Here is a 144,179-nt window from a genome sequence, read left to right as displayed (position 1 = left end):
CAAAATGTGGAACTGAAAATTGTATTCTTAAAATTTACAAGCAGCGTGAACACTGTGCAAAATTATTCCTTTTCCACGGCACACAGAAAGTCACACAGGTTTGAAACAACGTGGTGATGACAGAATTTTCATTTTAGGTGAACTATCCCTTTAAGACTAGTTTATCAGCTTGCTGTCAGTAAAAGTTCTTTACTTGAGGGATACGCCTAGTCTATGAATTCTTGTGTTGCCAAGGTTGCTCTTCCTGCCTCCAGTTTTGGTGTCATCTGTGGGCTGTGTTCTTTTCTTCTCCTCCGTTCTATGTCTCATTCAACTGTGTAATCACGCTCTCACTCTCACTCTCACTCCTTTTTTCCACCCACTCTCCTGCTCTTTAAGTCTCTTCACAGCTGATTTCTTTTTTGGGTTGTCTGTCTTTTATGTGGCACTTCTGGAAAGAGGCTCTTATATTCATTAAAATTTCATAATTTAATCGGATGTGGCACTCTGTCAATGGACAGGCCAAAGACACAAATACTGGAACACATTTTAGACAGTTCTGGCTCTAAAATTTTAGTAGATAAGCCACATTCAAAGCTATTGTAGAATAACTTACATTCAGATACGTGTGACTATATATATATATATATATATATATATATATATATATATATATCAATGGATTAAAAAAAAAAACTAGATTAATTAAGTTTTTCTGTGATTAATCACTATTAAAAATACGTTTTTCTATGTTTTTTTATATATTTTCTAATGTAATAATTTGACAGTTAATCTCCAAATTAATGAAGAAACAACTAGGGTTGCCCTCAACTAAAGATTTTTCTCATCGACTAGCGCTCGTTCATTTAAGCCAATAGTCGACTAATCGTGTGTTTATATTAATTAGCCATAAATCATAATAATAATTGCCTATATATAATACATAAATTAATCAGCACTCAAGCGCACACATAAAGTTTGCCACGGTCTTTATAAAAAAAAAATGCAGCTGCAAAAAATGTATTTTGTCTCAATAGATGGTTAATTTGGAATGTCTGTCAACAGAAAAAAATGATTTTTATTGCCAGATAATTCTAACCTGTAATGCATGAATATGGCGGCTGTAGAAATTGAAGCCTCTCCTTACAGTTAAAAGAGCAAATCATGTGTCTGATAGTGGCATTGTCACCAATATGTCCTGTATTGTCTGCACCTGTTCTCGTTAGTCCCTGATTAGTTAACTTCCTCCTCCTGTGCCTGTTTAGCTCCCTGATTACTCTGTGTATTTGTACTCCCCGTTCTGTTCATCCTGTGTTGGTTATTGTATGTGTTACGTTGTATGCTACCTGTTATTCTTCCAGTAAACTCGTATATGCTTCGTATCTTGCATCCCTCGCCTTCTTTACACAGAGGAACTGTAACAGAATAACCGACCCTTTAAAAGAGTATATTTAAAAGATGATGGACTCACCTGCACTGCACCTCTTTCTTCGCCCGGAAAATCAACGGTGGCTGGAATATCTAGCTTTGTCGCTCCGGAGTGGTGGGCTCTCTTTCATCACTCGAGAGCCCAAGGTATACGGCACTATACAGAAGATCAAAGCACCGGAGCTTCGGCAGGCAGGTCAGTCCATCGCAGAGCCAGGAGCGGACATTGACCTTATAGACCTGTGGTTGGCGGATCCTATTCCCACCCTAGTTCCCACCCTTGTATCTTCAGTCTCTTCACCGGTTCCGTCCGGAGACCTTCTGCCCTCTTCCAGTCCTAACATCCTGACCCCACCTCCTTCGCTGGTTTCGGCCAGTCTCATGGATCCGTCGGCTCCCCTGGTGTCATCAAGCTCCTTGGCTCTGCCACCGCCGTTAGCTCCGTGCGGCTTACTTGCCTCGCCTCGGTCCTCTCCAACACCAGTACGGCGTGAAAGAGAGTCTCCGGCCACGCATCGGGCCTCCGGGCCCACGCCTTCCCCTCAGCCTGTCAACCCGTCACCTGCACCTTGCCTCGCCACTCCCTCATCACTGCCACGGCTCGTCTGTCAGGAGACTCCGCTGGGCTCCATCGGGACTCTAGGTCGGCCTTCGGCGGTCGATGCCCAGCTGCTGACACGGACTTCCGGTGTTCCGGTGAAGCCTACAACCTGCATCCCTAGGTCATCATCGGACTCCTCCCTTCCTCTGGCTTCCCCATCGCCCTCTCTCACCACATCGTCGCCCCTGTCAGCCAGATCCCCGTCAATGCCTCAGTCCCGGGAGTCAGCGGCTGGTCTCCAGGCTTCCAGCGCTTCGAGTTCATCCTGGTCCGTCACCCTCTCTACTAAGCCGGTTCCTACCTGCACCACGGTTCCGCCTCCGTTGTCCGGACCCTGGATTCCGTTCTACCCGTCACTCAGGTTTCCACTCTGGCTCCTCCCACCTTCTGCTCCACCGTGGTCCATCATTTTGCCGACGCCTCCACGCCATCACCAGCTGTCACGCCCCCCACCTAAGCCTCCGCCTCTTCTCCACACCCTCTTCTGTCGTCATCAAGGCGCGAGGACGCGCCTATACGAATCCCTGATTAGTTAACTTCCTCCTCCTGTGCCTGTTTAGCTCCCTGATTACTCTGTGTATTTGTACTCCCTGTTCTGTTCATCCTGTGTCGGTTATTGTATGTGTTACGTTGTGTGCTACCTGTTATTCTTCCCGTAAACTTGTATATGCTTCGTATCTTGCATCCCTCGCCTTCTTTACACAGAGGAACTGTAACAGGCATCACCTGATTTTTGCTCTTGAATGTGTATTGGAATAAGCTAAACTGGATTTAAAATGTAGAAAGAAAGACAAATTCTGATATAGCTGATATCAGATTTTATTCCTGGTTTATTGTAACATAATCTTTACAAATAGTTTTGGGGATTTCTGTCTTTTCAGTAATCATATACGCTGTACTTGCATGAGTATTGTTGCCGCAAAGTGAACTGACTTTCCTGAAAGGGACTTTGGCGTTGTGCTTAATAATCTCTTTAGTGTTTAGTTTGACTGTATAAACAAAGCAGCACAACCTCTCATACCTTATTATTTAACAACCTACAAAAAAGGGTGACGGTTCAAGATCAGTCTCATGTATTCAACAGTTGAGGACTGGAGACATTTGTTTTCTCTCAGTCTCACCTCTTCCTGTCTATCCGTGTTTCTGTGAGAGTGGAACAGTGGCCTAGTTAAATCACACTCCGTCAGCACACCGCACGAGGCCAGGAGACGAAGGAATGTCAAGGACAAATGCTTGTCTGAGAGACTTTGTTTCCCTCCATCTGATTCCTTGTCTTCTCTGCCACCATTTCACTCTACCGCTGTCCTTTATTCTCGGTCTCTCTGTCAGCCAGCTCTCTTTTTGGCTCCTTTCCTGTCACACATCCTCACTCGGTGCTTCTTCCACTCTCTTCCTTGCCCTGTGTCCTTTCCATCCATCTTGTTCTCCGTTACTCTATCCTCTAAGGCACCATATGGCATTTTCTCACATATTTTGGATGACATATGGATCCTGTATATTGTAAATACCATATCAAGGGTCTCGCAAAGCATTCAGGCCTTTTATCATTTTGCTAGATTGACCGAATTGCATTTCACATTGGAATTTAATGACATTTTATTACAAAGTGCTGACAGGCAGATCCACAGTTGTACATTATTTCGGCTTTGTGTTATTCACTAACCATCATTAGTTGAGTTTAACCAGGTGTCGTGTGTATTTAAATTAATTCATTGCCATTCATATCAAACAGGTCTCATTTTTAAATGGCTTATTATAGATTACATTGTATTCACAAAAGTAAATTTGTTTATTTATTAGAGAAATTTGTGAACATTTTCTACTGATCTTGGTAGCAGTTATTCATCAAATGGTGAGGAACGTTATTTCCTGATTTACCGTGCAACCAAATGCGCTTTTGGCATTTTCAAGAGCCAGTTCAGGTGTCTGGATTGTGCAAATTGCATTATGCACAATTCTTTTGCGCAGTTACCAGATTTGCATAATTCCTTTAGAGAATTGGCCGCTAAAACAACACAGATAATGCATGCAAATGAAAAAAAAAATGCATTAAGCGGGCGCAGTGCATTCCCTCCTAAATCTCATAATGTATCATTGCAATGTGACTGTTTTGTTAGAAAATAAAAGGGATTTTTAACAAAAATGAAATGCAGAAATATGCCATTTGCTTAAATATTCAGTTTCTGGGCTGCAGAAGTTTATTTGAATAAAAAACAATGACCCTAGCAGGGGACATAATTTCCTTGCAAATGACTTGTGAATCATTTAAATTACTATCACATTTTCTGGATAAAAACCCTCCAGTTCAAGTATTCCGGTTGTACGTGAAGGACGTTTGTGAAGATGAAGACTAAAGAAGTGCAAAGATTCTAAAGTAAAACAAATGCATAAATTAGCAGCCATGGAGAGGAAATTGGTTCTTATTAAAACTGAAGAAAGAAGGGATGATGCAAAATACAGTGCAGTATTACAGGAGGAGGCTAGAAACTTGTGAGGTAGTTCATTATCAACAGGTCAGTTCCTACACACAAGGCCAAATTGATATTGGAGTGGTTTAATAAAAGCCCGGTCAAATAGATTATTTGAAAATTGCAGTGAACAAGTGCCATCCAAATAACCTGAATGACCTGGAGCAAATATATCTGGAAGTGCAAGACAGAATCACTCTCGTTGCTCAGGAGATTTAATGGAGTTCTCATGTTCAATTGAAGATTCTTAAAAATAGATACTAATTAGACTGGAGTCCAGACTGCTAGATCTGAGCACAGTGTGAGAGACATTGTTGTGATCTCTTCTGAAATTCTTTTTTTTTTGTGTGAGATTACTAGGGTATTTTTCTCACAAGAAAAATGAAAGAAGCAAGAGTAATTACATTGAAAGGTTCTGATTATTTCATGGCTCTGTATTAAAGAGGACCTATTATGCTTTTTCACATTTTTTAACTATCTTTAGTGTGTAATGTTGCTGTTTTGAGCATGGTCTGCAAAGTTATAAAGTCACAGAACTTTTTAAGTAGAACATGTTCCTGGAACATCTTTGTTGATCCTGGAACAACATTCCAATCAACCAATCAGATTTGAGGAACAAGTTTACACAAAGACTATAGAATAACACAAGACGCGTCACTCGTATTATTATGAATGGGAGAAAGTGCAACCCGCAATATGGCGGAAAATGTCCCGGCTTCTAAATAAGAGCCAATCACTAATTGGTAAATTAGGTTCCGGTTCCTATAGAAACAGTCAGACACACACTTCCTATAGAGACACATGTGCATTAGCTTGATCCTGCCTGAAAAATACTTTTTTTTTGTCATGATTCAAGTGTTTATGGGACAGTTGTTGTCAGATTTCATTGGTGATTTCAAATATGAAATTTAATCGAAAGCTTGGGAAACAGCTTTGGAGAATTTGATGTTTCCCCATTCAAAGTGATAGGAGCTGCACTTGAATGCCTGAGAGGTGTTTCAAAGAAAAGACTTGTCTTAAAGGTCCCGTTTTTCGTGTTTTTTTGAAGCTTTGATTGTGTTTATAGTGTGCAATATAACATGTGTTCATGTTTCGCGTGTAAAAAAACACAGTATTTTTCACATAATTTACTTATCTGTATACCGCTGTTTCCACTGTCATAAAAACGGGCTGATGACTTCCTTGTTCTATGAAGTCCCTCCTTCAGAAATACGTAACGAGTTCTGATTGTGCCAGCGGTTCCTGTGTTGTGATTCGACAGCAGTTTAGCGCATCTTGCCCGGAAAGGTCACGCCTCTTACCATAACGTGGAGATGCACGCGCTCAGTGTTATTGTAAACATGTCTTTAATTTTACCCTATCAATTTGAGCCGGAATCAGACCCGGTGATTGGACTGCGGGATGAAAATAACAGCGTTTCGACGACATGGCGACAAACACACTCTACAAACAACTCTTGTGTATTCCTGTGGGCGGAGGTTAGTCAAAAAACTGTTTTAGTGACGTCATTAAAGAAGGAAGTAGAGGGATGTAGTCCAAACTGGTCGTTCGATGTAGGCGACTTCTGTTAAATAAAATATCTCGCTTGGCATTGAACTTTGAGCTTTAAAATTTTACAGATTTTATTTATACTCTAACAACAACATTACACACTAACTAAAGTTTGAAACATGGGATCACGAAGAACGGGACCTTTAAAGGGACTTTGGTTTACATTTTATGTCAAGTTTAGGCTTACAACCAGGGTTAGGTGCTTCTACTGGACATCAGTGTTATTCACCTATCATATGGATATGGTTATGATTACATTTTCGGACAGGAACGTTGTTCCAGGATCAACAAAATATGTTGACCCAGGAATGCGTCTAACACGGCAAAATCAGGACATGTCACAAACTCCACTCCAAAGGGAATTATCAGTGCGTACTGTTTCTGAACTCCCTGAAACGGATGGATTGTAGTCTTGAGTTTTCTTCCAGGAACAAACACGTCATAATATCCCTCATTTAAATAATTCCCACCCAAGGCATACACAAAATAAAGGGGAAAGTCCTGGTTGAGTTGCATTAGTAGTATATAGAAACTTGGTTACCAGGTTATGGTAAGAGGTGTGACTTTCCAAAACACACTCTAAGTGGTTGACCAATCAGAGCACGTTGCACCTATCGGAACAGAGCATTCCAGAACCATAATAGGCCCCCATATACTCATGGCGAAGTTCTTTTTCATTCTTCGCTTAGGGGTAAAAAGAAGTTTGAAATACGTGAGCAGCGATATACTGTTTGCGAACATCTTGACGCTGCTGAGAGCAACATTTAGATGAATATGTAAATATGTGCTGCACGCTTTCCTCTCAATAACAAAATGATCACACAACAAAATGAGAAAACAGCAGGCATTTAAAAAAAAAAAAAAAAAAAGCTTAAGAATCTGATCATATCTACGTGGATGTGGATCATTTAATCAGAATTACAACTTCATTTTCTACTATAAAGCTGCTTTCCAGTGTGTTCATGTTTTCACTCGCAGCTGAACAGAAGAAATGAACCAGAGAAGATTTCCACGTCAAAGAAGGCTGAGCCTCAGAGCCACACCTACCTATTACATAATCGCCATGAACCAATGATATTGCGAAGGTGTTTACCAACCAAAGCAAAATTTTCCTGAAAGTTTCGAAAGTTCCAGTTTCGAACTCCCAAAACTGACTCCAATTGAACTCAGCCTGTTTTCCTTCAAAATGACGTCACATCAGTTCATTCTTTGATTTTGCTTGAAGTAGCCTTCTTTATGGTCTTCCTCTGTGTCCGCACATTTGTGGTGTAATGCTGCAGTTAGGTGGAAGTTTGCTGCGGAGCTCGCCTCAGTGCAGGCTCGCCAAAAGTGTGCAACGAGGGCACAAAGGGGGCGCTCGCGAGCACCCTTGTGAACCTAAAAAGACAAACGGGACACCTTACAGGATGTCATGCACAGTGTAGCTCCAACCAGCTCCTAAACACATGCCTGGAAGTTTCTAGTAATCCTGAAGACCCTGATTAGCTGGTTCAGGTGTGTTATATTAGGGTTGGAGATAAATTCTGCTGGACAGTGGCCCTCTAGGAACTGAGTTTAACACCCCACCCAAGTGTTGTGGACTTAACAGCCTTTGTAAGTCCACAAGACTGCAAGGGCAGAAGTGTGCCATTTAGGACAGGGACCTAAGAAGAGAGGTGCTACAACAATGTAAAATATGTGAAAAAATAATGTGTTTTTGATCATTCTAACATGAAAACCTATTCTATTAGAGCCCAAAAGCAAAATCAAGACTTTGAAAAAGGGCATAAAAGAATTTGCATTTAGTTTGCATAAATATAAAATTACTGCAAGCTCACTATTGAGGAGCAGATGTGTGGTGTTGAATGCAATCATGGTTGAATGCAGCAGAAGATACTGGGACAGGGATACTGAAATACACAAATGAGATTGGATATGCAAGTTAGGCAGGCTTATGCTGTGAAAGTGTGCGTGTCTCATTTCTCCTTTCCGTGATGCTGTCCCTTCGTCTGAGTCCTCAAGGTTAAATCAGGATGGTGTCACCACAGCTCCCAGCAAACACCTGTGTGTGCGTGTGTGCGTATGTGCGTGTCTGTGCGGCACCCTGAAAATGGGAAAGGACATTAGCAGAGCTGTAGGTACTTATCCAGTGACAGTGTTACTGTGACACGGTTAGTGCCCTGTGGTAGAAAGTAACAAGATTAGACATGCGAGAGGTTTCTTATGAAGCCCTTGGAGTTTAGATTACACCACCAGACATTTGATGCATGTTATTATGTATCTGTTTGTCCATGCATTTAAATAGAAATAGTGCAAATCGCTGATAAAATGTGCATTTTAAATTCAATGTAAGTCGCTTTAGATAAAAAGCATCTATTTAAATGTAAAATGACTCATGGTGGCCTTTTTCATAGAGGTTTTTATGAACAAAATATGCAAACAAAAAGGATTAAAGAAGCACAATTTATAGAAAGAGATGAAAATGTGGGTGCAACCAAAATGGTAGTGGGATGTCCTAGATGTGCTTGGAAGGGTCCATAAAGAGGAGGTTGGTTCACATCAGCTTAACCATAAACATAAAATGTCCCTGCTGCCTGACAGATATCACTAAAATATGTGTTTATCTTACTCTTTTTGCTCAGACAGCAAAAATATATTTTTAAAAACAATAATATTTTATATTTTTATATTAAAATAATTTTTAAAATACATTTACATATATTTTAATAGGTTTTTATTTACTTTATGTTTTGGTCTTTTTTTAATATTTTCAATCTAAATATATTTTCAATCTAAATATTATTTATATTGTAAAATACATTTTTCATTAACCTAAAATGTATTTTAAGAATGAAAATGCATTTTCCTGGTCATTGAAGTACATATTGATATATATTTTGGCATTTGGTTTAAAACAAAATATATTTTCAATTTGAATAAAAATATAAGAATAAAGTCATTAAATTATGAGAAAAAAGTTGTTAAATTACGAAAACAAATTCGTTAAAGTATGAGAAAAATGTCGTTAAATTTCGAGAAAAAAGTCGAGATAAAATGTTGAGAATAAACTCATTAAATTATGAGAATAAAGTCATTAAATTATGAGAAAAAAGTCGTTAAATTATGAGAAGAAATTCGTAATTTAACGAATTTTTCTCGTAATTTAACGACTTTTTTCTCATAATTTAATGACTTTATTCTCAACATTTTATCTCAACTTTTTTCTCGAAATTTAACGAGTTTTTTCTCAAAATTTAACAGCTTTAATCTCGAGATGGTTTTATTTTTTTATTATTGCTTGGCCCTAATCCTCTTCTGTATTAACCAACACTGTTTTGTCATCATATATTTAGCATAAATTTGAAATGTATTTGTCAAAACACTTTTTTGCCCCTTGAAGTACATGGTTTAATATAATCCCACTCAGAAAGGTGCGAGTAGAACTGCAGGGGTTAAATTGGTGCCGTGACCCGGATGGAAATAAGGTTTAGAGGGTGAGCGTACAGAAACCAGCTAGTAAGAGCTGTGTGAGTAAACCTCACTTCCCTGGCCTCAAGAGGTGATTGACACTATGGGCTGTGCACCCGCCTCCCAGAGATGCCAGAGATGCTGGTTCAAATCCCACACAGAGTAGGGCCAGTTACACTTTGAGTAGTCTGGATGCTGCAATAAATTTTAAACTTGTCTAAAATCCATCCAACTTTTTTCTGATAAGCAAGATACATTAGCTGCAGCAAACAACAGCCAATGAAATTGCAAGATCTTAAGAAAGTGAGGCAATGGGAAGTGTAAGCCAAAAAACATTAAATCTATTTTTGATTCTGTGCAAATCAGTGCAAAACAATTGCAAGCCTTCCCTTAGTTGTATTTGCTGACCTTCTATCTTATAGTGTGCACTACCCATCCATGTCCTCCACCACGTCTGGACCTCAAGGACACTTGATGTACTGTGCATGTACTGAAGATACAGGCTCCACAAAGGAGACACGTCGTGCTGGGTTTATAGCAGCGGTGACCAGACTCAATTAGTATAAGGGGCACGTCATCACATGCTGTTAGCAGTTCTCTATTTTCGCACCCCTCCTCGTGGCCACATGTTCCTGCTGTGAGTCTGGAGGTGGGCAGGTGATAGGTGGGCCGCAGTGATGGTGATCAGAGATCCTTCATCGCAGGGTATCACTTGGGATGTTCAGAATGGCGTATGACCTGCTATTTTTGAATATGTATTGGTATACTATGCCCAGGAGGACTTGACTTTTCCATTTCCAATGTAAAAAATACATTATTTAAACTAAATTGGATAAAAATTCAAATTATTTCAGAGATGATAGCTGAATGCATCTTGTTAAATTAAGCATGCATCAAATGAGGTCATGTGATAACAATGTAGCATGCATTTTATTTTGCATACAGCATATACTGTTTCACATGCTATTTACAAAAAAAGATTAGGTAGTAAATCTGCTGTACCATGCTGAAGAAAAAAAAAACAATTTAATCCAGCCAAAATATGTTCACTACAGTATTTGTACCATATAAGTTATGTCAGAAATACTAAAAGTAGTATTCTAATATACTATTGTGAATTCAGCTTCAGAGATCTTAAACCAGAACTTAAACCAGCTTAGTCCAGATAAGATCAGCAAATCTTAGACTACATCCTAGATTTAATATGAAGCAGTGTAGTATTTAAAACATAGCCCTTGATTCAGTGCATTCAAAGTTGTGTAGACTACATATACACTACCCTTTAAAAGTTTGGGGTCGGTAAGATTTTTTAAAAGAAGTCTTATTTGATCAAAAATACAGTAAAAACAGTAATATTGTGAAATATTATAATTAAAATATACAAGTTAGAATAACTATTTTCTGTTTTATATATATTTTAAAATGTCATACATTCCAGTGATGGCAAAGCTGAATTTTCTCCAATATCACATGATCCTTCAGAAATCATTCTAATATGGCTTAAGAAACATTTCATAATATTATCAGTGTTGAAAACAGTTGTCCTGCTTAATATTTATAGTATGTGGAAACTGTGATGATTTTTTTCAGGATTCTTTAATGAAAAGAAAATATTTGTTTTTAAATGGATATATTTGTAATGTTATAAATCTCTTTAATTCATTCATTTAAAGGTGCCATCAAATGTTTTTTTACAAGATGTAATATAAGTCTAAGGTGTCCCCTGAATGTCTTTCTGAAGTTGCAGCTCGAAATACCCCATAGATTTTTTTTAATTAATTTTTTTAACTGCCTATTTTGAGGCAAAATTAGAAATGCGCCGATTCAGGCTGCGGCCCCTTTAAATCGCGCGCTCTCCGCCCCCTCCCGAGCTCTCGACTCTATCATTGCATAAACAAAGTTCACACAGCTAATATAACCCTCAAAATGGATCTTTACAAAGTGTTCGTCATGCAGCATGTCTAAACGCGTAAGTACAGTATTTTTTTGGATGTTTACATTTGATTCTGAATGAGTTTGAGGCTGTGCTCCGTGGCTAATGGCTAATGCTACACTGTTGGAGAGATTTATAAAGAATGAAGTTGTGTTTATGAATTATACAGACTGCAAGTGTTTAATAATGAAAATAGTGACGGCTCTCTTGTCTCTGTGAATACAGTAAGAAACGATGGTAACTTTAACCACATTTAACAGTACATTAGCAACATGCTAACGAAACATTTAGAAAGACAATTTACAAATATCACTAAAAATATCATGATATCATGGATCATGTCAGTTATTATTGCTCCATCTGCCATTTTTCACTATTGTTCTTGCTTGCTTACCTAGTCTGATGATTCAGCTGTGCACAGATCTAGACGTTAATCCTGGCTGCCCTTGTGTAATGCTTTGAACATGGGATGGCATAGGCTATGCAAATATTGGGGTCGTACATATTAATGATCCCGACTGTTATGTAACAGTCAGTGTTATGTTGAGATTCGCCTGTTCTTCGGAGGTCTTTTAAAGGTGCCCAAGAATGCTTTTTCACAAGATGTAATATAAGTCTAAGGTGTCCCCTGAATGTGTCTGTGAAGTTTAAGCTCAAAATACCCCATAGATTTTTTTAAATTAATTTTTTTAACTGCCTATTTTGGGGCATCATTAACTATACACTGATTTTTTCAGTCGCCGCCCCTTTAAATCGCGTGCCCCCTGGCTCACGAGCTCTCGACTATATTACAGTGCATTTACAAAGTTCACACAGCTAATATAACCCTCAAATGGATCTTTACAAGATGTTCGTCATGCATGCTGTGTGCATACATCGAATCATGTGAGTAAAGTATTTATTTTGATGTTCACATTTGATTCTCTATGAGTTTGAGGCTGTTAGCTAAAGCTAACATTACACACTGTTGGAGAGATTTATAAAGAATGAAGTTGTGTTTATGAATACAGACGGCAAGTGTTTAATAATGAAAATAGCGACAGCTCTTGTCTCCGTGAATACAGTAAGAAACGATGGTAACTTTAACCACATTTAACAGTACATTAGCAACATGCTAATGAAACATTTAGAAAGACAATTCACAAATATAACTAAAAATATCATGTTATCATGGATCATGTCAGTTATTATTGCTCCATCTGCCATTTTTCGCTGTTGTTCTTGCTTGCTTACCTTGTCTGTGCACAGATCCAGACGTTAATACTGCCTTTCCTTGTCTAATGCTTGAACATGGGCTGGCATATATGCAAATATTGGGGCGTACACCCCGACTGTTACGTAACAGTCGGTGTTATGTTGAGATCCGCGTGTTTTCCAGAAGTCTTTTAAACAAATGAGATTTACATAAGAAAGAGGAAGCAATGGGGTTTGAAACTCAATGTATGTCTTTTCCATGTACTGAACTCTTGTTATTCAACTATGCCAAGATAAATTCAATTTTTCATTCGAGGGCACCTTTAAACAAATGAGATTTATATAAGAAGGAGGAAACAATGGTGTTTGAGACTCACTGTATGTCACTTCCATGTACTGAACTCTTGTTATTCAACTATGCCGAGGTAAATTCAATTTTCAATTCGATGGCACATTTAATGCATCTTTCCTGAATTAAAATTTTTTTATTTAATTTTAATAGTAAAATGCTAAGAAAGTGTTAGAGCAGGAAATGTTATCACACATCACATGACGCTTGATGCTTTTTAAAGAGTCTATTCCCTTTAGGAATAAATTGTGCTTCGCATGAATAAAATACATCCGAAAAGGGTTGTAATAATGTTGCCTGTGACCTTCCTGTTAAGTCTGGTAAATCCTTTTGGTCAGTGGGTTGAGAAAAAGTGATATTGATCTAAATAGACTGTGCAACCTCTTGATCTTAGTCTAGTTCTTTTAAAACGATCCTCTCCCCCCGGATTGATGGTTTCCCTTAATGTTAATGGTTGGGCTTTGATGAATGATGATCGGGGTGCATCTGTTGGGTGGGTTGTGCTTGGTGCTAATGGCTCTTTTGTAGCTGAAGACTCAGAGATTGAGGTGAACGGATGAGTGAGAATGTCCTCGGGCGCTGTGGGCTAGTTTAGCTCAAGTGTGGTTGGTTGTTTTTGAGCTCTTTTTCACTTTGCCTCCCTCACTCTCTCTCTCTCTCTCTCTCTCTCTCTCTCTCTGTCGCCTCCTCCGTTTCTCTGACTCCTTTTTTCTGCTCTCTCAATTGCTCAGCCCCTCGGGTGCCTGAAAGAAAGCCAATACAAAAAGGATTAGTGGGGGCTGACTTGTTTTTGATTTGTACAGTAACAAGATTTGATGGTCTGTGTTTAAACGTGATGGTATCGAGGAGAATAATGATCCACACAGCATGTTTCAGCATGACTGAGAAAGCTAATGGAAAGACCAGATTTTGATTGTGCATTTAATACTTAAAATTAATAAGCTGTTTTGACTTTTCAGTCACCGCTTTTCTGTTGCCACTAGCATCACAAACAATGACTTAAATAATTATGTTTTTCCTTCACTGTGCCACTAGAGTACCATGGTAAGGGGTGAAATTTCTGGCTGGCATTATGCTATCTTGTTCAATCTAGTCTGTTCTGTAGTTAATAGAATCTAATCTGACATTTTGTGCTATTATAAATCATCTAGGGCATAATCTAATGCCATACAATCAGAATATTAGCATTTAAATGAGCATGCTCATTTCATCCAGTGCTAGCGTGGGCATGTGCTGTAATTGAGACATGACTGTTTGCAGAGCCCGTTTGGCATCTGATCCAGAGGTCTGTGGAAGCTTGCGGGTCTCTATGCCAGCTTAACATGCAATAGCTTTCCAAACTCAACCATCCAGACGACGTATTAAGCTAAATCAGACCAAAGTGGCTCAGACCGTCACACTACTTGATCTTGTGAGGGAGTCTCTGACAAAACATGTGATTTTTAAAATATATTTCTCTGGAAAGGATCAAGAACCTGATGTCACTTAGATGTGTTTTCATTTTATTTTCATGATTTCATGATATTATATAACCTTATTTTTAATTTTTTTAAAGAAATTCATACTTTTATTTAACAAGGATGCATTAAATTGATCAAATGTGATAATAAAGACATATATTATTACAAAATATTTGAAATAAATGCTGTTCTTTTGAATCTTCTATTCTTTAAAGAATCCCGAAAAAATGCATGTTGCTGCACAACTGTTTTCAACATTGATGCTAATCAGAAATGTTTCTTGAGCAGCAAATCAGCATTTTAGAATGATTTCTGAAGGATCATGTGACACTGAAGTAGGGATGTCAGACTTCGGAATATGTGACGATACCAGCATTTCCCCCTAGCATTTTGACCTCTGTTGAACGGATTCTTAAACAGCTCTGATTGGCCACTGTGTTCACACGTTCAACAGATATGTTTGTGATTGGCTACAATGATCAACGCTTTTATTGGATATATTAGGGATTATTAGCCTGCTTTCAAACGCTCCCATGTGTATCTGTGTAAGCTCTCGGTGAAGAGCGTCAAAGATGTCTATTTACAACATGTTTTTGAAGCGTTGATCATTGTAGCCAATCACAGACATATCTGTTCAGTGCGTGAACACAATGGCCAATCAGAAGTGTTTAAGAATCCGTTCAACAGAGGTCAAAATGCTAGGGGGAAATGCTGGTATCATCAGATTTTTAAAATTTCAGTACTGATTTGGTACTGAAGTTGGTACTTTTGACAACCCTACACTAAAGACTGGAGTAATGATGCTGAAAATTCAGATTTTCATTACAGGAATAAATTACATTTCAAACTATAATAAAATAAAACACAGTCATTTTAAATTGTAATAATATTTCACAATTTTACTGATCAAATAAATGCAGTCTTGGTGAGAATAAGAGATTTTTCCAAAAACATTAAAAATCGTACTTATCCCAAACAGTAATGAATGGTAGTTTATGTTTAAAATCAGAAAAATCCTACATTTTTAGTGTTTTAAGTTTAATTTTCAGATTTCAGAGTTTCGATCAATCTTGGTACAGGGTTACTTATGCAGAAAAGCGTCTCGGGTTACTTGTGTAACCCTGGTTCCCTGAATAAGGGAACGAGACACTATGTCACATGACGTCATATGACATTATGACGTAGCGTCATATGACGTAGCGTCGACAGTTCCCATGAAAGGGAATGTCTCGGGTTACTTGTGTAACCCTAGTTCCCTGAAAAAGGGAACAAGACGCTACATCATAACATCATATGACGTCATATGACGTAGCGTCGACAGTTCCCATGAAAGGGAACATGAGATTTATCTTCCAGACTGCATGTACAGTAAATTAGCCTTTTCTTCAAGCATAATGGAGTGTGTTAAAGCAGAATAGAATGAATATATAGGTCAATCTCTGTCTACATTTGCAGAGGAACATCATCACAATCTTCAGTACTGCTTGTGAATGACAAATGTCGTTTGAAGGAAAGTCAGTTCACACAGTGGCCATCTTGGCAGTGCTTCTGGTGTTCCAAGTACAGCTCCTATCTACTTAGCTCTTTTACCTTCTTCCATTCATTTTTCGATGAGGGTTCCATCTTCTTGCACTGTTTCTGGCATGACTAAGCCAAAAGAAGGGAATCATGGGCAGTAACAAGTCCTCCATTTCCCGTTATCACGGCTAACAAAGTAATGATCTTCGATCGCATTCTTTCCCTGTTCCACTGAATCGCTAAAAACTAAATCCAAGGCACAGACACTGATTCTTTAATCAGTGATTTTTTTCTCATGCATTCATGGTGATTACCAGTCTAGAGCGGCGGAGGAAACTAAATAGGAATGGATGGATGGGTAAAAAGCACATTTGCAAGGGGAAATAGTGGCCAGAGGGAATTAGAAGACAGATTAGCAAAACAACACTCTGTGATAGACAAGTGAGGAATTGAAAGAGAGGAGAAATGCCGTTTTCTAGCCACTGTTTTTGTGAATAACGAGACTATAAATAAATATACGTGTGTGTGAGGTGGGTGATTGTGGGGAAGAACATTAACTACAGTTGCTCAGCACAGATTGTGGTTATTGATCTTCAGCATGTACTGCTGAGCACTGGTGCGTGTGTGTGTGTGTGTGCGCGTGTGTATGTGTGTGCATGTGTGAGTGTTTGTTGTGTCCTAGCATGCAGTGGAGATAATCTCTGAGGTGTTTAGTGGCTTCAGCTATCCACATATGAAATATTTCTTTCTCTTTTTCTTTATCATTCTCTTGTCAGTTACTATGCTTATAAACATGCACCCTCATAATGTGATTATAATGAGATTTAGGCAATATTGCAATTAAACTTTACCTCATGTAAACACAATACTTTTGTCAAATTGATGCGATTAAGCTCATAAAAATGTAAAACGTGGCATATGCCCGCAATAAGCAGGTATTTAAACACTTTAATCACATCTATTCAACACGTTTTAAGAGTTTGTGTTGACAATGTTGTGCAACATGAATATAGTGCAATATCGGGATGATCAAAAAGATTGAAATGGAGACATTTTAGGCATGTCACCAGAAAAATGACTGAGGCCGGGTACCAAAGACCCGCTTGGCCAGTAACATTTGTGCTGTGCGTTGGGGTATATGAATAAAGGCAGTAAAATTATCCACAATTCTTAGAAAATAATCAGAATAATGAAAAGTGCATGTAAACAAGAGAGAAGATGTTTGCTCTTGACATGTAAACGTCTTATTGCGATTAAGTCCTTACTCTGATCATTGGAATAAATATGTTTAAATATTACATTATAATATTATTATTATTTTTCTTGTTCTCTAGTCTAAACATTCCCACAGACCCCAGTTTGAAAACCCCTGATCTAGATAATTTACATTAAGTTTTAGAATGAAATGGATCATTTTAATTACTTTATGCACAATACTGGTCTTATTCGTGCATTTTAACCTTCAAAAATGTTTTTAATTGTCACAATATAGATGCGATAACCATGAACGTATTAACATATGAACACCCACATCTACATATCAGTATTCAGCAACTTGTTTAATGACATATCTCAGATAATTTACTTATGAAAAGTTGGAAAATAGTCATGTAAAACGTAAGACATCTTGATTAATATAAGTGGAGTTTTGGGGAAAAAATGAAATGGTATAAAATTGATCACTTTAATTTTATTTTTTATGTTCCGGTTGTTGTTTGGGCTTTCTGTGTAATCATTCAGTTAGAGGTTGACAGCCAGAGGGAAATATTTCCACATTTGGACTGAGCTGACGGATGTTGTGCAGAAAGATGAAGCGTCTGTCACGGGGGTGGACGTGTGCGCGTGTGTGTGTGTGTGTGTGGCCCTGGTAAACCCTACGTTATGAGGACAAAATGTCCCCACAAAGATGGCAATATCCGAAATCCTCGTGCAGACATTTTTTGGTCCCCATGAGATTATAAATCACACTAAGTGATGTTTTTTTGAAAATGTAAAAATCCAGAAAGTTTTCTGTGAATAGTAGGTTTAAGAGATAGAATATACAGTTTACAGTTACATAAATCTTCTTATGTAAATTGCCGAATTCATCCAATATAATGGTTTTCTAAATAACTTAAGACAGAAATGTGCTCTGCTTGTGTTTTTATGAATGAGGCCCATTGTATTCGATTCAGAATATGAAAGAAAGACTTAGCCAATCTCATCCAATTATTGTACTTTTAGAGACTCGTTTCTTTAGATGTTATTTCTCTTTATATTTCTTGTTTGTTACTAACCCTAGTGCTACTAAAACGTTCTAAGGCAATAAAGTGGTACTTTGATATATTTTTATTTATAATATTTTATTTACACTGCTGTTCAAAAGTTTGGGGCTGGTAAGATTTTTTAATGTTTTTGAAAATTTATTTGGTCAGAAATAATAAAAATAAAAATATATAATAAAAAACAATCATACAGTGAAATATTAGTAGAATTTAAAATAATTGTTTTCTTAATTTAATATATTTTAAAATGTAATTTATTCCTGTGATCAAAGCTGAATTTTTAGCATCATTACTCCAGTCTTCAGTGTCACATGATCCTTCAGAATCATTCTAATATGCTGATTTGCTGCTCAAGAAACATTTATTGTTATTATCAATGTTGAAAACAGTTGATGAATAGAAGGTTCAAAAGAACATTTTTTTTTTTTTTTGTAGTAATGTAAACAATTTTAGTCACTTTTGATCAAATGAATCCATCAAGAAATATTCAAAAGTTTGGATTTAGATTTATCGGCCAAAATATCGGTTATCGGCTTTCAAATATAAAGAATTATCGGTTATCGGTATCAGCCAAAATGTTCATATCGGTGCATCCCTAATTCATTTCTTTAAGAAAACACTTCTGAAAGGTAGTGCATTTTATATATTACTCATACTTGAAAGAATACCATGGTACTCTCATGACCAAAAAAAAATAAAAAAAAATAAATGCATTTTCCTCTATTAAATGTTTTAAACACCGAACATAGAGGTACAGTACACAAAGGAATTGTCCACAGAATGACAAATTGACTGAAAAATTGTTTCTCTCTTGGATGTATGATGCTGAAACATTTGTGATAATAATGGGGGGTAATGAGTAACGAGAGCGAGAGGAAGTGATGCGGGCTGCCTCGGAATGCTTTGGAATATTCCTGTTGGCTGCCAGCTCTCCTCCGCGTGATGCCTCCTCTCCCTTTATCACTCGCTGCCGTATGGGATACATATTCATGCCTGCCTATGCTTCAGTGCATCTGAGAGCTGCTCACACACACACACACAACATGAAAGTTGAACACTTCTGAATGACTCAGCTACCTCTACTCAAACCTCAGGCTCTTAAAGGGACAGTTCGCCCAAATATGAAATTTCTGTTACTTTTCCAAAGGCGCATGAGGGTTAGTAAATGATCACAGAGTTTTCATTTTTTTTTGGTGAACGGTCCCTTTAAATGCATGTGACAGACAACCCCATATATCTTCTATATGGCCGTAAGGAATGGAGTTGATTCTGGCCGGCATTTTGCAACCCAGGGGATTGTGGTTCCTCGCAAACTGTTGTAATTATGCAAATGGCATAATTGGACCGTTTCCTCGAATTCTTTGCCAGCCAAGACAGATTATTGATCGGAGACGGAAAGAGGAGGAGAATAGGATAAGGAATTGGGATGGAGACGGGTAGACAGAAGGGTCCTGTGTCCTCAATAAATGTCCTGACGGATGTCCTGAAGGAAACACAATCTATGCTGGGAAGAGTGAAAATAGAGCTGTAGAAATAGAGAGTTTATTCAGTCAACAAATTTAATTAGCCCGATTCTCATCTCCTCTGTTTTTGTGTCATACATATCTAAGCTGTTTCGTTAGCATTAATCTGTGATAAATGAGTGCACTTGTTTGATTTTGTGTGCGTTTGCAGTCGTGCGTGAACGTATGTCTGTTTAAGGAGTCTGAATTAATTTGCTAATGTGCCTGCGGTAAACAGAAGATTCCCTACAGCTGCATTCGATTCTTTAAGAGGTAATGGGCGCAGACGGAGAGTCAAAAAGGCCAATTAGTCATTTATAAAACAGAATATTGGTAGTTACATTATAAGGATGAGTAATTCTCACAAAACCTGTCAAGAACATGTCATATTTCATCCTTAAATCAAAATAAAGGAATAAGAAATTATATTTTGCGTAAATGCAATCGGATTACTTTTGAGATAATTGAGATTATTATTATTTTCATGACAATAAAGCACTTCGTTGATTGCTTCACATGTTTATTAGAATAAAAATCATTGTATTACAGTAATTAAATACTTTGAGAAATTAAAAATTATGCTTTTGGAAATTTTGGAGCAAAATGTGCTTAATTTTCATACAAAATGTCTCAGTGCAAACAATCTTAATGCAAATATAATAGTATAATATATTTTCTCATTTTCCCTTTGATATATATATAAATAAATAAATATATACATATATATTATATATAGTTTTAAGAAACAAAATGCAATATATATATATATATATATATACACATACATATAGTACATATATATATATATATATATATATATATATATATACATACACATACATATCTATACATATGTGTGTATGTATGCATGTATATATATATATATATATATATATATACACACACACATTACATATATACATATATATATATATACATTTCACACACACACTCTCTCTCTCTCTCTCTCTCTCTCTCTCACACACACAACACACACACACACACACACTGTATATACTGTATATTTATATATATATATAAATTCTCTTTTTTTTAAGTTGAAATGTGATGTATTATTTTGCATTGTTATTATACATTATCAGTGCTTTAGTTTGCATGAGTCCTCGATGTGTTTCTAGTCTGTGTGTTTGTCTCTGTATGAGGAGAATGTATAATGGCAGAAGTGTACCAGCCCAAAACGGCGTTTCTTACATAAGACTGAGTGCCCGTTGATCTGGAACTAAGACAGGCTGGCACAAGCCAGCTCACAGTTCGCTCGTGCGTCTCAGAAACAGCACTTCCCTTCCCTCTGCTGGTCAAAGGCAGGCATTACAATGCCATGACACAAATAAATAAATCACAGGGCATTAATCTCATTTAATATCTGACCTCTTTCCAGAATGACCATTCACATTAACTTTATGACTTCCTATATGGTCTTTAATTGTATTTTCCATTCTGTTATGTTTTTTTTTTTCCATTAACAATGTGTTAGTATACAGTGTCCTGAATGTAAAATGCCTCATTATTCTTTGTAATTGAATCCTTTGAATAATGTTATCAGTTTGTTTTTTTCTTGTATCATTGCTTAGTCCATCTCCTTCTGCACTCACTCTGCTGTGTTTCATTTTTTTCTGTTTTGTTGCACTCCACAATCATGCAGCACCTGATGGACGCCAGGAGGACAAAGGTTTGTTGTCATGTTCGCCACCGCTATCGTGCGCAGAACATGGTACCTGATCACGTCCTTGATCTTTAAACGAAACCAGACTGTACCCTGAACCTGATCCCTGGATTCAGATCTCACACGTTTCTTTGAGGGTTGTTCTTACTAGGGATGCACAATAATCGTGACAATATCAGTATAAAGCAATATTAGGAATTTTAAATATTGCATTGGTCTGATTAGGCCGGTATTGGAAGCTATGAAAGCTTGTTTCGGCCACAGAATAAAAAAAGGTAGTTGCAATTCTGACTTTTCTTTATCTTGCAATTGCGAGTTTACACCTCACAATTCTGACTCTTACATATAAACCCACAAAACAAAGTCAGAATTGTGAGATAAAAAGTTGCAATTACCTTTTTTATTGTTTTTATTTGAAGGCAGAAACAAGCTTTCATAAGAAGCATTTTATTTTATTTTATTTTATTTTATTTTATTTTATTTTATTTTATTTTATTTTATTTTATTTTATTTTATTTTATTTTATTTTATTTTATTTTATTTTATTTTATTTTATTTTATTTTATTTTATTTTATTTATTTTATTTTATTTTATTTTATTTTATTTTATTTTATTTTATTTTATTGCCAGATTTCAATTACCATATTCTATGGTATGTTTTTGATGTCACATGATAAAATCATATACATGTATTTAAGAGTGACTGAATTTGGAAAATTAAACAAAAAATCAGATGAAACGTTATGGATTACATTGTCAAGCATACTTTTTATCGTTCAGCATAACAACAGCAAATTTTGATATCGGTGCATCCCTACTAGCTGCTGATCTGAGACCACAATTGCCAATTTAATTATTATCTTTAAATGGATCAGATCTTTATATAAGGACAACCTCAAAAAGGAACATTTTCCCTTATCTGCTCCTCCATGTTCCTCCAAGATAAGCTAAGACGGGGTACTCGGGCCTTAAAATCCTTTCCTAAAATCCTGACTAAAAGCATGCCCGTGATACTCGATTGAACCGGTTCTTCTGTCAGAATTGTGTGTTCTGTTTGTGATAGCGCAAGGGTGTGTGTTGATCTAAATTTCCAGAGACGATTGTGGGTTATCTGATCCAGTTCTGGGCCCATATACTCTCTCATTCTGCCCAAGGCACCACATGTGCCACATAGACTAGAAAACCCCATTATCTTGTGACTATTTCTAGCACAGTTTTTTGTCATTAACCTTATTTAACGAGTTATTAGTTAGTGTTTTCTCAGGAGAAACCTTATCTTTTCCTGTTTCCTCTCCTAGAATAGACCTCACTGTGGTTTTCCCGCTATATCATTCATTTGGATTCCTTTACTAAGATACTATATATCCAGATATTGCTAATTTTGGCAGTCTGTCTTTCATTATCAAGCCATTATGAATGCAAAAATTAACCAGATAAGTTGTAATCTGTACAAAACCAGTACAGACGCAGCAATGCTATAGGCAATCAGTTCTAGCCCCACCCAAAGTGAAATCTCATTGGTCCAAAGGTCATATTTTAGTATTATTTATATACTATTGTAGTATTCATTCATATTTTTAATTAGCTTTTAGTTTTTATATTAGTTTTAGTATTTTTTGCATGTGATTTTGTCGTTTATTAGTTTTTTTTAAATATATCTAAATAACTTTAATTAATTTTTATTTCAGTTTTAGTTTTAATACTTTTAGTACTTCATCGTAAACATATTTATTTCACTTGTTTTATTTGTTCATTTTAAGTTTGAATTTTTCATCTAACATTTATATTTCATATCAGCTTAATTTGAATTATAGAAAATAATTTTTAATAGTTTTAGTTTTAGCTTTAGTTAAGAATAACAACCCTGGTTCAAAGTCCTTACTTCTTTCTTCCATCATCAAATACATTCTGATTGGCTGTTTGATGCTGAAAACGTGTTGCGTCGCACCTGGTTAAAGGCCTGTTCCCACCAAGGACAATAACTTTAATGATAACGGTAAAGATTTAGTATACATATTTAAAATATTTAATTAAAAATCATTCTAAACTGAGAAGAATAGCAGTCTACGCCATAACTATAACGATAATGACAAAGATAATGATATCATTGGAATCACATTTTTTTTTTTCAGCTGATGAACAATAAAATTGACAGCCAATCAGAATCCATCCTGCTTTAAAGAGCTTGAGCATTTAAAGCAACAGATCACATAACTGCAGTGCACATTTATAATAAATTAAATCATTTTGTGCGTTGGTGTGGACGCCAATATAGTTATCGTTCTTGATGTGAACGGGCCTTAAAGGGATAGTTCACCCAAAAATGAAAATTCTGTCATCATTTACTCACTTTCATGTTGTTCCAAACCTGTATAAATTTCTTTGTTCTACTGAACCCAAAAGAAGATATTATGAAGAAAGTTTGTAACCAGGCCACTTTGGGGCGCCATTGACTTCCATAGTAGGAAAAAAAAAATCAATGGTGCCCCAGAACTGTTCAGTTTCCCACATTCTTCAAAATATCTTCCTTTGTGTTCAACAGAACAAAGAAATTCATTCAATTTTGGAACAACCTGAGGGTGAGTAAATTATGACAAAATTTTCATTTTTGGGTGAAGTATCCCTTTAAGACACAGTGTGACATGTTTATACACCACAGTGGGGTCTATATAACGTTTTTCTCAAATCTGACCTTATGTTTTCATTCTCAAAACATGTTCTGAATGGGTCTGGTTGAGCATACCCTCTGATTATTGTCTAACTGAAGATCCCAAAGCCTGTCAAGTTCATCTCTGCTTTTCCTTCCTTCTTCAGCACCTCCAGTTGACCATTCAGGCCCTGCAGGACGAGCTGAGGACTCAACGCGACCTCAACCATCTTCTCCAGCAGGAGAGCGGGTCACGGGCCGGTGGGGGCGAGCACTTCACCACCATCGAGCTGACCGAAGAGAACTTCCGTCGGCTCCAAGCCGAACACGACCGTCAGGCCAAAGAGCTCTTCCTCCTGAGGAAGACGCTGGAGGAGATGGAGCTGAGGATCGAGACGCAGAAACAGACGCTGGGAGCCAGAGACGAGTCCATAAAGAAGCTTTTGGAGATGTTGCAGAGTAAAGGGCTTCCCCCAGCCTCAGGAAGGGCATCAGATGAGGAGGAGCAAGAGCGAGCCAGGCGTATTGCGGAAGCCGAAGCTCAGCTGGGCCACCTAGAGGTGATATTAGACCAGAAAGAGAAGGAAAACATCCATCTGAGAGAGGTATCAGGTTCTACTCAAACTTTTTGGGTTGAAAGTGGATTTTGAACCATGCATGTCACTCAGGGTGTGTTCACACTTTGCAGGTTTGGTTTGATTAAAACAAACGATTGCTCTGTTTGTGCGTTTTTTTTGAAGAAATATGAATGCTGCCGTCAAAACTTCGGTGCTTCCAAATGAACTCTGGTGTGGTTTGACTGAAATATGAATGCAACTTGCACCAAAGACATGTAAATGAACCAAAAACATGACATGCAACCTTAAAAAGGACAGTTTTTCCTCGGCATAGGAGCTACTTTACCCATTACAGTTCAGTACAGTCTCCTTGCAGCAGGATCTTCGTTTGTGTGTAACAGAGGAATTCCTGGCACTGTTTTGACTCTTTTACACATTTTATAAGCTCTTCACAAGTTCTCAGCTGTTAAAAAAAGTCATAAAAGCCATCTTTTTGTTTTGTATCTTCAGGTTCGGTCTTAAAAATGACAGTGTGAATGCTAAGTGAACCAGGATTAAATATACCATTTTCTTTTTTGGAACTACAAGTGTGAACACACCCTAAAGTTGGTAAACTTAAAGGTTAACAATACCAAGACTGGTCCTTCTTCTTTCCTCTAAAATCAAATACATTCTTATTGGCTGTGAATTTTCACTTTTTAGCTTTCAAAAAGGACAGAAAACTTGTTGTGCCGCACCTGGATAAGACACAGTGTAATATGTATATACTGTATACATCAATGTGGGTTCTATGATTTTTGCTCTGTTTGCATCACCAAAAAGAACTGCAAAAAGAATTGTTTTCAAACATGAGCATGTAACAATACATGAGACAGAGATATACAATAATTCAGAGACAGTCTTCATGGAACAATCTGAGGTTAAGTGGTTTGCCATTGTAATCGTCAGAGAGATAGTCAGATACAACTAAGATAATAACAGCATATGGTCTCTGAGTCATCTGGACCCAAGAGAAAGACATGAGGAGATCCATGCCAGCACTGTTGCAACCACATAGATAGTGCACATTATTCACTATGAGAGAATTCATAGTTTTCACATGATATCACACCTTTATAGAAGCGTCCACCTGGAGGGCAAAAAAAGGCTTTCCTCCATTGCCCTCCAGTAATTTTTACCAAATACTAATATAGTAAGACATTGATGTTAAACAACCAATTTTAGTATACACCTTATTGATAATGCATACTATGTACAAACAAGCAGATGAACCCAGAATGTAATACAATGCACAGTTTCTTGTTGGCCTAGAAAACCATTATAACCATTTAGCACATTGCTGTCATATTCTGTGCTCATCTGCTTGCCAGTATACACAGTATGCATCATTGATAAGGTGTATACTGAATCTGATTCTTTAACATCACTGTTTTAGTACATTAAGGTGGATTAAGTGTCTTTCACATATCTCAATTTTCATATTTTCACATATTTCAATATCCTGCTGTTTTTAGTGATTGAAATACTGCAGCAGGTGCTGTTTATGGATCACAAGTACCCAAAAACTTGCATTTTGTTCGCATATTTTTTTCTTCTTTTTTGAGATGGAAAATTGACAGGCCTTTGATGCAGGTCTATGAATGCTTTGCCCTCCAGGGGCCGGTTGCATAAACTGCTAAGACTAGCATTACAAGTTAGTCATCACATTTTTTTCTTTAAGAATGTTCAGAACTGTTTTAGGTCAGTTACATAAAAATGTAGATTGGACTAATTTGATACTAAAAAGTAAAACTGATTGCCCCTTGTATAATAATAATAATAACTGCTAGTTGGTCATACTAGTACTTTATGCAACTGGCCCCAGGTCTCCTCACCAATCATGTGACTGAAAACTATGAATAAGATGAAACTTTAAAAATTGCTCTCTGATGTTTTTGGTTGGTTCAGGGTTAGGGATAGTGTTAGGGCTAAGTAATGGATTTTAACCTCACAATATATTTATTTTTATGAAAGGTTTTAGCTCTGGTATTTCTATTTTTATGTTTTGTATTTGACATTATGTTGATCATAATGTTCATTTTTTTTCTCAGGAGCTTCATCGCAGAAACCAGCTTCACCCAGACCCTGGAAAAACTAAAGCTCTTCAGACTATCATAGAGATGAAGGTAAAGATCTGTGAATGATTTTTGTTTATATATATATATATTTCACATTATACAAACCCGATTCCAAAAAAGTTGGGACACTGTACAAATTGTGAATAAAAAAAGAATGCAATGATATTTCAATATTTTATTCAGAATACAACATAGATGACATATCAAATGTTTAAACTGAGAAAATGTATAATTTTAAGGGAAAAATAAGTTGATTTTAAATTTCATGGCATCAACACATCTCAAAAAAGTTGGGACAAGGCCATGTTTACCACTGTGTGGCATCCCCTCTTCTTTTTATAACAGTCTGCAAACGTCTGGGAACTGAGGAGACAAGTTGCTCAAGTTTAGGAACAGGAATGTTGTCCCATTCTTGTCTAATACAGGCTTCTAGTTGCTCAACTGTCTTAGGTCTTCTTTGTCGCATCTTCCTCTTTATGATGCAGCAAATGATTTCTATGGGTGAAAGATCTGGACCTCAGGCTGGCCATTTCAGTACCCGGATCCTTCTTCTACGCAGCCATGATGTTGTAATTGATGCAGTATGTGGTCTGGCATTGTCATGTTGGAAAATGCAAGGTCTTCCCTGAAAGAGATGACGTCTGGATGGGAGCATATGTTGTTCTAGAACTTGGATATACCTTTCAGCATTGATGGTGCCTTTCCAGATGTGTAAGCTGCCCATGCCACACGCACTCATGCAACCCCATACCATCAGAGATGCAGGCTTCTGAACTGAGCGCTGATAACAACTTGGGTTGTCCTTGTCCTCTTTAGTCCGGATGACATGGCGTCCCAGTTTTCCAGAAAGAACTTCAAATTTTGATTCGTCTGACCACAGAACAGTCTGGATCATGTTTAGTTATGGCTTCTTTTTTGACCTATAGAGTTTTAGCCGGCAACGGCGAATGGCACGGTGGATTGTGTTCACCGACAATGTTTTCTGGAAGTATTCCTGAGCCCATGTTGTGATTTCCATTACAGTAGCATTCCTGTATGTGATGCAGTGCCGTCTAATGGCCCGAAGATCACGGGCATCCAGTATGGTTTTCCGGCCTTGACCCTTACGCACAGAGATTGTTCCAGATTCTCTGAATCTTTGGATGATATTATGCACTGTAGATGATGATAACCTCAAACTCTTTGCAATTTTTCTCTGAGAAACTCCTTTCTGATATTGCTGCACTATTTTTCGCCGCAGCATTGGGGGAATTGGTGATCCTCTGCCCATCTTGACTTCTGAGAGACACTGCCCCTCTGAGAGGCTCTTTTTATACCCAATCATGTTGCCAATTGACCTAATTTGAAATTGGTCCTCCAGCTGTTCCTTATATGTACATTTAACTTTTCTGGCCTCTTATTGCTACCTGTCCCAACTTTTTTGGAATGTGTAGCTCTCATGAAATCCAAAATTAGCCAATATTTGGCATGACATTTCAAAATGTCTCACTTTCAACATTTGATATGTTATCTATATTCTATTGTGAATAAAATATAAGTTTATGAGATTTGTAAATTATTGCATTCCTTTTTTATTAACAATTTGTACAGTGTCCCAACTTTTTTGGAATCGGGTTTGTATGTATATATATATATATATATATATATAGTGGTGTGACTTTTATTCATCAAGGGTGCATTAAATTGATCAAAAGTGACAGTAAAGACATTTCTAATGTTACAAAAGATTTCCATTTCAAATAAATGCTGGTCTTATGAACTCTCTATTCATTAAAAAATCTTAAAATTATGTATCACAGTTTCCTGCTTAAAATATTAAGCAGCACAACTGTTTTCAACATTGATAATAATAAGAAATGAGCCGCAAATCAGCATATTAGAATGATTTCTGAAGGATCATGTGACACTGGATCTTTGTCATCACAGAAATAAATTACATTTTAAAATATATCAAAATATAAAACAGTTCTTTTAAATTGTAATAATAATAATAATATATTTCACAATATTGCTGTTTTTTATGTATTTTTGATCAAATAAATGCATCCTTGGTGAGTACAAAAGACTTGTGTACTGTCATAAGTATGAAGTTCATTATATATGGCATGTTCTGGCTGCTCAGGAAGAACAATAGACTGAACAAGCAAACAGAATATGAACAGAATAAACCAGAAAGACAAAAGAAATGTCTGATGGCAGATCCACTGCAGCATGCTGGTTAATGGCTGAATGAAACAGTAAGTGGGTTTGTGCCAGCAGAAGCATTACATACTGCTCTAAAAATAAAGCATGACCTCATGCAAGGCACGCACACACCCCTCGGGTCCTCTCTGATTGGAGCTAAATATTACCCAGAGTTCCCCACTGCATCCATGTGACATGTAAGCACTGATAATACACTCCTATTCAAAGTGTAATTTCGCTAATTCGATTTATGCATTACCCTTGAACCAAAAACTGCAAAAGCCGCTCCACCTGTACTGGTTTCCATTGCACTTTTAACCTTTAGCATCACCGGTAGTGTTCTCTCGCCCTATTGGCCGAGCAGGGATGCTGATTCTGGTGCCATGGGAACAGGTGGAGTTGTTTACACAGAGAGCACAAATGCAGGCGTGGGAGAGGATGACAGAAGAGAGAGCTATGTGATGTGTTTGCTTATGCTCTGAAGATGGATATTATCTTTCATAGAGCCACAAGGTATAGCATTACAACCTTAGTCTAGATGAACAATTAGCACTATTGCACATTTAACTATGCCTTTAAAATATTGACGATAAGCCTAGCTGTCATTTATCTAGGAAATGGACTCTCTGTGTACAGTATGTGTGAAATGGGATGTTGGTTTTCAAAGGCCCTGTGTGGAAATGGTGCCTATTGATGTCTGTGAAAACAAAATGATGAGAGAGTGAGCAAGAGAGAGAGAGAGAGAGAGAGAGAGAGAGAGCGGAAAGGAAGGGCGGGTTACCGGAGAGAGCATGCGAGAAGGAACACCAAACGTTCTCTTATGTCTGAATGGGAGATGGACCATAGCTAATGCCAAAGACGTTGTATTATTTATTTAAAAAGCCGAAGGAGCTGCAACGCTGCAACTCTTGGTCTCACAGTCCAAAGAGGCTCACGCGTGCTGCTCGCTTTCCCAGAGCGTCTCTCCGCCCGGGCTGGATGTGTGCTCAGTACTACCAAATGGTGATTACATGCTGATCCATTAGCATGAGAGAGACAGATTCTGCTTTGGCTTTGCAGCAGTACTGCAGCTACTCACTGGCGATGCTGCAAGACGTTAGAGTTTCGCATATCCCTGTCTTCCTCTTGTTGTGATTCCGCCTGTCTGTTGGGAATTGGGTTTGGCATGCTTCGATCCGTTGAGTCGCACCAAAGTTGTCTTACTTGCTTAAGATGATGGAGCACAACGTCGCTAATTTTTCCACTAAATTGTTTATCCAGGACACCAAAATCGCATCCTTGGAGCGCAACATTCGGGATCTGGAGGATGAGATACAGATGTTGAAGGCGAATGGATTGCTGAACACTGAGGATCGAGAGGAGGAGATCAAACAGATGGAGGTCTACAAAAACCACTCCAAGTTCATGAAGACCAAGGTAAACAACTTCTTTCGGGAGCTTTAAACTATAAACAGCCATAGACACAAAGAAATCAGTTTATGCAGGTAATATTGTTAAAGTAAAACGCACAATATATCTGTGATGTTACTGATTACGTGTAGGGATAGTTCACTCAAAAATGAAAATTCTGTCATTATTTACTCTCATGTTGTTGTATGTTTGTTGAACACAAACGTAGGACAGAAAAGTTCATACTGACCACACAAAAATAGGGAAAAGAGCATCAAAATAGTCAACACAACTTTCACACACAATCTAACTAGTCCTTTAATTATTAGTAACAGACAGATTATGTATATTTTGGCACCTGAGTTTACTTGAAGCGTGTGATATTACATCATATAAACAACAGTTTTTGTTAAAAGTGGACATGAAATCCGCATTGACCCTTTCTTAATAAACATTCCTGGTTTTGCATAATTCATTAGTGAATGTTTCCAAATATTTTTTGGTCACTCTTTAGTTTAGGGTCCAATTCTCACTATTAACTGAATATTAACTACACTCTAAAAAATGCTGGGTTAAAAACAACCCAAGTTGGGTTAAATATGGACAAACCCAGCAGGTTGGGTTAAAGGGCACCTATTATGCCCTCTTTAACAAGATGTAATATAAGTCTCTGGTCTGGTCAAGTTTAAGCTTAAAATACCCCACAAATTTGCCCCCATTTAGGGGTGAGCAAAAAATGGCCTTTTACTATATTACTATATTGCTGGCTAAAAAAATAAATCCAAAATTGGTTGAAAAAAATGGCTGGGTGAAAACAACCCAATCCCTGGGTTTGTCCATATTTAACCCAGCATTTTTTAGAGTGTATGACTTTTGCCTATGACTTATTAATAGTTAGTAAAGTGGGATTGGGTAGGATTAAGGGATGTAGAATATTGTCATGCATTAATATGTGCTTTATAAGTACTAATAAACAGCCAATATCCTAGCAATATGCATGATGATAAGTAATTAGTTAATAGTGAGAATTGGTCCCTAAAATTGGTTACCGATTTTTTATTCTTCTTCCAAATTAAAAAAAAAAAAAGTTTGTCTTTGTAATCTTGCATCAAAATGTAAAAACTTGCTTTGTCACTGAAACAACTGTCCTATTCAGGTTGACATCACCAACCCCTCCTCTCCAACCGCCCGTCATAGAGACACGATCCAATCAATTCTCAATGGATAAAAGTCCAGCCCTAATTTTTTTTCTCTTTGAATATCATGTTTTGTATTACTGAAGTGAGTTGGATTGTGAAAACTGTTTGCTATGTTTACTCTAAAAGCAGATAAATCTGTAAAGATGTACAATATCAGAGTAAATATGTCTAATTATAATATCTGTTAACATTAAAAATCATTTAAATTATTATACTGTTGGTAGCCAAAATTCTGCTATCAGTGCATCGTCAGATGAAATATATCTTTGAACTTTTTATAAAGAAATAAATGTGTCTTTTTCACAAATTGCAGTGAAGGGTTTCAAATGTCACGGAAGTGGCAGAGAAAATCCTCACAGATGTCTCGTGGAATTGTAATTATTGGTAAGCTGAGTAATGCTAGAAGCAGCAGTATTAAAATAGGATCTGTAGGATCTGTGTAAATATTTCTCACGGCCGTGCTGACAGTGTTTCCTGTCAAAACACTTCCATCGGTCGGTTCAGTGTGAATTGGCCTTTAAACTGAAGCGTAATGATATTCTGCTACAGAGTTCGGATTGGTTTGTTTGATTTGCACCTCCCTTTGCACCACCGTTTTAACAATTTTATGGCTTGTATCTTGACAGAAAGGTTTATTTTCTCTATCTCTCATTGGTTAGTGGAGGTGGATTTTTGTGCACGTGCGTGGGTATTATTATGAGTGATGTCTTCGCTGTATCTAACATGCTCGTGAATCAGCTGGGGGTTTTGTTGTGATATTTATAGAAGTCATTTCATCAATAATTGATATGGCTGATGTATATTAAATGGGGATTGCGTTCTGAAATCTATCTTTTATGTGAGGAGAGTACAGATGTAGAGAAGAAAACTCCCTTACTCATTTTTTGTTTTTATATAAAAAAAAAATATGAACATGTTTCGTTATGTATTCATTAAAAATAAATTGTCTAGAGATACTCAGATGTTTTGTAACATTTTACGTGCTAAATGATTTCCCTGTCCCATAAATAACAGAAAATTCTCTTTCTCTATGCCTTCTTTTCTTTCTCAATCTCTTTCAGATTGACCAACTCAAGCAGGAGCTCTCGAAAAAAGAGTCTGAGCTTTTAGCTCTGCAAACAAAACTGGAAACTTTGAATAATCAGAATTCAGACTGCAAACAGCATATTGAAGTGCTCAAAGAGTCCCTCACTGCCAAAGAGCAACGCGCTGCCATCCTACAAACAGAGGTTACAAATGTTTTTATTTTTTATTTTATTTTTTATTATTTTACTTTTTCATTTTATTATTATATTTTTTGTTTTTGTCCTTGCCTCATAGAATTCCATTGTCATTTTATTTTTTATTTTATTTTAACGGAATTATGTCCTCACTTGTTAACCTAATATTTGTCCTCAGCTTTGCATTCACTCTCATGCTCATGGTGTGTTGGTTAGGTGGACGCTCTTCGATTGCGTCTGGAGGAGAAGGAATCGTTCCTTAATAAGAAGACGAAGCAATTGCAAGACTTGACCGAGGAGAAGGGAACACTGGCTGGGGAAATCAGAGACATGAAAGACATGCTGGAAGTCAAAGAGCGCAAGATCAACGTCCTGCAGAAGAAGGTAAATCACTCAGGAATTAAAGGTCAGGGGTTAGGTCGTAAGGTCAGACTGTTTTCACGGGCCATTTAGAAATGATTGGAGTCGATTTTGGCAAGCAGTAGTAGTTCCTCAGGAAGAGTGTGATATAAGCAAGGGGGTTTGAAAGGAGGCAGAGCCTCTTTTACTGTATCTGTAACAGATTTATATGGAGTTCTATATTGTCTATATAGCAGGGATGTAACCATATTATCAATATATAAAAAAAAAAAATCATCCGTTTCCGAAAATGATTCTGGTGTGATGGGTGGGCGAAGTGCCGCATGCATGATGAACACTTTGTAAAGATCCATTTGATCAGGGTTATATTAGCTGAGTAAACTTTGTTTATGCACTGTTCAAGGCAAGCGCGAGCTCCGTGGGCGTGGAGCAGGAGAATTAAAGGGCCAGTAGCCCTGAATCGGCTCATTTATAATGATGCCCCAAAATAGGCAGTTAAAAAAATGAATAAAAAAAAATCTATGGGGTATTTTGAGCTGAAACTTCACAGACACATTCAGGGGATACCTTAGACTTATATTACATCTTTTTTTAAAAAGTTCTAAGGCACCTTTAAAAGATCTCGATTTCATCACCCACATGATCTAATTCCTAATTGACAACAATTCCCCCAAGTATATTAAACCTTTGGCAAAAATAAAATCACAACATTCAAATCTGCGTTCGCACTGCCGTTGATCTAAAAAGAGTTGTCATGTGTAGATGGAAACAGCTTCACAAACAATCTTGTCAAACACACAGTGTCATTTCTGTTACAAAAAGCGTACAAAAGTGTATTATTCAGATATAAACGCTGATGTCTACTTTACCGATCAAAATTGAATAAATCACCTTTGCTTCTAATAACGACTATCAATTGCATTGTTTCGCCACTAGGTGGCAACAGATTACTGTTTAAAATGTTTCTATCACTGAATCATTCTTTTAGAAACAAGTGAAGTCTTTATGAATCCAACTTACAAAAATATTCTGTTTCACCTCTCTGGATCTTACATGTGTGCTCAATCATCTTATTTGTGCTGAATTTGTGGTAACACATTACAATAAGGTTCATTTGTTAACATTAGTTAATGTATTAACTAACATGAACTAACCATGAGTAATACATTTGTTACTGTATTAGTTAATCTTCGTTAACCTTAATAAAATTCCAGCTGTTCATAGTTTGTTCATTGTTCAACTAATGTTAACAAATACAACTCTTGAGAATGTTAGAAAAAATCAAGGTCCATGAATGTTGTCAAGGTCCAGCTGGTGCAATTATTTTATTTTATAAAAGGGCGTTTTAGGTCTCATACTATACCTCTTGCCTCTAAGCAACAGTTAATTTGTACATCATTGTAATGTTCAATCATTTTTTTTTTTTTCAAATATCGCAATGAATATCGTATTGTGGAATTTTGATATTGTTACATCCCTATTATATAATGTTTTTGGTCAAATTTGTTCAAAAATGTACTTCACCCTGCTAACAATTATATGTTCTAAGAACAATTTCCTGATGTTCATATTAAGTTATGTCCAGTTTTAAAAACTTTTTTTTTCTTGGTTATGCAAACATTAAGGAAACTTTCCATTTTGTCATTCTTAAAACATTATGGGAACATTACTTTTGAATGTTCACTAAACATTCTAAAATAAGTTACAACATTTATAAAATGTTAGGCTTTTCAGCATTTCAGAAAAAACCTTCCATGACCAATGTATCAATGTTTTTGTTTTAATGTTTTCAGGACATTATTATAGACCAGATAACTTTAAACAAGCATTCTATTAATGTTACTGGAAGAACGCTTGTTCATGACTTGCCAGAACGTTCTGAGAATGTTTATACTTCATTAATTATAGTCAGCATTAGAAATGCACTTAAAGCTCATTTCTAAAACCTAGTGAGCTGAATTTTGACTGAAAATTGAAGCAGAATTGCTAGCATTGCTTGCAAGCTCCAAGGAACAGAGCCACAGAGTATTGGCTCCTTTCTCCCCTTACTCTAGCTTCTTTCAACTCCTTTTTCATCTTTGCTCTCTCTTTATCGTCTCACCACCTGCTTTCCTGGGTTCTTTAACCTTTTTCATGTTCAGTCACGGGAAACATCTCAGGAAAGGCTGCTATCTGCTTCAAACTGTATTTAACTTCTGATCTCTTGCTGTCTGTGCTGGTTTGATCTCATTTATGTTATATTTTAAGTCACATCACCAACAACCTACAGTATTGCTTACATATTTACTCAAAGAAACACCCAGTAGTTGCATTTGCATTCAAAACAGCTTCATTTGTTCTTGAAAAAAGTATTTATCTATCTATCTAAACCCGTTCATACAGCTCCATAATTGTGGGTAATGGGATATTGCACCATTCATCAAAAAGCAAAGCATCCAGTTCTTGCGGAGGATAAAGGAAGTGAAATCTAGCCCATTATCTGACCATACTGAACATCATCAGGCATAAATATTCCCTTGAGATGCTGCCCGTACCATTAGAGACCAACCGCCATGTTTCACAGTCAGCAATAGACGTTGTGGGTTGAATCATCCTCAGGCTTCTTTCAACACAAACCCATTCAAATGGAAAACGAGGTGAAAGATGAACCAACAGACCATATAACTTGCTCAGACGTCCAGGTACTTTTCCCGTTACACCAGGTTATCCATCTTTGTAAAATGGCCTTGAGTGCATGCGGTTTCTGAATGGCAGCACAGTTTATACGACTCTTTGTGAAACTCGCCACATACAGCAATATGAAGTATACATCCGTCCATGTCAGTAAATGCTGACTTATATGAATGATCCTCATTGTCAGTGCAATTTGTTGTTTTGTTTTGACAATGTTTGTTGACCGCTTGACATATTAAATGTTTTTGTGACCAATGCACTTAAAAGGTTTATTTGTAACATTATAGTGCTTTCACAGCTAATGCATTCATTTTAATAAGCAAACAAGCAGAGCTGTTGTATAGGTGATTGTTAATTAGCAAACTTGAATTTAAACCCTTTTGATGTGATTTTTTTAAAGGTGAAGTATGTGATTTTATCACCCCTAGTGGCACTAAGTGCAATTCTTGATTGTTTGAATGAACAGGTTTTCCTAATAGAGTGCTTCAGGAATTTATGGAAGCTTGTTTCCGCCACTAAATAAAAAAATTGAAAAGGTATTTGCAAGTTTTTATCACACAATTCTAACTTTATTTCTCAGAACTGTAAGATATAAACTCACAATTGCGTCTTATATGACTTTTTCCTCAGAATTGTAAGTTTATATCTTTATATGTAATTCTGACATTTTAACTCGCAACTGTGAGTTTATATCTTGCAATTTTGAGGAAAAAAGTCAGAATTGTGAGATACAAAGTCACAATTACCTTTTTTATTTTTTATTTCATGGCAGAAACAAGCTTCCATAGGAATGGAATCTTAAAACACGGAAAAAGATTTCCATCGTCCCAAAGTCAATGGGTTTTTAGAATATGGCCTTTAGTTAAATGCCTGAAATAAGGTCTGTGGTTAAAACAAGTACAAGATATTTTCAAGTTTTATTTTATTTACAACATAAAATACGTCAGTATTTAGTATCTAGAGCTTAATGGTTGTGATGTTGAAGTCATGTGACCGTAGTTCAGTTATAGCCTACATTTAGCTTTTTACTTTTGGTGATTGTATTTATGCTTCATTTGTGAAAATGATCTTGATGAACAAAACATGGAAGAATCATAAACTTTTGTTGGTCACACAGCTTATTTTCTGCAACAATCGAAAAACCAATGGAAAAATCCTGTTTTTATCGAGGGTTGGCCTACAAAAATACATCATCACTGCAGCATCAGTCATGAGTTTTCAATCAAAAGAGAACTCCAAACTCTAGATAAACAGTTAGATGTTTGCTAAATCCACTCTTCTTCCTCTCTCTTAGATTGAAAACCTTCAGGAGCAGCTGAGGGATAAAGATAAACAGCTTGGGAATCTAAAGGACAGAGTGAAGTCTCTCCAGACGGACTCCAGCAACACTGATACTGCCCTTGCCACGCTAGAGGAAGCTCTGTCTGAGAAGGTACCAGAAACCATCCTAAACATCACTGGAAATGTAAATGTAGACTACATAAAATCAGAGTTGCCTCATATATGTTGATTTTAGGTTTTTGGAGAGCCCTTTTACAAACATTTTTCATTATAAATGAAGTTCAAGGTTAATGCCTGCATGAAAAGTTTGAGAAATTGCTTTCTACAACACGCTGGGCATGACATATTCATAGTATTTAAAGGGTTAGTTCACCCAAAAATGAAAATTCTGTCATTAATCATGTCGTTTCACACCCGTAAGACTCTTCTCATCTTCAGAACACAAATTAAGATATTTTTGATGAAATCCAAGAGGTTTCTGATCCCCCATAGAAAGCAACGTAAGTACCACATTCAAGGCTCAGAAAGGTAGTAAATAGTCAACATGACTACAGTGGTTCAACCTTAATGTTATGAAGCGACGAGAATACTTTTTGTGCGCAAAAACAAAACAAAAATAATGCCGAAAAAGTTGGTGTTCTGACGTAGAACCTCGAAGGGCTGCATTGTGTCTACAGCGTATGAGACTGACAGGGAAGAGAAGAAATTGTTGAATAAAGTTGGTATTTTTGTTATGTTTTGCGCACAAAAAGTATTCTCGTCGCACAAAAAGTTGTCCCCTAATCTGTGAAGAATGAAGACATATTCAGCCATTTATTGATAAACCATGAGTGTTAGGGAATTGTAAATAGTTGCAGCTTGCTCAATTAGCCATGAGTGCAGGTGCAATGTGTTTTTGTCACAGGAGCGAATTATTGAGCGCCTGAAAGAGCAAAGAGAGAGGGAAGACCGAGAGAGACTAGAGGAGGTGGACTCATATAAAAAAGAGAATAAAGACCTGAAAGAGAAGGTGAACTCTTTACAGCTGGAGCTAACGGAGAAAGAGGTACGTCAGTGATTGCATGCATGTCTGTTTCAGTTTTGTTTTCTTCGAGTTTTTGGTCAGACTGTCAGCTCTCGTCTCGTCTTCCTCTTCCTCCAGTCGAGTCTCATAGATTTAAAAGAACACGCCTCCTCGCTGGCCTCGTCGGGTCTCAAGAAAGACTCCAAACTCAAGTCTCTTGAGATCGCAATCGAGCAGAAGAAAGAGGAATGCAATAAATTGGAGACACAGTTACAAAAGGTATGATTTTCTTGATAATTCAATATTTGCAACATTTTAGAATGATCAGAATCTGTCGTTAACTGTGCCACTTTGGCACTTAATAAAAGTGGTTGTTCCCTCTTGTGTCAAATCCAGAATCAACTGACAGCTTTGGCGATAGAAAATGCACATTTTTGTTTTCAGATATTTGTAGTGAATAAATATTATGTAAAATAAGAGAATTATTTATTTTCTTGTTATTTAATTTTAGCAATATATATTGCGCTACCTTTCGAAAGTTTAGGGTTAATATGATTTTTTTAAAGAAAGTACTTACAGTACAGTCCAAAAGTTTGGAACCACTAAGATTTTTAATGTTTTTAAAAGAAGTTTCGTCTGCTCACCAAGGCTACATTTATTTAATTAAAAATACAGTAAAAAACAGTAATATTGTGAAATATTATTACAATTTAAAATAACTGTGTACTATTTAAATATATTTGACAAAGTAATTTATTCCTGTGATGGCAAAGCTGAATTTTCAGCATCATTACTGCAGTCTTCAGTGTCACATGATCCTTCAGAAATCATTCTAATATGCTGATCTGCTGCTCAAGAAACATTTATGATTATTTTCAATGTTGAAAACAGTTGTGTACTTTTTTTTTTCAGGATTCCTTGATGAATAGAAAGTTCAAAAGAACAGCATTTATCTGAAATACAAAGCTTCTGTAGCACTACCGTTCAAAAGTTTGGGGTCAGTAAGAATTTTTATTTTTATTTTTTTGAAAAGAAATTAAAGAAATGAATACTTTTATTCAGCAAGGATGCATTAAATCAATCAAAAGTGGCAGTAAAGACATTTATAATGTTACAAAAGATTAGATTTCAGATAAACACTGTTCTTTTGAACTTTCTATTCATCAAATAATCCTGAAAAAAAATATTGTACACAAATATTTTGTACAATTGTACACATTAAATGTTTCTTGAGCAGCAGATCAGCATATTAGAATGATTTCTGAAGGATCATGTGACACTGAAGACTGGAGTAACGATGCTGAAAATTCAGCTTTGCATCACAGGAATAAATTACTTTGTGAAATATATTCAAATAGAAAACAGTTATTTTAAATTGTAATAATATTTCACAATATTACTGTTTTTTACTGTATTTTTAACTAAATAAATGTAGCCTTGGTGAGCAGACGAAACTTCTTTTAAAAACATAAAAAATCTCAGTGGTTCCAAACTTTTGGACTGTACTGTATATTCAGCAAGGATGCATTAAATTGTTCCACCCGACTATAATAAAGACATTTACATTGTAAATGCTGTTATTTTGAACTTTCTGTTCATTAAAGAACCCTGAAAAAATGCATCACATTTTAATAAAAAAAAAAAAGAAGTCAACATTGATAATAAAAGTTTCTTTAGCAGTTACAGTATATTGTAATAATATTTCACAATATTACTATTTTACTGTATTTTTGATCAAATAGATGCAGCCTTGGTGGGTATAAAAGACTTCTTTTAAAAACATTTATAATTCTTATCGATCCCAAACTCTTGAACAGTACTGTATATACAATCAGTATAACAATCTTAATGAAAAGTGACTTTTCATCAGTTCACATGACGAATGTCAAAAATTTAATTTGATTAGTGAAAGTCCAGGATTTAACATAATACTTTACGTGATAACATTTCTTAAATCCCCAAAGTTTTATTTGAAATGAATCCCAGATTTTCAATGTGGTCTCTCTGTATAGATTCTGGCATTATATTACCCATCCTGCTCTAGGAGCATCTACTTTTTAAAGACCCACATCAGTCAACCACTAATCGCTGCCACTGGAATTACGTTCAATGAATTAGCCAGTTGTTTCATTGAATGTGTTTTCTGCATCAGCTTAATGGTCACTCATTTTAGAGGGCATCATGGGAGCTGTATTGAAGTAGTGATAAGATGTTGCTGTCTTTGTCTAATTTCTCTGATCTGACAGCAGCTGTGTCACAAAACCTTGTGAACCGCAAGCCTAAACGGCATTTTTGGGGACGTCGTCCAATTAAAATGTTTGTAATGTGACTACGATGATCAAAAAACGCCGTCTAGGTCGGCGTCTCGCTCGGATTTGAGAATCAGCTGGCTTCTTTTTGTTCTTATGCTGCTCTCTGGTTACTTATATTCTCCTGTGTAGAACATTATCATTAACCTGAAAGAAGAGCTAATGATAAAGCTTGTGCTGTTTTACTGGGTCCCTTCATACTCCTCCTCCTCCTCATTTCCCATGATTCCCTCCTTTGCAATGTAGCAAGCAGAGCAGCTGTTCAGTCAAATGAACAATCCCGTAAGTGTCTCTCTGGATCTGTACTAGCACATGTTGAAAGCATGAGGACACTACACTCTTAGTTTCTTTCTTTATCTTTAACTTGTAATGGTCTGTAAGGGATTCAACCCTGCTGGCTTAGAGATCAGGAGTTATAATTTAAGGTCTGATGAACTTTAAAGGGGTCCTTGATTATGATTTCACTTTTTTAGCTTTAGTTAGTGTGTAGTGTTGCTGTTTGAGCATAAACAACATCTGCAAAGTTACAGCGCTCAAAGTTCAATGCAAATGATGATATTTTCTTTTACCGAAATTGCTTTTTAAGGACTACAACAAATGGTTGGTAGGGACTACAACAAGCTTCTTCCCGGGTTGGTGACATCACTAACCCTAAAATTTACCCCGCCCCCAGGAACACGCAACAAAGGGGGCGAGGCCATGTTGGGCTTTTTTAGAGAAGAGGAAGAGTTGTTGTAGTAGAGTGTTGTTGTCATGCCGTCATTTTACGCCGGACTGCTTCACAAACGAGGGTCAATTCAACGCTGGATTTGCACAAAAGATTAACATGACAGCACATCCGGGAGTAGCAGCCCATTTGCATTTAAAGGGACACACACAAAAACGGTGTGTTTTTGCTCACACCCAAATAGGGGCAAATTTGACAAGCTATAATAAATGATCTGTGGGGGATTTTGAGCTGAAACTTCAGACACATTATGGGGACACCAGAGACTTATATTACATCTTGTGAAAGGCACATTATAGGTCCCCTTTAAGTTTCATCCTGTGATACAGGAACAATAAAATATGTTTTTGTTGTTGTAGAGGCCTGAAGCAGCTAGTTTATATTTAGCCTTGCGTATAGGGGAAATATAATATAAATCATTTAACATATAGTACATTTTGCAGCACAAAAATGTGAGAATTAATTAAAACTAAGTAAAATATTTTTATTTTACTATATTTTATTTTTATTATTTCTTCCATAGTTCTCATGCTGTATAGGTCTTTTCAGAATTTTGCATTTAATGTATGTTAATTTAGTGTTTTTATCATATGTAGACCAAACCAATGGGATAAAACAGAATTTAGTGTGATTCAAAAGCATTCTGTGAAACATGTTCAGAATGTTCAAAAACTGTATTGTTTCCTCATGCTTCCAATGTTTACTAATCTAATAGATACTTGAAAATGCATAACCGCATTGCAAAGAATCTTACCACTGAACCTTGGAGCTAAAATCCACATTTGCATGTTGCATTGCATGTTCCCTTTGTCTTGTGTGTTTAATTCCTCTCATGTCATGTGATCATTTTGAGAATCTGGAGTGTCAGCTTTGATCAGTTGCTTATGTAACAACTTTTGGTTTTATGACCACATTATCGTGGATTATATATGCTTTCGCTTTCTTTAATTTTGTATTGTATGTGATCAGTGTTGGGTGTAATTAATTACTAATCTAATTACTGTAATTTAATTACTTTTACCTTGTAAAGTGTAAAGTAAGGGATTACTCTTAATTTTAATGCAATTTAATTCTAGTTACTTCAGATGTAATTGCATTAAATACTGTATAGATTAGAACAATTCTATATAAATAATAGTGGATTTAACATCAAAATTTGATATGTTTTTAATGTAACCTTCTCCCTTTACACACTTTGGTCAGTTCAAGAATAATTTATGCAATTGCATAATGATATTTGAAAGAAACAAAAGTGCAGATTCGTGTCTGTCCTTGTATTTTTCAACTGGTCGAGGTTGATATGGGATTTGGGTAATTAGTAATAAGTAGTCCAATACTTTTTATAGAGAGTAATTAGTAAAGTAATCTAATTACATAGTTGAAGATGTAATTAGTAGCTAGTAATTAATTACTTTTTAGAGTGACTTACCCAACACTGTATGTGATCCATTGTGCGTTCATTTTAAACATGCCGATGTAAACTGTGTTTTAAAATGCTTGTAGTGTTTTACGAATTAAGCAAGGCTGTGTTTAAATATTGCAAAGGGATTTATGCATAACTGCAACTTCCTACAGTATTCAACTACAGTTTCAACTGCAACAAGCCAAATACATGCAATTAATCTTTGGAATTTTTGCATTTAAAGCTTGGCTGATTTATCTGCTTTGTGAAGCCCAAAGACCCCTCTAGTCTGCCATATGTGTTGGTGTTCAGAATTTTTCTTCATTCATTGATTTTGATTGGTAGAGGTTGTGTTTTTTTAACTGGTTTCTATGGCGGTGCCTTCCCATGATCCTCATACAGAAGGCCCATGAGGTGGAGGTTCAGCAAAGCTCACGTGGGAACCCAGAGTATGTGGACCGGGTCAAACTTCTGGAGAAGGAGGTGTCCTTCTACAAAGAGGAGTCCAGCAAAGCCCAGAACGAGGTCGAGAGGTTACTGGAGATTCTGAGAGAGGTGGAGACGGAGAAAAATGACAAGGATAAGAAGATCGCAGAACTGGAGAGGTGAGGAAAAACACACTTATTTACTTTCAAATGCTTTTGGAAGTGTGATGCTGAGCATGTAAGTCATACCCTAGTCAAACATTTGGACACACTAGACTGAATATGTTTTTTCGTTCTTGTGCAGACTGCATTATTATGATCTTAAAAACCTTTTGATCTAAATACTTACACTTAAATACTTATAAAATATAATGTGTGACTATTTATGCATTTATTGTATTGTATGCATTTAGTTGTGCATTACAAATTAATTTAAATTTACAAATTAATAAAAAGAGGTTTCATTATTTAAAATAGATGAGTTGGCCGGAAAGTAAAATATGCATGCTTTTCCCCCCTTTTTTTTTTTTTTTTTTTTTTTTTACTAAATTCACATTTTAATTAAAGTTTTTATTTTTCACAAATGAGTTTGGCTAGTGAAGTGTCTTCCAATATGGTTTAAACTGCATCCCAAGATGCACCTGCTGTGAAGAGCTGGAAATCAGACAAAGATATTTGAGATATATAATATAAAATATAAGATATTTGATTTGTTTAAAGTTGCAACCTAATTGCATATCTGAGTGAATGAAAAAATGTAGGGCGGGACTTGATTGGATGGTTGTTGTTTTCTCTTGGTGGATCTCATGTGAATGACAGGTTGCCCCGCCCTTGCGCCAGTAAACACATCATCAGAGAAGAAAAGTTGCTGCAAGAGGGTGGGGAAGATATTTTGATTAATCATTATGAGGGCATATGAATTAAAAAAAATGTTCTGCATGGATAAATTGTTTTATAATAAATACTACAGTATTCCATAGAAAAATAAGAACCTGCCATTTTGATTTCATGGTGATTTTTTAGTCTTTTTATAGTTTCAACGTTTTTTTATAGTTTCAACGTCTTAATGACTTTACTATTATTATAAAATGTTGAAAGTAGTAAAAATAAACAATGAATAAATATGTTTTAACGTTTCCCTGGTAGTGTAAATATAAGATTTGACAAGCTGAAATGTATTTATGAAGTCTGCACAAGTTTAATAAAGCAGCATCAAGACTGATCTCTCATTTTGCCGTTATCTACAGTTTCTACTGTACTGCTAAATATAAAATTCTGCAGGGATATAACATCAAAATGCTGATGTCAAGGGCTGTTTTGTTACTGATGCGGTACAAACCGCGCAGTACTCTCAGAGCTGCCGTCAGTAATGCATCTCCTAGTGGTTAAATATGATGATGATTGCAAATATTTATGCTGTTTCCTGGAATCATGCATTCATGAGGTCATCAGTATTCTGTGTGTTTCTGACATGTTCTGGATATTGATATAGAGCTCGTGTTTAGTGGTTGTGAATCGCCTCTCTCTTCATGCGCTGTGATGACTGCTATTCCTGACAAAACTGTGTGTGTTTTGGCATGTTCGTGTACAACTGCCTCCATATCTCTTCTTTTAAATTCTTCTATTTAGTTGTTGAGTAGTATCAGGTCCATGCTAGTCCTGTATGTTCAGATTGTACATCATCCTGAATGGCTGTTCACACTAACAGCAATTTGAAAGTGACCATAAATCACTGACACAATAAAGTTGTGAAAGGGTAAATTTCATGCAAAAAGCCAGTAATAAAATGTGCTGTATATATATACGTATAATCATATATTTTATACATAATTTTATATATATACACTACCGTTCAAAAGTTTGGGATCGGTAAGATTTTTAATATTTTTAAAAGAAGTTTTGTCTGTTCACCAAGATTGCATTTATTTAATTAAAAATACAGTAAAAACAGTAATATTGTGAAATATTATTACAATTTAAAATAACTGTGTACTATTGGAATATAATATAAAATGTAATTTATTCCTGTGATGCAAAGCTGAATTTTCAGCATTATTTCTCCAGTCTTCAGTGTCACATGATCCTTCATAAATCATTCTAATATGATGATTTGCTGCTCAAGAAACATTTATTATTATTATCAATGTTAAAAACAGTTGTATACTTTTTTTTTCAGGATTCCTTGATGAATAGAAAGTTCAAAAGAACAGCATTTATCTGAAATACAAAGCTTTTTTAACATTTTACACTAACGTTCAAAAGTTTGGGGTCAGTAAGAATTTTTTTTTTTTTTTTTTGAGAAGAATTTAAAGAAATAATTTTTTTTTTCAGCAAGGATGCATAAATCGATCAAAAGTGACAGTAAAGACATTTAAAATGTAACAAAAGATTAGATTTCAAATAAACACTGTTCTTTTGAACTTTCTATTCATCAAAGAATCCTGAAAAAAAAACATTGTACTCAAATATTTTGTACAATTGTACACATTAAATGTTTCTTGAGCAGCAAATCATCATATTAGAATGATTTCTGAAGGATCATGTGACACTGAAGACTGGATTAACAATGCTGAAAATTCAGCTTTGCCAACACAAGAATAAATTACATTTTAAAATATTTTCAAATCGAAAATAAAAGTTATTTTAAATTGTAATAATATTTCACAATATTACTGATTTTACTGTATTTTTAATTAAATAAATGCAATCTTGGTGAGCAGACGAAACTTCTTTTAAAGACATTAAAAATCGTACCGATCCCAAACTATATATATATATATATATATATATATAACAATAAAAAAACGTATTTAAAAATAATCTAAAATATATACAAATTAAAATGAAAAATAGTTTTATTTATTTAATATTAAATTAATTATTAAATATGAACTTATTTAATATTTTATAATATTTAATAAATGTTTTAATATTAATTAAAATTATATCCACAAAAGGATAGATGAAAAACCAACCATATTCCAAATGTATTCCAAGTGATTTTGATTGATATGCTTTAAATTATCTTGTTTATAACATGCATTATGCAGTGCTGCAAAATATATAAAAAAAAAACAAAAAAAAAACACTGTCAGTGTGAACAGCCCTTATATTAGTTTTGAGCATCAGACAGTAAGTTCAGTTCCTCATAGGTTCTTCAGCTCTGGCTCAAAGTCTTGTTGCTTTTTCTCAGTTGACACGCTCATGCTTCAGTGTTAATGTGGTTTGATTAATCATGTGTGTTTCTGTTTTTTTTTACCGTCTCGCCAACTCTTTCTCTTTTGGTCTTTCTCTTTTTCCGACCTCCTTCTGTTCCTCTTGTTTTTCCTTCATCTTCTGACATAAAAACACTCATTTCTTCATTTCTTGTTCGTAATTTCTTGTTCATCTTCCTTGCAACTCTTCTGTCTATCTGTCTGTCTGTCTAACACTATCTATCTATCTATCTATCTATCTATCTATCTATCTATCTATCTATCTATCTATCTATCTATCTATCTATCTATCTATCTATCTATCTATCTATCTATCATCTGTCTGTCTGTCGTTCTATCATTCTTCTCTCGTATTACCTCCATCCATAACTTCATAACTCATACCTCCTTCACTGTGGCCCAGCCCCCCTCCCCACGCTGCCCGCCCCTTGCCCCGCCCTGGTGGCAGAGCCCCCTCTGACCCTCCCCCCTCTGTGTCCGCTGCCCCCCAGCAGATTGGGGGCATGGTGTGGGACTTCCTGGGAAAGTGAGTGCTCTGTCCTGGCACCACGGCTCGGCTGCATTTATCTGTCTGCAACTGCTGTGTGGCTGTTTGATGCCTTGATGTCCCCGTTGCACGGCTGTCTCTCATTCACTGGTTTTTCTAACAAAGGAAAGGACCGTTTTATTTCTTATAATGTTGTAAATATGTGCCCGATTGCATTGATGTAAAAATCAGTGGATTGAGACAGCTCAGAAAATAAGATGCGTGTATAATGTGTTTTGTGGTTGTGTGTGCCGTTTCTTGTGCATGTATTGGGCTCTCTTCTAAACTCTAGTGAGATGCTTCACCGTCTACGTAAGCAACGTCCTAAGTAAGTTAGAGCCTCTCAAGTGGCTCACAGTTGCCATCTTGATCTTGTCACAGTGCATTCTGGGACTCTTCAACAGTTTGTGGTCAGTAAGATTTTTTTTTTTTTTGCAAAGAAATTAATATTTTTATACAGCAAGGATACATTAAATTGATCAAAAATGACACTTTTTACAAAAGATTTCAAATAAATGCTGTTCTTTTGAACTTTATTCATCATTGAATCCTGAAAAAAAAAAAAAAAAAAAAAACGGATCATGGTTTCTGCATAAATTTTAAGCAGCACAATGTTTTCAACATTAATAATAATAAGTAGAATTTTTTATTTATTTTTTTTGAGCTGCAATATTAGAATGATTTCTGAAGGATCATGTGACACTGAAGACTGGAGTAATGATGCTGAAAATTCAGCTTTGCATCACAGGAATAAATTACATTTTCAAATATATTCAAATATATTCACATAGAAAATAGTTACTTTAAATAGTAATAATATTTCGCACTGTTGCTGTTTTTACTGTATTTTTGATCAAATAAATGCAGCCTTGGTTAGCAGAAGAGACTTTTTTTTAAAACCTTACCGACCCCAAACTTTTGAACGGTATAAATAAAGGATTAATTTAATGTTACCTTAGATTTTGGCCGAAACTACACATCTTAGATATTGCTGTCTACAGTTTTGAACATGTTATGAGTGCATCTATAGTACCTAAAATATGTTGCCAAGGTAGGCATCTCACTCGGCTTTGGAACAGAGCTTATGTGTAAATCAACCAAAGCACACGTTTTCCTTTTATCACTATATCTGTTCTATAATGTGATTTTGTGCAGTGGATAGAGAATGTAAAATATCTCAGTTTTAATCAAAATGGTTCCTCTGTTTCAGCACAATACTTTTTTTCACATTGTGTCAGATGTGTGATAATTGCACACTTGATATATCTGTCGTGTTGATGTTGGCATGGAAACATGTTAATGTGTAGTCATATTCTGAAAGCACACCAAGATTAAAGGGACAGTTCACCTAAAAAAAAAATCATTTTTACTCACCCTCATGCCATCAAGCTGATTGTCTTTTCTTCCATAGAATACAAAAGAAGTTGTTTACACATATCAAGTCAAATCATCTTCATTTTTATAGCGCTTTATACAAGACTGATTGTTTCAAAGCAGCTTTACAGTGATAAAAAAGGAAAATTATGATCAGTTACACAAACAGATTTCAATTCTGCTGTAAAGCAGCTCCAAAAAAGACAATAGTGTCGGTTCAGTGTTGATTCAGTTTGATTCAACTGAATCATAATCAATAAATGGGGACAAAAGCTGCACTAAAAATGCACTAAAAAAATCAACATACATTTACTTGAGAAGCCAAATGACATATGATTTCAAGGACATGTCTTTCTTGTTGTCTGAAAAAATGAACAAAATTAAGTGACTTTATGTTTAAAACAAGAATAAAATATCAGAAGTAGTTCATATGACTCATGCATTATATTCCAAGTCTTTTGAAGTGGATTTGTGCAAGAAATACATTAAAGGTGCCCTCGAATGAAAAATTGAATTTATCTTGGCATAGTTAAATAACAAGAGTTCAGTACATGGAAATGACATACAGTGAGTCTCAAACTCCATTGTTTCTTCCTTCTTATATAAATCTCATTTGTTTAAAAGACCTCCGAAGAACAGGCGAATCTCAACATAACACCGACTTTTACGTAACAGTCGGGGTGTACGCCCCCAATATTTGCATATGCCAGCCCACGTTCCCAACATTATGAAAGGCATTAGACAAGGGCAGCCAGTAACGTCTGGATCTGCACAGGTGAATCAACAGACTAGGTAAGCAAGCAAGAACAATAGCGAAAAATGGCAGATGGAGCAATAATATCTGATATACTGATGATATATTTAGTGATATTTGTAAATTGTCTTTCTAAATGTTTCATTAGCATGTTGCTAATGTACTGTTAAATGTGGTTAAAGTTACCATTGTTTCTTACTGTATTCACGGAGACAAGAGCCGTCGCTATTTTCATTTTTAAACACTTGCAGTCTGTATAATTCATAAACACAACATCATTCTTTATAAATCTCTCCAACAGTGTAGCATTAGCTGTTAGCCACGGAGCACAGCCTCAAACTCATTCAGAATCAAATGTGAACAATATAACAGTATACAATACTCACATAATCCGACGCATGCATGCCGCATGCATGACGAACACTTTGTAAAGATCCATTTGAGGGTTATATTAGCTGTGTAAACTTTGTTTATGCACTGTTCAAGGCAAGCGCGAGCTCCGTGGGCGGGGAGCACGAGAATTAAAGGGCCAGTAGCCCTGAATCGGCTCATTTATAATGAGACACAGACACATTCAGGGGACACCTTAGACTTATATTACATCTTTTTAAAAAAAGTTCTAGGGCACCTGACGCATTTTTATTGAAAATTAATAATGCACTCTTCTGCAGCTAGTACATCTCATATTGAATAATATCTCCTTTTATGCTCTGTTGAAGAAAGCAAGTCATGCATGTTTAAAAATTTTGCGCATGAAAGTGAGTAAATGAGAGCAAGTTTTATTTTTAAGTGAACTATTCTTGAAATTAGACTTCAAAACAGTGTTTTTTCCTCATGCATTTGTTAACTAATGCTATTATCTTGGTGTATTTGATTCCACCCTGCTTATGTGACATGTTAACATGTTCTGCATTTGTTGCTCTATTTTGCACACACACGCTTCTGTGATCTCTGTGCTTGCCGCTTGGTGTTGCTGGCATACGAGGGTTTGGCAAGCAGCGGAGTCCCGTTTCCTGACCCTTGAACACCCATTTCACATGCTTATCTGCATCCCCTCTCCTCTTTCTGCTTCCTAACACCATCTCTCCTCCCTTCCCTCTCACTCTTCTGAATGATCCACCCACCTCAGCCTGCGAAATTCCCCCCAAACGGCCGTCTCGCTGGCCTGCATGAGATGTTCGGCGGCATTGCAGGCCTCGTTGTGCTCTGTGAATGAGCTGGGTACTTTAGGTAGGGTCTGATGTTCCTCAAGTAGGTTTGCACCCTCATGCCTGAGCGCTCTTGCCCCGTTTGCCACCCCGTGCAATCCCTCACTGCGGCTCGGCTGGTTGGGTTGCTGCATGTTGGCACTCTCACGGGCCCCTGCAGATCTGGACTCAGTGGCGTATCCACTGACGGTGATGACTTGAGATGATAGCGTCTTGCATCCTGTCTTGTTGATCTTAGGAGCCATTTTAAACCACTCCTAGTTTCTCACTTGACACTTTCCAGCTGTTTTCTGCTTCATTTCTGAGAATTCTAAAGTTTTATTTCTCCTTTCCTTCCTTTTTGCCGTGTTGTGGCTTCTCTTCCTTCCCGTTTCTGCCCTTCCTGCATCCTTCCTCCCTCCTCTTCCTCCACTGCCAGTCTTGCTCCCAGGTAAGTAGGGTGTTCCTCAGGTGTCCACCTCCTTTCTGAGCAATAACCAAGCGTGTTTTGTTCATGTGATAACTGTGTCGTGTTTCTCGCATTTGCATATAGTGTGTTGTTTTCATGGCTACGAGTCTCATTTCATGGTGTTATGGTGTTATTTGCACTTACTAATCACACATATCCCAAAATGTGTTTGGACAATTAAAACACACTTTTAAAAAGTTTGAATGTTACATAACGAAATATCAAACCAAATGGCAGTCCCTGCTGTTAAGTGGATCCATTGAAACCTTATAAAGGGATAGTTTACACAAAAATGAAAATTGATGATGATTTACTCACCCTCAAGCCATCCTAAGTGTAAATGAGTATCTTCTTTCAGGTGAACACAATCGGAGTTGTATTTAAAAATATCTTGGCTCATATAATGGAAGTGAATGGGGGGCCCGTTTTGAAGCACCCAAAAAATGCATCCATCCATCATAAATATAATCCATACGGCTTCAGCGGGTTAATAAAGGCCTTCTGAAGTGAAGTGATGGGTTTTTGTAAGAAAAATATCCATATTTAAAGCTTTATAAATTAAATAACTAGCTTCTGCCAGACGACTGTGCGCATACTGCGCAAGTCGACTTCCGCCAAATGAGTAACCCCTGAATCAATGTCTGACGCTGGATGTAGGAGTATCGTAAGCTTAGACGCCTATCGCGGTTTAAACAAATAGGGCTGGGCAACAAACTCAAGCTCCTCTTCTCTTATATCGAAATCCTCCAACATTTCTCTTTAAAATTTCTCATTTTATCCTTGTAATTCGTGACCGGTGTTTTGTTTTGCTCTATCCCCTGAGCCTCCGCGTTCGTCATTACGTCATGTGTCGGGTCAGAGGTTACTCTTCCACCGCAAATCGATGCGTACGGCCATCTGCCCGAAGCTAGTTATTACAGTTTTAAATTTTAAATATGTTATTTTTCTTACAAAAACCATCGCTTCGCTTCAGAAGGCCTTTATAAACCCCATTGAGTCTTATGGATTACTTTTATGATAGATGGTTACACTTTTTTTGGGATTCAAAATCATGAGTGTCAGTCACTACCATTTTAAAGCTTGGAAGGATATTGGAAGCCAGAATATTTTCAGTATATTTTTAAATATTGTGTTCGTCTGAAAGAAGAAAGTCATATACACCTAGGATGGCTTGAGGGTGAGTAAATCCTGGGATCATTTTCCTTTTTAGGTTGAACTATCCCTTTAAGTATGGATTAAGTGGGGCTATACTGCAAAAAATTATTTTCTTACTCAGTATTTCTGTCTTTTTTTCAAGATGCTTCATTACTAAGCTAAAGGACATAAAGATAATAAAGAGTTTTGTCTGAAAAAATGTATCAAAATTAAATGATTTGCTTAAAACAACTTTAAACACTGTTTTTTTCCTCAGGATTAATTTTATTTTTCATATCCCACTGTCAGCTTTTTTTTTTTTTTTTTTTTTTTTTTAAATATAAACTCATTCCAAAACTGTATGACGTTCTTTGGTGGAAAACAAAATAAGATATTTTGAAGAATGTTGGTAACCAAACTGTTTCAGTTTTTTTTTTTTAAATGCAATGGAAGTCATTGGGAACCGATATCTATTTTTTGTATTCTACAGAAGAAATAAATGCATACCGATTTGGAACATGAGTAAATAATGACAGATTTTTATTTTTGGGTGAACTATGCCTTCAATATTTTGATCATTTTGCTTCTCAAGTAAATGTATCTTGATTTTTACTGGAAAACAAAAATACTGAGTAACAAAACTGTTAACATCCTCTCAATATGATAATTCATTGGGAACATTATAACTTGATTGGTTAAATGGTGACTTGTGATTGCTATAAATTAAACTATTTAGGTGACACTTTGTATGCTCTTTAAGGCAAACCAAGGAACAAAATAAAAAGGGCCCAGGCATCAAGCTTGGCCCTCAGATGGACAAGAAAGGGCCTGGGAACATCTTGCAAGACCAGCGCAAGGATAATCCAATGGACAACCCAAAGGTGTGTGTGTGTGTGTGTGTGTGTTATTTATGCCTGTGAATGGATGATGGATGATGTCTTTATATTTCCTTAGAAAAACAAAAGGTTTTCTCATCATTTTCCTTGCTTCATTTCACAGATGGAGGAGTTGATGAATGTTTTGGAGAAGACGAGGCAGGAGTTGGATGCCACCAAGCAGCGTCTGTCCTCCACCCAACAGTCTCTGGCTGAGAGAGACGGCCATCTGACCAATCTCCGACAGGAGCGCAGAAAACAGCTCGAGGAGATCTTAGAGATGAAGTAAGAATCCTTGAGATCAAACTCTGTTTCTTCTTACAACATGATCTTAAATATTTGATGCCTAAAATGTCTTTAGTGTACGTTCCTTTTCTTGAAAGCTGCTCAGTGTACATGCATACATATCTCAGACTGTCGGTTCCTCTCAGACAACAGGCTCTGCTCGCTGCTATCAGTGAGAAGGATGCTAACATTGCTTTGCTGGAGCTGTCCTCCTCCAATAAGAAGAAGACACAAGAGGAAGTGTTGGCTCTGAAAAGAGAGAAGGACAGACTGATGCATCAGCTCAAACAGCAGGTCAGTGAATTTCTGCACTCAAAAGCCCATTTAATAACACAGTATTAAGACAGTGTAGGGTGAACATATCATCCATTTTTTATAAAGCTGCACATATTGAAAGATTGAAATTCTGTCTGATGCTGACAAGTTGATGTTCTCATTTTATGGCCAATAAATGTTAAATGGATGATATTATAGATCAATACTTAAAAAAAAACAAAAAAAAAAACAGTTAAAACACAGTAAAATATAAATAAATATCGTGTATGTTACAAGTAAATTTAGGCATCACACCATTAAATTGTGCAGTATTAAAAATGAATAAATAATTAGTAAAGTGTAAATATATGCTCTGACATTCATAAAAATTCCTGTATTTTTTATATCACTATATATATATATATATATATATATATATATATATATATATATATTAGGGCTGTCAATCGATTAAACATTTTTATCTAATTAATTACATACTCTGTGATTAATTAATTAAGTATTAAATATTTCAATTCAAATGAATCAATGCAGGGTTTTTCCTGGGTCAAAAATGGTCTTCGGTGGTGACAGACATGGTCATCCACACAAACAGTAAAAAGTGCCCTACCCACGAGATCTGTGAGCCCGATACTGACAATAAAGTACCCGTCACTCTCACTGTAATTCTTTCTTGCCCTCTTTGCAAAAAAAAAAAAAAAAAGTGATTTTATAGCTTTGTAAGAGAAAATGCTTTTTTTGCTAAACCTGAAAAGTATCAAAAAGTAGCATTTAGAAGTTATATTAACTAATAATTTAATTTTCTAACATATACAATTGAATGCACCTAGCTAACAACAACTTGCTTTGTTCTGGTTACACCTCACTCCAGTCTCTATATGTAGGCCTAATTTACTACAGATTGACATTTAAATAACCTGAAAATATTGTGAATTATTAAGGCTAATTTTACTAACCACTCCTGCTAAATGGGGTAAGCACACTTATGTTCTCATTTCAGAGTTGTTCGAGTAAATGATTCATTATAGACCGTGTGGACAGATCAGTTGTTGTCATGATTCATTCAAATGAATCTGTTCAAATGAGTCATTAGGTCGCGAATTGGACATTAGCGGACGTTGACGCGTTGCGTGCGAATCGTGACTGTTATTAGGACATCACAAAAGATTTGTCAACACAGAAAACACTTCACCACTGGATAGGATTTTCTTTTTGTTTACTGAGAGTGTGGTTTATGTCAGCTGCACGTGCAGGGCGCCTGTCAGAGAAGATGAGGTGACGTTCTTTTGAGCACTATTCCCCAGCGGTTATTCAGGAAAAACATTCTCCGAATGCGCCTCGTGAAACATGGATTCGGTCTTACGAACTTTTAGCATTGTGTCAGTTGATTTAGATTATTATGTGTGAGGTAGAGAGAGTGCAAAGACGGTGCTTACTTTGAAGACAGAGAGCTCGCGCACATGAGAATGGCTCCAGGTTCAAAGGTCAATACGGAATGAATTAATCTGCGTTATTTTTTAACGCATTATTTTTTCTCAGATTAATTAATCGAAATTAACGCGTTATTTTGACAGCCCTAATATATATATATATATATATATATATATATATATATATATATATATATATATATATATATATATGTGATACACCCATGTGTAGTCACAAGGTAATGTGTCTTCTGTTATTAATATTTATTTATTTATACATTTATTTAATTAATTATCACTACTTAAGGCTGAAGTTTTAAAAAAATAAAACTGTTGCCACTAGAGGGAGTCTGTTGTGGGTTGCTATGGTGATGCGCATGCGTTTACTTCAGACGCTACAAGCTGCGTTTGAGGAAAGCCACTGATCTTGTACTTGTGTTTACTTCTCCTGATAATTCAGGTATATATTCATAAAATAAATAAAAATATGTGCCATTGCCAATATACAGTACAGTCCAAAAGTTTGGAACCACTAAGATTTTTAATGTTTTTAAAAGAAGTTTCGTCTGCTCACCAAGGCTACATTTATTTAATTAAAAATACAGTAAAAAACAGTAATATTGTGAAATATTATTACAATTTAAAATAACTGTGTACTATTTAAATATATTTGACAAAGTCATTTATTCCTGTGATGCAAAGCTGAATTTTCAGCATCATTACTCCAGTCTTCAGTGTCACATGATCCTTCAGAAATCATTCTAATATGATGATTAGTTCCTCAAGAAATATTTGTTATTATTATCAATGTTGAAAACAGTTGTGTACTTTTTTTTTCAGGATTCCTTGATGAATAGAAAGTTCAAAAGAACAGCATTTATCTGAAATACAAAGCTTCTGTAGCATTATACACTACCGTTCAAAAGTTTGGGGTCAGTAAGAATTTTTATTTTTATTTTTTTTAAAGAAATTAAAGAAATGAATACTTTTATTCAGCAAGGATGCATTAAATCAATCAAAAGTGGCAGTAAAGACATTTATAATGTTACAAAAGATTAGATTTCAGATAAACACTGTTCTTCTGAACTTTCTATTCATCAAATAATCCTGAAAAAAAATATTGTACACAAATATTTTGTACAATTGTACACATTAAATGTTTCTTGAGCAGCAGATCAGCATATTAGAATGATTTCTGAAGGATCATGTGACACTGAAGACTGGAGTAATGATGCTGAAAATTCAGCTTTGCCATCACAGGAATAAATTACTTTGTGAAATATATTCAAATAGAAAACAGTTATTTTAAATTGTAATAATATTTCACAATATTACTGTTTTTACTGTATTTTTAATTAAATAAATGTAGCCTTGGTGAGCAGACGAAACTTCTTTTAAAAACATTAAAAATCTTAGTGGTTCCAAACTTTTGGACTGTACTGTATGACATGTCAGTTCACATTTCCTATGTGTTTAAAACTAATAACTTGTTTGTGTTAAATGTGAAAGTAAGGGTAAACGGTTGATTGTTGTAATTGTAGTCAATTAACATGTAAATAATACATTTTATTTCAGTATGCGCTAATGTATTAATATAAAAATGACTCAGAAAGTGTATATTTGTTCAGACTTAAAGTAGTGTGTATGTGTTATGAGAGTGACGGTGATCATTTGTACAGTAAAACAGTTTCATTTGAAAAGATACTAATATAACAGTAAAGACTACCAATGTGATAATAATGTGTATTTTGTGATATTGATAAGTATAAAGTCAAGATGATATGATGTCAATAAAGAGACGCTATAAGCTGAGTTTGAGGAAAGCCACTGATCTTTTCTTGTGTTTACTTCTCCTGATAATTCAGGGGTTTTGTAATCTGTTTACGTGTTCCACACCCGGGACCCGTAACATATATATATATATATATATATATATATATATATATATATATATATATATATATATATATATATATATATATATATATATATAAATGGTCCCGGGCTTGGAACACGTAAACAGATTACAAAACCCCTATATATACATATATATATATATATATATATATATATATATATATATATATATCAGAAAAACAAAATATCACAATGTCAGATTGTTTTACCCCAATATCACAAAGCCTTAATATATAGTATATAGTATAAATTGATTTGCTACGTATTTTGATGTACAGGGTTAAATATTTGCTGAAATCTATCTCTATCCCTTGCACAAGTTATTTAACTCTTAAAATAGCCAAAAACAATTAAATATCCAATATCAGGCAATAAATTGACGGGGGAAAAAAAATGCAGATTTGGTGCAAATACACAGTATTGTGCATCCCAACTTTTCAGTTTCAGAGAGATGTTTTGCCAACACAAATTGCGGCCATACCAACTTTACTGTTTGGGAATGACTGAAAGATATTATTAGAAAGTCTTCTGTTCTTCCTTTATTAGGCATTGTAGCCACCCGATACCTTGTAAACACGACCATGTTTTCTGGCAGTCTGTACTTCATTGACTCCTGGAAATTGTGTAAAAGCAAAACGATTACGTTTGTACAAGCCACTTAGAGATGTGATCAGTCTGTGGGTGTATGCTGCTTGTGTCTTAATCACTTCTTTCTATCCATTTTAGACACAGAGCAGGATGAAACTGATTGCCGACAACTACGAGGACGACCATTACCACCCTCACGCTCCACCTCCCCACATGCAGCCTCAACCCCTTCATCCTCAACCCCAACCCCAGCCCCCGTACCCACAGGCCCAGCACCCCCACCAGCCTCCTTACCCACATGCGCCCCATCCCCAACACCCGCAGCCTCCTCCCCACCACCAACAACACCCGCAGCAGCCCCCCCAGCCTCAATACCCCCACCCGCAACACCCCCAACACCCTCAACACCCACAACCGCCTGGCCCACACCCACACCAGCCCAGACCTCAACCGCCCCACCTTCCACACCCTCAACACTCTCAACACCCTCAACACCCTCAGCACCCTCATCCTGGGGTCCCTCCGCAGCAGCAGCAGCAGCAGCAGCAGCATCCACACCCTCAGCACCCTCACGGACCGCCACCTCAACAGGGCCCCCACCCTCAACCCATCCCACACCCGCAGCAGCACCCCCATCACCCCCCACACCCCGGCCAACAGGGCCCACACCCTCGACACCCTCCGCCACACCATCGGGGTCCAGGCCGTGGACCGCCTCATCCCGGACATCGCCCCACCCCAGACCAGGTTGGTAACTCAGCTATCTTTATATTGTAATAATAATTAATTCAGTTTCTATTTTAATATTGGTGTATGTTTTAGTAATTTTGTTATAAATCTATAAATATATATATATATATATATATATATATATATATATATATGGTAACACTTTGGTATGGGGAACACATATTCACTATTAACTATGACTTTTGCCTCAATAAACTCTTAATTTACTGCTTATTAATAGTTAGTAAGGTAGTTGTTGTAACATTTATGTTTAGGTATGGGGTAGGATTAAGGGATGTAGAATATGGCCATGCAGAATAAGGCATTAATATGTGCTTTATAAGCACTAATAAACTGCAAATATGCAAGCTAATAAGCAACTAGTTAAAAGTGAGGATTGTTCCCCATACTAAAGTGTTACCATATTTATTTCCATTATGGAAAATGTTTTTTAATAGTGTGTTTGGTTACACATCGATAGTTCACTTTTGACATTGTATAAACTATAAGTAACTTTGCAGCTACATGTCAATTAACAGTCATTAGAGTATTAGTAGACTGTCTGCTTAATATCTGCTAAAACTTATTGACAGTAAGTAACTTTGCAAGTGCGTGTCAACTTATTCTACTAACCCTAACCGTAACCTAACAGTTTACTGTTAGGCCACTTTCACACAGCAGCAGAATACGGTATTTGAGTCCTTTATACATTTACATTAACACTCAGTTCAGTTATTTACTCGAGTGAGAACCACATTCTACAACCGAATTCACACCTGTTTGACTCACTACTGCGTTCTCAGAAAACCTGCGCTGTGTGAACAGAACCAGACTGGACAACTAGTTGTCTGTCACGTCATACGGTGTGAGAGAGTCATGTGTGTTTCAGTAACTTACAGCAATGGAGATTGTGAGCTGTGTTTCATTTGAGGGTTTTAGATCCAGTCACTGTTTTCCACCAATCGAAGCTGCTCCTGTCAGTTCTGTGTTCTACACGTGACACAAATGCTCCACTCAGATATAAAAGCTGCTGTCGGTTAATAAAGATTTGACTGATCCCAAAAACTGACAGTGTGAACATAGCCTAATACTCTAATGAGTTAGTTGACTCAGTTAGTAGAAATAAAGTTTAACCTGTTCTTTCACCTTTAACTCATCTAATTTTCCTCATTTCATGCTGACCTCTGGATATATGTTGGGCTCAAAGGATGATGAAGAAGGAATTTGGGCATAACCATACCAAAGCTATGATGTTGTTTTATGGGGTGAGATCTTGATGATTGATGTCAGTATTCTGGTTTAAAGTGAGATTTTGTGGATGAAGGTGTTCTACCAAACAATAGGTTGATGATTGTTTTTTTGTATTATGTTCCTCCTTATGTTCTCAGATAATTCAGTCACTAATGGAGGAGCACAGCCATGCCATTCAGATGAATTCTACATTGTTCACTTGGCCAGTCTTTACCTACAATCAGATTCACTCTTTTGGATGGGGCCATTTATTTCCATGCATTAAGGAAAGAGGCGGAGCATTAGTGTGAGTGGGAGGGCCAAAGCTGGAGAAGACCACCTGAGCAGGTAAATATTGTGTCTGTGTGAAATAAAATCATTTCATTTACAAATTTCACATCATACACTACCGTTCAAAAGTTTGCGGTCCGTAAGATTACATTCAGCAAGGGCGCATTCAGTTGATCAAAAATGACAGTACAAATTGATAATAAGAAATCTTTCTTGAGCAGTAAATCAGCATATTAGAATGATTTCTGAAGGATCATGTGACACTGAAGACTGGAGAAATGATGCTGAAAATTCAGCTTTGCCATCAGAGGAATAAATTTGAACAAAATTATAAAATAGAACAATATTTTAATATATAAGAATATTTTCTCAATTTTTTTATTACTTTTTTATTACTGTATTTTTGATCAAATAAATGCAGCCTTGGTGAGCATAAGACTTCTAAATGACATTCTCTTAAATATAATTATTCCATTTTGTTGTTGTTTTTTTCAGATGATTAAAAAAAGTATAAATGGAAGTCTGGACTGAACAAACAGTCACTTCCTGGTGCAGTCCTTTTTTCTAAAGACATTTGCCTTGGAGACTCTCAATACTCAAATCAAAATGAGACACTGCAGCTGCTTCTTCTTGTCTGGTTTCCATATGCGACCAGTGCATGCATCCAGCTGGCTCCTCCCCTTCTCCAAATTGCCCCGCCCACTCTGATCTAGCTCCACCTCTTCAATGAGGCAGCAAATCAGCTTGCACTCATTTAAGCCTTGACTCGATCAGTCATTTCTCTGCTTTTTATGTAAAAATCCAGTGTACAATAATACCATCCTATTAACTTAATTTTTAACCTTTTTTGTTTTAGAATCATATCTGCATTTGCAGTTGAAATCTTAAAAGGGCAACTGTTGCCTGCCTTCAATTGTTTAGGATTTATTATATGTGCTACACATATATGCACTTAGGTTTAAATATGCATGTCATTTCTGTGCCACATTTAGCCTCCATTGTTGGTTCTCTAGTGTATATTGGACCTTATAGAGGTGGTATATGTCACATCTTTAGAGTTACCTCAGAGGTAGTCTACTCTATGCAGAGTTCATTTCGTCTCGCCGATTTTAACGCACATAACATGCACCATGCTCACCAGAATTTGCCCTTTCTTTTTGCTTGTGCTCCTCTCCAAACTCCAAGCCCGGTTTGCGTGTTAGCTCCCATGCACCTATGCACCTCCACCCCTTACAACAGGGAACGTTTCTAATGGTGCTTCAACTGGTGCTCAGGCCCAAAAGAGATGGAGGCAGCCATGGCTACAATCATTTCGGACATCAACTGATCTGTAACACTCCCTACTACATCCATGGCGCCATCATCGGAAGATAATTGAGATGGTTTCCCAAGCAACTGCTGCAGGTTGTAGTTGTATGTCCCACAAAATGAATTTTGTCAAGATGTCTGTTGACAAGGCCAGTCCGACCTGAGTGTCCCATAAAGGGAATGTCCTATCTCCTTTAACGAGCCGCCCCACCAGGTACTGGCGGAGCTACCGCAGATTTCTCGTAACGTCTCAACATGGTGGCGAGTGCCTATTTATAAATAGATAGTAGATATATAGATAGAGAAATACTAGCTAAATAAAGTGTGTCTACTGTGGTCAGACTATTGTGTCAGAAATCAAAGGTGTGTTTGAGTTGTGTGTGTTATCACTGTCTGTTTGGCCCTCGCACTGCTCCCGTTACAAGATCTTGGCACTGGGGTCTATGCAAAAAACTAACGAAAATGTCTTTTGCTGAATATTTGGAATTTCTTGATCTTCAGCTAGAAAAAGTGTTGTATAGAATATGTTGCACCTCACAAAAAGAACAAAAAAATTCAAACGGCAATGAGTTTTGAGCAAAACTCCTGCAGCGCAGTGAACCGAAACTTGCACTTGAGGGTAAAGCGGCATCCGTATTTGGCGAATTGTGACAAATTTTATCGCTGTCAGTGCGAAGGTGGATTGTTCACCAAAAAATGAAAATTCTGTTATCATCTACTCACCCTTATGTTGTTCCAAACCCGTATTACTTTCTTCAGTGGAACACAAAACCAAACCGTTTCGATTTGCATTGATTTCCACTGTATGGAAATCAATGCAAATCAATGGGAACCAATATGTATTCAAAATTTCTTCTTTTGTGTTCCACATAAAGTCATACGGGTTTGGAAAGACGTGAGGGTGAGTAAATGATGCCAAAATTTTCATTTTGGGGTGAACTATCCCTTTAAGAAACATCAACATAGTTCAAATGGAAGATTACGTTAAGATGGCTGATATGTTAACAGTTGTTTTGCATCGTCTTATGTGTCATCATCTCACTGCTGTTGTCTGTAGTTGTGGAGTTTACATTAGGACTTTGGCAAAGCCCAAAATATAGCCAAGATCTGACTGTTAAAATGACCTGTTTGTGCTTCCATGTTGCGTTTAACGTTCTCATTATTCAGAGTTCCAGAACCTCACGTGTCTCTGTTCTGGAACGTTCCGTAACACCATCATTAAGATACATTCACACACTGCCGGAATTACTGCAATTAAAAGATTCTATTCTGAGATGTTTGTTTCTTTGGACTCAGAAATTCATTTTTATTAGAGTGCTCAAATCTTGAGGAACAAAGAAAGTGCATTCTGCAACTAAAAAATTACTAGTCAGAAACTTTCCGGTAATTCTGTCATGACGTGAACGCATCGTCGTCACTCGGCTCTAGAATATTCCTACGTTGCTCTCTTGAACATTTAACTATTGTGGTTGATGAACACAGATCCAGAATATGTCCACCGTGTGAATACTGCTCCGTCTTGGATGTTTCTGAGTCCAGTTTCAAGCACCAGAAAAGTGTTTGATCTGATATTCTAATATTTATGTCTGTCTGTCTGTCTACCTGTCTGTCTGTTGTGCAAGTCTAAAATTGTACTATTAGGCAAAGCAAGAGGACAAAAAAAAGGAAGAAAAAAAAAAAAAAAGACGTCAGACTTTACCTTCTTGGAGACATATTGCAGTCCTCCACCTTCAGGACCTTTTACTACTGAATACTTGAAGTAGGGGGGTGATCTCCTGCCTTGGGAAGAGATATATTATACAGAACAAAGAAAAAAAGAGAAATGTTGACTTATGTGGTAATGATGCATGATTATGTACATTATGTGCCAACTCTGGGCTGTGGTGAAGACAGGTCTAATAGATCTCTATACGCAGAAATAAATAATTAAAGAAAGAAGTTTCAGCCCTGTAGGGTCTATATCAAAGGGCCTCTGGTTTGAGCAAAGGTCCAAAATAAAGAGAAGAAAAAAAAATGAAGATTTCTCTCTATATTTATATTTGTTGTGTGCCAGTTGCATTGTTTCTTTTATTTCATGATGTCAAAAAAATGCAAACCTCTGGATGATACAAACCACTGTGACAAATGCCAGAAAAGAAATAGTAATTCTAAGAAACATTGTTTTTACTTTTTTAAGATATTTATTTGTTATGTTTTTTTATGGTCCATGCTTTTTTTGAATATGTCAGTTTGGGACTGTACGATTTGTACATTAGTTTACTTTTCTTTTTCTGTACAGCAGTGCAAACAAGTCCAATGTGAGTGTCAGCATGCCGAATGATGCCGTGTGAACATGGGGTTCATTTTCCCATGGTGCATCAGTCGTCACGGATGAGACGCATTGGCATCGTGATGGTGTAATGTGTTTGAGAATGGTGTGTCCTCACCCACATCTTCCCGCCCACTGCCAGTGGATTGCCCGTGCAACAAAATAAAAGCGTTCGCATGTTTTCGGGGTGCAGATCTGAGACGCTAAAGAGTGTGGGATATGCTTGCATGATTGTGTCTGTGTATGCAAATAAGAATGTTACAGGGTGCGAGTGGCTGCGTGCGTGTTGCGGAAAGTCAGCGGTGCAAGAGCCTCGGAGGCGCGACTGGGGCATTCAGTGTGAAATCTGTGTCATGTTCGATGTTTTTAAACCCTGTTGGGCTTTACTCTGAGTCCTCAACCTCCCTGATATTTGCTATTGTATGTGTTGTAGCCCCCAACTACTCTTGAGTGTCAGTCGGCTTGTTTATATCCATTAAATAAAAGTGACTTTCTTTCTGATATGCTCTGTTTCATTTAAAAAACAAATAAAAGTTTATTAGTTGAAGTCCAAAGAGTGTTTTACAGTGTCCTCATAAAAGTAAATTTTATATCATATACACCACTGTTCAAAAGTTTGGGGACAGTGAGGATTTTTTTTAATAATTATTTATTCTTTTGAAGGACACATTCAATTGAAAAGTGACAAAAAAGTTTCTGTTCTTAAAAACATCACAGTTTCCACATAAATATTAACCAGCACAGCTATTTTCAACATTTCTCACTATCAATGTTCCTTCAGCAGCAAATCTGCACATTAGAATGATTTCTGAAGGATCATGTGACACTGAAGACTGGAGTAATGATGCTGAAAATTCAGCTTTATACATCCAAAGAAATCATGTTATTTTTAAATTGTAATAATATTTTATCATATTACTGTTTTACTGTATTTATGATCAAATCCAGCCTTGGTGAGAATGAGACAAAAACAAAAACTTATTGACCCCAAACTTTGAACAGTAGTACGGAAGAGGATTAGGGCCAAGCAATAATAAAAAAATAAAACCATCTCTAGATTAAAGTTGTTAAATTTCGAGAAAAAACTCGTTAAATTTCGAGAAGAAAGTCGAGATAAAATGTTGAGAATAAAGTCATTAAATTACGAGAAAAAAGTCGTTAGATTATGAGAACAAATTCGTTAAATTATGAGAAAAAAAGTCGAGATAAAATGTTGCGAATAAAGTCATTAAATTACGAGGAAAAAGTCGTTAAATTATGAGAATTTAATGACATTTTTCTCATAATTTAACGAATTTGTTCTCGTAATTTAATGACTTTTTTCTTGTAATTTAATGACTTTATTCTCAACATTTTATCTCAACTTTTTTCTCGAAATTTAACGAGTTTTTTTCTCGTAATTTAACGAGTTTATTCTCAAGATTTTATCTCGACTTTTCTCGAAATTTAACGACATTTTTCTCATAATTTAACGAATTTGTTCTCGTAATTTAACAACTTTTTTCTCGTAATTTAACGAGTTTATTCTCAACATTTTATTTAGACTTTTTTTCTCTAAATTTAATAACTTTAATCTCGAGATGGTTTTATTTTTTTATCATTGCTTGGCCCTAATCCTCTTCCGTACAGTAGCGTATATTTAGTATGCTAGAAATAAGCATATGTAGACATCACAAGTCTCTTGTACAACTGCTATAAGCAATTCACCCAAAAATTCCCATAATAAAAACCAGCTCACTATATTCATTTTGCCCTCAAAGTCTGATCAAGAACAGTGTTATATCACGTTACACCTAATCAAAACTTTTCTTAACCAGTTAGTGCTATGCTAGTAGGATAAACTGTTAGTTTGCTACCTGGAGGCTACTTAAAATCACAAACAATTCAATTACAAATGACAGCAGAGGCCTCATTTTATAAACTGTGCATACACACAGGTTTGAACTTGCGTAGTAGGCCTATGATAAAATCCACACCAACGCTCATATTTATAAAAATGCTCTTTGATGTGGAAAAGTACTTAGTGCCACCTCAGGGTCTAAGCAGACGTAGCCTACACACATTTCGTTGTGGCAGAGAGTCAGAGTATTGCAGGTACTTGGAAATTAAGCAATTCTTGCCGCTCGCCATTCTCAGGCGGAGATCTGAAACCATTCAGCTGTGCACAATTTCAAGATCCATTGGTCCTCACTGGAGAACACAAGATCCAGGGGGCGAGGTTGGATCCAGATCCAACTCCTCCCACTTTACATATCCCTAAACCTATCCATCTCCGCCCCCTGGATCTCGTGTTCTGCAGTGAGGGTCTACTGAGATCATTTGCGATTTATAGATTTCACATCTGGAAGAGAGGCGTTTTTGTGCGTTCGTTCGTTCTCTGAATCACATGTAAGCACATTTGAGAAATGATGGTAGGATCAAATGTAGGACGTTTTCTAAGCAACATTTTATAAATTATATGGTTCGAGGCCCTTAATATGGCCCCATGTTCATCCAAATCATATTCCCGATACAGACAACTAGTGAGTGGAATGAAAACTACTTTGTTGTTTTTTTGCTGTAGCTGTCATTTTATAAAAGCAATAAGCCACTTTAGGCCATGTGTTACTGTAAGAACCACTTATGCAATGTAAAATTACAGTAATGGATGGCCTCTTGTGGCTCATTGCTTTATTTTAACACAAAATGTTGATTATAGCAGCTTCATAAGGCATTTGGCTTCCTTGGGCCATTTAGATGACAACATACTGTCATTTCACTGTGTAAGAAATGACCCAACTCAAAAATAGCAAACATCAATAACTGCAAATAACTTTCCAAGCCCCTTTTGTATTTATCTCCCCTTCAAGATGGAATTTATCACTCGGTCGCTCTTATCAGAGAGCCAGTATCCAGCCATGGCCGCCACTGCCCCCATAAAGATGGAGGTGAACACCAAGTCCCCTTTAGCCGCCAATGTGGCTAATGCGCACAGAACAACACCGAAGAACATCTGCTGCAGAACCTCGATTTCATCCTCCTGAATGTCATCAAAAAGACCCTTATCTGCAGAAGCTGAGAAAAGATACCGGAAGATGACATCAGTGAATTCAGAAACATACAAAACATTTCAATCATGCAATTTAAATACAGTTGATGAAAAAGAATACAGATCAATAAACATCACTTCAGAGGACATTTACTTTTTTAAATATATTTATTTATTTATTGAGAAAAACTTGCACTTATGAATTATGCACCGTAAGTGGAAAGTGCACAGGAAAATGTATTAATAAAGTAACTAAAGTTCAGTTTTATGTAATATGTATATATATATATATATATATATATATATATATATATATATATATATATATATATATATATATAGTAACACTTTAGTGCACTTTAGTCGAATTCTCACTATTAACTAGTTGCTATTTAGCATGCATATTAATAGGATATTGGCTGTTTATTAGTACTTATAAAGCACATATTAATTCTTTATTCTGCATGACCTTATTCTACATCCCTTAATCCTACCCAATCCTACCTTACTAACTATTAATAAGCAGTAATTAGGTGTTTATTGAGGCAAAAGTCATAGGTAATAGTTAGTTAATATTATACACTAGTCTAAAGTGTGACATATTTTATAAATGTATTTTTGGTAACACTTTAACATTAGTTAGTTTCAATTGTAAACATCAGTTAACTACATTACTTAAAATGAATTAACAATGAACAATTCTTGTACAGCATTTTTTAATCTTAAAGATTTACTATTTTTAACCTTAACATTAGTAATTGCACTGTGATCTAACACAAACAAACAATGAACAACTTTATTTTTATTAACTAACTTTAACACAGGTTGATAAATGCTGTAAAAATATATCTTATGCTCATAGTTGTTCACTAATGCATTAACTAATGTTAATGAATAATAACTTTTCACTTTCATTTAGTAGCATGTTGGCTCCCAAGACAATAAGGTTGCGTGTAATACAGGTTTAGCAACTCGTGAACACAAACATGAATCAATTCTCTAATATTATGTAACAAACACAATACACTTTTACACAGAGTTACAGGAAACTGCAACCTCTGTCTTTTGGGACAGATCTAGTTCAGCGTTTGAAGTACACAGCAGGCCTTTATAGCTAACTAAAGCTAAAACCATAAAAACTATACAGACAAAAAAAGACAAATATATTACTAAAATTAAATTGAAAACCAAAACAGAAATATATATATATATAAAAAAAAAAAAACATTCAAAATATGAATAAATCTATAATAGTAACTTGAATACATCACACAGATAACATCTCTGTTATTTGATATCTGTGAGTATGAGCCTCAAATGATGTCCCAGCTGACCTGTCGTGTGGATCCTCTCACAGGTGTTGCCCGTGCGTGTGTATCCGTCTGCACACTGACAGTGAAAAGAGCCCTCTGTATTCACACAGAACACATTGACACCAGGACAGGCCAACACCTCCTCACCGCACTCGTCTATATCTGCAGAAGAGACAAAATACAGCTGCCATTTCTGAAACACAGAACTGCTAGACAATGATAGAATTATTCTTGCTGGAAATGCTTCTTATAGCCACAAGATGGTACCATTTCATGCAGAGGAACTCATTGTGTCACTCATTTTTCAAGCTTGATATACAACAGTAGCAAACGCTCAAACTGAAACTATAATATATTTTAAATTACTTACTCCTGCTATAAATACTATGTCAATTATTCAGCCAAACAAAGCAGATGGGATTTATAAAAGGAAAAAGAGATAGAAAGTACTTAGAAGTTCAACTTTATTCAAAATTCTGTTATTTTTATTCTTACATTTACAACAATGTTTGTACAGCCAATGTTTGCAGAATTTAGCTGACAAGAATCTCAAATGTCAAACTTTTGTGGACCTTCATTCTCAGGTTTGTTCTCAAATTACTTTATTAAAAAAAAATTACAAATTGAACTTTTCTCCACAGCCTGCAGCATTTTAGACTCATTCCAGAAATGAATATCATGCATTCTCTGACTGTGCCACAAAGCTTCTGTTCACAAACACCTCTAAAGTCACCATGAATTCAAAATGGACAATGTCTATTTGTTTATGGAAATTTAGGGGGTCAACGGCATCTATATTTCTGGGGGGCCAACGGCATTTGACTTTGCATTTGCAGTGGAAAGCAACCGCTCCGGGAGCGTAGTAAAGTTTGTTTTAGGTTTGATATTCTCTGCATATTCGCCTAGGGCTACAGGGAACTAAAGGGAATGTCTGCAAATTTCACTCACAGTCCAAAATATAAACGTTCAATAATTTATTGCAATGAACGATATTTTCAAGTTTATTTTATTTTATTTACTTTAATTACTGTAACTCACCAAAAGTGTCCCCATTTTCCAAAGGTTGTAGAGACACCAAGGTAGACACAGAGGTACCAAATTTGAGCTAGTTAGAGGGGTTCGGGTGTTCTCCCCGAGAAAATCTGCATATGTGCATTTTAAGAATTCTGAAGGCCAAAAAATGGATAGGAAACAGCTTTAAAACCATATCAGTGGTCAGTAGATTATCTGTCAATACCTTTGTCAATTCATTCACAATATGTACACATTCATTATTAATCTTAAACCCAATATGACAAAAAATGGCTTGGTTAAGATTTCTTGTCTCCTCACATTGACAGTTACTAAAATTAGATGAATGTTACGTAAATTATATAGGTCAATTTTCAATTCAAAATGGAAAAATTAGTCAAAAGTTTATTATTTTTGTCATTTCTTTCTTAAAATAGCTGTCAATTATGCAATGTTTAGTTTAGCTACTTATATCATATCTCACACTTTATGACCATTAACAAATGATGGTGCTGTGCAATATCCGTGCAGCACTAAAATGGAGTTTATACTATATTAGGAAATTAATTCACAACCTTTATTATATACACTTCGGAAAAACACAGAGGTCCGGTCCTCACTGACCTCATAGCTGGCTACAGCCATGGTTGTAGTACATTCCTAGTGGCCAGACAGGCTTACTACATATGAGATTTTGCATTATTCACCAGTAGAAAGTAGCCAAAAACCCTTTTATAAAAAAATAATTGTTTGCTGTAAACACATGAAGAGAGGTACTGGCACAATGTCACCTGTAATAAGTCAGTCTGGTCAATAGGAAAGTACTACAACCATTGGAACATTAAAAAAAAAAAACCTTTTGGTAATTTATAGTAATTTTTCTGAAAATAATTGTGTACTGTACATACAGTCAAACCAAAATGTATTCAGACACCTTGAACATTTCATTAATACAGTTTATTCACTATAGTTTAAAAAATGGTAATAAAATATGACAAGATCTCAGAGTTAAACAGTCAGAAAAAAAATAATCTTAACCCTCAGGGGTCTGAGGATTTTTGGGCCCCTGGAGAAGTTTTGACATGCCCTGACATTTGTGCTTTTTTCAGTTGTTCATAAACATATTAATGGAAAAAGTGTCATTACACTGAATTCAGCACAAACTAGGCTACAATAATATGTGAGGAACATGTATGTACATGTTTGTGTTTTTGAAGGAATAACGTTTATGCGTGGTTATTGAAAAAACTAAAAACTTAAGTCACTGAAATAAAGCCAAAAATATATATATTAAATCTGTGTTCACAAGACTTCTGGGGGTTGTAGACTAGAGTTTTTGGTTCAAAATGAGGTAAAAATTATGCTGCCTGCTTGTTCATATAAAACAATAGAGAGATTTAAATTTTGTAAGACACTTTTTGTCAAGAAACACAGTATGTGTGGAGGCATGAATCGTCATGAATAATGGGTGATTCTCACCTGAGAAGACAAAAGAATCGCATAATAATGACTTGCATAATAATGAGCTCTTTCAGTAAGGTAGGCTGTGAAAAAACCCTCTTTAATCATGTCTCCAGCTCATCATATGGTGTATGGAAATATGTCAGATAACACTTAAGCAAAACATGGTCAGGTCAAAGTGTCTGAATAATTTTTGGTTCCAAATTTTTATCAATTTTACTGGTAGTCCACTGTATGAAGAATTTTTAGGTATAATATGTCACAGTTTACTTTATTTTGCTATCCTCACTTACATAAATGAACTATAGTGTCCTGCACCCACTAGTAAAAATCTATCAAAAATATCTGAGTAATTTTTGGTTTGACTGTACATGAAGGGAGCTATTGTCAAAACATCACCTGTAGTAAGTCAGTCCTACCTTCTACAAGCTTTGGAATTTGAACATGTCTGTTTTTAAATGTTAAAAGTAATTTTGATTAATAAAAATTATACATTTTAACCACTTGGAGGAATTGGCATGTGGCAGACGTTCCCTTAGGCATCATGCGCCGGCAGCGCGTCAAAGCAATCTCATGTGTAAATATGCAGCTATAACGCACATAGGTGATGTGATTTCAGACGCAGTCATTTTCTCTTCTCTGATGATGTGTTTCTGGTGTGAGGGTGGGACAACCTGTCACTCACATGAAATCCACCAATAGCAAACCACTACCATCCAATCAATTCCCCATGGACAAAATCAAGTCAGGCCCTACATTTGTTCTTGCTTGAGAAGGCATTTCACTCAGATATACAAGAAAGAAAAGACGATTGCGACTTTAGTCTGAAAGACTGAAAGTGACGTGAAGCCAAGTATGGTATCCCATACTTGGATTATGTGCTCTGCATTTCACCCATCACAGTGTACGCACACAGCAGTGAGTATTGAACACACACACCCAGAGCAGTTTAACATGATTTCCCATTTTTACAGTTATATTTTTATGGTGCATGGATCACCAGCTCTCAATGTAAACTATATTATTATGCTTCCTTGAAGTATACAGTGGTGGTCAGAATTATTGGCACCCTCTGTAAATATGATCAAAGATGGCTGTAAAAATAAATCTGCATTGTTTATCCTTTTGATCTTTAATTCATAAACTTTGCAAAAATCTAACCTTTCATTGAAGAAAAAGAATTGAAAGTGGGGGGAAAGTCACATTATGAAATAAATGTTTATATCCAAAACACGTTGGCCACAATTATTGGCACCCTTTTATTCAATAGTTTTTGCAACCTCCTTTTGCCAAGAAAACAGTTCTGATTCGTCTTCTATAATGCCTGATGAGTTTGGAGAACACCTGACAAGAGATCAGAGACCATTCCTTCATGCAGAATCTCTCCAGAACCTTCAGATTCCCAGCTCCATGTTGGTGCTTCTTCACTTCAGTTCACTTCACTCATTTTCTTTAGGGTTCAGGTCAGGGAAATGGGAAGACCATGGCAGAAGCTTCATTTTGTGCTCATTGACACATTGTTGTGTTGGTTTTGATGTTTGTTTTGGATCACTGTCCTGATGGAAGATCCAACCATGGCTCATTTGAGGATTTCTAGCAGAAGCGGTCAGGTTTTGATTTTTTATCTGTTGATATTTGGTAGAATCCATGATACCATGTATCTGAACAAGATGTCCAGGACTTCCAGCAGAAAAATAGGCCCACAACATTAAAGATCCAGCAGTATATTTAACCGTGGACATGGGGTACTTTTTATCCATGTGTGCACCAAACCCATCTGGTGGGTTTGCTGACAAAAAGCTCTTTTTTTAGTTTCATCTGACCATAGAAGACAACTGAATATGCTGGAGATTGTTTCTGGATGAGAGCAGAGGATTTTTCTTGAAAACCTCCTGAACATCTTGTGGGGATGTAGGTGCTGTTTGATATTTTTTTTTTATCGCTTTCTGAGACTCAAGACTCAACTAATCTCTGCAATTGTCCAACTGTGATCCTTGGAGAGTCTTTGGCCACTCAAACTCTCCTCCTCACTTCACATTAGGACAATTTAGACACATGTCCTCTTCCAGGCAGATTTGTAACATCTTTAGTTAATTGGAACTTCTTAATTATTGCTCTGATAGTGAAAATGGGGATTTTCAATGCTTTAGCTATTTTCTTACAACTACTTTCTATACTGTGAAGCTCAGCAATCTTTTGCTGCACATCAGAACTACATTCTTTGGTTTTTCTCATTGTGATGAATGATTAAAGGGAATTTGGCCTTTGTGTTTCCTCATGTTTATACTCCTGTGGACCAGGAAGTCATGGCTGGACAATTTCATGTTTATGATCACCCTGGTGTGCTAAAAAAAATGTAAATATGACTGGGAATATACTTCAGAGATATTTTACTCATAAAAAATTCTAGGGGTGCCAACATGTTTTGGAGAAAAACATTTATTTCATAATGTGATTTTCCCACCACTTTCAATTCTTTTCCTTCAATGAAAGGTTAGATTTTTACTCATTTTATGAATTAAAGATCAAAAGGATAAACAATGCAGATCTATTTTTACAGTCATCTTTGATCATATTTACCAAGGGTGCCAATAATTCTGAGCACCACTGTAAGAAGTCTAATACTATTATAGTTAGTAGCTTTAATTTGTTTTATAGTTATAGTTATATTTTTCCTAGTTATATTTTACACTTCAAAGATTGAAAAACAACATTATCTATATGGACTAAAACTCACCTAGGCATCTCATGCCTGAAGATCTGAAACCAGGAGCACATTTCTTACAGCGGGCAGCTCCTCCACCCATACAGCCAATACAGGCCTTATCACATTCTGGAGAAATAATAAAGCAATATTTCATACTACAAATCAGAAAAGGAAAACAGTGTTATCAACACTGTGTAAACTGTGTCACATGATTAATCCATGTGTGTTAATGATAAAATACCTCTGAGGCTAAATCCCACTGACCTTTGCAGTCATAAGAGCCATGAGTGTTCAAGCAGTACGTGTTGTCGGGACACCGATCCAGATCAGTACCACATTCATCAATATCTGTCAATGTAAAAGAAGTGAACCTCATAATGCAATGGAGCATGAGGTGAATGAAGAGTACACTCTGTTGGTCATCTTACCCACACACAGGTTGTCATGCAGGATGAATCCGGTGTGGCACTGAAGACATTGGTCTTTCTCTGGCCCTCCACAGGCTTTACAGTGCTCTGAGCAATTCTGACCCAAAACGAGATGAAAAAGGGCCACGCAGAGCACAGCAGACAGGAAGAACATCCGTGAGGGTGACATCACTCTCCACTCATTAGTGTAACCCTCCGGTTGAGTGCTGTTAACAAGTTTAACTGGTATGGAAAAATTAAAACTCCTCGTGACATCTGATGATTTAAAACATAGGAATTTGCTTGAGGACAAAAATGTTCATTTCATTTTCAAATACCAACAGGAACTTTTAACAATTTTAAGGTGTGATCTTTTATCTGAAGCAACTAAATTATTGTGCATGTTATATTATTTAAGATTCAAGGCCTGGTTTCACAGAGAGTGGCTTAGATTAAGCCAAGATTAGGCTTTAGCTCAGTTATGACATTTAATTTTTTTTATGCTGTTTATATGGCGATGTGGTGTTTTTAATATGCTTTAAGACAAACCATGTGCAAATTCATTAGTCAACACCATTGCTGAGTATATTCTCTTTAAAACTGCAGTAAACAAAGACAGTCTCAAACCCATGGTTTAAAATCGCTGGTGTCCCTGACGTCACAAACTACCTTGTAACAATCACGTCAATGTGCCGGCGGGCTTTAGCATATCAAAAGATGTTTATCCCAGTATATTTTTCTGTTGATATGAAAAATTGGGTAGATTTAGCAATATGGCGGGTGTATGATCCATATTACGATGTTATGATAAACTATATGCCTTTCTCCACTGACGTTCTGAGTTGTTCAAAGTGTCATTAAAGATACTGATTGTTAGAAGGCAGCTGTGAATGTGAACATGGTTTGTGTAACATTGGCAACACATTATTAGCTGTTTGATATTGCAGTCGAGCAAATCGCTAATCTTATTAATTACCGTTATGTGTCCGACGTTGTAAAAAGTGATACCATTGTGCAGCGTTTATCTCAGTAAGTTGACCGAGTGGATCTCTGAGCTCGTGCAAGTGAGTGGAGGCGGGGCTAATTATCATATTCATAGATCCATGTATATTAAATGAGGCAAAGGTGTAGAGTTACATTCAAGCTATTTTAAGGCATTAAGAATTTTTTTTTCACAAGAAAAAAAAACGTTCAAATATGTAATTTTGGTGATCAAAGATGAGTTTTAAGTGATACAATTATTGACTACAGGGGGACTTTAAAGGGTAAGTTCCCCCAAAAATGAAATTCCTGTCATTAAGTACTCACCATCTGGAATATGCTGAGAATACTTTTTGTGCACAAAAACAAAACAATAGTGACGTTATTCAACTATTTCTTCTCAACGTAACATTAAAGTCGAACCACTGTAGTCACGTTGACTATTTTAACAATGTCTTTACTACTTTTCTGGACCTTGAATGATGGTAATTACTTTGCTTTCTATGGGGGATTAAAAAAAAACAAAAAAACTAAATTTTGATTGGATTTAATCAAAAATTTCTTTGTGTTCTGAAGATGAACAAAGGCCTTACGGGTTTGGAACAACATGAGGGTGAGTAATTAATGACAGAAATTTCATTTTTGGGTGAGCTTTTATAAATGTGCCTTAGAAAAAAAAAAAAAACACTACAGGTGTGCATCTTGTACTATGACATATTTTAAACATGCATTTTAGTCTGGGACTAGGCTTAAGCCTTGTCTGAAGAACTTCATGTTAAATAAATCAGGTTACAGCTTTTATCAATTATGATTTTAGACCTTAGCTGTTATTTCAGATAATTATTCAAAGTTTTATTTAAATTCTGTCAAGGATTACATTTATTAAATTAAATTAAATTAAATTAAATCAAATTAGGGGAAATGTTCTAATTTCACATTTCTATTACTGTACATTGAACATTCTTGTTCATTTTCAGACTGAGTTAGTTCAACTCTATTCAGTTTATTGGAGTGTGCGTATAAAGTTATAGCCTACAAAGTTTTTAATTGCGATATTTGTTTAGATTTGTAAAATCTTTTTTTTTTTTACATGATGAAAAGTACATATTGTAATGTTTCAAAACTAAATCAAAAGGCAAAACGCAAAAATTTAGATAAGTTCATTATGGAATTCGTATTTTAAATACTCACAAGACCCGAGAGTGATGGTTGGGCTGTCCGTAAAACCAGTTTTATTTCCAGTTTTTGCTTTTCAGCTTTAGGACGCAACAGATCTCTCTTTGTGTGCCGTTTGACGGTTCATTACAAACGCTACTATGGCGAAACCGTGCTTCATGAAAATTGTAAAGCTTGGCTCATGAAAATAAATAAGGCATCGTGACAGTCCTTCATGGTGATGGGTTGGCTCATGAATATTAAAAGAAGTCTTCATCATAGTAGCTCTGAATTGCTAAACTAACAACCACTTCCTATGAGAATCACAAATGGTTTGCCCAGCGCGGAGAAAAACATCACATAACACATGACTACGTCTACGTCGGATAAATGTTGCTTCAGGGTCATTCCGGATTTTTTTTATACTTACAACACCGAGAAAGACTGTTTTTTAAAATACACAATAAACAGTTAAGGTGAAAGAATTATTGTTTAGATCCATTATACCTGACTTTCGGGTCACCAAGTCTTTTTCTCTGTTTCTAAACTTCTCCTCAGTCATGAACGCGCAAAACCAGCGCAGCAGCTGAGGACGTCGCGCGCGCCACACACTGCGCTTATCAAATAACAGCGTGTATTTTTAGCAGTGGGTCTGATGTACGATATTTTCATGCTGTCCCCCTACTTATCTTCTTATTATAGACTCTAATTGTCACTTCGAGCCAGAGTCTTATCAAAGTTAGTGGCTGGCCAGCAAACAGACCAGGCTGAGACCAAATAAGACTATTTAGTTTTTAATTTATTCTGTTCCACTCATGTCAGCCCATGACAGAACACTAAAAGTGTAAAAAAAAAAAAAAAAAAATGCATATTTGAGTACAACCAGAGCATTTCAAATACATTACATTACAAACGTTCAATTAAAAAAAATAGGCCTTGTTTACATATGAAATTTATGTAGCCTATATATATTAGCCGAAAGTCAGTGAATTAGGCCTATTTACAAACACCAAGTTAGAGCTGAGATAAAAAGGATAAATTAGAAGTAATATATTTTCATATTTGGAATGATCCGAGTACTGTATATACATATATATTTCTATATGTACAGTATGAATATGTAGCAGTGATCTCTTGGAGTTTGCAACGTATTCAATGTCTTCATTTACTTCCTGTAGTCTCTGTACTTTGAAATTTCCTCATTTGTACTTGGACATGCAGACTTCCTTCTTTAGCATCCCCTGAGGTTATAACCAGGTATTCCAAATATAATATCTATGCCATATCATATTTACATAGTACTCCAAGGTACTTCACGATGTGACTGTACTCCTATGGCACAGGTCTAAAAATTTTTAGTATTTCCATATATACACAGAAAAACATGACAATGCATGTTTTAATTGACATGGTATTACCATGGTACCATCTGTTACTTGTCAGTCCATAGTAACAGATTGTGTATTTTAAACAATGTTCTGCTGTGATGAGAGAGTAAATAACATGTCAGCACTGTTCATTTTCAAGAAAAACTCTTTCCTCTGTGTCTTCCGTGTCTAGGCTGAGTGAATCACTTTGAGTGAGCATAGTTTCAGTCCTAACCCTCGAAATAGAAATGTTCTGCACTTCTTTGGCCAGCTTCCTCCGTGCCCTTTTTATCCACCACATCTTCTTCAACTTCCCGCACACGTTATTTGGGTTCTCCGAACACAGCTCCATAAGTAATCCCTGAGACTGCGAGGGCAGTTTATAGAGCGGCAGGCCCCTGAGCAGCACTGGCAGCTCCTCTTTAATGAGAACTTCATGACAGTCTAACTGCACAAGGATGAACCGCTGAGCAGCGCCGCCCTTCTGGCGGTCAGCGAAAATGCAGGTCAGGGCCGAAGCCAGCGTATCTGAGCAGTATGTGGCAGGATTGCCTTGTCTTTCCACTGCAATGTTCCAGAAGCACTCGGCTCTCTGTAGTGTTGATGGAGAAAGCAAAAGAAGGGCTTTGCCTCCGTGTTTCTGGATGTGATCGAGCTTGGAGTGGAGCCACGCTGCCGGGCCGAGAGAACCGAGTTCTGTTTGGTTCCACAGGTCGAGAAATACTCTGTAACCCAGCTCAGAAAGCAACAGGCCCAGCTTACACACCAACTGTGGGTCGGTGGCTGAGGAATGGAGCAACAACACCTGTCCCTTCATATCTAAAGAGAGAAATGAAGAGGTAAGTAAATTATATTTTTGGAGAACTTTCCCTATGCTAAAAGGCGCAGAACCTGATTTCACCAAGTACAATATGTTCCTGGATCAACATCTTTGTTGATACTGGAACAACATTCTATTCAATCAGATTTGAAGGACAAGTTTATGTCCAGTTTAAGCTTAAAACAAGGGTTTGGTGCTTCTACATCAGTGTTATTCATCTATCATTTTCCTCTGATTTTAGGGATAACTTATGGGTAGGCTTAGGTTTAGGGGTAGGTTTCATTAAAAAAGTGATTTTTTTTTAGCTTTAGTTAGTGTGTAATGTTGCTGTTTGAGCATAAACAACATCTGCAAAGTTACGACGCTCAAAGTTCAATGCAAAGGGAAATATTTTCTTTTACAGAAATCATTTTTTAAGGACTACAACAAGCTTCTTCCTGGGTTGGTGACATCACAAACCCCAAAATTGACAAACCCCACCCCTGGGAACACGCAACAAAGGGGGTGAGGCCATGTTTGGCTGCTTTAGAGAAGAGGAAGAGTTGTTGTAGTAGAGTGTTGTTGTCGTGCTGTCATTTTACGCCGAACTGCTTCACAAACGAGGGTCAATTCAATGCTGGATTTGCACAAAAAGCTGTTAAAGCTCCGCCCTCTTCTGGAAAGGGGGCCAGGAGCAGCAGCTCATTTGCATTTAAAGGGACACACACAAAAACGGCGTGTTTTTGCTCACACCCAAATAGGGGGAAATTTGACAAGCTACAATAAATGATCTGTGGGGGATTTTGAGCTGAAACTTCACAAACACATTCTGAGCACACCAGAGACTTATGTTACATCTTGTGAAAAGGGGCATTATAGGTCCCCTTTAAGACTAAATTTTAAAACTTTTAAAAACAGGAATGTTGTACAAAATATATTGACCTAGGAACACGCCTAACTTGGCAAAATCAGGACATGCGCTAAAAGGCTTTTTACAGACATAGACATATATATGAATAAACAACTTGTGTACCTTGAGAATGACATCTGTCCCATTTGCTACGAGACCCTGTGAGAGGGACATACAAGAATGTAAAATCTCATCAGACAAAAACATGTTTGGAAGCACTGAAAGAAACTAAAAATCCAAGATGGATGAAAGAACAGAAAATGAGACATGAAGGAGGAGGAGGAGAAGAGACAGACAAAGAGCATGCTGAGATGGAATAAATGCATTCTACACAGATCAGCACAAAAATATGTGCTGTTGACAGAGACACATGAATGGAGCCATTGAGAGCAGACAGACAAATGCAAAACAGACACAGAGTCTGACCGCTCAATATCTAGAAAATCTCAAATTATCAAGTCTTAAATCTTCTGGGCTTGGTAATATAAAGTGTCTGATCAGTTGTACTTTGACAGCACAGTAGTTATCAATCTCTAGCATGAAAAATGCTGTATTTACTTGTAATCGTTGACACTATGATATATATAATAAAGTAGGCATAACTGAGTTTATATATTGGCTATTGGATTTTTTAATAGCCAATGGTAATATCTAGAAAGCAGGGAGGCAAGTGGCCAAAATAATAGTAATCTATTAATATAAAAAAGAATATAATATATATACACACACATTTTTTTTTTCAGGATTTTGTGATGAATACAAATTTAATTAAATATATATATATATTTTTGCCATGAATAAATGTCACTTTTGATCAATTTAATGTGTCCTTGCTGAATAAAAGCATTAATTTCTTTACATATATAAAAAGAGAGATGCTGTAGATTGTAAAGACTTACATTTCAGTTTGTTCACCAGAAGAAGTACTCCAAAAATAGTCAGACAAATAAGGATGACCGGTAGAAGAACAAGGCGGCTCCAGTGCTGTCGTTCCACTAAAACAACAATACATCATGAAACTACTGATAGCATCTGTCATACGTTCAAGTACAACAAATGTTGGTTTTAGTACATTGAACACACAAGCATCACTATGATCATTACAATGAATGGTAGCTTTAAACAGGATATATACGAGATGTTTTTTCTTATCATGAACTTACAGGGATGTTGACAGTACAGCACAATCTTTCCATCCACTTTAAGCTGAAATCAAACAGAGAAACAATGAATAATGTTTATCATGTTCATGGTCTGTTTGCACTGAAATTACTTTAAACTAAGGAAATCAAAAAGGAAGATGGTATCAGACCTTCACACAGAGCTGCTGGTGATCCTGAGACGTGATATCCTCAAATTTCCCGGATGCCTGCAGAGCAAATATCGTTATAGCAAACCACTTTTTAATAAGCTGGAAAAACAATTATTGGCTTTGACCTCAGTCCGAGTAGATGCAATATTTAATTTCACATAAATTAAAAGGAAACCAAACAAGATAGAAGTATGGTCTATTTATCATATTATATTGTTGTGTACCTGGACGTCAATCATTCCGCTTCAAAAGTCTGAGATCACAAGTGAAAATGCTTCTATTATACATTCTTTTTAAATTTAGAAAATACAAAATTTGTCATTATTAACGATTACTAAAAAAATGTATTTAAAAAATTAACATGAATTTCAGAAAGTCTTGCATTTGGTATGTCACTCTTTTGCTTTAATGTGTAATCTTTCATGTTGCATTAAATATTTATTTTTTATTTTGCATCATAATATTTCCAAATTTTCCAAAATCCATTTATTTCCAGATTAAAATGAAAAAAAAAAAATAATAATAATTTCAATGTGTTCTCAGACAAATTTCCAAACAAATTTCCAAAAGAGTGCAACAGTGCCCACCCCCTTTTTCAGTGGTGTTGGTTCCGAAAGTATTTTTCACCATTTTCGCCACAAATTTTATTGTTCAACACGATTATTTTAAAACTAATCTGAAATAATGCAGACTGACAGTTTTAGCAGAAGCAAATATCATCAACCTCATAGCTCACAGCAGGGCAGACTTTAAAGGTCTGTAAGTTATTGTTAAAAATCAATTTCCCTATGGAGAAAATGAATGGAGTTTTTTTTTTACCTCTGGAAAATTACTAGACAAGAACACTTGATTTGTGATTAATTGAACGGACAGTTTTTCTACTCCCTTAAGCTTTATTCCACTCATGTCAAATTAAATATGGCGTCTACTCAAAGGTCTTTACAGGACAGAAAACAAAGCTTTACATATTCCCATATATTTACCCATAGTTTTGTGCTGTTTTCTTCCCAGTCATTCCGGTGCTGTTTGAATCCTTTAATTTCTCTGCATTGTCCATCTGCCTCAAGCTGACATGGCCACAGTTCAGCACTTATCCTGCAGGGTACCGTTAAATTCCAGCTCATCGCCGGCTGACCATTATTTGTCTTGATGTAGGCCACAGACACCGACATGTTTCTCCGGACATTGGCATTAAATTCTGCAGAAGAAAACATTGTAATAAGACAAAATAAATGAATATGGCATTGATCTAAGACACTAATGCTAGCTTTTATTTTTAAGAAAATCATAGATCAGTAAACTTCAGCAAACTTCCAAGTGAGCCTCAAGAAGATTTAGAATAAGACAAAATAAGCAATAAGCCAAAACAACTTTTTAAATTCATTTTAATTCACCCCCACAACAACTGTTTGTCTTTTCAAAGAACCAGGGTTCCCACTGTCTTGAGAAACCTGGATATACAGTATGTGTCACGGTTGTATGCAGAGAAGAAAACGAAGGCAGAAGAATAATATTCCAAACAACAAAGTTCACTGATAAATTCCAAAAGACAGGCAGAGAAGCAGTGCAAACACAGCTTAACACGACAGAGATCAGACAGAGAACAAAAGCAAGGATGCAACTTAAATAGGAACAAACTAGGTAATTAATGACACACAGCTGATACAAGTGAACTCATAATGACAGAAACCATGCCAACCAAGGAGTGGCAGGAAAATAAACAAAGGAACACACGAGAAGAAAGAAATCGAACAAGAAGTCCATGAAAACTTAACAAACTGAACATAACTGTGACAGTATGAGGTCTAAATTTAAAACTGTGATTTCTAGACCTGGAAAAGTCATGTATTTTGATGATTTTTTATTTTATTTATTTATCTTATTACATTTTTCTAGTTATGCCAAGCTATAAAACAATTTATCAGGTAGAAAAAAAAACATATTAGAAAATATATTGTTATAAGTATATTTTACAAAATGTAATGGGTTTTAAAAATGTATTTTATTAATCCTTTTTGTTAAGGATTAAGGATAGAAATAAAATAAATATAGTTGGGGATCGGTAAGATTTTTAATATTTTTAAAAGAAGTTTCGTCTGCTCACCAAGATTGCATTTATTTAATTAAAAATACAGTAAAAACAGTAATATTGTGAAATATTATTACAATTTAAAATAACTGTTTTCTATTGGAATATAATATAAAATGTAATTTATTTCTGTGTTGGAAAAGCTGAATTTTCAGCATCATTTCTCCAGTCTTCAGTGTCACATGATCAATATTATTATCAATGTTAAAAACAGTTGTGTACTTTTTTTTCAGGATTCCTTGATGAATAGAAAGTTCAAAAGAACAGCATTTATCTGAAATACAAAGCTTTTGTAACATTATACCGTTCAAAAGTTTGGGGTCAGTAAGAATTTTTATTTTTATTTTTTTGAGAAGAATTTAAAGAAATTAATATTTTTTTTTCAGCAAGGATGCATTAAATCGATCAAAAGTGACAGTAAAGACATTTATAATGTTACAAAAGATTAGATTTCAAATAAATGCTGTTCTTTTGAACTTTCTATTCATCAAAGAATCCTGAAAAAAAACATTGTACTCAAATATTTTGTACAATTGTACACAATAAATGTTTCTTGAGCAGCAGATCAGCATATTAGAAAGATTTCTGAAGGATCATGTGACACTGAAGACTGGAGTAATGATGCTGAAAATTCAGCTTTTCCAGCACAAGAATAAATTACATTTTCAAATATATTCAAATAGAAAACAGTTATTTTAAATTGTAATAATATTTCACAATATTACTGTTTTTACTGTATTTTTAATTAAATAAACTTCTTTTAAAGACATTAAAAATCTTACCGATCCCAAACTTTTGAACGGTAGTGTATATATATATATATATATATATATATAATATTATATTATTCTAAGTATATTTTAAAAATATAAATATATTTTTAAATACATATTTGTATTAATCATTGTCCTTAATCCTTATCCAGTAAATCACAAACAACTGGAAAAGTCATGGGGCCATTTGAAGAATATTGTTATGGTCTTACCTGTTTTATTGTTTTCAAAGGGACAGTACTCTGAACGAGGTGAATCTTCTGTCCAAGCCTAAAGTGTATGAACAGACAAAGGGCATGTTAAAAGAATGTACAAATGGGTTTAGCTAGTGTTGTAGAACTCAAGATCAGTCTTTCTGAAGGTATTGGTCTTGTTTCGGTCTCAGACTAGAGAGCTCTGGATTTTTTTGTCAAGACCACAACTGCAGGGATATCACTAAGTTGCTGGTGCATTTTCTGATTTATTTTTTAAAGTCCCTCTGTAATCAATAATTGTATCCCTTGAAACTCATCTTTTATCACCATAATGACATATTTAAATGTTTTTTTTTCCTTGAAAAAAATTTCTTCATGCCTTAAAATAGCTTGAATGTAACTCTACACCCTTGCCTCATTTATACGCAGTTCTATTAATATGCAAATTAGCCCCGCCTCCACTCACACCAGCTCAGAGATCCACTTGTTGGCGATCACGTTGACGTGATTGGTTACAAGGTAGTTTGTGATGTCGGAAACACCAACGATTTCAAACCACATTTTTGGTTCACTGCAGAAAATAGTCAGAAATGGTGTTGACTAATGAATTTGCACATAGTTTGTTCTTAAAGCATATTAAAAACACCATATAGACATATAAACAACATAAAAAGCTTGATTTTCACCACAGGGGGACTTTAACAATCTAATGTGATTGGATGTAAAACTTCCTTCTTTAAATGCAATCAATAACTTATTTCTAATTTGATTTCTTTTTTTACTGTTGTGCCCAGCCAGAAATCGATAAATAAATCTTTTAGATGAATTTAAGGAGTGCTGGTCTGGTCTTTGTCTTGACTCGGTCTCACCCTGCCTTGGTCTTTTCTTGGTCTCAACACACATTGGTCTCGGTCCTGACTTGGTCTTGGTTTAGGTCAGGGGTCGGCAACCCAAAATGTTCAAAGAGCCATATTGGACCAAAAAAACAAAAAACAAATCTGTCTGGAGCCGCAAAAAATTAAAAGCCTTATATAAGCCTTATATGAAGGCAACACAGGCTGTAAGTGTATATTAGCTATATTAGCCTACTATCAAAATGAATAAGTAGGCTACAAATACATAATGAGGTATTCCCGAGGTATATATTTAAAAACTTCTGAAAGCTACAGAAAAAAGAAGCAAATGGATCGGTGCAATCCACAGAAACAGCTGGACTCCAGCAGAGAAACATGGATTTGCAGTTATCATTTTGTGTCAAATTGTTGGATTTTGAGGTAAAATCATTCCATATATATTGTATTGTTATATATTATGTTGACAAATCATCTATTAAATATTTTCCATCTTATATTCTGCATAATTGTGCGTTTTAAAATAAACACTGACAAAAACTATACTATAAAACTATATGTTTTAGGGCTGGAAAATATGACGATATATATAACATTGATATAAGTGATTACGCGGATTTAAACCTACCTATATTGTAGTTATATAAAATATTCACAGGCAGATTTGCTTTATGTATTTCCTCGGCGTCAAATCAGGCACATATAAATGTCAGGAAACACGACTCCTGGCTACATGTCAATATCCATGGATTAGGTTTATTTGACAAGTTGTAAGAAACACTTTCGTGTCCAACCTTTAGTGTAATTCGTTTGTTTTTACTCGCGTTTTCGCAGTTTCCTCTATTAAATCCAGTCACGCAGCAGGTTCTTTTGCCAATCAGTCCAACTGAGGGAGCGCGCTTTCGGCGGGAAAGTGACGTCGATGGCTATGACGCAAATCTTCGTTGACAGAAATGTTGAAATTTAATATTTATTATTCACATTTTTACAGCATTGAAAAACGTTAAGAATGTTTGTGTCATGTTTGTTTGAAAAACGTTAAGAATGTTTGTGTCATGTTTGTCCTCCTACATAAACCATATGAAAACAAAAAATATATATTTTTTCCATTTTAATACATTTTTGAAAAAGCTCCAGGGAGCCACAAGGGGGGCGCTAAAGAGCCGCATGCGGCTCTAGAGCCGCGGGTTGCCGACCTCCGGTTTAGGTGGTCTTCGCTACAACACTAGTTTTAGCAGGTATTGATTTGAGTGTGTGCATGTTTGACAAGTACCTGGAAACACATGCAGTCCGTGATTGACTCCAGTGGAATGCTGTTATTTGCCAATGCCTGAGAGAAGAAAAGTTATGATAAGTAACCAAAACAAGGCAGCTGATGAAAAGAACAAACTGGTTTGCATAGTAATCGCAATGAGCCTTCAGGCAGTGTCGTTTTCGCACAGAAGTCATGTGAATGTTTACTGACCCAGCATCTTCCTTCTCTTCCACGTTTCATACACAGAGACGGGGGTTCAGAAGATCCTTTATCCTCATTGGCTACCAGAATCTTAACCACACCCTCCTGTCTCTTAATGGAGATTCTCGGACCTAAAAATGATCAGCCAAACATGGAGTATGAAGTGAAATTTACACATACACTATTTGAATGCTTTAGACAAATATTAGGCACTGCAAATAACCGTTGTAGAACTATTTTACTATTCATACCTTTACACTGCTTTATGTCTTTAAGGTGTGGTAAAGAACACACTGCCAAGGGGGAAAAAAAATATTAATAGTCACCCTGTTGTGAATGTGAATAGTATGGTTTTTAAAAATGAAATTTTGAACAAAACATGCTGACATGTTACTGATTGGTCAATGAAAACATCATTGAAACATCATTCAGATATTATGACAAAAAGTCATTGCTTTTCTTACACTTTGGATGCATATAAACATAATAAAAAAATATACAATTTTTTTTTTATTTTTTAGATGCTGGACAACAACACAAATGTTGGTGTAAAGAGAAACAGAGTTTAAATAAGGCGTAATTTGTTTTATCAAAAATTCAAGTAATGTTTTATTTTAATATTGTAATTGTAAAAAAATATTTTCTTGAATATTTTCACTTTCTTCTTTTGTCAAATCAACATAATATTTTGAGTTTCTGTTGATTAACTCAAATTTTTCATTTCAATGAACTCAAAAATTTTAAGGCAACCAGGTAACTTACTTTTTTAAGTTAAACCAACATTTCTTTTTTACATTGTGTGATTCACAATATTACTGTATTTTTGATCAATTAAATGCAGCCTTGGTAAACGTGGGGGAAGAAACAAAAACAAATTATTATTCCAAACTTTTGACTGGTAGTTTACTGTATATGAGTATATAGAGTAAGTAAGAACAATTCCTACCTTGTTTTAATGTAGGGATGTCAACTTCAGATAACTGAGAGGGCGATCTAACTGTGATCGCCATTTTTCTGCCAAAGTCAACATCTTCATACTCCACCAGAATCAGCTGCATGACACAAAAATCAACACTAAGATTAAAATCAGGTCACCAATTCTATGCATACTGTACTTAAAAAGATTTTCTGTACCAATGCTTAAATCAGGATTTTCTGGAAATTCTGCATTTGTTCACTGTTTACTTTTACAATGTACAATACACCTGACAATGTGAACTTGCCAGGCCTGCTAGAAATATTTTTTTTTAATACAAATTAAAGTATTAATTTTAAAGTTTCAAATATTAAAATATCATTACAAGTACAAATAAATAATTTGGTCAAGTTGCTCATATTATTTATTTACTTAGAATTTTCAATACTTTTAAAGACTATGAGAAATGTACCGTGTACAACCAATCCAGCCTCACAGATCAGCCCACAGAGGACTTCAGTGAAACGTCTGAAGATTAAATAGACACAGTGGAGACACTCACATTGAGAGGTTCGTGGCTTGCAGCAGAAGTCATCGTGAAGTCTAATCTCCTGCAGCGCTTTTGCTGCCTTACATCTGATGTGTAGCATATCGTAGTAACAACTACATGAAGAGAAGACAAACAGGCGAGCTTTATTACTACACTACACAGCAAAAAATTCTGAATCCACTGCTGACGCTCAACAAAAGCATAGACGGTGTGAGAAAATTTAAGTTTATTTAAAATGTTAGTTCACCCAAAAATGAAAATAATGTCATTTATTACTCACCCTCATGTCGTTCTACACCCGTAACACCTTTGTTCATCAATCCTTTGTTTCGAATCAGTGGTTCAGAGCGCCAAAGTCACGTGATTTCATTAGTTTGGCAGTTTGACACGCGATCCGAACCGTTCGAAACAAAAGATTCAAAGCGGTGTTTTGAAATCAGCCATCACTAGATATTGTTGAAAAGTGATTATTTTGTTTTTTTGTAACACAAAATGTATTCTCGTCGCTTTATAATATTAAGGTAGAACCACTGTAGTCACATGAACTGATTTAAATGTTTTGAGTACCTTTCTGGATCTTGAGAAGTTCAGTGACATTGCTGTCAATAGAGGCCTCACTGAGCCATCGGATTTCATCAAAAATATCTTAATTTATGTTCTGATGATGAACGGAGGTCTTACGGTTGTGGAATGATATGAGGGTGAGTAATTAATGACATTATTTTCATTTTTGGGTGAACTAACCCTTTAATTAAAGATAGTGTTGTCAAAAATACTGACTTCAGTACCAAGTCAAATTTTCACAACAAAACCCGGCCAATTGCTACTCAAAAACTAGCCCAATCGTGTTTCAAGGGGGGTCCCCTGGTAAAAATCGCATTCCGAGGGGTAAAATCTGCTTTTTTGGCAGGGGTCCCCCTGGTAAAATTCACATTCCAGGAGCTAAATATCATCTTATTTGGGTCGCTTCAACACACGGACATGAAAAACTTAAAAGAGCCCAATTCCACGGGAAAAACGCAGACTTGGCAACACTGGTCGGGGTCCCACTTTATATTAAGTGGCCTTAACTACTATGTACTTACATTTAAATTAATCATTTGATACAATGCACTTATTGTGTACATACATGTTTTTGCATTGTACTTATATTTTAAAAACACCTGCATGTAATTACATCTGTAATTAATTTCTGTAATTGCATTTACACTGTTGACCCATCCATTACACCCATACCACCAAAGCTTTCCCTAACCTTACCCGTATCCACCTCAATAGCAGTAAAAGTGTTTTGCAATTCAATATGAACCCAATAAGTACATTGTACTTATTTTTTTGGTGTAAATAAATAGTAGTTAAGGCCACTTAATATAAAGTGGGACCCTGGTCGGTACTGAAATTGTAAAAATTTGACACTTTGAGCGCTGTTGAGCGGATTTGTAAACACCTCTGATTGGCCACTGTGTTCACGCGCTCAACATGTTTGTGATTGGCTACAATGATCAATGCACGGGAGCATTTGAAAGCACACAAAGAGTTCGAAAGCATTTTGAAAGAGGGAGCATTTGAAAGCATGTGTATCTGTGTAAGCGCTCAGTGAAGAGCGTCACTGATGTCTTTACAACATGTTTTTTAAGCGTTGATCATTGTAGCCAATCACAGACATACCTGATGAGTGCATGAAGACAAAGGCCAATCCTCTCAACAGCACTCAAAGCATCACATTTTTAAATTTTCAGTAGCCTACTAACTTTTGACAACACTACTAAGAGATATTTTGAGGTTCACTTGGCCTACCTTGCTGTAGCTCTTCACAGAGAAAGTGTTCCTTCTGTTAATTAAAGATGAAAGTGAATCATTATGGTGCTGACATCATTTTTTAAAATAAAAACAACAATATGAACAAAACACTTACTTTTTGATCTTCTGATGTGTTGTTTGCCATTGAAACACACCTTAAATCCCGTTCTCCTGAAATTAGAAAAGTTAGTGATTATGTAAACCATATTTCTGTGTACTACATTAGACCAACAACTGTAATATGCTGTGACTATAAGGACTTACCACTGTTCTCATCTTCATATTCTGATCCCTCTATATCGCTGTCCTCCTCTTCCACTGGATCTGGAATAATACTCAAAAGTATGTTGCTCCACAAGCACGGTTTACAGTCCTTCCCGTGACAGCACAATTTCGGCGTCACTTCCAGACGACACACATACGTACGACCACAGTCCACATCATGTGCTCCGAGAGGCTCTATATGTCTCAAACTGCAGTTTGAAAGAGACTAAAAACAAAAACGTATAGAGTATAATCAGACCAATATCTTGCTTGCCTGTATCTTCTAATAATTTTTGTATTACCATTTGAATCAGTGCTGTTTGACATGCATTACTGGCTCAAATTTTTAATACATTGATTAAATCAATTTAAAAACAATATACCTTTTAATAATAGAAGATGTTCATTTTTTTTATTAAATATTCTTTTGATAATTATATGGGAAAATTGCATATCCATACATATATGTGCCTTAAAAACAAAATTATTATCTGTATTTCAAAAAGAATTCTGGAATTATTATCAATGATATTAAATACAACATGTAAAAAAAAAAAAAAAAAAAAAAAACTTAGCTATGTAAATTTAATTGATGAATTTAATTTAATTTACTAGGATAACCTGACATATAACAAATACATTTTTCTTCTTGTTTTTTTATTTATTTATTTTTTATGTTGGTTGTATGTCCTGGGAATTTTTTTTTTTTCACTGTTTCACTGTTCACTGTTCATTTTTACAGTGTAAAAAATTATATAATATAGACTATATATATATATATATATATATATATATATATATATATATATATATATTGTATTATATTATATATATATATAATATAATACAATATAATACAATATAATATGCCTATAATATTTTGTGAACGGCACACCATAAAGTAGATGTTTTATATTTATAATATTTGATATTTTAACGACTATACAAATGAAGAAGCAATAAAAACAAACTTGTTCAGTAAATGAATAATCAACCTGAGGACAGATGACGTTGTTCTCTGGATGGTGTTCGACTCGCTCCAGTGAACACACACAGGCGCTGGCCAATAGGAGCAGTTGAAATCTCCACCATGTCAACTCCATTGCGCAACAGTTTCGCTCTCCAACAGACGATCAACAGAAACTGGTTAAGAACAAAATCCCATAGAATCAATCTTTCGCTATGTCGTCTCTATGAGGCTTTAGGGATCCAAGAGGACCATAGTTCTGATCGGTTCGGTTCGGTTCACAGTCCGAATCATCCGTCCAGTAGTCGAGTCACGCCGAGCAGGGAGCGCGAGAGCGCGCAGTTACGCAGCATGCTGTTCCGGGTATCTGAAAGACGACAGAAAACGATCAGTGACATGTTATTCTTTGATTCAAAGTCTTCAGCTCCTGTAATATCTGATTTGAGATTCTAAGGACAGTTGCAGTTTATGCAACCGGCCACAGGTCCTAGAAGTCGCCAAGAAGTCACCTGGCTTCCAGTATATGCTCAGGTGTGTCTCTGAATGACAGATCAGCGGATAACGTGGGTGTTTCATGAATCATGTTTGCTGCTTGGAATGTCTGGATTCCCGATACGTTTTAAAGGGAAATGCGTATTGTTCTCATTTGTTGTAACTCCATTAAGTTGTTATAGTTAGGCTACAAAACTTATTTGGACACTATCGCGTCAAATTTAGAACATTACATATGATAAAATATAAAAATAGTGACATTTATTTTAAAAAATAGCACAGACACACCTTTCAAGCAAAACATTTTATGAAAAGGAGTATGTTAGGTTTCAAAATGATAATAAATGAATAAATAAATGGACATAGATACAAGTCAACTTAGTGGAACAAAGTTACCAAAACACCAGGTGATTATACGTCATTGAGCAGAAATGACAAAAAAAAAAAAAAAAAAAAAAGGCATGTTGTGTTAAAATGGAAATTTTTTAACTTTTGACTTAATGTGTATTTAAAGAGCAAGTAAAGTATTTTAGTATCACTTGATATTAAACATTAAATCTATTTTCTTTGTGTGTGTATAAAAATAATCTATAGTGTTAAACTAGATTTTAAAATGATTTCCATTTTTTATCATCTCCTATTTTTCATTGACCCAAGCCTCATGTAGTTTTTAATAATATTTATCAAATATTTTTAATTGTTTAAATACTATTAATGCCACTGGTATATAATTATATTGCTGAATTTTAAAATACATTTAAAAAAAAAAATTTGTTGGTTATGCTATGTTGATACTAGGCTGATATTGGTTGCTTATGGTAATACAAATGATAATAAAAGATAAAATATTAAATTTTTATCAGACAAAACAAACAAACAAAACACAAAACAATGCAAAAAGTTACTTACTGCCCAGAGGTCCTAATTAGAATAAGGTGTTTTGAGTGTAACGCCTCATCATATGACTTTGCTTCCATTGACACACATTGATTAAATGAGAATGTGTGAGTGTACTCTGAGTGTACATGAGACACTCACCCCTCCCAGCTGAGACACACATACACATACACACATGCAAATTGGCTTTATGGCAGAAAACATCCATAGTAAAAAGATGTTGGTGTGCTCATAATAAACAGGACTGATGTACTAGATAAGAAATATGATCTTGGTTATTTGCAGGTTTGTAAAACTATAACCAGGAAACTGCCAGGTGCAAAGTTCTGTCTGGCACATTCTCTGTATCCAAGTGAATTTGTTTAGCAGCTCTGTTTCATGTATCTTGGCAACTGGTTAGAATTATGCACCATGGATTTAAGAGTCTCGGTTAATAACTGATGGCAAACACCCAAAACAGGCTGCAACATAGTGAGTTCATCCAGATGCTTCATTCAGGGATAATAAGGCTCAATGTTTATGAAGCAACAGCCCCAAAACACCCATACCTGAAGCTGAATTGCTTTAGGTAGACTGGGGCTAGTTGTCACAGGGGTTATATCTCATATATACCTCAATACAAGAGCAACTGACAGGTTGGGCCAAGTTGTCACATGCAGTATCTTTTATGTGTTGAACTGTATACATTTTGGTAAAAATCCTATAATTGGCTGTTTAATGGCAAGTTCACATGCCCCACTATTAAATGGAGTCTATCTTATTACCTGGACAATAATGCTGAAAATGTGCAATAGCTTTTTCAATGTCAAGACTTTAAGACAGAAATTAAGTATATTCTTCAGCAAAACTTTTTCGTATCTTCTGCCTCTGCTTTCGACACATCTAACTGCTTTTATTGAAGTCAGATTATATGATTTAATTTGAATAAATCAACCTGACTGCATTTGGTTACACCTATAAAAGCATAGTTTGTTGTTGAACATTTGCCGGACATTATGTTCTTGTGTGCTGTTTTATGAATAGATGAGTCTTTAAGCTAAAAAAAAATCTGAATAAACAAGTTAGTTAGCATTCTCTCTCTACTTTTTGCTCTACCTGGGAAAAAAAGGTGCATTTCTCAGACCTGCCCCCGTCACATTCATTAAATGCTTTTGTCTCTTTCAACGAGGTCATTTGATCCTTTTAACGCAACAATGGTTCCTCAGAGTTTATAATACACAGTTATGTGTTCTTGTGTAAAAAAATAAAAGAGTAAATGATTTTGCTTTTTTCATTTCCTCTTGTGTAAGAAGTAAATATTGGTGAATATTTACAGTACTGTAGGTTCATCGGGTTATTGTATTGAGGGGGCACTTTTTTATTTTTAAGCAAAGAAATCAACATTATTCGGCTACCATAACTCTGCAACTTAACATTTAGAGCATAAGAATGGAAATAGATTGATTACACTGTGAATAAAATGTATTTAAAGTCAAATTTTTGTGCAGTCAGGAGTCATTTCACCTTGAGTTGGCCTACAGTACAGTAGTGAAGTCACAAAGCGCCCCCTGCAGGCACTTTTATACGAGCCTGACATTTAAAATAATATATGGAAATAATAAATGGAACAGTTATTCAACCTATGAGAATATGGAGCTCATACTCAAGGAGGATAAACACCTCAATTATAATAAGAGGCCCAAAATGAGCAAAAATATGCAATTTGGTGCAGATGCTGATATTTATATGGCTCAAAACGTAATTTAAAATTCCAATAGCTCGTAATGTAAATCATTGAGACCATTATAACAGCAGAATACTTACATAAAATGCATATTTTCATTTTATATCTCAGAATAATATGCCTTATGTCTCACCATCTGCCAATAAATACTGCTTTGGGCACAACTCAACCATCTTGTCTGAGTTCTCCTTATTAAGTATGGAATAGCATAGCATAGATTGCAAAATATCACTGCTTGTATAAATAGAGAAACTATCCCCTGGTTCCACAGACGAAGCTTAAGCATAGTCCCGGAATAAAATGCACGTTTGAGCTGAAAGCAACTTTCACTGACATATCTTAAAATATGTCAGTGCCACTGATTTGTCTCAAGATGCACACTAGTAATGTTTTTTTCTTTTCTTTTTTTTTCTAAGGCACATTTATAAAAGCAACTTAAAGGTGCTAAAGAGGATGTTTTGTTTTATACATTTTTGCAATATTACTTGAAACTGTCTTTACTAACTGATAAAAGACTATTTATTAGGTGCACTGAAAGGAATAATATTAATATACATCATCTGTGCACGAGGTAGGGTCTTAAAAACATCAGCCAATCGTTTACGCGATTGGCCCTCTGGCTTGTCAGTCACTGCCATGACGTTCCTTGTGCGAGACGTGCGCGGCTGCGCGCTCCAGTAACTTTCCACACTCCACAGGCGCCGCATGCTATTTTTTTGTCAGGAGACAGGAGTAACAACTGCAGATTATGAGTTACCTGCGGTGAGTCCGACATAGTGAATCCACATAGTGGTAAACACTCGTGTTCCAATACTCGTGCACGAGTTTTGGGAGGCGTTCCCTCGAAATGAGCTGTGAAGGAGGGGGGTTGTTCTTACGCATGAGCTCATTTCAAAAACTCACTAACAGTCTTTGGTTTCTCAGTCGACGAAAAGATCCTCTTTAGCACCTTTAAATGTCTTAATTAAACTAAGGCCTAATCCTGGCTTAATCTAAGCCCTGTCTGTGATACTGGGCCTATGTCAGAAAGTGCTCTGCAATAGAGAATACCTGTACAGAGTGAAACACTAGCTAGCAATATAACTTCATATATCATGTCTCAACATACAGTATAAGTGCCACATGGTTACCAATTCCTCTGTTAACATAGCCTCTGTATTCACAATAATTGAGGTCCGTTTATTATGGGAAAATCCAAAATACTTGGAAATTCTGAAACTGGGAAATACATATATATATATCAAGCTTGTGAATTCATATTATTAGGACCTTTAAGTGCACACTAACATCCAAGTTCTGCTCTAATGAGGAGTTCAAGAGTCTCAGATAACAAATAGAGGGGGAGGTTTCTTCATCTGGTCAATAATAGCCGATCGCATGATGTGGTCAGGAGTTTAAAGGAGTGTGTGTTTCGAGGTCTGTTTTCTGAGCAGGTCATGATGGATCATCGAGCAGCTCTCAGACTGATTCTCTTGAGCGTCTTTCTCATCTCAGCCAGTTCTCAAGCTGTTAAGAAGGTGAGGGTCAAATCTTAAGATGTTAAAATGTGAGCAATTAACATATAAGGCACTGTATGTCTTTAGGGTACAAAATCAGATGAAGGCAAAGTTAACCCTATAAAGCCTATAAATCACTAAGGCATCTAAATTATCAACAAAACCTGCAATCTAGTACATGCCTTCAGCTATACCTTTTTTAGCATGTAAAAGACCTTTTAGTTTAATTAAAAAATCGTGGTAGGCCTACGCGTGTCTTTTAGCTGTGAAGTCTTTAATAAACGTAGACTTATTCAAATGCAATAGGCGTTTGAGGAATGTTTATTAGTACATCTCTCTATCATTGCAGTGCACTGCATTATATATTTTGCCCCAAAATTAAAACTACAGAGCTTCGATCATAAAGCTAAGCATTTGAATATTATCTGAGATATATTATTGTGAGATATATGTAATATTTATATGCTTTATGTTGGTAGTTTGCTATACTGTTACAAAGATCTCATTGATTTACATTAAAAGCTATCAGAACCTTATCTTTTTGGCCATATAAATAATAACATCTGCACAAAATTGCATATTTTTTTCCTCAGTTTGGGCCTCTGAATAAAGATGTGTTTATAATAATAAAGAAGTGTGTTTTCCCACATTCCATTTCTATATATGGGCCATTAAAAACCCTGGTGTATTAATATGATTCAAAACATAAAACACATTTTCAATCTTTTTAATGCTTTCTTTTTTGTTTTGTCTAGGTTCAGTAAATGGTTATTTAAAAAAAAATAGATTTTTATGTTAGGCTTTAAAGGGTTAAATACCTACCTTTGAGATGAAGATAGACTAGGTGAACCTCATATTTGTTAGCTTGATTTTGTATGTTTCGTTTGTGGAAAGATATGTGACTGACCTACCTATTTCCTTGTTCAGGTAAAAAAAATGCACACAACATTTATTCAAAGTCAAGCCATTTAATTTTGATTATGTTTTTAATGCCACATTTTTTTTTTTTTTTAACTGAAAGCTATTTGACTCAACTCTCTATTGCTCAATAGTATACACTGAAATGTAGCCAAACAGTAGTGTAGTCAAACCATATTTGTCTTTCAGTCCAAAGGCCTTTTCTTCATGTAATTTACGAGCAGAGCAATCCCACGCGAAAAGGAGTGCCAAAGTTCACCACAGCTGTTTAGCCTACGCGTACTGCGGTTTTGTATTCCACTAGGCTGCTTTTTAATCATCTTCTACGTAAAGATTGCACTATACTGAGTCTTTGACCATTGCGTCTCACTCACGAGTATTTGGGGGCCATTTTCAGTTACTGCGGGAGTGATAATACAGTGTTGTCGTGGGCAACAGCGAATATGAGGAAATACCTGTCCCATAACTTGTCCCAGAAAAACACATAATAAATAATCATATTTTAAGAGTACCTTCTGTTGTCTCAACAGAAACAAAATGTGGATATATACAGCTTCTACATTAACTCCACGGTCACCAGTCGCTACGCCACAACGGTCATCACAAGCCGTGTGGCGAACACACTGAATGAATCTCAAGAGATCCAGTTTGAGGTCAAGATACCCAAGACTGCCTTCATCAGCAAATTCAGAATGTAGGGAATTTCAATACCCTTAACCATAAAAATGTCTGAAATCCAGAAATTATATGAAGACAAGCCTAACAAGCTAATTTTCAAGTATGTTTAATATGTGTCAGTATTTTCTTTTCTCCATAGGACCATAGAGGGGAAGACATATGATGGTGTTGTGAAGGAAAAACAGGAAGCTCAGCAGCAGTACAGTAAAGCAGTATCTCGAGGACAAAGTGCTGGACTGATCAAGTACTGGACATTTTTATTATTAAATTAGGTCCATAAAATATGCATTTATAGCATGTTTAGTAATATTCTGGGATAATTACTATTTCAGATCTGTTGGAAGGACTTTAGAAGACTTTAAAACTTCAGTGACGGTGGCTGCTCTTAGTAAAGTGACCTTTGAGTTGACCTACGAAGAACTGCTAAAGCGCCGCCTCGGCAAATATGAGTTACTCATCAATGCCCAACCGATGCAGCCGGTGGCAGATTTCAAGGTAGAAGAAGAAACAAAGAGGGAAATAGATCATCAATTTAGATGTATAGAAAGATCATGTTTCCTTTACTCACATTAGATGGATGTACACATCCAAGAGAAACCAGGAATTTCCTTCTTGGAGGTGAAAGGAGATTTGAGCACCGGTGATCTGGCCAATGCCATCAAAACCACCAGAGCAGACAAAGACGTAAGAGCTTAAAATGAGGGTAAAACCCTTAGCTTAGATGTTCTCATTATGCTACTACACTTCAAACAAAGTGACCAGATGACCAAACTGATCATTTCAGGCATGGGTGACCTTCTACCCCACTCGAGATCAACAGACCAAGTGTAAAAGTTGTGGAGAAAGTGGGCTGAATGGTGACCTGCTCATAACATACGATGTTGAGAGACGAAATCCCAAAGGAGAAGTCATGGTACATTTATCAATAACGTGCTTTATGAGAGTAAAATAAATTTCATAAAGGATTTTGAAAGACTGTCTATGTAAAAAGACATGAATGATATTCAGAATGTTCTTTTGTTTTCTCTCAGGTATCAAATGGCTATTTTGTCCACTACTTTGCACCCTCTGATGTTCCACGTATTCCCAAAAATGTGGTGTTTATCATTGACCGGAGCGGTTCTATGTACGGCAGAAAAATAGATCAGGTAAATGTCAACGTTTCAGCCAAATCAACCAAAAGGATAAGAAGCTATGAAAATTTTGATGGTAAAACCACTGAAGGACATTTTTTGATGGATCTTGCATCATTGTTTAATTTTATGTTAAAAGAACAGGGATTTCTGATTTGAAATCATGGTGAGGTTACTTTTCTTTCTTTTTTTTTTTTTTTTTACAAAACTGGTAATGAAGAAAGAATAACTTTCAGGTTTTCTGACAGAAGTGTTTTTCTTTAGACTCGTTTGGCACTGCTAAGGATTTTAAGTGATCTTGATGAGGATGACCACTTTGGATTGATCACCTTCGATCATTTAGTTGACACGTGGAAGCGTGAACTCCTGAAAGCTACCAAGCAAAATCTGGAGAATGCAAAATCTTTTGTGAAGAAGATCAGAGAAGGAGGAAGTGAGTTCCTAACGCTAAATGAGGAGTAAGAAAGTTGTTCCTCAAAGTGACACAACTGTGTTTGTTCTTCCTTCAGCCACAGACATAAACGCTGCAGTTCTAGCAGGAGTGGACATGATCAATCGACATCCACGAGTGGGAACCGCCTCCATCCTGATCCTGCTGACTGATGGAGATCCCACTTCAGGCACAGATTCACACTGACAAACACGAGCTAATGGTGTTTTATCGTAGCACTAGTTCACTCAGTCAGCTGTGATTTTCAAGCATGTAATGTCAATAGTCTAACTTATTTTTTCTCTCTAACAGGTGAAACTAACATAGAGAGGATAATGGCCAATGTGAAAAAGGCCATTGGGCTGAAGTTTCCCCTCTACTGTCTTGGTTTTGGACATGATGTTAACTTTGACTTCCTGACAAAGATGTCACTGGAAAATGGTGGAGTCGCTCGCAGGATTTATGAAGATTCGGACGCTGATCTACAGCTGCAGGTGGACTACAGAGAATCAGCTGTGAAATCATCCTCAGTTCTTATCTGTTCTGTGTTTGAATGCATTTAAACCCTTTATTTTGGTTTGTTATATTGTAGGGCTTCTATGATGAAGTTGCCGTCCCTCTCCTCGCTGATATTCAACTTAAATACACAGGAGGGACAAACCTTACCAAGACCAGCTTTACCCTGTACTTCAACGGCTCTGAGATTGTGGTTTCAGGACAAATCACAGACAACAGTGTGGAGAGTTTCAGCACTGAAGTCATTGCAGTATCGGTAAGATCATCATGGAGCTTTACAACCATGTCTTCAGTTTATTAAATTGCTATGGATTGAGTGTGCTGTTTTTATCTCATCAGTCTCAACTGAGGTCATTATATTGGATATTATTATCATTGATGGTCAGTTGAAGAGTTTGGAATAATGGTCACTTTATTTTCAGATTCAGATAAAGTTATTGGTGTAAGTGGTAATGACAGCATTCCTGATGAAAATGTTCACAAATATTGTTATTTCTGAGCAGAAAGGCAGTAGTGTGACGTATCAGGACACTGTAATGATAAAAGACCCCAGTGATGTCCCACCTGAGAATGAAGATTTCATGCAGAGACTGTGGGCCTACCTTACAGTGAAGCAACTTCTGGAAAGGCAGTAAGTTTATTTGGATATATACATACTAATGTAAACAACTGTCACACTTTAGGACAGTGAAAATTAAACATACGATCCTAATGATCAGGTTAAAACTGTGATTTTTAAAAAATAGTATGAGGCCAAAAACATACAGACAGTTCTTCTCAAGAAGATTGCTTGTGTCAGATTCAATATCCCAAGCATATCCCAAAATATGCCTGGAGTGAGGAACAATTCCATACATAATAAGCAATCAAACTTAGTGGCAAAGTAATGGCAAACCTCACCTGTCTGTCTGACTTCTCTCTGTATTTCTGTCTCAGGGTGCTTCTTAAAGGACAAGAGAAAGAGGATGAAGAGAAAGAAGCTCTCAAACTCTCTCTGAAATACCAGTTTGTCACCCCCCTCACCTCTATGGTCGTCACTAAGCCACAGAAGGATGAAGTGGAAGTTGCCGACAAACCCAAAGAGGGAAAAGAGGAACCTGAATGTAAGAAGTGACAAATTAACTGTTAACTCAGACCTTTTGACCAATGAACCCAACTGTCTGTTGTATGTACACAGTTGTGAGTTATTGTAACTACTGAGTCATTGTCCTGGAATTTTCTGTGCAGCATCATGGGTAATGTAGTTTTTCACCACAAATTCTGCCTTAAAACTTGGTTATTTTCAAAGTTAAAATAATGCATGCTTACACCTTCGACAGAAGCAAATACTATCGAATAATAACCTCGACACTCACAGTAAGGCTGTCTTTACAGGTTTACGAGTTATCTTTAAAAATCATGTTTCTTACAGCCACTTTCTATTTTGTGAAGCTCAACAATCTTTTGCTGCACATCAGAACTATATTCTTTGCTTTTACTCATTTTGATGAACGATTAAGGGAATTTGGCCTTTGTGTTTCCTCATATTTGTACTCCTGTGAAACAGGAAGTCATGGCTGAACAATTTCATGTTCCTAGTCACCCTGGTGTGGTAAACATGAGTGGGAATGTATTTCAGAGATATTTCTAGAATGGTGCTAATATGTGTTGGAGATAAACAATAACCCCCCCACCCACCTCCACCCACCCCCCAATTGTTTTAGTTGACCACGTGACCACAACTCTTTCCTTTTTTCATCAGATACCCAGTTCGGTTATGGGAAAGTACACGGTCATCATTCATCAGGTAATGATAACCTAAAAATAATGAATACTAACAACAGTAAATATTGCAATCTCCTCTGCTGGTGTAGAAAAACGTTAAAATGTTTTAAATAACATTGATTTACGCATTTAATATTCCATCAAAATATGGATGGAGATAAAAAAAAGTGACACCTTCTTCATTGTTATTTTATTAGCAAATAAATTCCTGTCTCATCCTTCTCTTCTGGTTAAGTTTTAAAATTATGTGTAAAGTGGTCAGAACCAGGGACGTGCACAGGGGGGTTGCTCAGGTTGCCCGGGCAACTGCCCATATGCCCTTCTCGACTCACGTTGCCCTTCCGAGGTGGAAAAAAATAAATAAAAAAATCGTACAATGGATGCAGAATTTCACGTAGGCCTAGATAAAAAAAAAAAAAAAATCTCAAAGCCTCATTCACTTCCATATTCGGGCACCCGTCCAAAAGTGAAAGTCAGTAGGGGAAGGGCAAACTCTGTTTACGTGGCTGCAGCGCTGCACGCGACCGGCACCTGAGCTGAGCCTGCATGAGCGGCACTAGAAGGAGATTGTCGCGGTTGTCGGGTGAGACGACTTAACGTTGTCGGAAAGGTGAGTAAGGTTATAATCGTTAACGAAAACGAACGAAAAAACGAAAACTAGGTGGGGAAAAAAATCGTCGTTAACTGAAATGAAAATAAAAACGAGGCATTACAAAAAAAAAAAACGATAACTAACCAAAACTGTAATGTGTGTTTGGCAAAACTAACTAAAATAAAATAAAATTATAGATTAAATGTCCTTAGTTTTCGTCTTTGTCAATGTCTTTCATAGAGCAAACGTTCAGCTGCATTTCATTTCCCTGCGTCTCTCACTTACGCGTCTCTCTCACATACTCGCGCGCGCACAGCCCCTCCCCTCCGTGCACACCGCGCCTCCATGAGAACGAGTGTTGGAAGCAAGTTCGCGAAAGGTTGGTATCTCGTGAAAACCTTTACACAATCACACATTAAAAAGTGGTATAAAAATATTTTTAATTCTGAATATAATTGTGTCAGTGTGTTAATGTCGACCTGAGAAGCGATTGCTACTTTAGAAAGTTAACTAGACGCAAGTTTGAGGTAAAATGCACTTGGGTTGTCGATGTCAAAACACTATTTAAGCTGTGATTCAAGTAAGGAATAATTGACGACGGGCCGTTGAATTATTAGAGGGGGGGTTAGAGGAGTGGTTGGTAGGGGAGTGCCCTTTTTTTAGGTCAGAGCAACTGCCCCTCAAAATTCCTGTGCACGTCCCTGGTCAGAACTGTATCGACACACCAGAATATGTGTTCCCTAAATATCCCTATGTCCTAAATGTCCTAAATATAACTATGTCTTGCCTCTTGAATTTGTTTTTTATATTCCAGCTGTAGCTGGTCCGTCGCCCACAAGTAAGGCAGCTTATTTTCTCATTTAGGTTGATAAATTTAATAATCCTTATTTCATTTATTTAATGTTCTTTATTTCATACGTCAAACAGTTGCAGATGACACTGATTATGGTACGTGAAAATAATTTTCTTCTTTTCTGAAGTGAAATAGTTTAGTTTTTATTTCATTTATTGGTGTGTTTTAGTATGTAAAAATAAATTTAAAATACCAAAGGTCATTGGCAGGCACAATGCACAGCACAACCCCTCTAGCTGTGACCTTATTAAAAAAGGTTATTATTAAGGACACAAATATTCATTTAAAAATATTTTATTTAAGTGGCATATTACTTCTAGAAGATACAGCTCTTGGCATAACAATGCATTGCATTGCAGTTGACATTGTACAGGTGCTATTAGCAGGACTGGATTGACCAATCAGATGATGATTTGACAGCTCTTGGTTTTCTGGGAGACTAATTGTGGGAGTGCATTAAAAGTTGAACATCTTTGAGTCATGCCCACAGTGTAAAAATGTTCCTTCTTTTCAGGTTTCTTTGATTCTGATCCTGATCCTGATTTTTATTTACATTCTGTGATGCCAACTTGTAAGTTTTTCAATTTACAATATTTTCTGTTACCTCAGAGATGACGTGTTTTTGTAGGCCAGCCCGGAAGTTAGCGGCGCACGGGTTCCCTCGATGGAAAGCCTATTCATTTTTCCCATAGACTTTTGGAAAACTGCAAAAAAATAAGCTCTGTGTTTAACAAAGGGTTATGACACTTACACGTTTTGTCTATCAAGATAATCTTTACAAGTAGTCCCTTTTAGCAACTTGTTAGCAACCGCCGTTTTTTAAGAAACAAAAATAAGGTTTAAAAAAATCACAAGCGGGTTATAACTGGTGTGTTTTATGTCATAGATCAAAACGTGAAAATATTTAGAGGTTTTATTAACCACAGACCTTATTTCAGGCGATTTATCAAAAACCCATTCAAAAAACCCATAGACTTGACGGGCGATGGAACCAGAAGTCCAAAAATGCTAATTCGCTTCCGGGTTTTGCTTACAAAAACACAACATCTCTGAGGTACTCTATTACACACCACACCTTTGTGTTTGAAATCGCCCCCTATATCCTCATTCACTATTCCCTACTACATTACTCCACTAATATAGTTCATTTGAAGGAGTCAATTAAACGAGTGAGTGAATTCGAACACTAAGTGCGCCGGAAGTGCTGCCGATTTTGCATAGTTTGTGCTTGCTGTTTATTAAAAATTTGAAACATTGCAAACTGGCAGCTCAAGTAGTAATGAATATTAATGTTAAACTCTGCCATGGAAACTAGCATGTACACTTGTTATTGTGGTGTATTATGGGATTGAATGAGTACACTCAACATCGTCCACTATGGTTGGTCCTACAAATGGCTGTCCCCTCAAATAGTGCCCTATTTAATGGTAGAGGGGGCGATTTTGGACACAGCCAAAGACTAAACATACAGTAATGCATGCAGAATGTGGATTTATCATTTACACTTTTTTGGACCTTAGATTCCTCCGTAACTGAACAATTGCATACAACTGAGAACCCTATTGTGCAAGGTACATAAACATTTTTCAAAGTCAATTATTTGATTTGGGAGCACCTATTTTACAGAATAAACATGATTTTCCCTTTCCAAAAGTTTGTAGCAATTGTTTCCTGCTGCCTGCTGCTGGTCAGTCTAAGCCGCTTTGTTTTGACGTTCCTGTTCCTCACAAACTCAAACTGCTACAAGATTCTGCTTCAGGTCAGACATTAAGAGCTGTTTGTTCTGCATATGAATCTGTTTAACAGGCCTTCAGGCCTTATAGTGATATTTTCTGTGTGTCCTAGAGTTTGTTATGAATGGAGAGTCTTTGAGTGGACAGAATGGATTCAATCAAATTGCTTTTCATTACAAATCTAACCATCACTTGATAATAAGCAAGCAGTCTATCAGTTACCGAAATGGACAGGATGATGTGCAGATCTTGTGGGGCCAGACGCCAACTCAACATGATACAGAGGGGTAAAAACTATTGGAGTTCCTAGCATGCATTGTCAAAGACAAAAACGACCCTTACTAAAAAGAAATTTACTCATGTGCTATTAGTGTACTTCTTTTAATCTAAAAAACAAGAAAGTATACTTCCAGTCAACTTTTTATGTACTCATCAGAAATGTACTTAAAATTACGCTTATGAATACTTGGCTTATATACTGACAGAAAAGTCTAAGTATATTTGGTCTATACTTATATCTCACAATTCTGGTTTATTTTCTCACAATTGATGAGATAAAAAGTTGCAGTTTTTTTATTCTGAGGCGGAAACAAGCTTCTACAGTAAACAGATATGTTCCTAATTCTAAGTGTACATAGGAAATATAACTCTTTCCCAAACATGATGCTTCCCAGCCATTGACAGAATTTCACGGCAATCCGTGTTTTCACTGTCATATGGTAGGGGGCGCTATTACGCATCTTCTAAAAGAGTACAGAACCTCCAAATCAAAACACAGATGAATAAGAAGCAGAAATAAGCAATAAAAACATTGCTTTTATGCACATGTAAAATAACGCGATCATCACATTAAACAGCATATAATTCAAAAATGCCTAATAAAATGTCGACCCAGGATATGGTATAGTACTGTGAAGCTTTGGGGGTGTTGTTGGACTCAGTCTACTCCATCTGTGTTTTGATCATCATTCTGAATCCAATCTGGATGTAGTCTTGGACAAAAACATGATTTTCTCAACTTTTTGTTCAAAATGTTGTGTGTTGGCAAAAAAAAAAAAAAAAAAAAAAAAAAAGAACATAGGAACATAGTAGTATATTCAAGTAGGAACATAGTAGTATATTTAAGGTGCAAAAATAATATATAAATAGTAAACTATGATAAGTTCACTTAAAGAAAATTTAAGTTCTTGCAGTATAACTAGTAGTTTACTGAGAGTATACTTCAAAGTGTACTTTCATAAACTAAAAAATGTGCTACAAGTATTTAGTAAACTATGAGTATATGTTCACTTAGTTGCAGTAAGTGGAAGATGGTGTGTACTCCGTTTACTACTGTTACACTTAAAGTATACTTAGAAGTATACTTTTATACATTAAAAGAGGGCAAATTTAGTCCCAAGTAGTATAGAAATAGTAAGTATACTACTAGTACATTGCTATTAGTATACTTACTACATAAAATATATTTAAACTTTAGTTTAGTATACTTAATAAAATGAACTTGAAGTATACTTATTTTTTTTTGTAAAGGGTTATACAAGTATTTTACTAGACAGTTTGTTGTAATACAATAGAGGCAGAATTCACTCATGAGTTACTTTGTTTCAACAGCGTGTCTCTGGTTGTACATGAAGGTCAAATGAACGTCACCATGGGAAATATTCGTGTTGTTATTCTTCTTCAAAAGAAAGATCAGGTCCTGTTTTTGTGGCCTGCCATTTGGGAATATCCAAAAGATGTCAATTTGACAGGGATTTTAGGTAAGAGAGCAATTCACTGTCTAAACATTTGAACATTATTTTTCATCACTTGCTTCTTAGAGATACTGAAGTAGGCTGCAACAGTAGATCATGGCGCATATTAATAACCTTTAATCTGTCAACCATTTCAGAAGAACAATGTGACTATGTTCGGAATAGCATGCTAACTTATTACTCTTACAAAGTCTTCAGTATATAGTATGTATAATATGCACAGCATACAAGTGAGCACACTGTAAGCCTAAGTTGATCATAGCTCTCGATTGGTGGCAATGGTTCTACGATCAGCTTAGGCTTACGATGCTTTTGGGAAACGCAGCCCTGAGCTTTGTAAAATGTATTAATGCAACCTTATTTCTGAGGTTGCATTTAACTACACTTTTAGACATACACTCGCAAACTTCCCTAAGTGCTTCCCCCCAGGGGAATCCCCGCCACCATTTTGAAGTGGGTTCAAAAAAATGGACGCAGCTGACAACTGGGCACCACTTGGTATAAAAGTTTTGAGGTCATGTGACAAAAATGTAGTATGCTATTGTTTGAAAATATGAAATAATGGCAGTTTTACTTGCTTTTTAATGCACCACATTGTTCAGTAAGTAGTTATCCATTCTGAACAGAGCATGTGATTATCCATGGACAAAAATATGTAAATAATATGAATACAACCAGAATGTCAGTGATGTTAATGGGTCTTTTACGTACATTGGTTAGCTAACAACTATTTATTATTAAATGCATTATTGTGAATACATTTCTGTCATTGAACCAACACTGGTGACAAGTCACAATATGTGTGGACAATCTTTAAGGAAAACCCAATATTTCATATGAGGGGATTGAAGGATCGCAAACACCAACTCTAAAGATAATGAACAAGGAGGTGGAGACATATTTGTAAGTGATTAAATTAATAAATACATACAAACGTATATGTTTAATTTATGAATGTATTTAATGAAACTTGTGTCTATAGGGAGACTGTCAGCGATTACAGACTGCATTCAACTCCTTTTCGAGAATGCTGGCATGTACCATTCCAGGCTGTGATGGGGGGCGAGATTTCTGATTTCACTGTCACTCAGCTGTAGAGTTAACAAACAATGTTTCCCAATATATTGTGATGGTCTGTTTTAAGCACAGTAAGCGTTTCAATGGTTCAATCCCATCTGACCTAGAAACTGTGTTGTTAAATCTGACCAAAGAGAGTATGACATTGTCTTTGGCACTGCTTTCTCAAGATTTTATGTTAACAAATAAAAAGCAATTAAATAACAGAAGGTTTCCATTCAAGACTTGCTTATAATTGTCTACTATATATTTTTTTGCTTTATCTTTTGTAACATCCACTTCAGCCTTTCCTTGGATTAATCCAGTTTTTAATTAAAGTCCACTATTAAAAATAAGGGTTCCAAATGGGAGTTTTGCATATAAGAGCCATTTTGTTTCATTTTGTCATTTAGTTCTTCTGAAAGTTTAAAAATGCTGCCTTCTGAGGATGCATTCCAAGTTAGGAAGGCACAAAGGCAGTTCCAAATGTTAGACAGAGCATAGATGCATCCTTTACTTCCTTTGTTATCCCACAATCTTGTGCGTTCCATTCTGTGACAATTGAGCTAAAAAATAAAGATCAAATCTGGAAGTTGGGTTGTCAGTTTTGTGTACATAATGTATGCTATTGACCATTGTTTTCCACTTTTGGTGTCAATTCTAGCGAGAAATTAGTATTGTAGTAATTAAATATTCCCTTAGTTATCACCAAATCTCTAATTTGCTATAGATCATTAAACTGTTACACTGCCTCAGAAGTCTGTTCGAAATCAGTTTTTTTAAAGGGTTAGTTCACCCAAAAATGAAAATTCTGTCATTTATTACTTACCCTCATGCCGTTCTACACCCGTAAGACCTTCGTTAATCTTCGGAACACAAATTAAGATATTTTAGTTGAAATCCGATGGCTCCGTGAGGCCTGCATAGGGAGCAATGACACTTCCTCTCTCAAGATCCATAAAGGTACAAAAAAATTTAAATCAGTTCATGTGAGCACAGTGCTTCAATATTAATATTATAAAGCGTTGAGAATATTTTTGGTGCGCCAAAAAAAAACAAAATAATGACTTATTTAGTGATGGCTGATTTCAAAACACTGCTTCATGAAGATTCGGAGCATTATGAATCAGCGTATCGAATCATGATTCAGATCGCGTGTCAAACTGCCATCGGCTGAAATCACGTGACTTTGGCGAACAGCAGATTCGAAATATGTTTTTAGTACCTTTATGGATCTTGGGAGAGGAAGTGTCATTGCTTCCTATGGAGGCCTCACGAAGCCATCGGATTTCAACTAAAATACCTTAATTTGTGTCCCGAAGATGAACGAAGGTCTTACGGGTGTGGAACGGCATGAGGGCAAGTAATAAATGACAGAATTTTAATTTTTGGGTGAACTAACCCTTTAAGGTACCAACGTGTGCAAACGCTGCCTGCAAAGTCAATGCATGATAGGGCAGCGAGGCAACAAATCATCTGCCTAAGCTTTCGGATGCAGCCTTGGTGCGAAAAACGTTAACGTTTTTCCATTGTAAAGAACCTTTTGGCTCCATGGATGTTAAAAGTTCTTCATGGACGCCAATAAATAACCCTTTTTTTAAGAATTCTCCATTAAACTCAAGTGAAACTACACCGTCTTTTAATGAGCAAAACCTTGACAAGTCACATTAACTGATACAAAATGTACAAAACAATGTACAATGTATTCTAGACTGTTGTTTGGTTCCTCAACATTTTCTGAGAACATGCAAAAAAATGGTAACATTGAAATACCAGAACACCATTGCAAACTCAAGAGGTAATTTAAAGTTCCAGTGTCCATTAGTCATTGTGGCATCACTCATGGAAGTGTTCTACATATTTGTTTAAAACACTAATTGTTAACATCTGTACACAGTCATTTAAGTATGTAAACATATTTTATGGAATAAATCATGTTATTTGGTAACTCTTAAAAGGTCATTCCAGCATCCCATATGGCTTTAGGAGGGTCTGTTTCCACAGCCTCCTTGAACCAGATCCATTAGTTCCTTCCTGAATTTCTCTGACATGAAAACATAGAGAATGGGGTTGACCACTGTAGAAGAGGTTGCCATGATGCGAGCAAACGTAGCAAAGGGTCCAAATTGAGGTAAAGTTCCAACCGCATTGTCACCCTCAACTATTTGAACAAACATCAAGCCATAGGAAGGCAGCCAGCACAATGCAAACGCCAGCACTAACAGAGCAGACATCTGGGTGACGTGAACATGGTAGTGCTCCAAACGGTCAGTCTGAGTTGTGCGATCCCGCCTGGTGATTTTGAGGAAATGGTATATCTTGGCATAGGCTATTACAATGATCAAAAGTGGAAATGCAAAAGCCAGTAGGAAGTGGCACACTCCATATGCCAACTGGCTCTTGTCAGAAAGGAAATTAAAACATGCCAGGTCCTCACGAGCTTCATGGTTGTCCAGCCCTGAAATCAGCGTCCTCCAAGCGAACTGAGGCGATGCCAACACAACAGCTGGTATCCACAGTACGCCTGCAGTCACCTTTAAACGCCCCTCTCTGCGCCATCGATACGCTTTGGACTGATGAACCACGATGATGTACCGAGCAAAAGCCAAAGCGGCAAGTGTAAAGGCACTGGCGGCTGTACACATTGCACTCAGGAAGCTGACGGACTTGCACATAAAGCTTCCAAACGGCCAGTGATGGGTTGCAATGGCAACTGTGTGATATGGAAGACAGGAAAGTAGGAGAAGGTCCGCCACACTTAATGACAGAAGAAAAACATCTGTGCCGTTTGCATTTGTCTGTTGGAGTCCTCCTGTCCTTCCTCCACTGGGCTGTCCACATCCTCGCCGCATCGTTCGACAGATGATGATCAGAACCAGGATGTGTCCTACTACCCCGGTCACCAGGATGAAGCTGTCAAATATGGGTACCAACACTCGCTCAACATCACTTGGCCCAAGACTGGAACTGTTTGACTCAGTAGTCCCGTTAACCATAATGGAGTGTCCAAGAATTAACAACAATCTAATTTTGACTGTAATTGGTTCTTAAATACAATCTTTATTTTTATGCATCTTTAAAAATTTTACTCACTTAAAAGTTTCAGCCTAAAAGCAACTGGATGTTTTACGATTGTTGCCCCTTTCAAAGCTTTTCTCAGACCAGTGTTCAAACATTTCAAAACCATTTTCGGTTAAACGGCGTACAATGCATTCTTGTAGTTTTGCCTGAGAACGCAGTGACGTCCAGCATTGATCATACCGTACAGTAATCTTGATAAAACGCTCTGGAATGCATCAATAGTTAATGATTGCAGCAGGACTCAAAGAGCAGAAATACTGCTATTGGTTTAGTTCTCTCCAAGGAAATCAAAATATTAGCTGAAATCATTGTTTAATTGTCTTTTCACAGATATATTTCCTGTATTCCTTTAAAGATATGGCAGATCCAAAGCCAAAATGATGGCAGTTGTACTTGCCTGCAGATGCATTCAAAGGACTGCTGGATTCTTCTTCTAACTTGAAGTTCAGTGTGACAAATTCATTGTCTGTATGAGTTCAAAAGTCCAGAGTATCAATATTCCGGAACTCCCAAGGTATTATTCAAAAGATCTGGAGTGGCAAGCTGTGCTTCAACGGAGACTTCAACAGCCGGAGAGAGGCAAGTCAAATGGCCTTTAACCTAACAGCAGTGACGCAACGCCTATAAACACGGAGCTTTGTTTAACCACTCATTCTGAGAATTGTCAAGTTTAGTCAATAGATAAAACCTTCAACTTCTATCTGTAGTTTCTTTCTATCCCATGTTATTCATTCTATTTTTCAGCTTGGGAACTGACAATCAGTTTGCATATCTATTCCAGCAATGTTATTCAGAATCTTTGGAACACAAAAGAAGATATTTAAAATAATGTTTTTAAATGATTTTGGCCATAAAAAAGTTAATGGGTTCAAAACACAATTGGACCTCATTGACTGTCATTTTTCAAAAAAGTTTCTTTTGTGTTCTGCAGATTTTGAAATGGTTTGGAATGACATTAAGTTGAGTAAATGACAGAATTTAAATTTTTGGGTGAACTGCCCCTTTAATTAATACTGACGTTACCTATATTGAATTTCCTTCAAGTTCCTTTGGTGCGAGTGTTACAGCAAGTCATAAACTCAAGTTACATGATCAGACAAGTTTAAAGCACAAGGGCAAAGGTTAAAGCATACAGCGTCCCGCACATCATTTAGATCTGTCTGTGTAACTGCTGACTCATAAATACCCTCATTAGTATATTGTCTTAGTTTAATCTAATGAATCACCATGACTTGGTTTATGACATAAACTTTGGACAGTCTGTGTTAAAATGTGTCTATTTGCCTCTTCAAGTTAGCACATGCAACATCCATTTCAAGTTATTTTTTTTTTCTTTGGGACTTCTAACTAGAAAATATAGCAGAATAAACCATAATTTTGTGTATTCATAAAGATGATTTTTCTGTTTCTGGATTTATTGTAGTTCCAAATTTAAAAAAATAATAATCTAAAATTGCATTCTATAATTGACATTAAATAGGTAATTTACTAATGCAAACAAGAATGCAGCCTTTACATGCTAGTGTATCGTGATTAGACACAGATAGATAGATAGATAGATAGATAGATAGATAATTTAGGCTATAATACATGCTGGTATAACTATATTTACTCATATTTGGTCAAATGTTCTTGTGAATGTTTATTCACAAGAAGGAGCAGCTTGACTTGAGACAGTGTTTAATGGAAAGAAATGTTTATCCCAAAAAAGCATATTATGGTTCATATTCTAACACATATTTATGTTGATGAATTCATGAAAATGTATATTTTCCATCAAATGACTTTCTACAGCTGAGTGACAGTGAAATCAGAAATGTCTCCCTGCATCACAGCCTGGAACGGGACAAGCAAACATCTGATAACTGGAGTTGAAGGAAGTGTGTAGTCTGTGACATCCTCCCTACAGATACATTCATAGATTAAAACAGATATATAATAAAAGAAAAAATCAGCTGTGTTTGTATCTTTTGATCACTTACCAGCTCGCCTTCACTTCCTGGTCCATTATCTTTAGAGTTGGTGTTTGAGATCCTTGAATCTCCTCATATGAAGCCTCAGCTTTTCCTTCAACATTATTCAGTTATTGAGATTTTATCCCGTGAGGGTTTAGTAAAGCAAGTTACAAATCAGAATTTACCATTTAATTGCTCACCCAGCTAACAAAAATATGTTCTCTGCTACACTGCTGTTGCTTATTGCTGCTGAACAACTACGACTTGCTACTGCTAACAGACACGCTGCTGTGAGCATGTAAGATATGCTGCTGCATAAATAGACATACATAAATCCAGTTGCAGATCTAGGCAGCTGGAGCTGGAGACTACTTAAATTTTGAGCAAGCAATCTCATTGGCTCCAGGATCAGCAGAGGCCAATCAGCTTGTGCCATGTGGTAATGATGTGATTGCTTGCAGATTGCATGTAAAGGACCAAATCTCTATAGTTATAGTTTCATGACTGAACTAGATATATAAATAACATTTTCATGCTAATGTTTTTAGAACATTAATAAAGAAGTTAATATAAATGATGTTTTAGCTCAGAATACCACAGATAATTTTTTATTGCATGTTTAATTGTCACTTTTTGAGGGTGAGCAAAAAAAACGCTCCGTTTTTGTGTGTCCCTTTAAATGCAAATGAGCTGCTGCTGCTAAGCAATGGGCGGAGTTGCAAGAGCTCGTGTTATCACATAGTACTGTTAGCAGTGCCGATTACCTCACGAAGACTCACTGAAATGTCAGAAACTGTTCAGCCTTATGTTCAAACCGAAGTCGGACAATGACGGAGAGACTCATAAAGAAGTGACAACATTTTGAATGCAACAGGACGTTTCTGAACGGTTAGTTGCTTAATTTGTGTAGCTGATGTGGGATATCTTAAAGTCACTGATTAGCATAATCTGTCATGATAATCTATAAATTGCTCGTTTGGGAACTGTTGTAAGATCCTACAGAGCCAAAGAATATATGCTGCATGAAGACAGAACAGGTAGTTTAGTTTAATTACGGTTATAATTTGTCATGCTGTCATCTTGCTTTTATGACATGCTATTGCATTTGTGTTACCTACTGTATTGCAATAACATGGCCTCACCCCCTTTATTGCGTGTCCTTGGGGGTGGGGTTTATGTAAGTTTTAGAATTAGTGATGTCACCAACCTGGGAAGGAGCTTGTTGTAGTCCCTACCAGACGTTTGTTGTAGATCTTAAACAGAGAATTCTTTAAAAGAAAATATCTCGCTTTGCTTTGAACTTTGAGCGTTGTAACTTTGCAGTTGTTTATGCTCAAACAGCAACATTACACACTACCTAAAGTTAAAAAAGATAAATCATAATCAACCACCCCTTTAATACTGGAAGAACGTTTGTTCATTTCTTGAGAAAACCTTGCAAAAACACTTGCTAAAGCTCTGAGAACATTCCCTGTTAGCTGGGTCAGTTGTGTTAATAAATGTTTAAATGTTTAATCAGTGAAGCACTCTTACCTAAAATACCCATCAAACTGACATCTTTTGGCTGTTGTCGAACGGCAGGCCACAGAAACACGTCACCACTTTTCTTGTGAAGAAGAATAACAACGCGTATGTGTCCCATTGTAACGTCCATTTCATTGCTCCGTAGAATCAGAGACACGCTGTTGAAACAGAGAAACGGATAAATGAATTCTAATTCAAAGAAAGTGGCCGTGAAACATACACAAATGTAGTAAAACACATATAGATTGAGCACTATATACCCCTCTGTACTGTGTTGAGTGGGTTCCTGGCCCCACAAAAACTCAACATCATTCTGGCCATCGTGGTATCTGATAGACCTTGTGTTTATTGTCAGGCGATGGTTTGTTTTGTAATGAAAGACAATTTTAATGAATCCATTTTGTCTAGTCATGGATTCTCCATTCATAGAGAACTCTAAGACACACAGAAATTCATATAAGTGTATGTACAAAACATTCATTTAAAAAAAGATGACATTCAAAGGATGGGCATGTAGAGTAAATGTGTAATAGTTACCTGAAGCAGAATCCTGTAGTAGTTTGAGTTTGTGAGGAAGAGGAACATCAAAACAAAGAGGCTTAGACTGACCAGCAGCAGACAGCAGGAACCGATTGCTACGAACTGTTGGAACTAAGAGAGAACACAACCAAATGCTGTCAGGGGCACCGCTAGCAATTTTGGGTCCTATGAAAAATATGAGGTTTTGCCCCCTATTTAATTGGTAGATTATAAGCTTGAATCTTAAAATAAAGAATTCTCATGTTTTGAGCAGCTTGGATCACGTATCTTTCCTACAGCAGCTCACTCTATTTCCTCCGCTATTTTTAGATGCGTTTTTTTTTGCGTAATTCAGTGCTGTAATTTGACGCAACTGGCAGTAGATTTCTGTGCACGGTTGGCAGACCCGAATAATCGTTAACGAGAATCGTTGTCGATGATATTCATTATTGATTATTATCGATTATTATCGAATAGTTGTTGCAGCCCTAGATCAATCCAAGGAATGAACAAAGAGAAGATAAGTCCTGTGGAGTAGGAGTAGGAATTTTGTGTTTGTGATAGCGATTCCTATATAGAAAAATAACTTCCTGCCCTCCAGCTGCATTTTGCCCCACAGAAATGACATCATGTGCAAACAACCTATTATTATATAAAATTGTCCAACATAATATGGTAGGTTTGAACGTTTGAAAGATCTTTATGTACCTGAGTAGTACATAGTAGGGAGAACACTTTCTTCACTCTCCCATGGAATCATGGGCATTTGATCTAAGGGCAAGAGAAGGTGTAACTGATCAAATTAGACTTACTTGACACAAGGCAAAATCAATGTTACAGTCAGTGTATTCATACGTACGAAATGAGGACTTCAGCATGCCACCAAATCCTAAAAAAACAAACAAAAATGATCAATCAATGGGGTTAGTCATTTTATCAATAAGTTACTGACCAAAGCACTCAGTGGAATCAATAAATAATGAAAAAAGTTTTATGGAAATACATTTTGAAATAATTCAACAGAAAAATAATTAAATTTATCAGTAATTAAATTGTACCAAATAATCTTTCTTAAATATTTATCAAATAAAACAATTATAAAACAATTTCTAATAAAACATTTCATAATAATTAATTTCACAACACATATGCTACCTTCAAATTATTTTATTTTCATGATTTAAATGTATTTCCAATTGTTGCTTTTAATATCGAAGGGATAGTGAAATTGAAACTAGTCTTCATACACTCGATCACCCTGGTGTTGTTTTAATGCAGTATACTCTTCTGTCTTTTTCAAAACCACAAAAGGAGAATACAACCTAATTTTTAAACTTTTAAAGTGCTAAGAGTCTCACGGATGCACAGTAATAATACATTACAAATAATACATTACATTTCTGTATTCTCTCAAAACCCTATCATATAGCCCCAGAACATTATGAATATACAATACTAGTTCCATGGGATCATTCTGTGATACTTTTGCATCTTTTTTAAAAAAGCTTGATGCTGTGGGACATTTTTTTTAATTCTCATTTTGTGGTCCACAAAAAAATAAGGGCATACTGCATTAGAACATTAGGGTGAGAAAATGATAGTGTGAACTATCCCTTTAAGAGGCTTCATTTCTAAATCGCACATAATGCATTATTTTCATTTAATTCTCTACACATTTTTTTTATGTGGATTTACTCTTGATTTTGCTTTTAATAAAGCAAATTTGCAGTAATTATTTGTAAAAACAAAAACAAAGTAGCCAATGATAAACCAGTTAAGTATAGGAGTCTTTGTCAACTTTTAGAAGGAAAAAAGCATACGACGTCTCCCTGGATGAGCAGCAGGTGGACCACCCAGACCGCGTCGAGCACCGCTTAGACTAGGCTGACCAGGCGGACCGGGCAGACCGGGACTTAAATGGTACTTAGTAATTCCTGGTACTGGGATATAAAACAAGTGGGAAAAATTTAAAGGCAGATGCAGTATACTGAATTCAACTTAAAATGAAAATTCACCCATCTATTTTCTAAAAACATGTTATAAAACTGGATCTTCTTGTGAAATCAACAGACTTCTCTCTGATGAATGCACGACTTCAAATAAAGTTTGTGTGGCTTATATGGTAAAAAGGTGTATTTCATCCCAAAATCTTCATTTTTTGATAAGCAGTTTCACTCAGATGTGCTTCACAATACAGAAGAAAATATCTGTTTGTACTTCCATTTCATCACAACTTTACATTCTCTGCAATAGTTTGAGTAAATGAACTGTTATTTTAACATTTTATACCTACATGCAATAGGATTCCGAGATGAAGGACGGAAACGGAAAAAGAAAGACAAAAGTTATTTACTGTATACAGTGGGCAACAAGTCCAAGACCAAAACTGTGAAAATCTGTGATTCTCTTTTATTTAAACCTGAAACAAAGTTTAGAATTTTGAACATTAAAAAAAAAAAAAAAAAAAATCAATGCTATGACAGAAAATGAAGAAGGAATATTCAAGATTCTGCACTCATTTTTGACAAAAGAAGACATACTGAAGTTCATGTTCATTCAAATTTACATAATTCAAACTGTTATGTTAATATAAATGAAATATGCTATCTAATGAAACTATAGTAATTAATTAAAAATATTTCACAAGTGATTATGACATTTCACCCCCCCTTGTGTATAAATAAAAACAAATGCATAAACTCAGTATCTGAATCTATTCAAGTTCTTATACAGAATCAGATACATATAGGATGCACAAACTAAATTGATGCACAAATAAATAAACATATATTTTATTTTGGTTTGGGTTAACCTACAATGCAGTTGATGCATAGCTTGATTAATACATTCGTACATAACTTATTGCTGCTATCACTGTGTTTATTTTGCTGCATAAAATGGACCTTACTCTTTTGTTAAAGCTCAAATATTTGCACAATTTCATTTACAAGGTTTGTAAGATACTAAAACCCCTCAGTTCTCACCTGGAGGTCTGGGATCCTCTCCTCCCTCTTTGGGTTTGTCAGCAACTTCCACTTCATCCTTCTGTGGCTTAGTGACGACCATAGAGGTGAGGGGGGTGACAAACTGGTATTTCAGAGAGAGTTTGAGAGCTTCTTTCTCTTCATCCTCTTTCTCTTGTCCTTTAAGAAGCACCCTGAGACAGAAAGATGTCCTCAATGTCCAACTTAAAATGCAGAATGTCGTATCACTCCATAAACTTACTGCCTTTCCAGAAGTTGCTTCACTGTAAGGTAGGCCCACAGTCTCTGCATGAAATCTTCATTCTCAGGTGGGACATCACTGGGGTCTTTTATCATTACAGTGTCCTGATACGTCACATTATTGCCTTTCTGCTCAGAAATAACAATATTTGTGAACATTTTCATCAGGAATGTTGTCATTACCACTTACACTAATAAACTTCTCTGAAAACAAAGTGACCATTATTTCAAACTAGTGGTAGAGTAATGATATTCAAACCGAAAAACCACGATACACCACCCACAGTACGTACGACAATGACTTTAGAACCGAGGTACGTACCGAACCGTCAGTTTTGTGTACCGTTACACCCCTATTCCAAACTAAACAACTGACCATCAATGATCCTTATATCCAATATAATGACCTGCCGAGAAAAAAACAGCCCACTCAATACCAATTTGATACAATTTGTAAAGCTCCATGATGATCTTACTGATACTGCAATGACTTCAGTGCTGAAACTCTCCACACTGTTGTCTGTGATTTGTCCTGAAACCACAATCTCAGAGCCGTTGAAGTACAGGTTAAAGCTGGTCTTGGTAAGGTTTGTCCCTCCTGTGTATTGAAGTTGAATATCAGTGAGGAGAGGGACGGCAACTTCATCATAGAAGCCCTACAATACAACAAACCAAAATAAAGGCTTTAAATGCATTCAAACACAGAACAGATAAGAACTGAGGATGAATTCACAGCTGATTCTCTGTAGTCCACCTGCAGCTGTAGATCAGCGTCCGAATCTTCATAAATCCTGCGAGCGACTCCACCATTTTCCAGTGACATCTTTGTCAGGAAGTCAAAGTTAACATCATGTCCAAAACCAAGACAATACAGGGGAAACTTCAGCCCAATGGCCTTTTTCACATTGGCCATTATCCTCTCTATGTTAATTTCACCTGTTAGAGAGAAAAATAAGTTAGACTATTGACAGTACATGCTTGACAATCATAATTATGATATTTTTTGAATACTCAGAAAGCAATTGATGCATTAGACAATTTCATATTTCTTATTCTTTTCTCTTACTGACAAAGACAAGAACCAAATAATTCATGATAATAATCTTCTGGTCCTGCAGGCATTTTAATTAGGTCTAAAACCTTTTATTAACAGGTCTTCTAATGAGTGAACTAGTGCTACGATAAAACACCATTAGCTCGTGTTTGTCAGTGTGAATCTGTGCCTGAAGTGGGATCTCCATCAGTCAGCAGGATCAGGATGGAGGCGGTTCCCTCTCGTGGATGTCGATTGATCATGTCCACTCCTGCTAGAACTGCAGCGTTTATGTCTGTGGCTGAAGGAAGAACAAACACAGTTGTGTCACTTTGAGGAACAACTTTCTTACTCTCCATTTTAGCATTAGGAACTCACCTCCTCTATCTCTGATCTCCTTCACAAAAGATTTTGCATTCTCCAGATTTTGCTTTGTAGCTTTCAGGAGTTCACGCTTCCATGTATCAACTGAATGATCGAAGGTGATCAATCCAAAGTGGTCATCCTCATCAAGATCACTTAAAATCCTTAGCAGTGCCAAACGAGTCTAAAGAAAAACACAGAACACCTGAAAGTTATTCTTTCTCCAATACGACTGTATACTAATTTAGATGTAGATTTTTTTTACTAATTTAAACTAAGCAAATCCACAGTGATTCGTTCTTTTAACATATAAATTCACAATTCTGCAAGATCCATCAAAAAATGTCCTTCAGTGGTTCAAAATTATTTATAGTTTCTTATCTTTGGTTGATTTGGCTGAAACGTTGACATTTACCTGATCTATTTTTCTGCCGTGCATCGAACTGCTCCGGTCAATGATAAACACCACATTTTTGGGAATACGTGGAACATCAGAGGGTGCAAAGTAGTGGACAAAATAGCCATTTGATACCTGAGAGAAAACAAAAGAACATTCTGAATATCATTCATGTCTTTTTACATAGCCAGTCTTTCAAAATCTTTGTGAAGTTTATTTTACTCTCATAAAGCACATTATTGATAAATGTACCATGACTTCTCCTTTAGGATTTCGTCTCTCAACATCGTATGTTATGAGCAGGTCACCATTCAGCCCATTTTCTCCACAGCTTTTACACTTGGTCTGTTGATCTCGAGTGGGGTAGAAGGTCACCCATGCCTGAAATGATCAGTTTGGTCATCTGGTCACTTTGTTTGAAGTGTAGTAGCATAATGAGAACATCTAAGCTAAGGGTTTTACCCTCATTTTAAGCTCTTACGTCTTTGTCTGCTCTGGTGGTTTTGATGGCATTGGCCAGATCACCGGTGCTCAGATCTCCTTTCACCTCCAAGAAGGAAATTCCTGGTTTCTCTTGGATGTGTACATCCATCTAATGTGAGTAAAAGAAACATGATCTTAATATTCATCTAAATTGATGATCTATTTCCCTCTTTGTTTCTTCTTCTACCTTGAAATCTGCCACCGGCTGCATCGGTTGGGCATTGATGAGTAACTCATATTTGCCGAGGCGGCGCTTTAGCAGTTCTTCGTAGGTCAACTCAAAGGTCACTTTACTAAAAGCAGCCACCGTCACTGAAGTTTTAAAGTCTTCTAAAGTCCTTCCAACAGATCTGAAATAGAAAGTAATCCCAAAATATTAATAAACATACTATAAAAACACATTTTATGGACCTATTGTTTTTCTTATGTCCAGTACTTGATCAGTCCAGCACTTTGTCCTCGAGATACTGCTTCACTGTACTGCTGCTGAGCTTCCTGTTTTTCCTTCACAACACCATCATATGTCTTCCCCTCTATGGTCCTATGGAGAAAATGACAATGATATCCTCGTAATATGTGTATCTCAAACATCATGCATAAAATATTTAATAAATCTTTATTTTGTTGTTGTTTAGCTGCATTATAATGGACATGACCTGAGACCAACATATAAATGGCTTCTTTACCACTTTATCTCTACTTATATAACACAACTCATGTTCCCTACATTCTGAATTTGCTGATGAAGGCAGTCTTGGGTATCTTGACCTCAAACTGGATCTCTTGAGATTCATTCAGTGTGTTCGCCACACGGCTTGTGATGACCGTTGTGGCGTAGCGACTGGTGACCGTGGAGTTAATGTAGAAGCTGTATATATCCACATCTTGTTTCTGTTGAGACATCAAACAGTTCAGTCACATTGGATGGTGCACATTTACTCCTCCTTTTTCTGTGGGATTGTTCAAATATTTACTGCACGAAAATGGCATGAAGAAAAGGCCTTTGGACTAAACAACAAATACATTTTAATGACTACATCTCAGTGTAAACTATTGAGCAATAGATAGTTCTCTTTACTCAAACTGCATTTTAAATGATACACTGCTGTTCAAAAATCAGTACGATCTTTAATTTCTGAAAGAAGTTTCTTAGGCTCACCAATGCTGCTTTTATTTTATCTAAATAAACCTCTTAAATCAGTAATTTTGTGAAATATTTTTGCAGTTTAAAATAAGATATTACATTTTAGAATATAATTTATTCCTGTGATGCAAAGCTGAATTTTCCACATCATTACTCCAGTCTTCAGTGTCACACGATCCTTCAGAAATCATTCTAATATGCTGATTTTCTGCTTAAGAAACATTTGTTATTAGTGTTAAAAACATTATAAATGACTGTCACGTTTGATCAATTTAATGATTAAAAGTATTAATTTCTCAAACTTTTGAACACTGTATATTCACCATGTATGAAACAGATCTAGTTTGTCTGGATCTTCATCTCGAATACAAATAATTAATCTGTTTTTAGAATTTTGACACATCTTCATCTTAATCTGAGATTTGACCCTCACCTTCTTAACAGGTTGTGAACTGGCTGAGATGAGAAAGACACTCAAGAGAATCAGTCTGAGAGCTGCTCGATCCATCATGTCCTGCTCAGAAAACAGACCTCGAAACACACACTCCTTTAAACTCCTGACCACATCATGCGATTGGCTATTATTGACCGGATTCAGGAACCACCCCCTTTATTAGTAATCAAAGTCTCTTGAACTCCTCAAAAGTCAATATTGAGGCATGCTTCTTTAGAAAATATACTTGTAAATACTTCAGATTCTGTAGAAGTTTGTTGCTGTGTTTATTTTATTATCAGACATGACCTCAAAAAATTCATACTTTACAGAAATAATTACAATCAATTCTTAGAAAGGCACCAATCAAAGGGTTGCTATGTATACATAAAATTTATAGATAGACAGTTTATTGTCAATGACTGAAAAAACACTTAAAACAAACATCAGCAAGTGTTTTACACAGAAACATGCTCTATCCCAGTTTATAATTTGTCCACTTTGAACTCTACAGCTGAGTGACAGTGAAATCAGAAATGTCTCCCTGCATCACAGCCTGGAACGGGACAAGCAAACATCTGATAACTGGAGTTGAAGGAAGTGTGTAGTCTGTGACATCCTCCCTACAGATACATTCATAGATTAAAACAGATATATAATAAAAGAAAAAATCAGCTGTGTTTGTATCTTTTGATCACTTACCAGCTCGCCTTCACTTCCTGGTCCATTATCTTTAGAGTTGGTGTTTGAGATCCTTGAATCTCCTCATATGAAGCCTCAGCTTTTCCTTCAACATTAGTCAGTTATTTAGATTTTATCCCGTGATGGTTTAATAAAGCAAGTTACAAAACAGAAATTACCATTTAATTGCTCACCCAGCTAACAAAAATATGTTCTCTGCTATGCTGCTGCTGCAGAGCAACTATGGATTTGTTATTGCTAATAGATACACAGACATGCTGCAGTGAGCATGTAAGATATGCTGCTGCATAAATAGACATACATAAATCTCAACATGTTCTCCAACCAATACGCCTATATAGGTCATTTGTCACTTCCCTGAAATATGTCCCATAGGAGCGTTTACTAAAGTTGTGCCACAACAGGACACTTTCATTTTAATGCATTGTTCCCTTTTATCTGTGTCATATTTTGGGTTTCGCATAGCTCATTTGGCAGAGCATTGCAATATACAACGATATGCAATCATGTGATCATGCGATCGTGAATTCGATCCCAGGGAACGCATTTGCTTATAAAGTGTATATGCACTATAAATTACTAAGGGTAGGTTTAGGGATGGGGGCGGGTGTAGTCGTTAATAAAAAAAATGACTTTTGCTAAATGGAAATAGGAGAAATGGTGTAAAAAGTCCACACATTGCTTTTAAATGAACACGCATTTTGTAACGACAGTCATACATTATGTCATGATGACAGACGTAACATGACACTGTCATTATTTTTATGCCAGCTAGAGGGCGCATGACTTTAAAACGTAAATATAGGTAATAATAAGGTAATTGAAAAACAACTTATAGGGTCGTTTTTTTTTTTTTTTTTTTTTGGAGGACAGTCTGATAAATCCAGTAGCAGATCTAGGCAGGTGGAGCTAGAGACTACTATCTCATTGGATCCAGGATCAGCAGAGGCCAATCAGCTTGTGCCATGCGGAAATTATGTGATTGCTGGCAGATTGCATGTAAAGGACCAAATCTCTATAGTTAAGAGTTTCATGACTGAACTAGATATATAAATAACATTTTCATGCTAATGTTTTTAGAACATTAATAAAGACCAAATGATTTTAAACAAACATTCGGTTAAAGGGGTGGTATAATGCCATTTTTTTAAGTGTGTATGTGAAGTTTTAGCTCAAAAAACCCCACAGATAATTTTTATAGCATGTTCAATTTGTCACTTTGTTGCCTTTCCTTGTTAGCTGGGTCAGTTGTGATAATAAATGTTTAAATGTTTAATCAGTGAAGCATTTTTACCTAAAATACCCATCAAACTGACATCTTTTGGCTGTTGCCGAATGGCAGGCCACAGAAACACATTATGATTTTTCTTGTGAAGAAGAATAACAACGCGTATGTTTCCCATTGTAACATCCATTTCATTGCTCCGTAGAATCAGAGACACGCTGTTGAAACAGAGAAACAGATAAATGAATTCTAATTCAAAGAAAGTGGCCGTGAAACATACACAAATGTAGTAAAACACATATAGATTGAGCACTATATACCCCTCTGTACTGTGTTGAGTGGGTTCCTGGCCCCACAAAAACTCAACATCATTCTGGCCATCGTGGTATCTGATAGACCTTGTGTTTATTGTCAGGCGATGGTTTGTTTTATAATGAAAGGCAATTTGACTGAATCCCTTTCGTCTAGTCATGGATTCTCCATTCATAGAGAACTCTAAGACACACAGAAATTCATATAAGTATATGTACAAAGCATTCATTTACAAAAGAAGACATTCAAAAGGATGGGCATGTAGAGTAAATGTGTAATAGTTACCTGAAGCAGAATCCTGTAGCAGTTTGAGTTTGTGAGGAAGAGGAACATCAAAACAAAGTGGCTTAGACTGACCAGCAGCAGACAGCAGGAACCGATTGCTACGAACTGTTGGAACTAAGAGAGAACACAACCAAATGCTGTCAGGGGCACCGCTAGCAATTTTGGGCCCTATGAAAAATATGAGGTTAGGCCCCCTACTGCACCCATTCTGCACAAAACATACAAGCCAACTTAGTTATCCAAAATCTTTGTCTGCAATTTAATAATACTGATCTATTACTTTTGCTATTGCTTTTGACCACTAGATATCAGTATTTGGTCATACTTCTTCATCCAACACGAAGATGTCTGATCTCACTCTAGGCTGCGTAGCATGGGATGGAACCATGCAGTGAGTTGGGGGGTGGGGGGATAATTCAGAAATAATGCAGAAATAAGCCGTAATTTTGTTTTATTTGTAATTCTTTGGTAGATTATAAGCCTAAATCTTAAAATAACGAATTCTCATGTTTTGAGCAGCTTGTTTCCTCCACTATTTTTAGATGCATTTTTGTCAATAGAAATGTGTAATTCAGTGCTGTAATTTGACGCAACTGGCAGTAGATTTCTGTGCACGGTTCGCAGACCCGACTAATCGAGAATTGTTGTCGATGATTTTCATTATTGATTATTATCGATTATTATCGAATAGTTGTTGCAGCCTTAGATCAAACCAAGGAACGAATGAAGAGAAGATAAGTCCTGTGGAGTAGGAGCATCGACTATAGCTTCGAAATGAGCAGTATCTGCTAAGATTCCTTCTTTTGAGATCACATGACACAGGAATTTGAGGAACGTTTGGTTGAATGTGCATTTCTGCATGTTTCAGTGTCAGTTTCTAAATGACAGTGTGTAGGGTTTTGTCATATTAAGTCTGTGAAGCGGCATAAACTACCACATGATGGCTGAAGCAGCAGCGTGTGACACTGTTTTCAAAGTAACCAGATCAACATTGTGAACGGAATTCTGCAAAATTTAAGTGAAAACACCATCGATGGGATGAAATAGCTTCTCTTCCATGAAGAATGTGAATATTTAACCAAGTCAAAAACAAAAAAGATCCTAGTAGTTTCTCAGTATAACTGATTTGAGCAACCATAAATGATGCAAAACATATAGGAATTTTGAGTTTGTGATAGCGATTCCTATATAGAAAAATCACTTCCTGCCCTCCAGCTGCATTTTGCCCCACAGCATTGACATCATGTGCAAACAACCTATTATTATATAAAATTGTCCAACATAATATGGTAGGTTTCAATGTTTGAAAGATCTTTATGTACCTAACATAGTAGGGAGAACACTTTCTTCACTCTCCCATGGAATCATGGGCATTTGATCTAAGGGCAAGAGAAGGTGTAATTGATCAAATTAGGCTTACTTGACACAAGGCAAAATCAATGTTACAGTGTATTCATACGTACGAAATCTGGACATCAGCATACCATCAAAACCTAAAAAGACAAACAAAAACAATCAAACAAAAAAAAAAAAGGGGGGGGGGGGGGTCATTTTATCAATAAGTTACTGACCAAAGCACTCAATAAATCAATAAATAATGAAAAAAGTTTAATGTAACTGCATTTTGAAATAATTCAATAGAACAATAATTAAATTTATCTACTTAAATTGTACCAAATAATCTTTCTCAAATATTAATCAAATAAAACAACTATAAATCAATTTCTAATAAAACATTTCACAATAATTACTTTCACAAAACATATGCTACATTCAAATTATTTTCTTTCCATGATTTAAATGTATTTCCAATTTAATATTGAAGGGATAGGGAAAATGAAACAAGTTGTCAGTATTCTGTGTAGGTTTCTCATGTGTCACGTTCTTTTGTTCAGTTTTCCCGACACTTGTTAGTTCCTTTGGTTACCCTGATTGAGTTCAATTAGTCCCAGTTTGTCCCTTGTTAATTAGCCTTGTTTGCCCCTTTGTCTGACATGTATATATTCCCTGTGTTCTCCCTCAGTCTTTGTCGGGCATACTGCATTAGAACATTAGGGTGATAAAATGATAGGGTGAACTATCCCTTTAAGAGGCTTCATTTCTAAATCGCACCAAATGCATTATTTTCATTTAATTCCCTACACATTTTTATGTGGATTTACTCTTGATTTTGCTTTTAATAAAGCAAATTTGCAATAATTATTTGTAAAAACAAAGTAGCCAATGATAAACACATTATCGAGAAAATATAGGAGTATTTGTCAACTTTTAGAAGGAAAAAGACATACCATGGATCCATGGATGAGCAGGAGGCGGACGAAGCCAACCACCACCCAGACCGTGTCGACCAGGCTGACCAGGTGGACCAGGCAGACCGGGCTGACCAGGCTGACCGGGACTGAAATGGTACTGACTAAATCCTGGTGCTGGGATATAAAACAAGTGGGAAAAATGTAAAGATGCAGTATACTGAATTCGACTTAAAATGAAAATTCACCCCATCTATTTTCTAAATACTTGTTATAAAACTTATTGTGAATCATCTATTAATGTGTATGTTCATTTTCTTTTTTCCTTTTTTGACCTCATAGTTTTTAATCAAAATATCATAACTGGATCTTCAACACTTTGTTCAAATAAAGTTTGTGTGGCCTAGATGGTAAAAAGGTGTATTTCATCCCAAAATCTTCATTTTTCAATAAGCAGTTTCACTCAGATGTGCATCACAATACAGAAGAAAATATCTATCGGTACTTTAAATTCTCTGCAATAGTTTGAGTAAATGAACTGTTAGTTCAACATTTTATACTTACATGCAATAGGATTATAGGATGAAGGACGGAAACCCATTACTGATTAAAAAAGAAAGAGAAAAGTGTTATTTACTGTATACAGTGGGCAACAAGACCAAGACCAAAACTGTGAAAATCTGTGATTTTCTTTTATTTAAACCTGGAAACTAAGTTTAGAATTTTGAACATTCTAAAATAAATAAATAAATCAATGTTATGACAGAAAATGAAGAAGGAATATTTAAGATTCTGCACTCAATTTTTGACAAAAGGAGACACACTGAAGTTCATGTTAATTCAAATGTACTCAAACTGTTATGTTAATATAAATGAAATATGCTATATAATGAAATAAACTATAGTAATTAATTCAAAATATTTCACAAGTGATTATGACATTTCACACCCCTTGTGTATAAATAAAAAAAATGCATAAATTCAGTATCTGAATCTATTCAAGTTCTTATACAGAATCAGATACATATAGGATGCACAAACTAAACTGATGCACAAATAAATAAACATATATTTTATTAGATGTTTTGGTTAAGCTACAATGGAGTTGATGCAAAGCTTGATTAATACATTTGTACATAACTTATTGCTGCTATCACTGTGTTTATTTTGCTGCATAAAATGGACCTTGCTGTTTTGTTAAAGGTCAAATATTTGCACAATTTCATTTACAAGGTTTGCAAGATACTAAAACAACTCAGTTTTCACCTGGAGGTCTGGGATCCTCTCCTCCCTCTTTGGGTTTGTCGGCAACTTCCACTTCATCCTTCTGTGGCTTAGTGACGACCATAGAGGTGAGGGGGGTGACAAACTGGTATTTCAGAGAGAGTTTGAGAGCTTCTTTCTCTTCATCCTCTTTCTCTTGTCCTTTAAGAAGCACTCTGAGACAGAAGGATGTCCTCAATGTCCAATTTAAAATGCAGAATGTCGTATCACTCCATAAACTTACTGTCTTTCCAGAAGTTGCTTCACTGTCAGGTAGGCCCACAGTCTCTGCATGAAATCTTCATTCTCAGGTGGGACATCACTGGGGTCTTTTATCATTACAGTGTCCTGATACGTCACACTACTGCCTTTCTGCTCAGAAATAAAAATATTGTGAACATTTTCATCTGGAATATTGTTACCACTTACACCAATAACTTTATCTGAAAACAAAGTGACAATTATTCCAAACTAGTGGTGTAATATTCAAACCGAAAAACCACGATACACCACCCATGGTACATACCGCGATACTCTCATGGCGTACCGAACGCGCCCCGCCCAGCCCACTGGATCTAGGCTACTTGAACGATACAGCGTTATAGCCTAAACACCAATAATCACAATAAGCTGCAAGTTTGTTACTTTCGATAAAGAACAAAGTGCCATCTTTCAAATTCTGTCCATGTTATCACGAAATTCAAACAAAACAAATAATGCCGTTTTGACGCTCTTTAATGTGTCGTGACAGATCAAAGCAAGGCAAGGCACGTACAGTACAGGCGCCTCATTTCAAGCGACAGCAAGGAGCACGAGTGAACGCGATCATCTCTTCCTCTTTAATACTAGTTACAGAGACATGAATGAACATCCAATGTTTAAATATACAGTACAGCTTACTAAAACGTATAATATCTCGTGTAATCGCTCAAACAGTGTTTTATCGGTGGAAAGACGTCAATAAAACAGCTAGTAAACACACAGCATTTACCTCAGGTGAGTCCACAGCTTGTTAGTTCGCCAGAGAAATGAACTATTAGCCTATGCATTATATTTTAATGAACTTGAGAGTGATGTCTTGATTATTTAATGTATGTGTAAATAAATCTGTTATGAAAACGCAGCCGCTGTGTAAATGATTATATTTTAAAGAATTGGAATAAAAACAATTTATGTAATTTAAATAATTTTATAATTAGATTTAGAAGTTGCAAAAACTGCCTTATGTGCTGAGTGTTGATTATTATATCTAAAATAAATAGCTGAATTTAGGCTAATCTTTTGGGCTCTGAACCTTCAATATTATAGTAATGTACAAATAAGGTCTCCTTTTAGTTTACAGCATTAGCAGAGATACATTTTTTTATCCTTAAGAAACTTTTAATTATAACTGAATTCATTTAAAGACAGAGACATAACTTCAGTAAATTTAAAAAAGCAATTTTGTTTTGTTTTCTCCCCCTGCTGTACCAAACCATGACTTCAAACCGAGGTACGTACTGAACCGTCAGTTTTTGTGTACTGTTACACCCCTATCCCAAACTAAACAACTGACCATCAATCATCCTTATATCCAATATAATGACCTGCCGAGAAAAAAACAGCACACTCAGTACCAATTTGATACAATTTGTAAAGCTCCATGATGATCTTACTGATACTGCAATGACTTCAGTGCTGAAACTCTCCACACTGTTGTCTGTGATTTGTCCTGAAACCACAATCTCAGAGCCGTTGAAGTACAGGTTAAAGCTGGTCTTGGTAAGGTTTGTCCCTCCTGTGTATTGAAGTTGAATATCAGTGAGGAGAGGGACGGCAACTTCATCATAGAAGCCCTACAATACAACAAACCAAAATAAAGGCTTTAAATGCATTCAAACACAGAACAGATAAGAACTGAGGATGAATTCACAGCTGATTCTCTGTAGTCCACCTGCAGCTGTAGATCAGCGTCCGAATCTTCATAAATCCTGCGAGCGACTCCACCATTTTCCAGTGACATCTTTGTCAGGAAGTCAAAGTTAACATCATGTCCAAAACCAAGACAATAGAGGGGAAACTTCAGCCCAATGGCCTTTTTCACATTGGCCATTATTCTCTCTATGTTAGTTTCACCTGTTAGAGAGAAAAATAATTTAGACTACCGACAGTACATGCTTGAAAATCAGAATTATGACATTTTTTGAATGATCAGAAAGCATGGATATATTGGACGATTTCATATTTCTTATTCTTTTCTCTTACTGACAAAGACAAGAACCAAATAATTCATGATAATAATCTTCTGGTCCTGCAGGCATTTTAATTAGTTCTAAAACCTTTTATTAACAGGTCTTCTAATGAGTGAACTAGTGCTACAATAAAACACCATTAGCTCGTGTTTGTCAGTGTGAATCTGTGCCTGAAGTGGGATCTCCATCAGTCAGCAGGATCAGGATGGAGGCGGTTCCCTCTCGTGGATGTCGATTGATCATGTCCACTCCTGCTAGAACTGCAGCGTTTATGTCTGTGGCTGAAGGAAGAACAAACACAGTTGTGTCACTTTGAGGAACAACTTTCTTACTCCCCATTTTAGTGTTAGGAACTCACCTCCTCCATCTCTGATCTCCTTCACAAATGATTTTGCATTCTCCAGGTTTTGCTTTGTAGCTTTCAGGAGTTCACGCTTCCATTTGTCAACTGAATGATCGAAGGTGATCAATCCAAAGTGGTCATCCTCATCAAGATCACTTAAAATCCTTAGCAGTGCCAAACGAGTCTAAAGAAAAACACTTCTGTCAGAAAACCTGAAAGTTATTCTTTCTCCATTATGACCGCATACTAATTAACCAGATTTTTTTTTTCTTTTTTTTTTTTTTTTACAAATTTAAACTAAGCAAATCCACAGTGATTTCAATACTGAAATCCATGTTCTTTTAACATATAAATGCAGAATGATGCAAGATCCTTCAAAAAAATGTCCTTCAGTGGTTTATTTTCATAGCTTCTTATCCTTTTGGTTGATTTGGCTGAAACGTTGACATTCACCTGATCTATTTTTCTGCCGTGCATAGAACCGCTCCGGTCAATGATAAACACCACATTTTTGGGAATACGTGGAACATCAGAGGGTGCAAAGTAGTGGACAAAATAGCCATTTGATACCTGAGAGAAACAAAAGAACATTCTGAATATCATTCATGTCTTTTTACATAGCCAGTCTTTCAAAATCATTTGCCATATTTATTTTACTCTCATAAAGCACGTTATTGATAAATGTACCATGACTTCTCCTTTGGGATTTCGTCTCTCAACATCGTATGTTATAAGCAGGTCACCATTCAGCCCATTTTCTCCACAGCTTTTACACTTGGTCTGTTGATCTCGAGTGGGGTAGAAGGTCACCCATGCCTGAAATGATCAGTTTGGTCATCTGGTCACTTTGTTTGAAGTGTAGTAGCATAATGAGAACATCTAAGCTAAGGGTTTTACCCTCATTTTAAACTCTTACGTCTTTGTCTGCTCTGGTGGTTTTGATGGCATTGGCCAGATCACCGGTGCTCAAATCTCCTTTCACCTCCAAGAAGGAAATTCCTGGTTTCTCTTGGATGTGCACATCCATCTAATGTGAGTAAAAGAAACATGATCTTTCTATACATCTAAATTGATTATTTATTTCCTTCTTTGTTTCTTCTTCTACCTTGAAATCTGCCACCGGCTGCATCGGTTGGGCATTGATGAGTAACTCATATTTGCCGAGGCGGCGCTTTAGCAGTTCTTCGTAGGTCAACTCAAAGGTCACTTTACTAAAAGCAGCCACCGACACTGAAGTTTTAAAGTCTTCTAAAGTCCTTCCAACAGATCTGAAATAGTAATTATCCCAGAATATTACTAAACATGCGATAAAAATACATTTTATGGACCTATTTTTTTAATGTCCAGTACTTGATCAGTCCAGCACTTTGTCCTCGAGATACTGCTTCACTGTACTGCTGCTGAGCTTCCTGTTTTTCCTTCACAACACCATCATATGTCTTCCCCTCTATGGTCCTATGGAGAAAATGACAATGACATCCTCTTAATACTGTATGTGTATTTCATACATACAGCATTTCACAAAATCATTTATAAATCTTTCCCCCCCATTTCACAGACAAGGCTTAAGCTAGTCCTAGACTAAAATGCATGTTAGAGCTGTTTTGACAGATATTAAAATATGTCAGTGCCATTGTTTTGTCTCAAGATGCACACCAGTAATGTTTTTTTTTTTCAAGTGTACATTTATCAAAATTACTTAAATATCCTATTGAACCTGTCTGTGAAATCGAGCCTTTATTTTGTTGTTGTTTAGCTGCATTAGAATGGACATGACCTGAGACCAAAATATAAATGGCTTCTTTACCACTTTATCTCTACTTATATAACACAACTCATGTTCCCTACATTCTGAATTTGCTGATGAAGGCAGTCTTGGGTATCTTGACCTCAAACTGGATCTCTTGAGATTCATTCAGTGTGTTCGCCACACGGCTTGTGATGACCGTTGTGGCGTAGCGACTGGTGACCGTGGAGTTAATGTAGAAGCTGTATATATCCACATCTTGTTTCTGTTGAGACATCAAACAGTTCAGTCACATTGGATGGTGCACATTTACTCCTCCTTTTTGTGTGGGATTGTTCAAATATTTACTGCACAAATGGCATGAAGAAAAGGCCTTTGGACTAAACAACAAATACATTTTGATGACTACATCTCAGTGTAAACTATTGAGCAATAGATAGTTCTCTTTACTCAAACTGCATTTTAAATGATACACTGCTGTTCAAAAATCAGTACAATCTTTAATTTCCGAAAGAAGAAAAAACCTCTTGAATCAGTAATTTTGTGAAATATTTTTGCAGTTTAAAATATTACATTTTAGAATATAATTTATTCCTGTGATGCAAAGCTGAATTTTCCGCATCATTACTCCAGTCTTCAGTGTCACATGATCCTTCAGAAATCATTCTAATATGCTGATTTTCTGCTTAAGAAACATTTGTTATTAGTGTTAAAAACACTACACATCATCTTCATCTTAAACTGAGATTTGACCCTCACCTTCTTCACAGGTTGTGAACTGGCTGAGATGAGAAAGACGCTCAAGAGAATCAGTCTGAGAGCTGCTCGATCCATCATGACCTGCTCAGAAAACAGACCTCAAAACACACACTCCTTTAAACTCCTGACCACATCATGCGATTGGCTATTATTGACCGGATTCAGGAACCACCCCCTTTATTAGTAATCAAAGTCTCTTGAACTCCTCAAAAGTCAATATTGAGGCAAGTTTTTTTTAGAAAATATACTTGTAAATACTTCAGATTCTGTAGAAGTTTGTTGCTGTTTTTATTTTATTATCAGACATGACCTCAAAAAATTCATACTTTACAGAAATAATTACAATCAATACTTAGAAAGGCACCAATCAAAGGGTTGCTATGTATACATCAAGTTTATAGATATATACATAGATAGACAGTCTATTGTCAATGACTGAAAAAAATACTTAAAACAAACGTCAGCAAGTGTTTTACACAGAAACATGGTCTATCACAGTTTATAATTTGTCCACTTTGAACTCTACAGCTGAGTGAGAGTGAAATCAGAAATGTCTCCCTGCATCACAGCCTGGAACGGGACAAGCAAACATCTGATAACTGGAGTTGAAGGAAGTGTGTAGTCTGTGACATCCTCCCTACAGATACATTCATAGATTAAAACAGATATATAATAAAAGAAAAAAATCAGCTGTGTTTGTATCTTTTGATCACTTACCAGCTCGCCTTCACTTCCTGGTCCATTATCTTTAGAGTTGGTGTTTGTGATCCTTGAATCTCCTCATATGAAGCCTCAGCTTTTCCTTCAACATTATTCAGTTATTGAGATTTTATCCCGTGATGGTTTAATAAAGCAAGTTACAAATCAGAATTTACCATTTAATTGCTCACCCAGCTAACAGAAATATGTTCTCTGCTACGCTGCTGCTGCTGCAGAACAACTATGGACTTGCTACTGCTAACAGATACACTGCTGTGAGCATGTAAGATATGCTGCTGCTGCATTAATAAATATACATAAATCCATTAGCAGATCTAGGCAGGTGGAGCTGGAGGAGGTGGAACATTCTGCTAATGTTACTGGAAGAACGTTTGTTCATATCTTGAGAGAACCTTGCAAAAACACTTAAAGCTCTAAGAACATTCCCTGTTAGCTGGGACAGTTGTGTTAATACATGATTAAATGTTTAATCAGTGAAGCACTCTTACCTAAAATACCCATCAAACTGACATCTTTTGGCTGTTGTCGAACGCCAGGCCACAGAAACACATCACCATTTTTCTTGTGAAGAAGAACAACAACGCGTATGTTTCCCATTGTAACGTCCATTTCATTGCTCCGTAGAATCAGAGACACGCTGTTGAAACAGAGAAACGGATAAATGAATTCTAATTCACAGAATGTGGCTATAACATACACAAATGTTGTAAAACATATAGATTGAGCACTATATACCCCTCTGTACTGTGTTGAGTGGGTTCCTGGCCCCACAAAAACTCAACATCATTCTGGCCATCGTGGTAACTGATAGACCTTGTGTTTATTGTCAGGCGATGGTTTGTTTTGTAATGAAAGACAATTTGACTGAATCCATTTTGTCTATTCTTGGATTTTCCATTCATAGAGAACTCTAAGACACACAGAAATTCATATAAGTGTATGTACAAAACATTCATTTAAAAAAGACATTCAAAAGGATGGGCATGTAGAGTAAAGGCCCGTTCACACCAAGATCGATAACTATAAAGAAAACTATAACGATAACTATATTTGCATCCACACCAACGAGCGATAACGGTCTGTTTGTTCTGAGCTCATGTGCTGCGGTTTCAAAGTGTGTACCTGTTTTTGCTGTTCTTGTTGCATTTACACAGCTTTAACCAGCAGATGTCCTCAGCATGCTATGTCTCGAATTAATAGCTAGTGTAATTGATCTAATCTAGTCTTTTTCACTGCAACTTCAAAGTAAGCAAGACAATGTTGTCGAAACTAGGGCTAGATATTTTATTTTACACCGTTTGCTAGCCTGGCATAATGATCACATCTTACCATTTATTCCAAGGGTACGTCTGATTGTTTTCTATACAGCGGGTAAAATAAGTATTGAACATGTCCCCATTTTTTTCAGTAAATGAAAGCGCTAGCGCAAGTTCTACCAGGAAGACTTAGGCCGCGTTCCACTCCAGTTTTAGACACGCACTCGCAAACTTTCCTAAACACTTCCCCTTGGGGGAATCCCTGCCACCATTTTGAAGTGCATTCCACTTCATGAAGTGGACGAGGGAAGTTTATATGGACAGACCCTCGCTCCCTCGATTTTAACTGAGAGAGCGAGTCTACTTCACATGTACACTTCAGGCAGCTCCACAATGCAACACGATTATGACGTCACTGCATATCACGTTTAATTTACCCCACCACAAACAACTCTCTGATATATTAATTATTTTTTAAACATTTTAAACATATATACATATATACATATAAAATGCTGTATTAAACAATTTTGTAAGGGGAAAAAATAAATAATGAATCCACTCCATTGCGGATTCCGAGTGATCAAGGGCTGAGGATGTTCCAGTTCAGCCCACTGCAAAGGTTCCGCCAGTAGAGGCACTCGTGCAGCGTAAGCAATGACATACATCCGATTCAACGAGACTGAGGGAAGTTAGCGAGGGAAAAAAACGAACTGGAACGCAGTCTTAATGTCATGTCATCCTTCGTAATAAGTCTGGCCAATCACTGCTTGACACCTGGCATAAATGAGCACTGAATTCTGTTTCATGTTCGCAATTGATGCCGCTGACTTGCCCCTCCATCCTCCCCACCACCACAAGGTTGGCCCCGTCCATCCATCGTGGGTAGGCTCCGCCCCTGCCTTCATCTTCAGGCAGGATCAGCCGAATCTGCATCCCCAGGATTCGGGCGAAGGATGGGGCCTACGCCAAAGAACTTCAGTACAACTAAGCATGAAACGTTGTACCATGTTTAGTTCTAACGTCCAGCACTACCATCTGTTTATACTTTACAGAATAAATAACATGTAAATGTTTACCTGCCCTCTGAGTCTTTATGGTAGAAATATATTTCTAAAGGTGCTATTGACATGAAATTTTCAAACTATAGATGTCCATAAATTAAGTTATGTGTAATAATGTTAAATGACACAGGGAAAACGTATTGAACACACTTACTGAAATTTATTTCATACTTCGTACAAAAGCCTTTGTTGGTAATGACAGCTTCAAGACACCTCCTGTATGGAGAAACTAGTTGCAGGCATTGCAGTGATTTTGGCCCATTCTTCTTCAAATCTTGAAGGTTCCCTGGGCCTCTTCTATGAACTCTGATCTTTAGTTCTTTTCATAGATTTTCAATTGGATTCAAGTCAGGTGGTTCTAGCAGCTTTATTTTCTTTCTCTGAAACCAATTGAGAGTTTCCTTGGCTGTGTGTTTGGGATCATTGTCTTGCTGAAATGTCCACCCTCGTTCATCTTCATAATCCTGGTAGATGGCAGCAGATTTTTATCAAGAATGTCTCTGTACATTTTTCCATTCATCCTTCAATACATGAAGTTTGCCAGTACCGTATGCTGAAAAACAGACCCACCATGTACCATGATGTTCCCACCTCTAAACTTCACTGTTGGTATGGTGTTTTTGGGGTGATGTGCAGTGCCATTTCTCCTCCAAACATGGTGTGTATTATGGCATCCAAAGCGTTCAATTTTGGTCTCATCTGACCAGACTATTTTCTCCCAGTATTTCACAGGCTTGTCCAAATGTTGTGCAGCAAACTTTAAACAAGTTTCAACGTGTTTTTTCTTCAGCAATGGAGTCTAGTGTGGTGAGCATGCATACAGGCCATGGCGGTTGAGTGCGTTATTTTTTTTTTATTTTTTTTTTGAAACAATTGTACCTGCCAATTCCAGGTCTTTTTGAAGCTGTCCACAGGTGATCCTTGGCTCTTGGACAACTCTTCAGATAATTCTTTTCACTCCTCTGTCTGTCAGAAATCTTGCGAGGATTATGGTGACATGATGTTCTTTCCACTTCTGGATTATGGTTCTAACACTGCTCACTGGAACATTCAGAAGTTTTGAAATCCTTCTGTAACCAATGCCATCAGTATTTTTTGCAACAATAAGGCTGTGAAGGTCTGGAGAGAGCTCTTTGCTTTTAGCGATTTTTTTTTACCGTATCAACTGCTAGTTGACAGTTATCATGGACCGGGATTAATTCTGTGTTGGTCTGCTGTTTGCCTGAACTTTGACCTCTTGCCTGTTTGATTCTCTTTCTTGCATTTCCTGTGGATTAGACGATTCGTGGACTGATTATCTGGTTTTTGAAGATTGCCTGGACTGTGATTATTTGCTGCTCTATTGAGTTGAGTTTGGCCCTGAGCTTTGTGCTCATTGTCAGTTATTTGAGGTAAATTAATACAAATTATTGAGCATATCTTTTGGGACCTTATATCCCATGCCTTTTTGTGTTCAATACTTTGTGTCATTTAACATGGATTGCATGGGTGGCGTGTTCAATACTTATTTTACCTGCTGTATATCCATTTTCTTTAAAGTAGCCTTGAAAAAGGGGTTTGAAGTGTCAAACATTGGTGTCTTTTTCTGGATCTCGATGTTTAATTCTCCGCAATGTCATCTGCCATTTTAAATGCGCAAGCCCTTAAATTAGAATGGATTCTGATTGGCTGCCTGTGTTTTATCGTTCAACAGCTGGAAAAAAATTGTTCTGAAAGTAAACCCAAGGATATAGTTTCTCTATATTGTTATCGTTATAGCTGTGCTTTTCTTTTATATTTAGAACGATTTTTAGAACTATATCTTTATCGTTATCTTTACAAGTTATCATTCTTGGTGTGAACGGGCCTTAAATGTGTAATAGTTACCTGAAGCAGAATCCTGTAGCAGTTTGAGTTTGTGAGGAAGAGGAACGTCAAAACAAAGAGGCTTAGACTGACCAGCAGCAGACAGCAGGAACCGATTGCTACGAACAATTGGAACTAAGAGAGAACACAACCAAATGCTGTATCATAATTATTAGATAAAATTGTCCAACATAATACAGTAGGTTTGTACGTTTGAGAGATGTTTATCTACCTGACATGGTAGAGAGAACAGGTTTTTGACTTCTCTGTGTAATCGTTGGCGTTTCATCTGAGGGCAAGAGAAGGTGCAATTGATCAAATTAGACTTACTTCAAAGTTTTATTCCTTAAATCAAATTTAGTGTATTCATATGTACCATAAGCGTGCAGCATGTCACTTAAATCTAAAAAATAAAAAAATGGGGGAGGGGGTAGTCATTAAAAAGCAGATGCATCTTTTCATGCTAAGTCAGTTTATCAATACGTTACTGACCACAGCACAATAAATAATGACATTTAATGTAACAATGCATTTTGAAATAATTAAATAGAAGTAATTAAATTGTACCAAATAATTTCTCAAATATTTATCAAATAAAACAATTACTAATAAAACATTTAATAATAATTACAAAACATTTTCTTTTCACGATTTCAATGTATTTTCCAAATGTTGCTTTTAATACTGAAGGGACAGTGAAAATGAAACTAGTCATCATTCATTCACCCTGGTGTTGTTTTAATGCAGTATACTCTTCTGTCTTTTTCAAAACCATGAAAGGAGAACGCAACATAATTTATAAACAATGGCTAGAAAAGTATCTGTGTTTCTTCACTGAGTTGAATCTCCGGACAGGAACTCCGGTTGTCAGATGACAGTCAGAATGACAGTTAAATGATATGTGAACGCGATAACTTCTCATTGTGACGAACAACGGATATATTCACCTCAAAGAAGAAGGTACATAGATTGCATTTCATGTTGCATTTTTATTAATCTCGATTTCTCACAACTTGAGTGTTTTTCTGGGCAAGTCGGAGTGAACTGAAGTGCTAATAGAGTCTCACAGATGCACAGATGAACACAGAAGACCAACAGCCAAAGTCAGGATTTTCATTAAATGATACATTACATTTCCATTTGTTTTTACCAAACTCACAGAAAACTTGAAATATACAATACGTGTTGTATGGGATCGTACTAAGATGCTTTTGAATGTTTTTTTTATGAAGCTTGATGCTGGATGCAATTCATTGCCATTATATTGATGAGCGTGAGTGGGACATTTATTTTTATTATCCTCCTTTTGTGGTCCACAATAAAAAGAAAGAAAGAAGGGCATACTGTATTAGAACATTAGGGTGAGAAAATGATAGGGTGAACTATCCCTTTAAGAGGCTTCATTTCTAAATCCCAACTAAAGCATTATTTTATTTATTTTCATTTAATTCTCTACACATTTTTTATGTGGATTTACTCTTGATTTTGCTTTTAATAAAGCAAATTTGCAGTAATTATTTGTAAAAACAAAAACAAAGCATGCAGTGATAAACACATTCTCGAGAAAGAATAGGAGTCTTTGTCAACTTTTAGAAGAAAAAAGGCATACCACTCAACCCTGGATGAGCAGCAGACGGAACAGTTTGACCGAGCAGAACAGGCCGAACTGGCAGAGCAGGTCGAACAGTCCGAGGACGCTTCGTGGGAGGATAGGGCCGACTGGGCTGATGCTGACTGAAATGGTTCTGAATTCTTAGTGCTGGGATATAAAACAAGTGGGTTATTTCATCCCAAAATCTTATTCACTTTTTGATGAGCAGTTTCACTCAGATGTGCTTCACAATACAGAAGAAAATATCTGTTTGTACTTCCATTTCATCACAACATTAATTCTCTGCAATAGTTTGAGTAAATGAACTGTTAGTTCAACATTTTATACTTACATAAAGTAGGATTCCGAGATGAAGGACGGAAACCCATTACTGATTAAAAAAGAAAGAGAAAAGTGTTATTCACAGTATACAGAGGGCAACAAGTCCAAGACCAAAACTGTGAAAATCTGTGATTTTCTTTCATTTAAAACGTGGGGGGAATAAGTTTAGAATTTTGAACATTCTTAAACAAATTAATGTTATGACAGAAAATGAAGAAGAATATTTGAGATTCATTTTTGACAAAAGAGACATACTGAAGTTCATGTTAATTGAAACTGTTATACTGATAATATATTTTGTAATGAAATAAACTGAACAGTAATTAATTAAAACTATTTTACGAGTGATTATGTCATTTCAACCTCCTTGTGTAAATAAAAATAAATGCGTGAATACAGTCGCTGAATCTATTCAAGTTCAGATACACAATCAGATACATATAGGATGCACAAATAAAGTAGTATCATGTATTTTATCAGATGTTTTGGTTAACCTATGATGCAGTTGATGCAAAGCTTGATTAATACATTCGTACTGTAACTTTTCATATTGCTGCCGTCACCGTCACTGTGTTTATTTTGCTGCATAAAATGGACCTTACTCTTTTGTCAAAGGTCAAATATTTGCACACTTTCATTTACAAGGTTTGTAAAACAACTCAGTTCTCACCTGGAGGTCTGGGATCCTCTTTTCCCTCGTTGGGTTTGTCGGAAACTTCCACTTCATCTTCCTGTGGCTTAGTGACGACCATAGAGGTGAGGGGGGTGACAAACTGGTATTTCAGAGAGAGTTTGAGAGCTTCTTTCCCTTCATCCTCTTTCTCTTGTCCTTTAAGAAGCACCCTGAGACAGAAAGATGTCCTCAATGTCCAACTTAAAATGCAGAATGTCGTATCACTCCATAAACTTACTGCCTTTCCAGAAGTTGCTTCACTGTAAGGTAGGCCCACAGTCTCTGCATGAAATCTTCATTCTCAGGTGGGACATCACTGGGGTCTTTTATCATTACAGTGTCCTGATACGTCACATTACTGCCTTTCTGTTTGGAAATAATAATACTAATGAACATTTTCATCAGGAATGTTCACCAATAACTTAATCTGAAAACAAAGTGACCATTATTCCAAACTCTTAAATTGACCATCAATGATCCTTATATCCAATATAATGACCTGCCGAGATAAAAACAGCCCACTCAATCCCTACCAATTTATAAAGCACCATGATGATCTTACTGATACTGCAATGACTTCAGTGCTGAAACTCTCCACACTGTTGTCTGTGATTTGTCCTGAAACCACAATCTCAGAGCCGTTGAAGTACAGGTTAAAGCTGGTCTTGGTAAGGTTTGTCCCTCCTGTGTATTTAAGTTGAATATCAGCGAGGAGAGGGACGGCAACTTCATCATAGAAGCCCTACAATATAACAAACCAAAATAAAGGCTTTAAATGCATTCAAACACAGAACAGATAAGAACTAGGATGAATTCACAGCTGATTCTCTGTAGTCCACCTGCAGCTGTAGATCAGCGTCCGAATCTTCATAAATCCTGCGAGCGACTCCACCATTTTCCAGTGACATCTTTGTCAGGAAGTCAAAGTTAACATCATGTCCAAAACCAAGACAATAGAGAGGAAACTTCAGCCCAATGGCCTTTTTCACATTGGCCATTATCCTCTCTATGTTAGTTTCACCTGTTAGAAAGAAAAAATAAGTTAGACTACCAACAGTACATGCTTGAAAATCAGAATTATGACATTTTTTGAATGATCAGAAAACAATGGATGCATTGGACAATTTCATATTTCTTATTCTTTTCTTTTACTGACAAAGACAAGAACCAAATAATTCATGATAATAATCTTCTGGTCCTGCAGGCATTTTAATTAGGTCTAAAACCTTTTATCAACAGGTCTTCTAATTAGACTGAGTGAACTAGTGCTACAATAAAACACCATTAGCTCGTGTTTGTCAGTGTGAATCTGTGCCTGAAGTGGGATCTCCATCAGTCAGCAGGATCAGGATGGAGGCGGTTCCCTCTCGTGGATGTCGAATGATCATGTCCACTCCTGCTAGAACTGCAGCGTTTATGTCTGTGGCTGAAGGAAGAACAAACACAGTTGTGTCACTTTGAGGAACAACTTTCTTACTCCTCATTTAGTGTTAGGAACTCACCTCCTCCATCTCTGATCTCCTTCACAAAAGATTTTGCATTCTCCAGGTTTTGCTTGGTAGCTTTCAGGAGTTCACGCTTCCATGTGTCAACTGAATGATCGAAGGTGATCAATCCAAAGTGGTCATCCTCATCAAGATCACTTAAAATTTTTAGCAGTGCCAAACGAGTCTAAAGAAAAACACTTCTGTCAGAAAACCTGAAAGTTATTCTTTCTCCATTATGACTGTATACTAATTTACCAGATTTTTTTTACTAATTTAAATTAAGCAAATCCACAGTGATTTGAATACTGAAATCCCTGTTCTTTAAACATAAAAATGCAGAATGATGCAAGATCCATCAAAAAATTTACTTCAGTGGTTTTACCATCAAAATTATTTATAGCTTCTTATCCTTTTGTTTGATTTGGCTGAAATGTTGACATTTACCTGATCTATTTTTCTGCCGTGCATAGAACCGCTCCGGTCAATGATAAACACCACATTTTTGGGAATACGTGGAACATCAGAGGGTGCAAAGTAGTGGACAAAATAGCCATTTGATACCTGAGAGAAAACAAAAGAACATTCTGCATATCATTCATGTCCTTTTACATAGCCAGTCTTTCAAAATCATTTTCCATATTTATTACTCTCATAAAGCACATTATTGATAAATGTACCATGACTTCTCCTTTAGGATTTAATCTCTCAACATCATATGTTATAAGCAGGTCACCATTCAGCCCATTTTCTCCACAGCTTTTACACTTGGTCTGTTGATCTCGAGTGGGGTAGAAGGTCACCCATGCCTGAAATGATCAGTTTGGTCATCTGGTCACTTTGTTTGAAGTGTAGTAGCATAATGAGAACATCTAAGCTAAGGGTTTTACCCTCATTTTAAGCTCTTACGTCTTTGTCTGCTCTGGTGGTTTTGATGGCATTGGCCAGATCACCGGTGCTCAGATCTCCTTTCACCTCCAAGAAGGAAATTCCTGGTTTCTCTTGGATGTGTACATCCATCTAATGTGAGTAAAAGAAACATGATCTTTCTATCCATCTAAATTGATGATCTATTTCCCTCTTTGTTTCTTCTTCTACCTTGAAATCTGCCACCGGCTGCATCGGTTGGGCATTGATGAGTAACTCATATTTGCCGAGGCGGCGCTTTAGCAGTTCTTCGTAGGTCAACTCAAAGGTCACTTTACTAAAAGCAGCCACCGTCACTGAAGTTTTAAAGTCTTCTAAAGTCCTTCCAACAGATCTGAAATAGAAATGAATCACAGAATATTACTAAACATGCTATAAAAACACATTTTATGGACCTATTTTTTTTTATGTTCAGTACTTGATCAGTCCAGCACTTTGTCCTCGAGATACTGCTTCACTGTACTGCTGCTGAGCTTCCTGTTTTTCCTTCACAACACCATCATATGTCTTCCCCTCTATGGTCCTATGGAGAAAATGACAATGACATCCTCTTAATATGTGTATTTCATACATACAGTACAGCATTTCATAAAATAATTTATAAATCTTTCCCCGGTTTCACAGACAAAGCTTAAGCTATTCCTAGACTAAAATGCATGTTAGAGCTGTTTTAACTGAAAGCAACTTGTACTGACAGATCTTAAAATAATTGTTTTGTCTCAAAATGCACACCAGTAATGTTTTTTTTTTTTTTCAAATGTACATTTATACTCATGTTCCCTACATTCTGAATTTGCTGATGAAGGCAGTCTTGGGTATCTTGACCTCAAACTGGATCTCTTGAGATTCATTCAGTGTGTTCGCCACACGGCTTGTGATGACCGTTGTGGCGTAGCGACTGGTGACCGTGGAGTTAATGTAGAAGCTGTATATATCCACATCTTGTTTCTGTTGAGACATCAAACAGTTCAGTCATATTGGATGGTGCACATTTACTCCTTTTTGTGTGGGATTGTTCAAATATTTACTGCACGAAAATGGCATGAAGAAAAGGCCTTTGGACTAAACAACAAATACATTTTGATGACTACATCTCAGTGTAAACTACTGAGCAATAGATAGTTCTCTTTACTCAAACTGCATTTTAAATGATACACTGCTGTTCAAAAATCAGTACGATCTTTAATTTCTGAAAGAAGTTTCTTAGGCTCACCAATGCTGCATTAATTTGATCTAAATAAACCTCTTAAATCAGTAATTTTGTGAAATATTTCTGCAGTTTAAAATATTACATTTTGAAATAGTTTATTTCTGTGATGCACAGCTGAATTTTCAGCATCATTACTCCAGTCTTCAGTGTCACATGATCCTTCAGAAATAATTCTAATATGCTGATTTTCTGCTAAATAAAGTTTTGTTATTAGTGTTAAAAACACTAATTTTAATTTAGTGGAAACCGTGATACTTTTTTTTTTTTGATTCTTTGATGAATAAAGCTTTTATATGAAATAGAAATATTTTGTAACATTATAAATGTCTAGACTGTCATGTTTGATCAATTTAAGTATTAAAAAACTTTTGAACACTGTATATTCAACATGTTTGAATCTAGTTTGTTTGGATCTTCATCTCAAATACAAATAGTTAATTTTATAATTTTCATCTTCATCTTAATCTGAGATTTGACCCTCACCTTCTTAACAGGTTGTGAACTGGCTGAGATGAGAAAGACGCTCAAGAGAATCAGTCTGAGAGCTGCTCGATCCATCATGACCTGCTCAGAAAACAGACCTCGAAACACACACTGCTTTAAACTCCCGTCATCATGTGATTGGCTATTATTCACAGGAATCAGGAACCACCCCCTTTATTTGTAATCAAAGTCTCTTGAACTCCTAAAAAGTCAATATTGAGGCATGCTTTTTTTTTCAGAAAATATATTATCTATATAACTTGTAAATTCTTCACATTCCGTAGAAGTTTTTTGTTGTTGTTGTTGCTTTTTTTATTTATTATCAGACATGACCTCAAAAAATACATACTTTACAGAGATAATTACAATTAATACTTAGAAAGGCACAAATCGCAAAGGGTTGCTATGCATAAAGTTTATAGATAGATACACAGACAGTCTATTGTCAATAAATACTAACAAACGTCAACAAGTGTTTTACACAGAAACATGCTCTATCCCAGTTTATAATTTGTCCACTTTGAACTCTACAGCTGAGTGAGAGTGAAATCAGAAATGTCTCCCTGCATCACAGCCTGGAACGGGACAAGCCAACATCTGATAACTGGAGTTGAAGGAAGAGTGTAGTCTGTGACATCCTCCCTACAGATACATTCATAGATTAAAACAGATATATAATAAAAGAAAAAAATCAGCTGTGTTTACATCTTTTGATCATTTACCAGCTCGCCTTCACTTCCTGGTCCATTATCTTTAGAGTTGGTGTTTGAGATCCTTGAATCTCCTCATATGAAGCCTCAGCTTTTCCTTCAACATAATTCAGTTATTTAGATTTTATCCCATGAGTGTTTAATAAAGCAAGTTAAAAATCAGAATTTACCATTTAATTGCTCACCCAGCTAGCAAAAATATGTTCTAAGATAGTTTTGCTAATGTTCCTTAAGTTAAAGTGAAAATGTTATTTCTGCATGTTTTCTAAAAAAAATTCAAAATGTCCATTTTTTTTTTTTTTTTTTTTTTTACAATAAGCTTGCACAAGTGAGTAGAAAAATCTAGACATGTGCCTTACTATTACCTGAGACTGATATTAAAAACATCTTTGCAGGTTCTGTGATTTAGCTCAATTAATTAATTTTATTTTTTCATTGTATACCATGAACCATGTCATTATATCACTATTTGGACAGGAATACTTTTCAAATGTCATTTGAGTTACAATTATTATCACCAACACCTGTGATTTCATGTTCTAATTCATACGAGACTTAAATCTTTGTCTTGTTTTTACAGAGGAGTTTGTGTGTTTTCTGTGCTGTGTTTGCAAACATCATGTACAATGCATGTCTTTAAATTATTTATTGAAATAATAAAAATTTATTAAAAATCACTATTTAAGTCAATTTCACTTGATTTTATAAAAGTGGCTGTTTAAATTAACTTGCATAAGTGAACAGAAAAATCGAGACACGTACCTTACCTTACTCTTACCTGAGACTGATATCAAAATCGTCTTCGCAGGTTCTGTGATTTGGCTCTATTTATTAATTTTATTTGATTTTTTCAGTCGTATACCACACATATTGAAATGAAATGAAAGCATGCTTTTGGTGCATAACATTAGTGAACAAACGATAGTTCAGGAAGGTCAAAAAACACATGAAGAGAAGTGTTTGAATAATACAACATCAGCAATCACAGACATTCGCATTAAGACTGGATTAGATTTCTCTGAGCACTGTGGAGTTTGAGCAAATAATATTACATAATTTGCTCTGGAATTTTTATAAGAGGTTGTCTGAGAAAAACACAGACATGGCAGTTTAGGATGATATTCTGCACTTATTTGGAATTGACCTGTGACATTCTATGACATGAAATTCATCTATTAAAGATTGTTTAAATTTTAAACAATCTCATGGATGTGGCTATATGGTGTCAATAAAGCGCCACCTGTTGGCAGCAGAAAGTGTGCCACTTTGAAATGACTTTGCCATAATTCTCCTGTATTTTCTCACTTACTTGCATGTCACCCACTGTTCACTGATTTCCTAAAGCCAACGGGTGGGAGTGAGCCCTGGTGCGAGGGCCCTTTCATCGCTGCTTGCAGCTTTATGTTTGTAACTTTCAACAATCATCTTGTTTTAAAAACATAGTGAATGTGATAACCACATATACCTAAGAACTAAAAATGTGTTGTT

General features: G+C 36.2%; 8 protein-coding genes across 22 annotated transcripts in view; 2 read left to right on the top strand and 6 right to left on the bottom strand.

The window, feature by feature from the left end:
• The window catches only part of erc2 (ELKS/RAB6-interacting/CAST family member 2), a 67,310-nt gene extending 8,149 nt beyond the window's left edge, over window positions 1–59,161 (top strand). Inside the window, exons 3-20 of one of the 5 annotated variants that reach the window (XM_048172779.1) lie at window positions 21,358–21,384; window positions 24,194–24,631; window positions 26,674–26,748; window positions 30,145–30,300; window positions 32,534–32,701; window positions 32,909–33,076; window positions 37,020–37,157; window positions 37,911–38,051; window positions 38,148–38,288; window positions 40,565–40,600; window positions 42,850–43,052; window positions 50,368–50,379; window positions 52,292–52,412; window positions 52,531–52,691; window positions 52,838–52,985; window positions 57,041–57,649; window positions 58,839–58,896; window positions 59,020–59,161. In XM_048172779.1, the coding sequence (XP_048028736.1) occupies window positions 21,358–21,384; window positions 24,194–24,631; window positions 26,674–26,748; window positions 30,145–30,300; window positions 32,534–32,701; window positions 32,909–33,076; window positions 37,020–37,157; window positions 37,911–38,051; window positions 38,148–38,288; window positions 40,565–40,600; window positions 42,850–43,052; window positions 50,368–50,379; window positions 52,292–52,412; window positions 52,531–52,691; window positions 52,838–52,985; window positions 57,041–57,649; window positions 58,839–58,865 (2,769 nt within the window). In that variant the 3' untranslated portion in view covers window positions 58,866–58,896; window positions 59,020–59,161. The remainder of the gene's footprint in view (window positions 1–21,357; window positions 21,385–24,193; window positions 24,632–26,673; window positions 26,749–30,144; window positions 30,301–32,533; window positions 32,702–32,908; window positions 33,077–37,019; window positions 37,158–37,910; window positions 38,052–38,147; window positions 38,289–40,564; window positions 40,601–42,849; window positions 43,053–50,367; window positions 50,380–52,291; window positions 52,413–52,530; window positions 52,692–52,837; window positions 52,986–57,040; window positions 57,650–58,838; window positions 58,897–59,019) is intronic. The other 4 variants (XM_048172781.1, XM_048172782.1, XM_048172780.1 and 1 more) reach the window with 4 other exon arrangements.
• A 5,263-nt stretch (window positions 59,162–64,424) lies between these two features.
• On the bottom strand, window positions 64,425–75,465 carry LOC125256591 (protein disulfide isomerase CRELD1). The gene is made up of 6 exons (XM_048172708.1): window positions 75,339–75,465; window positions 72,717–72,971; window positions 72,553–72,636; window positions 72,319–72,414; window positions 67,131–67,271; window positions 64,425–65,822 (listed from the first exon to the last, which is right to left on the bottom strand). Exons 1-6 carry the CDS (start codon window positions 75,391–75,393, stop codon window positions 65,602–65,604), a joined length of 852 nt encoding a protein of 283 aa, XP_048028665.1. The 5' UTR covers window positions 75,394–75,465; the 3' UTR covers window positions 64,425–65,601.
• A 144-nt stretch (window positions 75,466–75,609) lies between these two features.
• On the bottom strand, window positions 75,610–90,620 carry il17rc (interleukin 17 receptor C). Of its 2 annotated transcripts, XM_048172706.1 has the most exons (17): window positions 90,481–90,620; window positions 89,108–89,446; window positions 88,113–88,338; window positions 87,964–88,019; window positions 87,846–87,879; window positions 86,061–86,161; window positions 85,529–85,634; window positions 84,834–84,875; window positions 84,592–84,713; window positions 84,400–84,456; window positions 82,294–82,351; window positions 80,203–80,417; window positions 79,220–79,276; window positions 79,071–79,113; window positions 78,807–78,902; window positions 78,031–78,066; window positions 75,610–77,017 (listed from the first exon to the last, which is right to left on the bottom strand). In XM_048172706.1, exons 2-17 carry the CDS (start codon window positions 89,213–89,215, stop codon window positions 76,338–76,340), a joined length of 2,037 nt encoding a protein of 678 aa, XP_048028663.1. In that variant the 5' UTR covers window positions 89,216–89,446; window positions 90,481–90,620; the 3' UTR covers window positions 75,610–76,337. The 2 variants fall into 2 exon arrangements, with proteins under 2 accessions (XP_048028663.1, XP_048028664.1); XM_048172707.1 differs by lacking the exons at window positions 87,846–87,879; window positions 87,964–88,019; window positions 88,113–88,338; window positions 89,108–89,446; window positions 90,481–90,620 and adding an exon at window positions 86,329–86,473.
• A 2,931-nt stretch (window positions 90,621–93,551) lies between these two features.
• Window positions 93,552–105,706, top strand: LOC125256642 (inter-alpha-trypsin inhibitor heavy chain H3-like). 5 transcript variants are annotated; one of them, XM_048172808.1, is made up of 24 exons: window positions 93,552–93,708; window positions 95,136–95,299; window positions 95,423–95,527; window positions 95,616–95,778; window positions 95,857–95,967; window positions 96,068–96,196; window positions 96,315–96,431; window positions 96,681–96,849; window positions 96,926–97,036; window positions 97,159–97,340; window positions 97,439–97,618; window positions 97,866–97,993; window positions 98,299–98,465; window positions 99,104–99,148; window positions 99,324–99,356; window positions 100,533–100,556; window positions 100,646–100,666; window positions 101,086–101,142; window positions 102,092–102,142; window positions 102,226–102,330; window positions 102,417–102,591; window positions 103,916–104,064; window positions 104,877–104,961; window positions 105,041–105,706. In XM_048172808.1, exons 1-24 carry the CDS (start codon window positions 93,628–93,630, stop codon window positions 105,153–105,155), a joined length of 2,667 nt encoding a protein of 888 aa, XP_048028765.1. In that variant the 5' UTR covers window positions 93,552–93,627; the 3' UTR covers window positions 105,156–105,706. The 5 variants fall into 5 exon arrangements, with proteins under 5 accessions (XP_048028765.1, XP_048028766.1, XP_048028767.1 ...); XM_048172809.1 differs by lacking the exon at window positions 99,324–99,356 and having other exon boundaries at window positions 93,553–93,708; XM_048172810.1 differs by lacking the exons at window positions 99,324–99,356; window positions 100,533–100,556 and having other exon boundaries at window positions 93,553–93,708.
• A 1,030-nt stretch (window positions 105,707–106,736) lies between these two features.
• LOC125256858 (galanin receptor type 2) lies at window positions 106,737–109,792 on the bottom strand. The gene has a single exon (XM_048173121.1). The coding sequence runs from the start codon at window positions 108,108–108,110 to the stop codon at window positions 107,097–107,099; it is 1,014 nt and encodes a 337-aa protein (XP_048029078.1). The 5' UTR covers window positions 108,111–109,792; the 3' UTR covers window positions 106,737–107,096.
• Window positions 109,793–109,858: 66 nt separating this feature from the next.
• LOC125256851 (inter-alpha-trypsin inhibitor heavy chain H3-like) lies at window positions 109,859–119,427 on the bottom strand. 2 transcript variants are annotated; one of them, XM_048173111.1, is made up of 21 exons: window positions 119,271–119,427; window positions 118,421–118,584; window positions 118,130–118,234; window positions 117,881–118,043; window positions 117,692–117,802; window positions 117,463–117,591; window positions 117,229–117,345; window positions 116,829–116,997; window positions 116,641–116,751; window positions 116,172–116,353; window positions 115,894–116,073; window positions 115,419–115,546; window positions 115,178–115,350; window positions 114,014–114,127; window positions 113,053–113,082; window positions 112,902–112,964; window positions 112,212–112,325; window positions 111,935–112,109; window positions 111,684–111,832; window positions 110,178–110,262; window positions 109,859–110,098 (listed from the first exon to the last, which is right to left on the bottom strand). In XM_048173111.1, the coding sequence occupies exons 1-21, from the start codon at window positions 119,346–119,348 to the stop codon at window positions 109,984–109,986; spliced, it is 2,655 nt and encodes an 884-aa protein (XP_048029068.1). In that variant the 5' UTR covers window positions 119,349–119,427; the 3' UTR covers window positions 109,859–109,983. The 2 variants fall into 2 exon arrangements, with proteins under 2 accessions (XP_048029068.1, XP_048029067.1); XM_048173110.1 differs by having other exon boundaries at window positions 114,014–114,133; window positions 119,271–119,426.
• A 106-nt stretch (window positions 119,428–119,533) lies between these two features.
• LOC125256848 (inter-alpha-trypsin inhibitor heavy chain H3-like) lies at window positions 119,534–130,541 on the bottom strand. Of its 2 annotated transcripts, none has more exons than XM_048173101.1 (22): window positions 130,387–130,541; window positions 129,729–129,892; window positions 129,231–129,335; window positions 128,986–129,148; window positions 128,797–128,907; window positions 128,568–128,696; window positions 128,334–128,450; window positions 127,896–128,064; window positions 127,708–127,818; window positions 127,240–127,421; window positions 126,962–127,141; window positions 125,551–125,678; window positions 125,310–125,482; window positions 124,608–124,646; window positions 124,083–124,220; window positions 123,258–123,287; window positions 123,117–123,173; window positions 121,795–121,908; window positions 121,518–121,692; window positions 121,267–121,415; window positions 119,973–120,057; window positions 119,534–119,893 (listed from the first exon to the last, which is right to left on the bottom strand). In XM_048173101.1, exons 1-22 carry the CDS (start codon window positions 130,462–130,464, stop codon window positions 119,779–119,781), a joined length of 2,712 nt encoding a protein of 903 aa, XP_048029058.1. In that variant the 5' UTR covers window positions 130,465–130,541; the 3' UTR covers window positions 119,534–119,778. The 2 variants fall into 2 exon arrangements, with proteins under 2 accessions (XP_048029058.1, XP_048029059.1); XM_048173102.1 differs by having other exon boundaries at window positions 123,279–123,287.
• Window positions 130,542–130,650: 109 nt separating this feature from the next.
• Window positions 130,651–142,137, bottom strand: LOC125256847 (inter-alpha-trypsin inhibitor heavy chain H3-like). 4 transcript variants are annotated; one of them, XM_048173096.1, is made up of 22 exons: window positions 141,982–142,137; window positions 141,073–141,236; window positions 140,707–140,811; window positions 140,460–140,622; window positions 140,271–140,381; window positions 140,042–140,170; window positions 139,809–139,925; window positions 139,380–139,548; window positions 139,193–139,303; window positions 138,717–138,898; window positions 138,440–138,619; window positions 138,116–138,243; window positions 137,875–138,047; window positions 137,215–137,253; window positions 136,881–137,030; window positions 135,648–135,674; window positions 135,504–135,560; window positions 135,293–135,406; window positions 131,842–132,016; window positions 131,595–131,743; window positions 131,104–131,188; window positions 130,651–131,023 (listed from the first exon to the last, which is right to left on the bottom strand). In XM_048173096.1, exons 1-22 carry the CDS (start codon window positions 142,057–142,059, stop codon window positions 130,909–130,911), a joined length of 2,721 nt encoding a protein of 906 aa, XP_048029053.1. In that variant the 5' UTR covers window positions 142,060–142,137; the 3' UTR covers window positions 130,651–130,908. The 4 variants fall into 4 exon arrangements, with proteins under 4 accessions (XP_048029053.1, XP_048029054.1, XP_048029057.1 ...); XM_048173097.1 differs by lacking the exon at window positions 135,648–135,674; XM_048173100.1 differs by lacking the exons at window positions 130,651–131,023; window positions 131,104–131,188; window positions 131,595–131,743; window positions 131,842–132,016 and adding exons at window positions 134,450–134,467; window positions 134,584–134,693.
• Between the last annotated feature and the right edge of the window lie 2,042 nt (window positions 142,138–144,179).

The sequence above is a fragment of the Megalobrama amblycephala genome, linkage group LG21, assembly GCF_018812025.1.
Source record: "Megalobrama amblycephala isolate DHTTF-2021 linkage group LG21, ASM1881202v1, whole genome shotgun sequence".
In the NCBI taxonomy this organism is placed as follows: Eukaryota; Metazoa; Chordata; class Actinopteri; order Cypriniformes; family Xenocyprididae; genus Megalobrama; species Megalobrama amblycephala.
This window is presented reverse-complemented; position numbering and strand designations above follow the sequence as displayed.

Bases quoted from the DNA above. Each gene is read 5' to 3' on its own strand.
- LOC125256851 (XM_048173110.1), bottom strand. From the start codon at position 119,348: ATGATGGATCGAGCAGCTCTCAGACTGATTCTCTTGAGTGTCTTTCTC. The intron at 118,585-119,270 runs GTGAGGGTCAAA...ATGTCTCAACAG, and splicing joins GTTCACAACCTGTTAAGAAG to AAACAAGATGTGGATATATA. The intron at 116,074-116,171 runs GTGGACTACAGA...GTTGTATTGTAG, and splicing joins ACGCTGATCTACAGCTGCAG to GGCTTCTATGATGAAGTTGC.
- LOC125256858 (XM_048173121.1), bottom strand. From the start codon at position 108,110: ATGGTTAACGGGACTACTGAGTCAAACAGTTCCAGTCTTGGGCCAAGT.
- il17rc (XM_048172706.1), bottom strand. From the start codon at position 89,215: ATGGAGTTGACATGGTGGAGATTTCAACTGCTCCTATTGGCCAGCGCC. The intron at 84,457-84,591 runs GTCAGTAAACAT...TTCTTCTCTCAG, and splicing joins GAAGAGAAGGAAGATGCTGG to GCATTGGCAAATAACAGCAT. The intron at 79,114-79,219 runs GTCTGATACCAT...GTTTGATTTCAG, and splicing joins ACCAGCAGCTCTGTGTGAAG to CTTAAAGTGGATGGAAAGAT.
- LOC125256848 (XM_048173101.1), bottom strand. From the start codon at position 130,464: ATGATGGATCGAGCAGCTCTCAGACTGATTCTCTTGAGCGTCTTTCTC. The intron at 124,221-124,607 runs GTAAGTATAAAA...TTTATATCCCAG, and splicing joins ATCCTATAATCCTATTGCAT to CACCAGGATTTAGTCAGTAC. The intron at 119,894-119,972 runs GTAAGTGATCAA...ATGTATCTGTAG, and splicing joins CAGGAAGTGAAGGCGAGCTG to GGAGGATGTCACAGACTACA.
- LOC125256642 (XM_048172808.1), top strand. From the start codon at position 93,628: ATGATGGATCATCGAGCAGCTCTCAGACTGATTCTCTTGAGCGTCTTT. The intron at 95,300-95,422 runs GTAGGGAATTTC...TTTTCTCCATAG, and splicing joins TTCATCAGCAAATTCAGAAT to GACCATAGAGGGGAAGACAT. The intron at 104,962-105,040 runs GTAAGTGATTAA...TTGTGTCTATAG, and splicing joins AAGGAGGTGGAGACATATTT to GGAGACTGTCAGCGATTACA.
- LOC125256591 (XM_048172708.1), bottom strand. From the start codon at position 75,393: ATGACTGAGGAGAAGTTTAGAAACAGAGAAAAAGACTTGGTGACCCGA. The intron at 72,637-72,716 runs GTAAGATGACCA...TTACATTGACAG, and splicing joins GCATGACAACCTGTGTGTGG to ATATTGATGAATGTGGTACT. The intron at 72,415-72,552 runs GTCAGTGGGATT...TTATTTCTCCAG, and splicing joins TGGCTCTTATGACTGCAAAG to AATGTGATAAGGCCTGTATT.
- LOC125256847 (XM_048173096.1), bottom strand. From the start codon at position 142,059: ATGATGGATCGAGCAGCTCTCAGACTGATTCTCTTGAGCGTCTTTCTC. The intron at 137,254-137,874 runs GTGAGAACTGAG...TTTTTTAATCAG, and splicing joins AGAGGATCCCAGACCTCCAG to TAATGGGTTTCCGTCCTTCA. The intron at 135,561-135,647 runs GTACATATGAAT...TCTTGCCCTCAG, and splicing joins TGACATGCTGCACGCTTATG to ATGAAACGCCAACGATTACA.